At 48.5% G+C, this 137,309-nt stretch overlaps 6 protein-coding genes and 1 non-coding gene across 11 annotated transcripts; 6 read left to right on the top strand and 1 right to left on the bottom strand.

Moving 5' to 3' along the window:
* Positions 1-7,149: 7,149 nt before the first annotated feature.
* Positions 7,150-18,733, top strand: Fus (FUS RNA binding protein). 2 transcript variants are annotated; one of them, XM_042666643.1, is made up of 15 exons: positions 7,150-7,232; positions 9,022-9,046; positions 9,143-9,297; positions 10,571-10,712; positions 10,847-11,034; positions 11,303-11,510; positions 13,151-13,185; positions 14,667-14,699; positions 15,406-15,509; positions 15,971-16,100; positions 16,852-16,953; positions 17,334-17,457; positions 17,921-18,021; positions 18,145-18,292; positions 18,532-18,733. In XM_042666643.1, exons 1-15 carry the CDS (start codon positions 7,220-7,222, stop codon positions 18,569-18,571), a joined length of 1,548 nt encoding a protein of 515 aa, XP_042522577.1. In that variant the 5' UTR covers positions 7,150-7,219; the 3' UTR covers positions 18,572-18,733. The 2 variants fall into 2 exon arrangements, with proteins under 2 accessions (XP_042522577.1, XP_042522576.1); XM_042666642.1 differs by having other exon boundaries at positions 10,568-10,712.
* An 8,679-nt stretch (positions 18,734-27,412) lies between these two features.
* On the bottom strand, positions 27,413-28,614 carry LOC122096240 (apoptosis-associated speck-like protein containing a CARD). Its single transcript, XM_042666712.1, has 3 exons — positions 28,273-28,614; positions 28,049-28,105; positions 27,413-27,781 (listed from the first exon to the last, which is right to left on the bottom strand). The coding sequence occupies exons 1-3, from the start codon at positions 28,541-28,543 to the stop codon at positions 27,513-27,515; spliced, it is 597 nt and encodes a 198-aa protein (XP_042522646.1). The 5' UTR covers positions 28,544-28,614; the 3' UTR covers positions 27,413-27,512.
* Positions 28,615-33,142: 4,528 nt separating this feature from the next.
* Trim72 (tripartite motif containing 72) lies at positions 33,143-40,259 on the top strand. The gene is made up of 6 exons (XM_042666640.1): positions 33,143-33,538; positions 36,199-36,294; positions 36,391-36,621; positions 37,494-37,516; positions 38,393-38,511; positions 39,679-40,259. Exons 1-6 carry the CDS (start codon positions 33,143-33,145, stop codon positions 40,257-40,259), a joined length of 1,446 nt encoding a protein of 481 aa, XP_042522574.1.
* An 876-nt stretch (positions 40,260-41,135) lies between these two features.
* On the top strand, positions 41,136-41,245 carry LOC122096327. The gene has a single exon (XR_006145273.1). It is a non-coding gene; the product is annotated as a U6 spliceosomal RNA (small nuclear RNA).
* Positions 41,246-52,833: 11,588 nt separating this feature from the next.
* LOC122096284 (integrin alpha-M-like) lies at positions 52,834-82,365 on the top strand. Its single transcript, XM_042666801.1, has 31 exons — positions 52,834-52,934; positions 55,202-55,307; positions 57,541-57,644; positions 57,920-57,990; positions 58,258-58,375; positions 59,992-60,122; positions 60,822-60,967; positions 62,265-62,418; positions 63,279-63,429; positions 64,003-64,079; positions 64,791-64,920; positions 65,325-65,467; positions 67,397-67,537; positions 67,622-67,831; positions 70,392-70,522; positions 70,620-70,783; positions 71,490-71,638; positions 71,734-71,865; positions 72,700-72,773; positions 73,825-73,966; positions 74,062-74,178; positions 75,219-75,298; positions 76,804-76,887; positions 77,065-77,140; positions 77,405-77,512; positions 77,688-77,771; positions 77,921-78,034; positions 78,421-78,522; positions 78,738-78,848; positions 80,808-81,793; positions 82,183-82,365. Exons 1-30 carry the CDS (start codon positions 52,907-52,909, stop codon positions 80,877-80,879), a joined length of 3,450 nt encoding a protein of 1,149 aa, XP_042522735.1. The 5' UTR covers positions 52,834-52,906; the 3' UTR covers positions 80,880-81,793; positions 82,183-82,365.
* An 8,091-nt stretch (positions 82,366-90,456) lies between these two features.
* Positions 90,457-109,001, top strand: LOC122096282 (integrin alpha-X-like). 2 transcript variants are annotated; one of them, XM_042666795.1, is made up of 31 exons: positions 90,462-90,803; positions 90,978-91,068; positions 92,177-92,282; positions 93,747-93,850; positions 94,107-94,177; positions 94,294-94,408; positions 95,219-95,349; positions 95,453-95,598; positions 97,150-97,303; positions 97,830-97,980; positions 98,137-98,210; positions 98,357-98,486; positions 98,564-98,706; positions 98,841-98,981; positions 99,066-99,275; positions 101,388-101,518; positions 101,647-101,804; positions 101,959-102,113; positions 102,757-102,888; positions 102,988-103,061; positions 103,197-103,338; positions 103,899-104,015; positions 104,103-104,182; positions 104,300-104,383; positions 105,091-105,169; positions 105,274-105,381; positions 105,504-105,587; positions 105,798-105,911; positions 106,028-106,129; positions 106,399-106,509; positions 107,519-109,001. In XM_042666795.1, the coding sequence occupies exons 1-31, from the start codon at positions 90,768-90,770 to the stop codon at positions 107,663-107,665; spliced, it is 3,621 nt and encodes a 1,206-aa protein (XP_042522729.1). In that variant the 5' UTR covers positions 90,462-90,767; the 3' UTR covers positions 107,666-109,001. The 2 variants fall into 2 exon arrangements, with proteins under 2 accessions (XP_042522730.1, XP_042522729.1); XM_042666796.1 differs by lacking the exons at positions 97,830-97,980; positions 98,841-98,981; positions 99,066-99,275; ... (14 more) ...; positions 106,399-106,509; positions 107,519-109,001 and having other exon boundaries at positions 90,457-90,803; positions 98,564-98,653.
* A 3,159-nt stretch (positions 109,002-112,160) lies between these two features.
* On the top strand, positions 112,161-136,903 carry LOC122096283 (integrin alpha-D-like). Of its 3 annotated transcripts, none has more exons than XM_042666798.1 (30): positions 112,161-112,190; positions 114,435-114,540; positions 115,187-115,290; positions 115,433-115,503; positions 115,613-115,727; positions 118,528-118,658; positions 120,490-120,635; positions 122,145-122,298; positions 122,397-122,547; positions 123,274-123,347; positions 124,871-125,000; positions 125,079-125,221; positions 125,359-125,499; positions 125,584-125,793; positions 126,849-126,979; positions 127,090-127,247; positions 129,181-129,335; positions 129,595-129,723; positions 130,607-130,680; positions 131,165-131,306; positions 132,510-132,623; positions 132,729-132,808; positions 132,903-132,986; positions 134,220-134,298; positions 134,427-134,534; positions 134,698-134,775; positions 135,219-135,332; positions 135,450-135,551; positions 135,813-135,923; positions 136,647-136,903. In XM_042666798.1, the coding sequence occupies exons 1-30, from the start codon at positions 112,175-112,177 to the stop codon at positions 136,761-136,763; spliced, it is 3,468 nt and encodes a 1,155-aa protein (XP_042522732.1). In that variant the 5' UTR covers positions 112,161-112,174; the 3' UTR covers positions 136,764-136,903. The 3 variants fall into 3 exon arrangements, with proteins under 3 accessions (XP_042522732.1, XP_042522731.1, XP_042522734.1); XM_042666797.1 differs by having other exon boundaries at positions 132,507-132,623; XM_042666800.1 differs by lacking the exons at positions 112,161-112,190; positions 114,435-114,540; positions 115,187-115,290; positions 115,433-115,503; positions 115,613-115,727 and adding an exon at positions 113,229-113,251 and having other exon boundaries at positions 132,507-132,623.
* The last annotated feature ends 406 nt before the right edge of the window (positions 136,904-137,309 follow it).

Genomic DNA, 137,309 nt, shown 5'->3' with positions numbered 1-137,309 from the left:
TTGTATGCCTGAGGCCCTGGGTTTGATTCCTCAGCACCACATAAACAAAAAGAAAAAAGCCAGAAGTGGCGCTGTGGCTCAAGTGGTAGAATGCTAGCCTTGAGCTGAAGAGCTGAGGGACAGCGCCCAGGCCCAGAGTTCAGGCCCCATGACAGGGCCCCCCCACCCCCCAAAAAAAAGCCAGAACTGGAGCTATGGATCAAATGGTAGAGTACCACCTGTGAATGGAAAAAGGCCCAAGAGAGCTAAAGGCTCTGAGTTCAAGCCTCAATACTGGTGTACACACACACACACACACACACACACACACACAGAGTAGCTCCTAGGGCTGGGGGTGTTATAATAGCTTAGAGGTACATTGGTACAGTTTGTCAGTACTAGAAACAAAAAAGTGTAACTCTTAGAAAACCCAAAATTTTATAAGTTGATGGCACTACTCAAGGTAGTTGCCTTGAGACAGCCAGTTAAAGAAGAAGAGCCAAGTGCCAGTGGCTCATGCCTGTAACCCTAGCTACTCAGAAAGCTGAAATCTGGTTCAAAGCCAACCCAGGCAAGACAGTCCATGAGACTCTTATCTCCAATTAACTATCAAAAAGCCAGAAATGGAGCCGTGGCTCAAGTAGTAGAGTGTCAGCCTTGAGCAAAAAAGCTAAGAGAAAGAGCCCAGGCCTGAGTTCAAGCCCTAGGACAGGCAAACAAACAAACAAACAATGGTTTGGAGATTAGCTTCTTGGTAGAGTACTTGCCTAAATAGCAAGTGTAACCCTGGGTACAATCTTTAGCCCTGGGAGAAAAGTATCATTTTCATTTTAGTTGCCCTAGAAAGAAAAACAGAACTTTTTTTTTTTGGGTCCGGTCGTGGGGCCTTGAACTTTGGGCCTGGGCGCTGTCCCTCAGCACTTCAGCTCAAGGCTAGCGCTCTACCACTTGAGCCATAGCGCCACTTCTGGCCTTTTCCTTTTTGCTTATGTGGTGCTGAGGAATTGAACCCAGGGCCTCAGGCATGCAAGGCAAGCGTTCTACCACTGAGCCACCTTCCCAGCCCCTAGAACTTTTGTTAGTAGTTTTGTTTTTTCCTTGTAGGGCTTGAACTCTGTGCCTGGGTGCTGTCCCTCAGCTCTTCAGCTCAAGGCTAGTGAGTGCTCTACCACTTGAACCACAGCACCATTTCCATTCTTCTGGTGGCTTATTGGAGATCAGAGTCTCCATGGACTTTCCTGCGTGGGCTGGCTTTGAACTGCGATCCTCAGGTCTCAGCCTCCTGAGTAGCTAGGATTACAGGTGTGAGCCACCAGTGCCTGGCTTGTTAGTAGTCTTATATGCCCTTTCTGGTCAAAACTGCAAGTGAATGTGAGAATAAAATGTGTGTTATACGTTTCTCATGTTAGAGTCAGATCTGCAGTATTAAGCATAAACAAGTTTCTTCACCTCATGCACTGTCGCTTTTCTCTTCCCTTCTCTATTTTCTTTAGAGATAGAGACTCTGGAGCCCTTAAAGAATATGACGGGCTGGGAAGGTGGCTCAGTGGTAGAGTGCTTGCCTTGCAGGCATGAGGCTCTGGGTTCGATTCCTCAGCACCACATAAGCAAAAAGAAAAAAGCCAGAAGTGGCGCTGTGGCTCAAGTGGTAGAGCGCTAGCCTTGAACTGAAGAGCTGAGGGACAGTGCCCAGGCCCAGAGTTCAGGCCCCATGACTGGACCTCCCCCCCCCCAAAAAAAAACCCAACAAAACAAGAATATGACAAAGCTATGGCAGAGGCTCACATAATCCCAGCTACTTAGAAGGAAGAGATTGGGAGGGTCTCCATCCTTGCCAGCCCGGGCAAAAGGTTTAAGACCCTATCTAAAAATAACTAACATTAAAAAAAAAAAAAAAAAAGGATTAAAGCCAGGTGTTGCTGGCTCTGGGCTGTAATTCTAGCTATTCAGGAGGCTGAGATCTGAGAAACCTGGTTTGAAGCCAGCCTGAGCAAGAAAGTCCATGAGACTCTTTTTTTGGTCGGTCGTGGGGCTTGAACTCTGGGCCTGAGCACTGTCCATCAGCTCTTCAGCTCAAGGTGAACGCTCTACCACTTGAGCTACAGCGCCACTTCCGGTTTTCTGAGTGTTTATTGGAGATAAGAGTCTCACAGACTTTCCTGCCAGGACTGGCTTTGAACCATGATCCTCAGATCTCAGCCTCCTGAGTAGCTAGGATTACAGGCATGGGCCAACAGCGCCAGGCATGAGACTCTAATCTCCAATAAACTACTCAGAAAAGGCCAGCAGTGGTGCTGTGGCTCAAGAGCTAGAGCACTACCCTGGAGCACAAAGAGGCTCAGGGACAGTGCCCAGGCCCTGAGTTCAAGCCCAGGACAGGCGGAAAAAAAAAAGAAAAAGAAAAAAAGATTGGGGCTGGACACTGGTAGTTACTCAAAAGGCTGAAATCTGAGAATCATTGTTTGAAAAGCCAGTCCAGAAAAGTCTGTGAGATTCTAATGTCATTAACCACTAAAAAATGCCATAAGTGGGGCTGGGAAGGTGGCTCAGTGGTAGAGCACTTGGCTCAACTGCATGAGGCCCTGGGTTCTATTCCTCAGCACCACATAGGCAGAAAAAGCTGGAAGTGGTGTGTGGCTCCAATGGTAAAGTGCTATCCTTGAGCTGAAGAGCTGAGGGACAGCGCCCATAAGTGGAACTGTGGCTCATGTGCAGAGCATCAGCCTTGAGTGAAAAGAAGCTCAGGTACTGATCCAGGGCTGGCACCAAAAAAAAAAAAAAAGGAAAAAAGAAGATTGAGAAGTGTCTCAAAAAACCATTTGTAATCTGTTAGGAGAGATTACCTGTCATAATGCTGGAACCACTCTCTCACCATGGCTACCAACTCAATGTCCAGTGCTCCTGGCAGCCTTGCAGTCTTTTGGTTCTGTGCCTCCAGTGAGATATGTGTGGTTCTCAGCCAGATGCAGAGATCTGGTTTGGCATTTTCTAGCTGGTTCAAGCAGGCCAGTGATGGGCCTGGTATTTTCTTTCCTAGTGCTGTTTGCCATGGCAACCTTGCAGCAGACACTCAAGACCTGAGAGGGGGCTGGGAATGTGGCTTAATGGTAGAGTGCTTGCCTTGCATGCCTGATGCCCTGGGTTCAATTCCTCAGTACCACACGAACAGAAAAAGCTGGAAGTGACCGCTGTGGCTCAAGTGGTAGAGTGCTAGCCTTGAGCAAAAGCAGCTCAGGGACAGTGCCCAGGCCCTGAGTTCAAGCCCCAGGACTGGCAAAAAACAAAACAAAAACCAAGCAGGCCCCACTTGGCAGCACCTCCTGTCCTGAGCACTGCCCCTAGGAGACGATAAAGCAAGTATTTTTTGCTCACAGCTGTATGTCTTGAAGAGTGAGAGAGCCCCAGATATTTATTTTTGTCTTCTGTGTTTTGGGCCTGGGGGAAGAGAGAGTTATAGATGGAAATTACTATTCCATACTTAACTTCACAGCCAGCTTATGATGATTTCTGTTATAACTCACCAGGAGAAAATCCATCGAGGCACAATTAAAGGCAACAAAGGACTTTTATTAGTCGGTATAGCCCTGGCCTGGGCTACTGCAGAACTAGGAGCAGCTGCAACCTCCAAGGGGAGAGTTGTTTTCTCTCCTTTTTTCCTCCTTCCCCTCCTTCCCACAGGTCTCGCCTCTCTCCCGGCCTGGGTCTCCACTCAGATCGGCCCAGGCTTCCTGGGCCTCTCTTCCGGCCCAGGTCTCTCTGCAGTCCCTGCGAGCAAGCACCAGTCCAAGAATGCATCCTGCTCACTCGGTCGACCTCTCCCTCTCCTGGCCACGCCTCCTCCCGCGCTTTTTCAAGTCTCCTTCACCGGAAATCCCGCCCCTCCACATCCGGTGGCACGCCCACTCCCCATCCCCTTGGACCCCTGGCCCTGCCAGCAGGGTGGAGGGTGGGGGTGAGACGTCCTGGTGAGGTCAGCCTGCCTCACTGGTTCTCCCATTTCTTCAATCCTTCCCCCTCCTCTTATTTGGTGCTAGTACTGGGGCTTGAACTCAGGGCTTGGCTGCTGTTCCTTAGATTTTTCATTTAAGGCCAGTGCTGTACCACTTGAGCCACAGCTCCACTTTTGGCTTTTTGGTAGTTAGTTGGAGATAAGTGTCTTGGATTTGTCTGCCTGGGCAGGCTTTGGATTGTGACCTTCAGATATGAACCTCCTGAATGTAAGGTCCTCTCCTGGATGGTGAGCAGACTCCACCCTCCTCACTGCAAAGTCTCCGCCCAGTACCGGGGTTACCTAGGCAACTGGCACATCTGGAAGAAGTCACATCTGCATCTGCTGAAGTCACATCTGAATTTGATGTGGCCACACCTTTCTCTGCCCATACCCTAGATAAGACCTATCCCAGGCCCAGACACTCTCTTTCCCAGGTCTTTCCCAGACATGTGGAATGCCAGCCGGAAGGATGAATAAACCTATCCCTTACCTGAATACCATTTGTGTGGTGTGGTTCTTATTCGGCAACTTCTTCTTTAAAAAACCTAACACTGGGGCTGGGAAGGTAGCTCAGTGGTAGAGCGCTTGCCTTGCATGCATGAGGCCCTGGGTTCGATTCCTCAGCACCACATAAGCAGAAAAGAAAAGCCGGAAGTGGGGCTGTGGCTCAAGTGGTAGAGCGCTAGCCTTGAGCTGAAGAGCTGAGGGACAGAGCTCAGGCCCAGAGTTCAGGCCCCACGACCAGACCCCAAAAAAAAAAAAAAAAAAAAAAAAAAACGTAACACTGAATAGTATTACAGGTGTGAACTACACTGCTTAGCTACTTTGAGTTTCTTTTTTCTTTTGGTCCGGTCGTGGGGCCTGAACTCTGGGCCTGGGTGCTGTCCCTCAGCTCTTCAGCTCAAGGCTAGCGCTCTACCACTTGAGCCACAGCGCCATTTCCGGCTTTTTTCTTTTTGCTTATGTGGTGCTGAGGAATCGAACCCAGGCCTCAGGCATGCAAGGCAAGCACTCTACCACTGAGCCACCTTCCTAGCCCCTGCTACCTTGAGTTTCAAATTACTTCTCCAGGGAAGGCTGCTAAGTATGCTAATTGCAGGATAATTTGAACTTTTTTTTTTTTTAACTCTGGGCCTGGGCACTGTCCCTCAGCTCTTCAGCTCAAGGCTAGCACTCTACCACTTGAGCCACAGCACCACTTCTGTTTTTTCTGGTGTTAATTGGAGATAAGAGTCTCACAGACTTTCCTGCCTGGGACAGCTTGGAACCATGATCCTCAGATCTCAGCCTCCTGAGTAGCAGGGATGACAGGCGTGAGCCACCAGCACCTGGCTTAACTTGAACTTTTTATCCTTGCTCTACCAAGAGAACAGGCTTTTAAACACTCCAAAGACTTCATATAACAAAAAGATCCAGCGGGGCGCTGGTGGCTTAGGCCTATCAACCTAGCTACTCAGGAGACTGAGATCTGAGGATCATGGTTCAAAGCCAGTCCCATCACGAAAGTCCGTGAGACTCTTATCTCCAATAAACCACTCGAAAACCGGAAGTGGCGCTGTGTCTCAAGCAGTGCTTCTTTTGAGCTCAAGAGCACGGGGACAGCGCCCAAACCTGGAGTCAAGCCCCACAACTGACCAAAAACCCCCCAAACCCCAAAAGGACCTATTTGCAGTCAATCACATACCTGGATTCGAATCACATACATACATCTAACAAAACATAATCTATAACGTGTTATATGTACATATATATCAATACACACACACACACACACATATATATATATATATATATATATACATGATAATCATAGATTCTTGTTCTGTTTCTCTTGGTGAATGCCAGTCTAGAGGCTTGAACTCAGGGCTTTGAGCTGTCTCACTCAACTTTTTATTTTTTTGCCCATCCTGGGGCTTGAACTCAGGGCCTGGGCCCTTTCCCTGAGACTCTTGTGCTCAAGGCTAGATGAGCCACGGGAACACTTCGGGCTTTTTCTAGAGGTAACGGTTTCATGGACTTTCCTGCCCGGACTGGCTTTGAACCATGATGCACAAATCTCAACTACCTTCGTAGATTACAAGAGTGAGCCACAGGTGCCTGGCTCTCAAATTTTTGTTCCTATCTAGGACTCTACCAGTGGAGCACACCTTCAGCTGGTGATTTTAGAGGTGGAAATCTTGTAGATTTTTCTGCCCTGGCTGGCTTCCAAATGCTATCCTCTAGATCTCAACTTTCTGAGTGGCTAGGATTTACAAGCGTGAGACATTGGCGCCAGGATTCACTTTTCTTATAACGTGAAGATATTTTGCTTTCTTCACGGGATTATGATGGGAAAGAAATTGTATTTTGAAACCACTTAAAGCCTTATACAAATGGATTGTTTCTGGTATCTTCATGCTGGTTTCTTGCTAGTCCTTCGAACAGATCAAAAGTAGGTATCCGTGAAAGGCCAGGGGACCGGAAACCTAATTGTCAAGACTCTGATAATCAGGTCGCAGGGACAGTCTTGAGCTTTCAGCACTCTGGCTGGTCAGGGTCAAAGCCAAAGGGTTTAGTTGAGCTCTGTGTCAGACCAGATTGGGGCCCAAGCTATCCTTCCAGCCAAACGTCACAAACTACGGACCGAATGAAAGGAGTCTTGAAACAGTCGGTGTCTTCTGCCAGACGAGGAAAGGTTAGAACCAGAGAGGGAGGCTAGAGGCTGGAGAGACCGTGAGAGAGCCTGATACTCTGGAACATCGCCAGAAGGCGGCAACTCTCCGTCTAGAGTGAAAGGGGCCGGAGAAAGGGGCCAATGTAAAGGACTTCAGTTCCCACAGCCAGATTCCGGGCTTGGGCTGCAGTTCCGCCCGCAAACGCTAGGGGCCCCATCGCCCCGCCCTTAGCGGGAAGCTAGGACGTACCATTGTGTCTTTATAGGGGTAGACTTGGCCCAGGGGGGTCACATAGAGATGAAAAGAGCTATTTACCAGGAAAGTTGGTATCTATTATATACATGATTCAAGTGTTTTCGTTAATTTTTCTTCTTTTCGTCTGCTCGGACCCTGGAGTTCTCCAGAAGCAATGTGGATCTGGGCCTGCTCCTACCCCCGTCATTTCTCATACTTGGTACATCCCGCCGCGGTGCGTAGGCGGGGGAGGCCTACATAAGCCTCGTCGCAGGAGGCGGGGCTGCTCAGTCCTCCAGGCGTCGGCGCTCCTCAGGCTTGGAATCTCGCTGCTCGTCGGCCTGTACGCGCGTGCGCGGACATGGCCTCCAACGGTATGTGAGGGCGCGAGGCGGCCGTGGCGCGCCGATCCAGGGCCTCATTTCCTCCTCGTCAGACTTATAATTTCCAATGGGCCCGGGGTGGTGATCGCTTGTTGGACAGCTTTTCGCCTCGCTGTGGCGGGAAGTTGGGGTGGGTGGAAGTGGGGGGGGGTTGGGGAAGTCTCTGTCGCCATTTTGTTTCGCGCCTCAGGCTCCTCGAGCTGAGCCGGAAGCCTTCTTTCCACAGTCCCATTTACTCGTGGCGACTTTGGGGAGGGACGTTTCTGGCTCGTTGGGAGCGTGAGGGGAGGTGGAAGGCCTCGTCTCTACAGCCATTCCCTTCCCCCTCTTGGGCCCCACGACGGTCTGCTTTGTCGCAGTGCTGCATCCGGGCACTCGGGCGCGCGCACGCGCCTGGCTGGCCCCTCCCCCTCCCCGCGGCGCGGATCCCCCTTCCCCGCCTTGCGTCGGCCCAGCGTTTTGTTGCGAGACCCTCCGCCTACGACTCGGCGGGTGCCGGAGCCGCGGAGGGCCGCGCCCTGGTATCCCTCGGGAGGGGGCGGGGCTGTCCTGTTCCCGCCTCGTCTGCCACGCGGCCGGGGGCGGGGGCAGTATCTAGACCGGCTGCCCGCCTAAAGCGATCGGGGGCGGTTAAGAGGAGTGACCAACGGATGGACTCCGGGGCCGGCCGGGTTCCGAGGGATTCCCGCCTAAGTTTCGATTTTTCTGCAATAGCAACCCAAAGCAATGCTATCCAGGCCACACCTTTGCCCGATCATTTTTTTTTTTTTTTCCGTGGTTTCCTGCACAGAGATGAGCCTATCATCCTGGCTACATTGTTAATACAGCGATTAAAAAAAACCCATCTTCTGGCCTGTGGCTTTAGTGGTAGAGTGCTTGCCTAGCATGCATGAAGCCCTGGGTTCGATTCCTCAGTGCCACCTACACAGAACAAGCCGGAAGTGGCCCTGTGGCTCAAGTGTAGAGTGCTAGCTTTGAGCAAAAGAGCTTCCGGACAGTGCCAAGGTCTTGAGTTGAAGCCTCAAGGCTGGCCAAAAAGAAAAAAATGTCTTCTATGTCTGGTTTGCTGTGTCTCCCAGCATCCCTAAGAGAGGCTGGGTAGAGGAGAATAACCGCCAGCATGGATCTGGGGATGATCTCTGTCCCGGGTGATAATTTGCTTCCTGAGGAACAGCTCTTCTACTATCTTTGTCATTTGTTGTGTTAGTGTCTAGGCTTTGCACTTCGGTCTTCAAGGTTGAGCACAGTGTCTTTTCCCTCCGCTCTTCCCCCTTTTGAGTCTTTTTCCAGGTTCCCCCCCCCCCCCCCTTTAACAGAGACTGCCACATTTTGAACACTGCAGGCTTGATATCAAACCTCTGCCACTTACTTAGTGTCTAGTTGTGGGTGAGTTAGTATTTCTTTACTTTCAGAATTTTCAGAATTTCAACCCCTAGCTGTATGAGACTTCTGTGACAGTCTGGGGAGGCCTAGGCAGGAGGATCCTAATTGTACTGTACACCAAAAATTTATTTCTTTTTTGGTCAGTAAATACTTGGGCAGTTCAGTGGCCTCTTGATTAGCACTGCAAAATAAAACACTCCAAAGATTTGGTCTCCCGGAGCCAGTGCTTTCCCTTTATTAATTGTATGAAAACCCGATTATTTCTAGCTTGCCCTTCTCAATTAGTGTCTTATGGAAGAATTATGAAGTTTTGGGTCCCTTCGTTTAGTGGCCTCAGTGCTTAAGCTGTCCCCAGTGTGACAGCTGGAGATAATGAAGTTGTATTTTTCTTTTGCAGATTATACCCAGCAAGCAACCCAAAGGTAAGTGTTTGCAGAGGGTAAGGTAAATTTAGTGTATGTTTTTTCTTTTTGGTTTGTAAAGTAGTTTTTTGATTGCCCTGTTTTCTTTTTCTCTAGCTATGGGGCATACCCTACTCAGCCTGGGCAGGGCTACTCCCAGCAGAGCAATCAGCCCTACGGACAGCAGAGTTACAGTGGTTATGGCCAGTCAGCAGACACTTCAGGCTATGGTCAGAGCAGCTATGGTTCTTCTTATGGACAGACTCAGAACAGTGAGTTCCTCTTATTGAAGCCACAGTTTATGATTACAATGCATCTTGATGGATGTTATCCCTTTTCTTGATGGATGTTATCCCTTTTCAACAGTTTTACCCATCCCACCCAACCTACCCCTTCTCTTTTCCTAATTTTGAAGATATACATATATATATATATATAATTGACTGCTAACTTACTCTTCGTAGTTGTTTCAGACAATATTTTGGTTTGTAAATTTTATTTTTTACTTTGTTATTCAGGTTGTACCTTTTCCTGTTTCACTTCTTGCCACGAAACAGGGAATGCCTAAAGGGAGAACCAAATTTAGTCTGATTATGGCATAGAAATGTTTTGTTTGAAAGTACTTTAAATCATTTGCTGTATAATCAGTGTGGGCTGTTGCATATATGATGTATCGTCTATCATATGTTCAAATGTAGTTAATAACTATAACTGGGGTTGTGATGAGTGCTCTTAGAGATTGGCTTTGGGAGAACATAAATGAGAGTTAAGTTACAGCACAGTTAGGCATTAACCTGGTTTTGGGAGAGCATGAGAGTGTGAGTGAACTTGGAGCATTAATTGTAGTGTTTAAAAATATGTGTGATTGCCCGGCGCTGGTGGCTCACACCTGTATTCCTAGCTACTCAGGAGGCTGAGATCTGAGGATCAGGGTTCAAAGCCAGCCTGGGCAGGAAAGTCCATGAGACTCTTATCTCCAATAGACCATGAGAAAACCAGAAGTGGTGCTGTGGCTCAAGCAGTAGAGTGCTTGCCTTGAGCTGAAGAGTGCAGGGACAGCGCTCAGGCCCAGAATTCAAGGCCCACGACCCACCAAAAAAAAAAAAAAAAAAAGATGCGTGATTATGAGTTGGAGGATTAGAAGTTTCTTAGCTGATTTTAAATGCATTGGTAAACACTAGAAAGTATATAATTTTCTTTCTTGATTATTTTCTGTTAAGTAGTTGTACAACTAACTGGGCTATAATTCCATGAGTCAGGTGATGAGTACAGTATTTCTTGGACAAGGTTACCTCTTCCGTTTTTTTCCCCTATTCCCTGTGCCCCCTCTCTCCCCCCCCCACTGTCCCTACCTAACCTTAATGTTACATAGTTCATTTTTTACATCACATACATTGAATATAATGATTTCCATTTGCTTACCCTCTCTTTCACTGTTCCTGTGCTACTCCCCCCCTTTTGCTTACAGGAAGTATATAATTCATTGCCTGCTGTTTTTCTTTCCTTGGAACTTTTGTGATTCCCTTTCTGTGTTCTTTGTAGCAGGTTATGGAACTCAGTCAGCTCCCCAGGGGTACGGCTCCACTGGTGGGTATGGCAGTAGCCAGAGTTCCCAGTCGTCTTACGGGCAGCAGTCTTCCTACCCTGGCTATGGCCAGCAGCCAGCTCCCAGCAGCACCTCTGGAAGGTAAGGCTAGAAAGATGAAGTGTGAATTGATAGGTCTCTGTTGGATAGAGAGAATGGGACAGACTAAGTGAGGTGAAAGGGATTTAATTGGTGGTTATGCTAGGTGTATGATTCTCTTTTTGTTTTCTTTTCAGTTATGGTGGCAGTTCCCAGAGCAGCAGCTATGGGCAGCCCCAAAGTGGGGGTTACGGCCAACAGTCTGGCTATGGAGGACAACAACAGAGCTATGGACAGCAGCAAAGCTCTTATAATCCCCCTCAGGGCTATGGACAACAGAACCAGTATAACAGTAGCAGTGGCGGAGGCGGAGGGGGTGGTGGAGGTAAGAGGTTGTTTGCAGCTGTTTATTTTCCTTAGAATTTGTACTTTGGCCCTTAACCTAAGAGTTGCTTTCTTATTTCCTAGCTCTCTTTATTCCTGTTGTCTTTTGTTTTCTGGCACTGTTGACCCTACTACTTAATGATCCCCTACTTTTGGTGGGTGGGGCTCAGGATGAAGCTCAAGATTCTCTGTGCTAATAGTATTAGCACATAGCCTGCTCCTAAGTTATATTCTCAGCCCTTGTTTAAAGTAGCCTTTTTTCCATACAGGCAACTATGGCCAAGATCAGTCCTCCATGAGCGGTGGTGGTGGTGGCTATGGCAATCAGGACCAGAGTGGTGGTGGCGGCGGCTACGGGGGAGGCCAACAAGACCGTGGGGGCCGAGGCAGGGGCGGTGGCGGTGGTTATAACCGCAGCAGTGGTGGCTATGAACCCAGAGGTCGTGGAGGTGGCCGTGGAGGCAGAGGCGGCATGGGGTAGGTGTCTCATGAGCCAGGGAGTATTTGGGGTGAGGCGTGTGGAGGGTTGCATGAATCCCCTGAAGCCAGTCCTTAGTGCATGGTTAGTATCCTTGTTCTCTGGGCATCTATAAAGGCTTTGACTTTGGGTAGTGATTGTTGCTACATCCCCATTACATTTTTATGAGAACTTGAGAGCCTACAATCCCATCTACACCTTGGAGTAGATAACTCGAGTATTGATGCTTTTATTTCCAAAGAAAAAGAACAGATACATAAGCACATGTGAATTGGAGTCATTGATATCCTAGGCAAGCAACATGGGAGTAAAATTTCTTTGTCTGCAAGGGAAACTGATGATTCCACTCCTGGGAACTAGAAGGGGAACTTTGTTCTGTGTACACCCATGTGTCCTCCCAGGGCGGTGGTAATGGTCGATCTCACTTAAGCTTCCAGGAATTGGCTACTTACTCTTCCCATGTTCTGTAGTAACTTGGACCCATGAACTTGATTTCCACTAATTTGACTGACTGGTTTTGTGTGTGGCTTGGTTTATATGGTCATGTGACTGATGTGTGCAGACCTTTGGGGCAAAATAGGCTTGACAGTGGTATTCCACCTATTTGCTCCACTGTCTCTTTTCCCTTGATTAGTTACTAAGCATCAGCCTGTCCAACTGCCTCTTCCCTTCCCATAGAAATTGAAGTAGTAGAACCTTAGATTTGATGTTAAAACGTTTGTCAAATCTGTTGTAAATGATTTGAAGGACCCTCCTCTTGTCTCTCTGAAAAGGGGAGGAATGTTAGTGGTATTCCTTTTTTTTTTTTTCAAAGTAGGTTTTTAAAATAAATTTGTCCATGGTAAGTATTAGTGGTGGGTGGGGGCAGTATCAAAAAAGACATACAAAAGTAAGGAAAAAACTGTTGTGTGCGTGTGTTTAATGCAAAACTTTAAAAAGAAAAGCAACTGTTATGTGACTGTTAACTTGCTCTGCATTTTATGTGCCACAGGTATGAAAGGTGACATTGCAAAATACTCCGCTCTTCTCCCAGTGTAGAAGGGGTGACCCCGGGGATAGGGGATGATCAAAACAGCTCAGTAGTTAGGATAGGGCTTAGCTAAGTTTGTCTTGCTTTAAGGGGAAATTGCCTATGGTTTTGACTTTTTATATGGAATGGGGTTGGGTCTGCTTGCTGCTTTCAAAGCAAAAACCACGAAAATGTGTTCAGGGCTACCCCCAGCCTGGTGTGAAATGTTTTCTGGGTAAATTGGGGGTAGTTTTTAAACCAACTACTGGGTTGTCAACTACTTAACAAGAGGAAAAAACACCTGCTACGCCAGAAGAACAACCAAGGAAAATGGGTCATTTTTTTTCCAGAGGAAATAGATATACATTTCTATTATCTATCAATCTATATACACTATATAAAGAAAAACCTTTTAAAGCAAAATCCTTAACTGTGTCTGAGAAATTGCACACGTGTGTGTGACATGCTCAAAGGTCAGACAAGGGGTGGTCAGGAAGGGATGTATTTTAGTAGCCACTTGTATCTTTTTTCCAAAACACCTACCCATGTATGGGGCATGTTAAAATCAAAAAACACCCGTTTGTAGCCGTTGGAAGCTTCATGTCCTTTCTTCTAACTTGTCTTCTCCAGCGGAAGTGACCGTGGTGGCTTCAATAAATTTGGTGGTAAGTGAACAGAGTTTCCAAAATTCCCAACTCCCAGCAATGCTTTGTCTGATTGTTCATTTGCAGATGTCTTAGTGTGTTAATTTGTCAAAGGTTTTTGAAGTGTCCATAATCACCTCCAGAAGGGGGTGGGGTAGGAATGCCACCTGCTACCAGATGTGTGCTAACTTGGAGGCAGCAGGCAGGGATAAACTTGGCAGTCTGCTACCAAATTGGTTGGACCCAGGTTAATTGAGGTGTCTAATCGGCCTCTGCACAGGGATGTGCCACATCTGGCACTTAGTGGCCACCATCATGAGCAACTGGAGAGTGTGTGCTGGAACACATGATGCCAACTTGGCTTTAGGACCCTTTGATCAGTATATCCAAGGCTGGTGTGTGTGTATGTGAGTGTAACAACTTCCAGGTGTTTATAATTCTTGGGAGAAGGACATGGAATATGCCCTGCCCTGAGGATGGTGAAGCTGGTGTGTATTTTTTTACATTAAGTACTGAGTGGCGTCAATGCAATTCTATCTACATTTGTACTTAACTCAGCTGGGCACATAGGTACTAGCTCTGGGAAGGAAGGTGTGGACTACTTCAATGGTTTGGGAGCATGTGTGGCTCATGGGAAATAACCAGGTCTTACACTGCACAAACTGAATTCATGGAAAAATGTCAAATTTGAGAAGTCTCCCAGTAAGCTGGAACTTTTCTGGTTTGGTTAACTAACAAAAGGTTTCTTGATTTGTTGCAACATTTAAAGCCAAAGGCTTGGGTTCATGACTTAGGTGTCCTTGTGTATTGGTACAATATTTACACATGATATGATGAATTCAGATAAAACATTGGTCTAAGATGGTCTCTGGAAAAAAAATAGAGGCTGCATTATGGAAATAAGATTTCTGGTCTGTTCCCTGGGACATGCTTTAAAAATACAATAGATATTATGTATGAGTTTTTAAATTTTATTTTCATGTGGCTTTGGGGAAACAACATGGTTTTAAGAATGGTTTCTAAAGATGAAATTTAAACATTGTTCTATAAGGGATAAGTAATGTCTTTGGTGTTCCAAGTGGATGGATGTACATCACATTGCTGGTGGTGAGCCCATGTCTCTCTGGGGTGAGAGAACAGGGCCGAGCTCTGAGTTGGTTTGTTAATAACTTAATGGGTCATCCCCTCCCCCTTCTGTGCTGAGGACATTTCCCAGCTGGAGCTGGGGGAGGCTGTATTTTCTGCAGTGTGGACTTAAACCTGTAGGGACTCAAGTTAAAAAGCTCTTGTGGAAAAGGGGACCTGTGTCTCCCCGGGACCTGCCTAGGATTTTCTACTCTGGCAGGCCCAGGACAGGGCTTGGAGTGAGGCTGGGAGCACTTACCTGATATTTTCAAGAGCTAGAATTTGATGTTTTTTCTGTTGTCCTTTCCTGTTGACTAACGGCTCCTTTTCCTTGTTTTTGTTTTTGTTCTTTCCCCCCCCTCCCCATGTTACTTAAGGCCCTCGGGATCAAGGATCTCGACATGATTCTGGTGAGTCTACTGCAATACCTAGACTTTTACCTGTTCTATGAAACTTAAAAAGGAAAGAGAAAAGCAGCAGTAGAGAGGGTAAAGGTGTTCAAGTAGATGCTAGAAATACTGAACAAATACTTGGGATCCTCTCCCAGCAATTTAGTAGGTTCTGAGATCCTAAACTGTAGGTGATGGGGTATCTGGAAGGATGCTTCAGAACTGCCTTTTAGAGTTTTTGAAAAATGCATGTCATGTCCAAATAGGGGAACAAAAGTCAGTGAGTGAAAGAGCTGGTTGCATCACACATGAAGAGCGTTAAACAACTTTTGGCTGTATTCATATTCATTTATGGGTTTTAATGTAAAAAAGGTTTCTTGGGAGGTTTGTAATTGAATGTTGGTAAGCACTGTGTATGTGGTCATATATGATTTTGGGCAGTGAACTGAGCCCTGGATTGTGTACTAGGTTATAACATGTTTGAAGGATAGTTGTAAAGTAAACCTAACGTGGACAATCAAATACTAAAATAGAATGGTGTGTGTTTCTTAAGTTGTCTAACCAGCACTTAAAGTGATACTAGTTGCTTGGCCCTGAAATCCTTTCAAGTATTTCTCAAAAGTTAGAGACAATTGTTTGATTTACCTGGACTTCTCCCTCCCCCCCCTCCCCCCCAAATCTTACTTTGCCTTTTCTAATTCTGTTTCCTCCTATGTCGAACAAGCAGAACAGGATAATTCGGACAACAACACAATCTTTGTGCAGGGCCTGGGTGAGAATGTCACAATCGAGTCTGTGGCCGACTACTTCAAGCAGATTGGTATTATTAAGGTACTTGTGGAACAGGGGGTATGCACTTTACTCATTAATGAAAATAGGAGGCTAGGGTGAAAACAAGTCTTAATAGTTATGGAGCATAAAAGACTAGCCTGTTGCTATTTACTAAAGGAAAGAAAAAGTGTAACAAGGAAATGTCTGAGTTGCAGTACTTACAGATTTAATTTAGATAATCTGTAAGAAGGGGGCCAGGAAGAGTGGGGGCCAAGGTTGGAGAGTGTCAGGAGTGGTACCAAATGGCTCTTTTTATCCACAAATTCTGTGTTGGTAGATTGAGTCAACCTCAGATTAAATACTTGATACAGTGCATCTATACTAAATATCTTGAAACTGCCATTCTGAATAAGGTGGTATACATTGCATTAGATATTAATGAGTAACCTTAACATGTGCCAAGTGCTAAGCCAGCGCCTCTGGGGATCCTCTAAAATTATTCTCTTATTTTATTTCTTCAGACAAATAAGAAAACCGGACAGCCCATGATTAACTTGTACACAGACAGGGAAACAGGCAAGCTGAAGGGAGAGGCAACAGTCTCCTTTGATGACCCACCTTCTGCTAAAGCAGCCATTGACTGGTTTGATGGTATGTATGTGAAAATGGTAGAGTGGGAAAGCAAGGAGCTGAAGAACCTGGCTATGTTTTGAGCCTTTTTTTCTTGTAGTATCTAGGCTTGAGCTCCAGCTTCTTCGCTTGTCTTGCCTCCTAACAGCCACTTTCACACTTGACCCATAATTCTGTTCCCCCCCCCCCCCTTGTTTTTGGTTGGTCTTGGGGCTTGAACTCTGGGCCCCTGGGTGCTGTCTCTTCAGCTCAAGGCTAACGCTCTACCACTTGAGCCACTTCAGTTTTCTGAGTGGTTTATTGGAGATAAAAACATAGTCTCTCTCATGGACTTTGCTGCCTAGGCTGGCTTTGTACTGGGATCCTCAGATCTCAACCTCCTGAGTACCTAGGATTACAGGCTTGGGCCCCCGGTGCCCAGCTTAGTCCTACTTTTTACTCATGATTTTATACTTTGACTTTTCTGTCTGGGCTGGGTTTGAACCATGATCATTTACTTCTCAGCCTCTTGAGTGGGATTTCAGGCATGACCCACTGATGCCTGAAGATTCTTTTGAGTCTTATTTTTATTTGTTATAATTTTAGTTTAGTCTCAGATTATAAAGTTTCTGGAACATGTGCAGTGTCTTTCGGTTTATATACAAGTAAGTCTTGGTGTGTACTTATTTTATAGAGTTAGGGTTAAGATCTAGGCCCCTCATAACCTAACCAGCATTCTTTTATTGAATTATGTCCCCCGCCCCAAAGATTCCTTTTATGTCTATTTCTTTAGGTAAAGAGTTCTCTGGGAATCCTATCAAGGTCTCATTTGCTACTCGCCGAGCAGACTTCAATCGAGGTGGGGGCAATGGTCGTGGAGGCCGAGGGCGAGGAGGTAAGGAGCTGCTTCTTTTTTTTTTTTTTTTTTTTTTTGTCGGTCGTGGGGCTTGAACTCTGGGCCTGGGCGCTGTCCCTCAGCTCTTCAGCTCAAGGTGAGCGCTCTACCACTTGAGCTACAGCGCCACTTCCGGTTTTCTGGTGGTTTATTGGAGATAGGAGTCTCACGGTCTCTCCTGCCCGGGCTGGCTTTGAACCGCGATTCTCAGATCTCAGCCTCCTGAGTAGCTAGGATTACAGGCGTGAGCCACCAGCGCCCGGCTAGGAGCTGCTTCTTTTAATATCTAATTAATTATCTGTGGTATGAAGAGATGATATGGAAAAGACACATTAGCCAAAATTAGAAGGTGCCATACTCCTTAATTGTGTTCGTACTAGGACCCATGGGCCGTGGGGGCTATGGAGGCGGAGGCAGTGGTGGCGGTGGCCGGGGAGGATTCCCCAGTGGAGGTGGTGGTGGTGGAGGACAGCAACGAGCTGGAGACTGGAAGTGTCCTAATCCGTGAGTGAACTTCAAGTTGGTACGGTGGCGGGTTATTCCAATGAAAGAATGTGAAGGGTGCTTAAGTGTGGAGTAGTTCCCCCACTTCTGTGAGACGTGCTGTTTCTAAGATCTCCACTGGGTGCATGCAACCTGGGATAATAGACAGCCTGGAAAGTACTTGAGCCCAGTACTGTGGTACTGAGCCAGTGGGTCTAATGAGCAACTTCACTGGGAAGGGCAGTGTATACTGCTTTGACAGATGGACATATTTCCATCATTACTCAGAAATTACCTGTAGTTTAAATCTTGTAAATTATTTCTGGGGTTTCTGTTCTTAAACTGATGGGGTTATAGGGCACTGAAATGGTGAGTAAGGGGAGACTAATGTGAGGAATAGTAGTAAAGTAGCTTTAGTTTCTGTTTTTGCTCTTCTTGAGAAGCATGTTTTGTGAATTCTGTACCTTGTCTTCTGTTTTCTTAGTACATGTGAAAACATGAACTTCTCCTGGAGAAACGAATGCAACCAGTGTAAGGCCCCTAAACCAGATGGCCCAGGAGGGGGTCCAGGGGGCTCTCATATGGGTAAGAAAGTGACAGAGCTGACCTTAAATTTTGTTCTATTTTTTGTTTTTAATACCAAAAACCTGTGCAGGAAGGGTAAGTGGAAGGTTGGAGAATGAAGGTAATGTTTCTTTTTCTTCCTAGGGGGTAACTATGGAGATGATCGCCGTGGCGGCCGAGGAGGCTATGATCGGGGTGGCTACCGAGGCCGAGGCGGAGACCGAGGGGGCTTCCGAGGGGGCCGGGGTGGTGGGGACAGAGGCGGCTTTGGCCCTGGCAAGATGGACTCTAGGTGAGTAAGGCTCTAAAGCAACATAAAAGCAATTGAGGTCAGGAGCTTGCAGGGGTTGTTGGAGAGAGTAGTTTCTTTGGGAAGAATTGACGCTAACCTTATTGGGAGAGAGAATCAGTCTTCAAATTGATCGCCAATGCAGAGATGAGAGATTTGTTTGGGTAGGGAGGGACTACGTAGGGTGTTTTGGGTGGAGAGGTGGACTTGTAACTGGAGCCTGACATGTTCTCTCTTTGCAGGGGAGAGCACAGACAGGATCGCAGGGATAGGCCGTATTAGCCTGGCTCCTGAAGTTCTGGAACAGCTTTTCTTCCTGTACCCAGTGTTACCTTCGTTCTTTTGTAACCTTCCAACTCGTCAGCACCCTTGGATTTTTTTGTGTCGGACTGTAATTGTAACCATACCTCTGGTTCCCATTAAAAACTATGGTTTTAGTTAAAATTTCTTCCCTCCCCACCCTCACCCCTCACCCCACTTGCCTGGAAGATTGATGTCCAGGAAAGGAATGGTGAGGAGTTGTCTTCTGAGATACCTGATCCGTGGAACAGAAATGAGTGTCAAATGATCTTGCTCCAGGGAAGAAAAGTACAAATGATCCTTGAGCAAGTGATGGGAAAAGGAGAGTGGAGTAGTTCCTGTATTTATAAAGAAGGTGGCTTTCTGCACCTAGTGTACTAGGGTTTAGCGCTTGCATAGACAACCTATTGTCTACAACTGGATCATTTTTCCCATTGTGCCTGATAACATTCTTATTTGGGGACTTTAGGCTCTAGTCTTAATGATGAAGGGATGAGAAGGCCTCCTTTTAAGATTAGCGTGAAATGTTTGAATAGTCTCCCCCAACCTTAGCCTTTGCTGATCTCCAAAGGCCAACTCTTTCTTAACCTGAGTCTGCAGTTTAGGGAACTCAAATCTGCTAACTACTGGATAAACATGAATTTAAATAGATAAAATTAAAAAGCTGGGAGTGGCATACGGTGCACCCCTATAGTCTCAGCACTTGGGAGGCTGAGGCAGGAGTATCTAGTGTTACAAGCAGGAGCATGACTCAAAAGACTTGAGAGAACTCATGCCTGTAATGGTTCACAGCCAGCCCAGGCAGGAAAGGCCGTGAAACTCTACCTCCAGTAAACCACCAGAAAATCAGAAGCACTGTGGCTCAAGTGGTAGAGCACTAGCCTTGATCTGAAGAGCTGAGGGACAGTGCCAAGGCCCAGAGTTTAAACCCTACGGCCAACCAAAAAATAGAGAGCTGGGAAGGTGCTCAGTGGTAGAGTGCTTGCCTAGCATGCATTAGGCCCTGGGTTCAATTCCTCAGCACCACATAAGCAGAAAAAGCTGGAAGTGGCGCTGTGGCTCAAGGGGTAAGAGTGTTAACCTTGAGCTAAAGGACAGAGCCCAGCTCTAGAGTTCAGGCCCCATGACCAACCTGAGATGATTTTGGAACAAGAGTTTTTTTTTTGTTTTTTTTTTTTGGGTCCGGTCGTGGGGCCTGAACTCAGCTTGGGCACTATCCTTCAGCTTTTCAGCTCAAGGCTAGCGCTCTGCCACTTGAGCCACAGCACCACTTCCGGCTTTCTTTTTTTGCTTATGTGGTGTTGAGGAATCGAACCCAGGGCCTCTGGCATTCAAGGCAAGCACTCTACCACGGAGCCACCTTCCCAGCCCCTACAAAAGGTTTTCTATTGTGGTTTCACCTTGCATGCTAGACAAGTGGGTATAACTGACAATTCTAGTTCCCTACCCAGCCCCATGTTTTTTGGGGGGGGAGGTGGGGGGGGGTGGAAACAAGTCTAGCAGTGTAATCTAGCAGCCCTGCTTTAGCCTCCCAAGAGCTGAGGTTATAGGTATGTGCCACCATATGTGACAGGTTGTTGTACTTAAAACATCGAAAGTATGGCTTGTACATGCCTGAGACTTGTGAAGTTCTTCAGTGCTAGGGGTAGGAATCTTAACAGACTCCTAGCCAGACTGACTTCATGATCCTCAAGAACTCAGTCTCTTTAGGATTGCAAAGCCACTGGTATCTGGCTTAATGCACTTTTTTTTTTTTTTTTTGGGTCCGGTCGTGGGGCCTGAACTCTGGGCCTGGGCGCTGTCCCTCAGCTCTTCAGCTCAAGGCTAGCGCTCTACCACTTGAGCCACAGCACCACTTCCGGCTTTTTCCTTTTTGTTTATGTGGTGCTGAGGAATCGAACCCAGGGCCTCATGCATGCAAGGCAAGTGCTCTACCACTGAGCTACCTTCCCAGCCCCAGGCTTAATGCACTTTAACAATGGCTTTGTTGGAAGTTACTGGCACTTTGTCCCTGTAGGAGTGTGAGTGTGACAATGAAAGTTCTCCCTGGGTGGTGGTGTGCTGGGCTGGTCACACCTAGTACACATGGGAAACCATGGGCAGTAGAGTAGTACATTGTAAGTAGTACATTATAAGTCCTTGTACTCAAGGACTTGTTTGACAAAATGTCAAGGTGAAATTTCTACCTGTTAAACAGTTGAGTTGATGTAAGAAGTGTCAGTTCCAGTTAGTAATTGTGCTCAGATCTGGGAGAATGAAGTCTCAAGTTGAGTAAGGTGAAAGTGGGCTGGGAATATGGCTTAGTGGTAGAGTGCTTGCCTCGCATACATGAAGCCCTGGGTTTGATTCCTCAGTACCACATATACAGAAAAGGCCAAAGTGGCGAAGTGGCTCAAGTGGTAGAGTGCTAGCCATGAGCAAATGAAGCTTAGGGATGGTGCCCAAGCCCTGAGTTGAAGCGCCAGGACTGGGCAAAAGGAAAAGCCACCTTTTGGCTTGTTTCTTTGATACATACAGTTCTGATAACTGTAAGGGTTTGGTTGTGGTTCCCTGATTTGTACTGCTAGAAGTGAAAGATTGGAAATTGGCTTAGCCTGAAGCATTTTCTTTTGTGATAGCAATTGAGCTTGAACTCAACCTCCAACTCTTGCTTAGCTCTTTTTACTCAAGCCACACATCTACTTCTAGCTTTTGTTAATTTGAGATAAGATTTTCTTCAAGCCTCCGTCCTTAGATCTAGCATCCTAGGTGTAGCTAGGATTCTTGACTCACCTCAGTGCTCTGCTTTTAGTGCAAAGTTCTTTAAAGGGCTTTAGTGATTGCTTGCCTTTAAAAGGGAAGTAGAATTGCAGGTAGGTAACTGATGTTAGTCATTGGTCAGTGATAGTGAGAACCCTATGCTTCTGGACATCATAAAAACATTTACACTCACTTGCATTTGCTACCCAGGCTGGTTGACCAAGTAGGCTTAAGCAGCTGCCTCACTTCTGAGTTGCTGGGACCATAAGCACATGGTATTGTGCCCAACAACTATTTGAGCTTGAGGTGCTGTGCTTGTTAGGTGCTCTACCATATAAAAATGTCCGTAATTGCTGAATTTTTTATTTTTCATTTTTGTCAATCATGGACTTGAACTTTGCTTGGGCGCTGTCCCTGAGCTCAAGATTAGCTCTACCACTTGGACCACAGTACCACTTCCAGTTTTCTGGTGGTTAATTGGAGATTAGTAATGGACTTTCCTGCTGGGCTGGCTTTGAATAGCAATCTTCAGATCTCAGCCTCCTGAGTAGTATTACAGGCATGAGTCTGGCACCCAGCTGCTTTATTGTTTGGTCTGGGGCTTTAACTCAGGGTCTGGGGGCTGTCACTGTTCCTGAGCTCTTTTGCTCAAGGCTATGCTTTATCACTGAGCCACAGCTCTACTTGTGTTTTTGTTTTTTTAATGGCTAATTGGAGATGAGTCTCATTGGGGCTTACCTGGCTGTGAACCAGCTGTGAACTGTGATGCTCAAATCTCCATTCCTGAGTATGTGTGATGGGCCTGGTGCTTGAGCTGGGAGCTGTGGTGTGTGTGTGTGATGGGCCTGGTGCTTGAGCTGGGAACTGTCCCTGAGCTTTTTTATTTTTGTTGGTCATGGGGCTTGAACTCATGACCTGGGCACTGTCCCTGAGCTTTTCTGCTGTATCCTAGTGCTTTACCATTTTGAGCCATAGCTCTACTTCTGATTTTCTGGTGATTAATTGGAGGTAAGTCTCACAGACTTTCTTGCTCTGGCTAGCTATGAACTTTGATCCTCAGATCAGCCTGAGTTAGCTAGGCTTACAGGTGAGAGGTGAGCCACTAGTGCCTACTTCCCTGAGCTTTGCTTTTTTTTTTTGGCCAGTCCTTGGGCTGGACCTCAGAGTCTGGGCACTGTCCCTGAGCTTTTGCCCAAAGCTAGCACTCTACCACATGAGCCACAGCAACACTTCCAGCCTTTTCTGTTTGTGTGGTACTGAGGAACGGAACCCGTCAGTTCGTCTTGGGGCCTGAGCACTGTTCTGAGCTCTTGTGCTCAAGGCTAGTGCTGGATGATTTTGAACCACAGATCCACTTTTGGTTTTTGAGTGGTTAATTGGAGGTGAGAATCTTACAGGGACCTTTCTACCTGAGCTGGTTTTGAACTGCCATTTCTCAGATCTCAGCTCCTAAGTAGCTAGGTTTGCAGGTGTGAGCCACCAGCACCCAACTCCCTGGGCTTTTTAAAACTCAAGGCTAGCATCGTACCACTTAAGCCACAGCTCCACTTCTGGCCTTTTGGTGGTTAATTGGGGGTAAAAATTCTGATGAGCTTTCCTGCCAAGGATGTTTTCAAACAGTGGTCCTCAGGTTTCTGAGTAGCCTAAGGTTATAGGCATGGGCTACTGGTGCCCAGCTTTTTCTCCCTTGGGCAGGCTACACTATGGTCCTATATTCCTCCAGCATAGCTCTTCTCTCTTTCCCTCTCCATCCCCTCCCTCCCCTCCTGCCAGTCCTAGGGCTTGAACTCGGCTTGGGCACTGCCCCTGAGATTTTGCTTAATGATAGCATTCTACCACTTGAGCCATAGCACCACTTCTGGCTTTTTCTGTTTATGTGGTACTGAGAGATTGAACCTAGGGCTTCATGTATGCTAGACAAGCACTCTATCACTAGCCATATTCCTAGCCCAAGCTTTTCTCTTGTTGAGATGAGTCTTGGCACATTCATTCTCAATCTCTGCCTCCTGAGTAGCTGGAGTGACAGGACTATAGGTATGACTAATAGTTTGCACTGTTGACACCATAGTTGTCCTGCTTTTGGTCATTAAGATTATAGTAAATGGGAGAATGGATTGTGGGTGGGGACAGATGCTGCAAGTCTTCGCATCCTCTTAATGTTTTGGTAAGCTCCCACGGGCCTCTCCCTCCCCCAGTCTGTATGCAAGGTCTGTCCTGGATTGCAGTAACATGTACGGGCAGGGTTCACTTTGAAGGTTGTGTATAGCATAGCATTTAATATCTGAGCCCCTGACACTGTAGACCTGATTGTTCACAATGCCATCGCATTGTTTTTTTGGTTTTTTGGTTTTTTTGGGGGGCCGGTCGTGGGGCCTGAACTCTGGGCCTGGGCGCTGTCCCTCAGCTCTTCAGCTCAAGGCTAGCGCTCTACCACTTGAGCCATAACACCACTTCTGGCTTTTTTCTTTTTGCTTATGTGGTGCTGAGGAATCGAACCCAGGGCCTCATGCATGCAAGGCAAGCACTCTGCTACTGAGCCACCTTCCCAGCCCCCATCTCATTGTTTTTAACGTTTCAGAATGCTTGCTTGCTTAGTATGTGTGATGCCTTGGATTTGATCCCAGTACTTCCAAGATTTTTTTTTAAATTGATAGTTACATTTTTGTAACATTCAATATGAATGTTTACTGAGGCCTGAATTTAAGTAGTAGAGGAATTACCTGGCAAGTATGAGGCTCTAAGTTCAGTCCCCAGTACTACAGGGCAAAAAAAAAGCTACTTTTAGCAATCATGGGATATCTGTTATTTTTTCTTCTGTAGGGCTTGAGTCCAGGATCTCAGGTATGGGGTCCAGCACTGAGTCTACTCCAGCCTTACAATCCATTAACTATAGTTAGACTCTGGTACACCAGCAGCATTTGTGCCTCAAACTTGGACTAGGAAATGTCCATTTTTCCTGCTCTCCAGCCTCTTGTACCCCACTCTACTTGAGTTCTACGACCTTTTTAGACTGTTCATGTGAGAGTGCATGATTGGTATTTGTGTCTGCTTTATCATCATTTGATGTCTTCTAGACATCAAGTTCTAAGTGATGATTGCCCTGGCCAAGGCACATGGATGCACATAACAATTCAATGGGCACTGTACTTGCTGTATTTCAGCTATTTTAATGGGCACTGTAGTTGCCATATTTTTCAGCAATTACAGAGTGGCAAAGAACATGGAGCTGTAGATCCTCCTTTTGACATTCTGATTTCAATCCCTGAGGATGTGTTCCCAAAAGTGTTATCGCCGGCTTCTGTGGCACCTCCAAGCTTTAGGTTTTTGAGGAACTTAAGTACTGTTCCATAATGACTATTTCTGCTGTACTAGGATTCCCTTTTTGTATTTTGGTGTATGACTGAGGTGATTTGGTGCCATTCCTGGTTTGGGCACTGTTCCTGAGCTTTTTTGTGCAAAATTATTCTATCACTTGAGCCACAGCTGCACTGCTGGCTGTGTGTGTGTGTGTGTGTGTGTGTGTGTGTGTGTGTGTGTGAGAGAGAGAGAGAGAGAGAGAGTTAAGGTCTGGTGCTGTCTGAGCTTTCTCCCACAAGGCTAGTGCTCTACCACTTTGAGCCATAGCACCATTTCTGGTTGTCTGGTAGCTGGAGATAAGAGTCTCACAGACTTCCCCACTCAGGCTGTCTTTGAACTGTGATCCTCGGATCTCAGCCTCCTGAGTAGCTAGGATTACAGCCCTGAACCACCGGCACCTGGATTAAAGCCTCTTTAATCTTTGTAAAACTCTTGATTTTAGACTGAAGAATTTTCACAATTTGCATGGTTTTACCTCCCTCTGCATGTAGTCCAGGGGCTCACATAGAAACAGTATAGCCTAATGCTTCTTGCTAGCAGATTTAACCATGGGATGGTTGTAGGGTGGAGGAGGGCAGCTTAGCACTTGGGGCTTTTGGAGACAGTTGAATTAAAAATTTCCAGTATTAGGAACTGAGCGGTCAGTTGTGAACAGGAGTTTGCACGTAGAGATGGTGCCCCCTGCTGGTGGGTAGGATTGTGGTGTTAGCTCTCTGTGCTGGGGAGAAGGGTGCTGTTAAATGGGAAACATTTGAGGACCCCCAGGTTGGAGGGAGCTCTGGCTATTGGACGAAAGATTTGGATGTGCAGTGCCAACCTGCTTGTGCCATGGTGGGGGGCAAAGCTTTAAAGCAGGGTACAAGGGTTGTGGTGGAGGGCATGAGAGCCAACTTTGAAGGAAACAGTCTTCCAGGTGGCATCCTGTGTTACATGCCTCACCGAGGGGTGGCAGTGTTGCACACTTGGAGGTGGTACAGCTGTCTAGAACTAAGGGACCAGCATATGTGCTGGGAATGAGGACTGGGTAAGTAATAGCATTGCTGGGAGAGATGTCTGAGGAGTTTCAGTTTCTAATTCTCAGGCTGTTGGAGGTGGACTAGAATACAGGGAAGGCCAAGGAGGCCTTTACAGGCTAGATCAAGGTCTGGAGAGAGCAGAGGTGTTAGAAGATGATTGTGGGCTCCAGGCCCCAGGATCCTTTAGGCTGCTAGGCCTCCTTGGTACCTGCTGGTTGATTAATCTCCCTTCCCTACTCAGGTCTGCAAGAGTTAGGTACAAAGTGTATTTAGAAGATAGCCTCAGGGACAGGCACTGGTGGCTCACGCCTGTCATCCTAGCTACTCAGGAGGCTTAGATCTGAGGATCATGGTTCAAAGCAGCCCTGGTAGGAAAGTCTGTGAGACTCTTATCACCAATTAACTACCAGAAAATGAAGTGGCAAAGCCAGGCAGCGGAGGTTCATGCCTGTAATCCTAGCTATTCAGGAGGCTGAGATCTGATGATAACAGTTCAAAGCCAACCGGGGCAGGAAAGTCTGTGAGACTCTTATCTGCAATAAACCACTAGAAAGCCAGAAGTGGCACTGTGACTCAAGCGGTAGAACTCTCACCTTGAGCTGAAGAGCTCAAGGACAGTGTCCAGGCCCAGAGTTCCAAGTCCCTCCACTGACAAAAAAAAAAAAAAAGCTTCAGGGTCATGAGTCTCTTAAACAGCCTCTGGTGAGGCTTCTTCATAGTTACCCAGAAAACTACTTATACTTTTTTTTTTGTCTCGTCTTTCCTGTCTGCACTGGCTTTGAACAGTGATCCCCAGATATCAGTTTCCTGAGTAGCTAGGATTACAGGCATGAGCCACAGTGCCCAGCTCATACTTTCTTTTGTAGACAGTAACTCAGAGAAATTGGAGTTGTGTGTGGCTTAAGTGGGAGAGTACTTGTAAGAACCAGTCTGAGTTCAAGCTCCAGTTCTGCAATAGGAAACAAACATACACAGCGAAAAATGGCATAATAAGATAAACAGGTACCAAAAGTTTTGGGTAGCATATTCTATGGACAAAATGTAACCTATAGAAAACTATTCTTCCAGAGATGAGATGGGCCAGAGAAAGGAACATCGCAGACTTAAGAGTGCCAGTCCTAAAAGGAACCTCTGAATTATACTTGGTGGATTATGCTCATGTCCTGAGCTCAGAGGGTGCTGTCATGTCTCTTTCCTGGAAAAATGGCTGTCATTTAGGGATTTTTTTCGCTATGGAGAAATGAGAGGATTAGAAGAGCTATGTAGATGAGTACAAATCTAAATCAAAATACTAGATCTTGATTCCGTAAAGTTTTAGACATAGGCTTATTTAAAGTAGTAGAACAAGTTGATACATTCAGCATATTGCTGTTACAAGTGCAGTTACATACTGCTTTCACGTGGCCACTGTTTTAGCTACCGGGGCCAGAGGGCTGTTTTGTATAATCTCAAGAAGGGTAAGCCCATTGGGAAGAGCTGCTAAATGGTGGTCCTCAAACCATTTGGGGAGCCTGATGCCCTAGGAACTAGAACCCCTCCAACCCCTGTGTGTACCTCTGTTTTTATGTTGGGGATGGAACCCTGGACTTTGGGCCTGCCAAGTGTGTGCTTTACCTTTGAGCCACACTCCAGCCTACTGCTGCATCTGCCAATATAGCTTCTAACGCATCCGTGGACAGGCAAGAGGGTAGGAAACACACACAAATACATGTCATTTTTTTTCTCATATATTATGTATCAAAGTCAAGAGCTGGGATGTTCTGTGTAGCTGCCAGTAGTTGAATGTGGCCTGATGCTGGAGAGAGGAGGCCTCAGTGTTTCTCCAGATCGTCCACCAGGTAGGGCTGGATGTCCCTCAAGGCCTGGAGGAACAGCTCCTTGCACTTGAGATCCCAGGCTGGCGTGAAGCTGTAGAGTTTCCTCATCTTGGTGGGGTTGGTGGTCTCTGCCCGCACCGCCTGGTACTGCTCCTCCGTCAACACCTTGTCATCAAACAGGGCATCCAGCAGCCCGTCCACATCTGTCACGCGGGAGATGAGCGCCCTGCGGTGCTGATCCACGAAGTGGAGCCTTGAGGGTTCTGGGGTGGGGTGGGAGGGAAAGGGGTGAGGCCTGGTCTTGCCGTGTACTGCTTCAGCAAGTGCAGCTATAAGGCTGGGGGGGCTCAGGGCAGAGGCGTCCTCCCTCCTCCCCCTTCCCCCCAGGCGTCCAGGGAGTGATGATGAAGGGTGAAAGGGGGGAGGGAGGAGGGGGCGAGGTGTGTGTGTGTGGGGGGGGGGAACAGGCCATGCAGGGGTGAGGTGGGAGGGGGGGACCCCTGTGGGTGAGATTGGGCATGGAACCTCACCAGGCGTGGCTGCCATCTGAAGAGAGGCCTTGATTGCAGCTGGCTGTGCACTGGGTGCTGTGAAGAGAAATGGGGTGGGTGGCCCTGTTTTACTGCCTGCCCCCCCCCGACCCCCGCCCCTCGCTGAGGGTGGATCGCAAGGCGTCCTCCCCCCCCAGCTCGGATGGGAAGGAGGCCGGGCCCGGGACGGGGTGGGGTGGGGGTGCGCGGGGCGCGCGGCTCACCCCGGAGCCGGTCCCCCAGCTGCTCCGCCAGCGCCTGCATGCCCATCTCCCGGAGCACCGTGGCCGTGAGCTCGGAGCCGTAGGAGTCCAGGTAGGAGCTGACGATCTTGTCGGTGAGGTCTATGGCGTCCATGGCCTGCAGCGGCCCGCGCGGGATGCGCCCGAAGCCGGGGCGCAGCGGCACCGACAGCAGCTTCAGCTTGAATCTCTTCAGCTCCTCGGCCGTCAGGTTCTCCAGGGCGTCCAGGATGGCGTCGCGCGCCGACCCCATGGCTCACCCCGGCTGCCGCTGCCTTCCGCCCCGGCCGCCCCACCAGGAAGTCTGGCCCGTCTCCTCGTGCAAGGGCGGACCTGGGGCTCCCCTCCCTTCCGCACCCCCATCCCTGTCTCCGCCCTCCCCTGAGCCTGAGCCGCACGGGGTGTGGGGAGGGTTTTGTTTTTTTTTCCCCTGCAGGGCTGGGAGTTGGGGCTCCTGGGTGGCACCTGTGGCTCTGGGCGGACACGAGTGGGAGCCTGCTGGAATCCTGGAGTTCTAGATCCTCCCATCCCCGGGGCCCTCGGGTCCTCTGACAGGGCCTATGGGATCTTTTAGCAGCTGGAATCAAATTGCACACGCTGGTGAGAAATAAAGTGTAATAAAAAAGTGGGTAGAGCCTCGTGGTTCAAAGCCATCCTGGGCAGGAAAGTGGGTGAGACTCTTATCTCCAATGAAACACCAGAAAACAGGAAGTGGTGCTGTGGCTCAAGTGGTAGAACACTGGCCTTGAGCTAAAGAACTGAGGGACAGTGCCCAGGCCCAGAGTTCAAGCACACACACACACACACACACACACACACACAAACTAGAAAGATGAGCCATCCATACAAACTCTTAAGAGAGCTTCAGCTGGGTACCCCTGGCATGCCTGTAATGCTCACTACTCAGAGGACTGAGATTTGAGGATCACAGTGCAAAACCAGCCAGAGCAGAAAAGTCCATGAAACTCAGTTCCAATTAACCATCAAAAAGCCAGAAGTGGAGCTGTGATTCAAGTGATACAGTGCTATCCTTGAGCAAAAGAGCTCAGGGACAGCACCCAGGCCTGGAGTCCAAGCTTGAGCTCTGGCACAGAAGAAGAAATGGAACAACTAGGAAAAGGAAAAAAGGGAGTTGGAGAAGGACCAATACATTCAGATTTGACCCACAGGCCTTAGGTGGTTTCTCTTTTGAGTCCCTTCTTTCTGGATAAGGTGCTCAGAGCTCTAAGCACTTTTGACTTGTAACAGAAAAAAAACTTCCAGATCTGAGCCCAGACTCACCCTTGCCCCCTGGATGAAAGCCAGCTAGCAGGTGCAGTTAAGGTGAGGCCTCCTGGGTTTGGAGGCCCCCCCTCCCGCACCAGCCCCCCTCCCCAGCCACTCAGGCAAAGTAACTGTGATTGCTGGAGCAAGATTGCTATTTTTGAGTCCAGAAGACCCACAAATTACAGGACATAGGGCAAGTTAGTTAGCCTTTCTGTGCTTCAGGGTGTCTCTTTAAGATAAGAGAAGTGACAAGATGGATATGAAGCTTCAATAAGTTACAAATTGCAGGGCTGGGAATGTGGCTCAGTGGTTGAGTGCTTGCCCAGCATGCATGAAGCCCTAGGTTCCATTCCTCAATACCATGTAAACAGACAAAAGCCAGAAATGGCACTGTGGCTCAAGTGGTAGAGTGCTAGCCTTGAGCAAAAGAAGCTCAGACCTGGAGCTCAAGCCCCAGGATTGGCAAAAATAAACAAATAAATAAATAAAAATTGCAAAGTGCTTGGAACAGGCCTGGTACATAAGTCTCCAAACCTCAGTTTTCCAATCTGTGAAGTAGGTGTGTTTGTTATTGACCTTGTGTGGTTGTAGGGAGAATTCATGGGCACAATTAAAAATACGAATTCTACGATATCAATACATAACAGGTATTGAAAAATTTTTGTATGGCTGGCACTGTTCTAAAAACTTGTAGGGGCATATACCTGTAATGCCAGCACTGGTGAGGCTGAGGTAGGAGGATTGAGAGAGTGAGAATCAGTGAGATATTATCTCAAACAAACAACAAAAACAGCATCATCCTGTGGAATCTTCATCCTCACCCAACTGTCTTGGTAATCCTAACACAAGTCCCATGATTAAGTTAATGAGAAAATCAGGGTAAGTGACTTGCCCCAGTGTACAGAACAAGGAAATGGCAGAGTCAGGATTTGAAAAGTCCTTGGTTGTCAGGACATTGATTATTTTTATCTTTGGATTGTAACTGCAGATGAAAAGTTCAACTTTCTCAGGGGATTTAGCTTGAGCTTGAGACCTTGGCATTGGACAGGACCTGATTCCCACACAGCTCTGCCTGGGGTGGGGGTGGGGGTGGGGGTGGGGGTGGGGTGTTCTGGCCTCTCTAAGGGAGTACTCTCTCTCTCGCTCCTCTCTTTCTCTCCCTCCCTCCCTGCCTCCCTCCCTCCTTCTCTCCCTCCCTTCTTCCCTTCCTTCCTTCCTTCCTCCCTCCCTCCCTCCCTCCCTTCTTTTTCTTTCTTTCTGCTAGTACTGGGGCTTGAATTCAGGGCCTGGGTACTGCCCCTTAGCTTTTTCACTCAAGTGGCACTCTACCACTTGAACCACACCTCCCTTGTTAGCTTTACACTAGCTTCTGAAATAGCCTGGATTACAAGTGTGAGCCACTTGGCTGTGTTTTTATCTGTAATAAATTACCTATTAAAAGATTAATTGGGAAGTGGTGCTACGGCTCAAAGTGATAGAGTGATAGCCTTGAGCAAAAAGAATTCAGGGACAGTGCCCAGGCTGTGAATTCAAGCCCCATGATGAGCTGTAGCTAGGTGTGGTGGCGTACACCTGTAACCACAGAACTTGCAAGGTGGAATCAGGAGCATCATGAGCCCAGCCTGAGCTACAGAGTGAGACTCTCAAAAACAAAACAAAATGCAAAGAATTGCAAAAACAAACAAAATCAATTGCGAGTGCTTTTGATTTTTTTTTTTTTTTGGTTAGTCATGGGGCTTGAACTCTGGGCCTGGGCACTATCCCTCGGTTCTTCAGCTCAAGGCAAGTGCTCTACCACTTGAGCCACAGCACCACTTCCGGTTTTCTGGTGGTTTATTGGAGATAATTGTCTCACAGGCTTTCCTGTCCAGGCTGGCTTAGAATAGCAATCCTCAGATCTCAGCCTCCTGGGTAGCTAGGATGACAAGTGTGAGCCACCGGCGCCTGGTGCTTTTGATTTTTAGAACTGAAAGAAAATGGTCTTCTATCTTGCTCTTCCATTAAGACTCTGAACTCAAAGAAATGGAGTTTGGAAAAGCCACACTGAAAAAATGACTTAAGCAGCATGCTGGTGACTCATGCCTGTAATCCTAGCCACTCAGGAGGTTGAGAACTGAGGATTGTGGTTCAAAGCCAGCTTGAGCAGGAAAGTCCATGAGACTACCAAAAAGCTAGAAATGGTGCTGTGGCTTAAAGTGCTGGAGTGCAGGCCCTGAGCTTCAGTCCCTCAATTCAAGCCCCAGGATGGGCACAAAAAAAGAGAAAAGAACTTGGGTTTGAATCAGAGGGATAGGGGGGAGAGCCAGGCACTTTCTGGGGTTGAAAGAACATTTCAGAAGGGATGGCAAGTGCAAAGTCCCCGGGGAACAAGGAACAAGAGGAGGAACACATGATACCAACCAACAGGTCCAGACTGGGTAGAGTTTTGTAGGCCTCAAGCAGGACTCTGTGTGTGTGTGTGTGTGTGTGTGTGTGTGTGTGTGTGTGTGTGTGTGTGTGCCTTTCATTCAGCCTTTTCTGCTCAAGGCAGATACTCTACATTTGAGCCACAGCAGCTCAAATTAGACCTTTTTGGGGGATGAACTGGACAGTCTCTTGGATTTCTCTTCCCAGGCTGGCTTTGAACCACAATCCTCAGATCTTAGCCTTCTGAGTAGCTGGAATTACAGGCCTGAGCGAGCCACTAGTATTCTGCTGTCAGTGGAATGTAATGAGATATAAGCTTGAGAAACAGCTGGTGACAAGTTGAGCAGAGCCTTCAAGGGAGGAAGAAGGAAGGAAGCCTGAGTGTGGATGGAGATGGGCAGTAGGGAAGGAAGAAAAGACCTGGCTTCATGTTTCTGTGTCTTGTGTGTGTGTCTTTTCCTGGCTTTTCGCTCTGGCTCCAGCTGGCCCGCAGGAGGGATCAGTAGTAGATAGACCAGAGCAGGTGGCCCTGATGTGAGATGCCTATGGGCTGACTGTCCAGCCTTTACTTTTAGAACAGTTTCCAGAAGTGATGGGAGGGGATGGGCCAGAGACTAAATATAGTCCTGGAGCCACACGCAGTCTGGGAGGGTCTGTCACTGCCCTGTCCACTCCCAGCTCCCCTGGAGGCCCTGTCCTTGCTCTGAGCCTGCTATTTGCCCCTCACTTGTCTTTGACAAACCTCTGAACCCCCTATTTAGGCCTGGTTTGGTTCTCTGGTCCAGTTTTGCCTTATTATTATTATTATTATTTTTTGATTTTTGGAAGGTATTCTTGGCCAATCATCTCTACCCAGACCGGTGAGTCCTGTGGGCCTGAAAGGGTGGGGGAGAAGGAACAAAGAAAGCAGGTAAAGGAAGGTTCTGGAGGGCGAGGGTTGAGACCAAAGCCTGGGTCAGGAGGCTGCAGCTTGGATAGAGGGCAGGAATAGAACTCAGGCTTATATTTAGGGTTGAAGAGGACATGGACTTGGGGTGTCTGTGGCCCAAGCTAGAATCCATTTCAGCCTTCTAGGCCCCGCTCCTCCCCGCTGGGCCTCTGGTCCAGCCTGGGGGATGTCTGCCCCTTGGCCTCCCTGACCCCGATTCCTCCTCTCCCCCTTCTCTGCCCCAGGTTCGCCATGTTGGCTGCGGCTGCCCCGGGCCTCCTGCGCCAGGAGCTGTCCTGCCCGCTGTGCCTGCAGCTGTTTGAGGCGCCGGTGACGGCCGAGTGCGGCCACAGCTTCTGCCGCGCCTGCCTGGGCCGCGCGGGAGGGGAGCCCGCGGCCGACGGCTCGGTGCCCTGCCCCAGCTGCCAGGCGCCCACGCGGCCGCAGGCGCTGAGCACCAACCAGCAGCTGGCGCGCCTGGTGGAGGGGCTGGCGCAGGTGCCGCAGGGCCTCTGCGAGGAGCACCGGGACCCGCTGAGCATCTACTGCGAGCAGGACCGCGCGCTGGTGTGCGGCGTCTGCGCCTCGCTCGGGGCGCACCGCGGCCACCGCCTGCTGCCGGCCGCCGAGGCCCACACGCGCCTCAAGGTGCGGGGAGGGGCGGGGCGGGGGTGGGTGGAGGTGGGACGACTCTGCTGGGTGGATGGAGAGGTCCCGACCTTGCTTTGGATTCTTTTTTCTTTTTTGTGCGGGTCCTGAGGCTGGAACAGCGCCTGGACTCAGTCCCGGAGCTTTTAGGTTTAGAGCTCTACCACTTGAGCCACAGCGCCACTTCCGGCCTTTTTGCTGATTACCTGGAGATCAGTCTCTCATGGACTTTCCTGCCCGGGCTGGCTTCGAACCACGATCCTAGATCTCAGCTTCTTGAGTAGTTGGGATTTACGGGCGTGAGCCACCCGCGCCGCCCCGGCTTCTGCTTTGGATTCTGAGCTGCGGAGGGCGGAGCCTGACGTTACTATGGAGAAGTGGGCGGAGCCGGTGGAGGAGGCGGGACACGCGGTTGCTATGGAGAAGTGGGAGGGACAGGGCGCGAGGGGCGGAGCATGCGGTTGCTATGGAGGTGTGGGCGGGGCCTGCATCAGGGGTGGAGGCTGAGTAGGGCAAGGCGGGGCCGGGCAGGAAAGTGAGCCAAGGCAGGAAAAACCCCGCCTAGGCTGCGGCTAGAATTCTGCAAAGCGCCGTTTCCGCGACGGTCCCTCCAGCTTGCCTAGAGAGATTGGGGCGCAGTCTGATGAAAGTCGGGCTGATCCCAGCCGAGCTGGCTGAGCCACCGCCTGCAGTGCGATTGGGTAATCTGGGTGGTCCTGCCAGGCTGGCACGTCTGCATGGCATGAGGAAGCCGGGAACCCGGTCGTACTGCTGTGCCAGGCCAATTCACATGCACCAGTAAAGTTGCCAAGCTTGCATGAGCTTGACACCTGCGAATGGGTGTAACCCGAGGAGGGAAGGCAAGGCAAAAAGCATGCCTGGGCCTGATGTCACCGAGATCCAGTCAGGGCTGTATTCCTGGGCACCTCAATAGCCCAGGTTTGTGATCCTCAAGGGTACCCAAGAAAAAGCACCGAGGCATGGGCAAGTGGAGACACAGGCATACGTTAGCCTGCAAGTCACACCCATGTGGGTATGGGCAGATATGCCTACTACTAGCCCAAGAAAGTCTGGACATTTATTGGGCTGTAGAAGATTAAGCGACAGATGCAGAGACAGGTGGAGGCAGGATCTGGAGGCATGGAGTGCTCCTGGGTCCTCCCGGCCTTTCACCATCGTGGTGTGTACAGATGGAATTTTGTTGGCATTGTGTGTTCTAGCGGAGCTGGATCACTGGATCACTGTCCAGCTCAGTCCTGGATGGTGGTCAGTCTCCTAGCAAAGGGTGGCGGAGCCTCCAGGAAGCCCCAAGGATTGCCACCCCTTGTCCATCTTTAGCTGAGAGAGCAGAACTCATGAAATGGAACAGAATGTCAGCTACCCCAATCCTCAAAACAGCTGGAAGTGGAGCTGTGGCTCAAGTGGTAGACCGCTAGCCTTGAGCACAAAAGCTCAGGGACAACACACAGGGGCTGAATTCAAGCCTTAGGACTGGCACAAAAGAGAAAGAAAGTAGCCAGGTGCTGGTGGCTCAGACCTATCATCCTAGCTACCCAGGAGGCTGAGATCTGAGGATCATGGGTCAAAGCCAGCTTGGGCAGTGAAGTCCAAGAAGCTCTTATCTCCAGTTAACCCCCAGTAAACCAGAAGTGGCACTCTGGCTCAAAGTGGTAGAACAGTAGCCTTGAGCAATAAAAGCTCAGGGACGGAGCCCAGGCCCAAGCTTCATGACTGACAGAAAGAAAGAAAGAGAGAGAGAGAGAAAAGGAAGGAAGGAAGGCAATGTAATAAGCCTGTTCATAAGGCCCATGGTGTCTAGGGACTCAAGCTCTCCACCCCCCAGGGATGTGTTGGAAGCCCCCAGCTGCAGGTTGAATTTCTTTTCTTTTCTTTTTTCTTTTTGGTTGTGGGGCTTGAACTCAGGGCCTGAGCACTGTCTCTGAGCTTTTGCAGTCAAGGTTAATGCTCTACCACATTGAACCATACACTTCCATTTTTCTGGTGATTAATTGGAGATGATAGTCTTATAGAGTTTCCTGTCCTGGATGGCTTCAAAACCATGATCCTTAGATCTCAGCCTCCTGAGTAGCTAGGATTGCAGATGTTAATCATTATGGTGGTGTTCATCATTATATGTATATTTAATATAAAATATGTAGTATATATTATGTTATTTGTACTTATGATATCTAAGGTTTTGTTTACATTTTATTTATAGTTTGTAAAATTTTGTTTTAGTGTATATATACAATATATACTATAGATAAACTATACATGCATATGTGTGTGTGTGTGTGTGTATATATATATACATATAAAATTTGGTCCCCCTTTTTTCCCCCTGCCAGTCCTGGGGCTTGAACTCAGGGCCTGGGCACTGTCCCTGAACTTCTTTTGCTCCAGGCTAGCACTCTACCACTTGACCCACAGCACCACTTCCAGCTTTTTCAGTGTATGTGGTACTGAGGGATTGAACCCAAGGCTTCATGCATGCTAGGCAAGCACTCTACCACTAAGCCACCTTCCCAGCCCTTGGCCCCTTATATAATAACTACTGACGATTGAACATTTCCTTACTGGTGTATATTAACTATAGAAGGGGGATTTCACAAAGTCCCCTAATTATCCCTGTTACCTTTGCTCTGTCCCTCTCCCTGCAGAGTCAGCTCCCTCAGCAGAAGCTGCAGCTGCAGGAGGCATGCATGCTCAAGGAGAAGAATGTGTCCGTGATGGAGCACCAGCTGGCAGAGGTGGAGGTGAGGACCAGCGTGGCTGAGCCTGGGAACTGGGGTCTGGGGGGAGGAGCCCTAGAGGTAAGTACTTTTCCCGTCGCTTGTCCCATTGCCTTTCAGGAGACAGTGCGTCAGTTCCGGAAGTCTGTTGGGGAACAGCTGGGCAAGATGCGGGTGTTTCTGGCAGCCCTGGAGGATTCTTTGAACCATGAGGCAGAACAAGTTCGGGGAGATGCTGTTGTGGCCTTGAAGAGGGAGCTGTCTGCCTTGAAGTCTTACCTGGAGCAGCTGCGGCAGATGGAGAAGGTGCTGGAGGAGGTGGCTGACAAGCCACAGACAGAATTCCTCATGGTAAGGACTCCATGTCCTCCTGCTGCTACCCCTTGGCCATGGTTCAGACTCTAGAGGCCTTGTCCCTGAGGCCTGCAGAGGGCTAGGGAGGAGCCAGGGTCTCATATCTAAGAGGTGGGCCTTGGGCTGTTATTTAGGTTGGACATTGCTTAAGAATATGAAAGCTTGCTGGGTGCTGGTGGTTCAGGCCTGTAATCCTAGTTACTCAGGAGGCTGAGATCTGAGGATAGCAGTTTGAAGCTAGCCAGGGAAGGAAAGTCCTGAAGACTCTTATCTCCAATTAACCGCCAGAAAACTGGAAGTGGTACTGAGGTTCAGCGTGGTAGAGCGCTAGCCTTGGGAAAAAGAAGCTCAGGGACAGCACCCAGGTCCTGAGTTCAAGCTCCATGATGGGGTAGGGGTGGGGGGTGGAGAGAAAGCTATTACTATTATAGGCTTATTTATTTATTTGTCAGTTTTGGGGCTGGAACTCAGGGCCTAGGCCCTCCTGTCCCTGAGCTATTTTTTTTTTTTTTTGCTCAAGGCTAGCATTCTAACACTTTCAGCTCCACTTCCAGCTTTTTTGTGGTTTGTTAGAGATAAGAGTCTCACAGACTTCCCTGCCCTGGCTAGCTTTGAATTGGGATCCTCAGCTCTCAGCCTCCTGAGATGACAGGCTGGGATTACAGGCATGAGCCACAGTGCTCTGTGGGAACCCTTTTCCTAATTCACATAATGGTAAAGGACTAGAGAGGCCTTCATTCCTGGGTTTCTTTCTTTCTTTTTTTCCTGGTTTGTTCTGCCCCTACCTTCGGCACTGTCATTCCTAGAAGTTCCTGGAGTCCTGCTTTATCTGCTTGCTTTATCTCTATTCTGTTTCTGTCTCTCTCCAGACTTACTGTTTGGTGACCAGCAGGTGAGATCATCTTGGCTCCTTTGCCCAACTTGCTCCAGTCTTCTAAGGACAAGGCCAGGATCTCCCTCCTCCTGCAGCAAGCCTTTGTACCCAAATGGGTTCGGCTTTGCTGCCATTGAAACTGAGCTGGTCTTTAGACCCTGGGACTAAGGTGGTCAGACAGACATGGTGGATCAGGAGGGTCAAGGGTCAAGGCTCTGTGCTCAGTGCTACTGGAGAGGGAAGGGAAGAGGTGGCTAAGAAAGCTTCCCAGAGGAGGGGCTCTTGTCACTGGATTCTGGAGAAATGGATGGGGATTAGCTGGGAGAGCTGGGGCATGGGACAAAATGGCAGACTGAGGGTGCAGCAGTGCAGTGTGTGTGTGTGTGTGTGTGTGTGTGTGTTGGTACTAGGGTTTGAATTCAGGGCCTGGGTGCTGTTCCTTAGCTTTTTCACGGAAGGCTGGTGCTCCACCATTTAAACCACATGCCCATTTTTTCCCCCTGACTGGCTTCCAGCTACAGTCCTCAGATCTCAGCCTTCTGAGTAGCTAGGATAACAAGCACGAGCCACTTGTGCCTAGCTTGTATTTTGTTTTTTGAGATGAAGTCTCTTTAACTTTGTGTTGCCCTCAACCTCTCAATTCTCTTGCCTCTGTATCTGGAGTAACCCAGATTACAGGCATGCACGACCACTCTAGGCATTTAAACATGTACACTATCTGTTCACTTACAGCAAATACAGCATCTCCATCCATCTCCAGAGTCCCCCCCCCCCCCCAATATTCCCAAAGTAAAATCTAATGGAAAAGTTTTAAGCAAGAGTATGATTTAGGGGAGATCCTGGAGTCTCCCCTCCCCCTCTTCAGATACCTCCTCTTCCCTTTTCCATCTCTAGGCTGCAGAAGATTCTGTCAGAGTCACCTCCGCCTGCCCGTCTGGATATCCAGTTGCCTATTATCTCAGATGACTTCAAATTCCAGGTGTGGAAGAAGATGTTCCGGGCTCTGATGCCAGGTATGGGAGGGGCTGGCTCTGTGTGAGGGGCACAGGGGGCGGCCTCCCATCCCACTACAGAGGGCCATTGAAGGAGGTGCTCTTAGCCCTTGGCCTCCCTCTGGGTCCCCATTGCAGCCCTCGAAGTTGGCCCTTGGAGGACAATCTTCACCAACAGATGGGGACCTGGGGGGCAGTGAGTGATGAGATGGGGTGCTATGGGCCTCAAGGGAAGATTAAACCCTGATTGACTCATTGACTCCTTGTGTGACCCTCTCAGGAGAGGAGACAGACACAAGTCCTGTTTACTGGAGCAGGCCAGGCTGGGGGGTGGGGGAGGGAGAGGGCAGAGCCCCTGCCACAGCTGGAAAACATCCTGCACAGCTGGGCAACACAGGTGGGTAGTTTTCACTCTTCCCTCCTTCTTTCCTTCCTTCTTTGGTCGTGGGGCCTGAACTGTGGGCCTGGCCACTGTCCCTCAGCTCTTCAGCTCAAGGCGGGCGCTCTACCACTTGAGCCACAGCGCCACTTCCTGGTGTTTTGTGCTTAGGAATGGAACCCAGGGCCTCATGCATGCAAGGCAATCATTCTACCACAGAGCCACCTTCCCAGCCCCTTGTTCATTCTTTGTCCCTCCATTTTTGTATCTCCCCCCCCCCCCCCTCTTAAAAACACATAAAGGAACACACAGGACAAAAAGAAAAGAAAACAAAAATAGCAAAAAGAAAACAACCACCACCACCTTCCGTTTCCGTTTCCTGGAGTTCATCTCCATGAATACTGCTTTGTAGGGCGGCAGGCACCGAGGCCTTGCGCCTTGGCGCTCCTCTCCTCCTTCGGTCTCACTGAGTGTGAGGAGCCTCGAATCCCGCCCAGGTCGTAGATCACGTCCCGGTGTATTTTAGGCACAGATGGTCAGCCCCCTGGCCTCCGATCTCCTCTGTCCAGCCCGTCTCTGGGAGGGACCTTCATTCCCAAGTGACCCAGCTGAAGCTTAGACAGGTGTGGCCTCGGGTGGGCCCAAGCCAGAAAGCCTGGGGGGGTGGGGTGGAGGGGCGATGTCCCTGGACCCAGAGGTGTTTGGCCAGGGAGGCGCCTCATGGATGGACAGGGCAAGGCGGAGGAGCGATCGGGGGTGCCCAGCGGGCTCCCTCTCTCTCTCTCTCCCTCCCCGTCCCCCCCCTGCAGCCCTGGAGGAGCTGACTCTGGACCCCAGCTCTGCGCACCCCAGCCTGGTGGTGTCCCCGTCGGGCCGGCGCGTGCAGTGCGCGGAGCAGAAGGGAGCGGCGGCGGCGGCGGCGGGCGAGGACGAGCGGCGCTTCGACAAGGCGGTGGCGGTGGTGGCGCAGCAGCGGCTGGCGGAGGGCGAGCATTACTGGGAGGTGGAGGTGGGCGACAAGCCGCGCTGGGCCCTGGGCGCGATGGCGGCCGACGCCCCGCGGCGGGGCCGGCTGCACGCGCTGCCGTCGCGGGGGCTGTGGCTGCTGGGGCTGCGCGACGGGAAGGTGCTGGAGGCGCACGTGGAGGCCAAGGAGCCGCGCGCGCTGCGCACCGAGGCGCGGCCGGCGCGCGTGGGGCTCTACCTCAGTTTCCCCGACGGCGTCCTCGCCTTCTACGACGCCAGCGACGCCGACGATCTCCAGCCGCTCTTCGCCTTCCGGGAGCGCCTGCCCGGCCCCGTCTACCCCTTCTTCGACGTGTGCTGGCACGACAAAGGGAAAAATGCCCAGCCATTGCTGCTGGTGGGGCCCGAGGGCCAGGAGGCATGACCTGGGGGTGGGGAGGGAGGAAGGGAGGAGGGAGGGCCAGGGAGGGGGGCATGGCCAGGGGTGAAGGTGGTCACGGAGGTCTCCATCCTGGGGTGGGTCCTGGGTGACCCTGAGGATCCAATCCAATCCGAAGGGATGGCAAAAATAAAGTGAGGGCTGGGAAGGTGGCTCAGTGGTAGAGCGCTTGCCTCGCATGCATGAGGCCCTGGGTTCGATTCCTCAGCACCACATAAGCAGAAAAAGCTGGAAGTGGTGCATGGCTCAAGTGGTAGAGCGCCAGCCTTGAGCTGAAGAGCTGAGGGACAGCGCCCAGGCCCAGAGTTCAGGCCCCACGACCGACAAAAACAAATAAAAAGTGAGTCTGAGCATCGGAGGCGGGAGGATTGCAGGAGGAAGCAGAGGATGATGGAGGTTGGGAAGAGGGTCAGGGGTGGCAGGAGAAGGGAGGTACACAGGTCTGTAAAATCGGAAGCCCTTTGCTTACTCCTTTAAAGTCTAGGGCAGGGTCTACTGAAGGTGATCACTTCAGTGATCTCGCAGCAAACTGCCTTTTTGTTTTTGGTTGTCAGTCCTGAGGCTTGAACTCAGGGCCTGTGCCCTGTCCCTGAGCTCTTTTTTTAGCTCAAGGCTAGCACTCTACCACTTTGAGCCACAGCTCCACGTCTGGTTATGTGGTGCTGAATTGAACCTAAGAGTCTCATGGACTTTTTTGCCTGGGTTTGCTTTGAACTTCCATCCTCAGAGCTCAGCCTCCTGAATAGATAGGATTATAAGCATGAGCCACTAGTGACTGGCTTCTGTTACTCACAGGCTAGTGATTTACCATTTGAGCCACAGCTTCACTTCTGACTTTTTATTGGAGATAAGAGTCTCGGGATGCTCCCTTTGGCAGCACATATACTAAAAAACTGGAACAATACAGAGAAGATTAGCATGAGCCCTGTACAATTCATGTAGTGTTCCATTTAAAAAAAAAAAAAAAAAAGAGTCTCATGGACTTTCCTGCTTCTGGCTGGCTTTGAACCTCAATCCTCAGATCTCAACCTCCTGAATAGCTAGGGTTACAGGTGTAAGACACCAGTGCCAGGTTGCCCTTTTATTAAAAGTTTTTTTTGGGGGGGTACAGGGATTTGAGGTGAGTGCTTTGCCCTTGCTAGGCTGGCACTCTATCACTTGAGCCACACCTCCCACCCAACTTCCCTGATTGTTATTTTGGAGATGGAGAACAATGAACTTTTCTACTGGGCTGAGCCTCCAACCAAGATCCTCCAGACCTCAGCCTCCTGAGTAGGTAGAATTATAACCATGAATCACCAGTGTGGATTTAAAAGACTTCTAGGCATTCTCAATCCTCTGGAGCTTTCAAGATTTGGACAGGTGGAGCTGCTTTCTACCTTAATTGGAAGGAATGCCTACCCTTCACTCTCACAGCCTGGCCTGGAGACCCCTAGCAACTGGTCCTTGGTGGGGGGGCTGATGATGAGCCTGAGCAAATCAGGTGACAGGAAGGTCATGGGTGGAGTAAACAAGGCTTAAAGATCTGGCCAGTGAGAGGTGATCTCCTTGAATGTGTCTTTCTGTTGGGCTTCCACAGATAAAAGAGAAGATTCATTTCAGAAGTTCTTTCACATTAGCAAATAAAGCAATAAAGAAAAAGGCCTTTTTGGTTGTAAAATCTAGCACCACTAATAAAATACTGTTCTAGTCTTGACTCTTTGTGCCTTAAACTAGTTAATAGCCTCTTTTTGACCCTAATGACTCAACCTTTGGTTTTGATTCATCTAATCTTTCTTTCCTTTTCCTTTCTTGCTTTTTCTGCTCAAGGTTGCTGATGCTTACCACGTTAGCAACACCTCCACTTCTGGCTTTTTGTTGTTGTTGTTGATTAATTGGAGATAAGAGTCACTAAGCTCCTTCCTCAGCTCTTAGCTTCCTGAGTACTTGGGATTGTAAGCATTCGCCACTAGCATCCTAGTTTTCTTAAGAACACGTGTTTAGTTTTCAGTGTGTGGTATACTCTGTGTGTGTGTGTGTGTGTGTGTGTGTGTGTGTGTGTGTGTGTGTAACTAGCCATTCAGTGACTCAAAACACTTATCCTGTAAGGTAAAGCCCAGAGTCTTTGGAACTTCATTTGAGCTGGCCACTACCTTGTGTGTTTCTGAAGTTTGGCCCTTCTGAACTCCTGGGGTCCCCTCACTCCCTACATCATGCAGCTGTCTTCTAAGAACCCCTTTTGTTGGGTGCCAGTGGCTAATGCCTGTAATCCTAGGTATTCAGGAGGCTGAGATCTGAGGATTGCAGTTCGAAGCCAGCCCAGGTAGGAACGTCCATGAGACTCTTATCACCAGTTAACCACCAGAAAACAGAAAGTGGCGCTGTGGCTCAAAGTGGCCTTGAGCAGAAAAACTCAGGGATGACACCCAGGCCCTGAGTTCAAGCCCCATTTCCCCCTGCCCCCAAAAAACAAACAAAAAAAACCCTCTTGTCCCTCCTGCTCATCCATCTCTACTGGTCCTTGAAACACCACCATCTCTTCTACTTGGCCTTTTACGCCTGGGAGAGAGTCTATTACCACTCTCCACTTTGGACCAGCCAGCCCCTGTATAATGCACCACCATGGCATCTGGGTCCTGTCTGGGGAGGGGAAGGGAAGGGTGTACCAGAGCCAGCCCCTCTCCCTTAGGAAACAGGTCCTCTGAGAAGCAGATGCAAGGGGAGCTTGAATGTGGGGACAGATGCCCATGTGGAAGGAAGGGGGAAGGGCTATGGGGCTGTGATGAAGTCTGACCCAGAGGGAGTGAGAGAAGGAGGAAACAAAGGGCTTGAAGCAGCCAGGACTGCTGTGGGTGACGGCAGCAGCCAAAGCAGCCTATCCTAGGCATGTCTCCTGGGATAAGCCCTCCTTCTCCCTGCTGCTGAGCCAATGGCTGAGCTCAGCCTTCCCTGTAGCGGGTGGCAGGTGCTCTCTTCTAGCAGAAAGCTTTCTTTTTCATTATTTATTTTTAATTTTTAAAAGTGTTATCACAAAGGTGATGTATAGAGGGGTTACAGTTACCTAAGTCAGGCAAGAAATGCATTTCTTTTTTATTTATTTATTTTTTATTGTGAAAGTACCGTACAGAGGGGTTACAATTACATGAGCCAGGAAATGAGTACATTTCTTATCAAGCATTGCTGCCTCCTCCTTTGTTTCCCCTCCCCATCCCTTCCCATCTCCTCCTCCCTCCCCCCTGCACCCACCCCAGAAATACATTTCTTTTTGGACCATGTCACCCCTTCCCTCACCCTCTCCCAGTTTTTTTCCCCTTCTGTCTCCATTTCTTTTCATTTGAATTATGTGATGATGGGATTTATTGTGGCATTTCCATGTTACATATACATTTATATATATATAATATATTTTGGTAATATTTATACACTCCTCCCTTTTTCTTTTTTTCTTTTTGGGTCTGGTCTTGTGACCTGAACTCTGGGCCTGGGCGCTGTCCCTCAACTCATCAGCTCAAGGCTAGCATTCTACCACTTGAGCCACAGCGCCACTTCCGGCTTTTTTTCTTTTTGCTTATGTGGTGCTGAGGAATCGAACCCAGGGCCTCATGCATGCAAGGCAAACGTTCTACCACTGAGCCACCTTCCCAGTCCCTTTCCTCCCCCTTTCTTTTAACAATTTCTAATATGTGCTGCTCTTGAATTTTTTTTTTTTTGTGCCAGCCCTTGGGCTTGAACTCAAGACTGGGGTGCTGTCCCTGGGTTGCTTTTTATTTATGTATTAATTGATTAATTTATTATTTATTTGTTTATATTTATTTTATTAATTTTTTGTTCTTGCTCCAGACTAGCACTCTACCACTTGAGAGTTACAGATCCACTTCTGGCTTTTTGGTGTTAATTGGGAAATAACAATCTCATGGATTCCTGGTTAGGCTGGCTTTGAACCTTAATCATCAGATCTACACCTCTAAGCATCTAGGATTATAGGTGTGAGCTACCAGTGCCTTGCTTTTGCTTATCAATTTTTATACATGTATATGATGTATTTTGGTCATATTATTCCCCCTGACACTTCTAAAACTACGAGATTGAAGACATAGCCTATAGAATAGGTGAAATCTTTGCCAGCCATTCATCTGATAATACTCTATAAAGAAAGAGTTCAAAAAATTAAATGTGGGCTGGAAAGGTGGCTCAGTGGTAGAGTGCTTGCATGAGGCCCTGGGTTTGATTCCTCAGCATCACATAAGCAGAAAAAGTTGGAAGTGGCACTGTGGCTCAAGTGGTAGAGCGCTAGCCTTGAGCTGAAGAGCTGAGGGACAGCGCCCAGGCCCAGAGTCCAGGCCCCACAACCGACCAAAAAAAAAAAAAAAATTAAATGCACAGAAACCAAGTAATCCAATTACTAAATGGGGCAGTTTTCAAAAGAAAAAGTACAAATGACCAATAAATACATGAAGAAATGTTTAATGTCCTCAACTATAAATGAAGCCTGACGCTTGAACTCAGACTTGCTTGGCTTTACCGAGTTTACTTGAGGCCAGACCTGGCCTCAAGTCTGGCACTTTTCTGGTTAATTGGAGATGGAGTCTTGAGGACTTTTCTGCTGGGCTGGCTTCAAACACTTGCTCCTGTAGGTCTCAGCCTCCTGAGTAGCTAGGATTACAGGCAAGAGGCACTGGTGCTGGGCTCATACTAATCTTGATGTCCATCAGCTAGAAAGCAAATAGCAGCACATTCTGGTGAAGATTCAGGGGAAAAGGAATCCTCATACTCAATTAGTGGGAATATAAAGAGTCAAAGAGTGAGCCACCTAAAATTAAGATTTGGTAGAAAAGCCAGTGGTTCAAAGTCTCAGTGTACTGTCCTTCATCTCTATCCCTAGATGAGCCTTTTCCTCCTCCTCCTCCCCCCTCCCTCCTCCTCTTCCTCCTCCTCCTCCTCCTCCTTCTCCTCCTCCTCCTCCTCCTTCTCCTCCTCCTTTTGCCAGTCCTGGGGCTAGAACTGTGAGCTTGGGCACTGTATCTGATCTCTTTGTGCTCAAGGCTAGCATTCTACCACTTGAGCCACAGTTCCACTTCTGGCTTTTTTGGTTACTAACTGCAGATAAGTGTCTCATGGACTTTTCTACCTGGGCTGGTTTTGAACTGCAATCCTTGATTTTTTTTTTGGTTGCTTAGTAACAGTTATCACTGCCATCATTTACTGTCTAAATCTCTCCGCCACGGGTCTGAACCTGCCTTCAATGTGCCCATCAGGCGTTCTACCCATTCCCATCTCCTGTGTTTCTGTGGACGCTGCCCCAGGGCCATTCCCTCTCTCTGCTTACTCTTTAAACCACAGCATGGTCTCCACCTGCCAGTTTCAAGTTCTTTTCTGTGTCACCACACACTGGGAACATGTCTCTGTTCTCATCTTAATGTCTAGCTGCCTTTAACCTGGCTGACCTCTGACTTCCTGCTCATTTCCAGAAGCAGATCCTGAAACAGGATGCAAGTACAAAGCAGTTTATTTATTTTGGAGGTTCAGGAGTTTAGCAACCATGGTGGAGAAGGGCACTAGAAAGCAGTCAATAAAGCTGGGTGTTGGTGATTCATGCCTATAATCCTAGCAACTCAAGAGGCTGAGATCTGAGGATTGTGGTTCAAAGCCAGCCTGGGCAGAAAATGTTGTGAGACTCTTATCTCCAATTAACTAGCAAAAAGCTACAAATGGAGGTGTGGCTCAAGTGGTAGAGCACCAACCCTGAGTTGAAAAGCTAAGGGACAGTGCCCAGGCCTTGAGTTCAAGCCCCAGTACCAGTGTGTGTGTGGGGGGGGGAGGGGAAGCAGCAAGTAAACATGGTCAATGGGGGGCACAATACATACCCCAGCGAAGATATGTGAGAACATTATTATTATTATTTCTGGTGGTGGAATTTGAAGTCAAGGCTTTAAGTTTGCTTAGGTGGCTGGTGCTCTACCACATGAGCCAAGCTTCCAGTCTTATTCACCAGTAGAAGGTAGAGCTTGAGAGCTGCTTTCATGGTGGAATGGGGAGGGCATTAATTCTTAGGTATGGTTGATTTGATTGGGTACTGCAGCTGTCTAGAAGTTGACTGACAGGGTCTGAGGGGTGGGACCTGAGGCATAGAGGACAGGGTGCTGTTTATGGCATTCCCAGAGAGAAGATGAAGCTCATGAGGGCTTTGTCTCCTACTAGATCCTCAGTGTCTGGCACCTAGTAGTTGCTTCATGTACAAGGTTTAGGACTTTGGCTTAAATAGTAGAACACCTTTTGAGTGAGCCTGAGGCCTTGGGTTTAAACCACAGTATTTTTCCCCGCATATCATTTTGGTGAATAAATGACTGAGTAAAGAATTCATTAAGTGATTTATAAAGATCCTAAATGAACCGTGGTAGATTCTGGGAATCTATCTGTTGGGTAAATGAACTTCATTTCCATGTAGAAAAAGGGAAGTGTGAAGAAACTTGGCCATTCTCTTTGTGACATTTAAGTGACCTGAGTAAATTCTTTTTTTTTTTGCTAGTACTAGGCCTTGAACTCAGGGCTTGGGTGCTATCTCAAGGCTGGCACTCTACCACTTGAATCACAGCTCCATTTCTGGCTTTTTGGTGATTAATAGGAGATATAAGTCTTAATGGCCTTTCCTTCTTTAGCTGGCTTTGAACCGAGATCCTCAGATCTCAGCCTCCTGAGTAGTGAGGATTGCAGGTGTGAGCCATTGGCGCCTGGCTCTTTGAGTGTTCAGTAAGATAAGATCGTTGAGCTTCTGAATTATCTAGTTTTTGAGTCTCATTCTAGTCTTGTTTACCAGACTACCATGTAATTGTAACCCCTCTGTACGGTATTTTCACAATAAAAAATATACATAGTCTTTCTGGGGGTGGGCATGAACCACTGGCACCTGGTACTTTTTTTCTGAGAGAGAAGATTAGTGATCTTCCTACCTCTACCTCCTGATTGCTGAGGTTACAGGTGTGCCCCACCACACTGGGCTAACGCTACTTATTAGTCATGTTGTTCAGAATAACCAGTTAATTTCTGCATCTATCAATGAATCAGAATTTGTCCACTCTTTTGAAATGTTTCTAAAAACTCTGCGGCTCCCTCTTATTTTCCTCACTGGACGTCATTCTAACCCTCTTCTCAAACTCCATTTTGGTTTTAGACTCACTTTGAGACCTTCCTTTTCTCCACTCCCAAATAATTTCTATTATTCAGATTCTGGAACAAGATCCCCAACCACGACTCTCCCCGCCCCGCTGTGGGCTCCTCTTAGGCCACACTTCCTCTGGCTCCGGGTGAGCCGGATGTGAGTGAAACCAGACCTTCTTCTTTTTAGATGCTGTCAAGATCCAGTTTCTCCTCCTCCCCTGCTGCGCTCAGCTTCAGGCCATATTACTCTGCTTTCAACTGTACTTTTATTTTTCTGTGGTACTGTGGTTGGAATAACTGAGGGACAAGCACTCACCTAACAAGCACTCTACCACTCGAGCCATGCCTCCATTCTTTTTTGCTTTAGCATTTGTGTTTTGACAGTGTCTTGTGTTTTGTGCCCAGGCTGGGCTGGATTGTGATCCTCCTATTTATACCTCTCTCATAGCTGGGATTCCAAATGTGACCTGTCATGCCCATCTTATTGGTAGAGATGGGGGGGTGTTACTTTTTGCCCATCTGGCCTCAAACTTCCATCCTCCTGATCAGCCACCTCCTGAGTCACTGGGGATTATAGGCATGAGCCACCATGCTTCACACACACACACACATACACACACACACACACACACACACACACACACACGTATTTTGGTCATAGGGATTGAACTAAGGGCCTGGATGTTGTCCCTGATCTCTTTTGCTAAAGGCTAGCGCTCTACTACTTTGAGCCACAGTGCCACTTCCAGTTTTCTGGTGATAAGAGTCTCATGGCCTTTCCTGCTTGGGCTGGCTTCTAATTGCAATCCTCAGATTCTAACCTTCTGAGTAGCTAGGATTATAGGTGTACCTGGTGTTCTCTCTCTCTCTTTCTCCATATATATATATATATATATATATATATATATATATATATATATATATATATATATATATATCCTGCCTCTGCCTCCTCAATGCTGGGATTAAGAGGTGTAATATTGGCTTGTCTCTTCCTTTCTCTTCCCTTCCCTTCCCTTCTCTTCTCTTCCATTCTTTTCCCTTCCCTTCTCTTATTTTCCTTTCCCTTCTTTTTTCTTCTCTTTTCACTTTCTCTTTGCCTCCCATTTGCACATCAGACAGTCTTGCCCAGAGCTGAAGTTTCACTTATGTATTTATTCAACCCACATTAGCTGAACTTTTTTTTTTTTTTACAGTCCTGGAATTTGAACTCAGGACCTTATGCTTACTAGACTGTACTATAGCACTTGAGCTACACCTAAAAACAAACGAACAGGTAAAGCACTACAATTTCTTAATAGAATGTGTTATACCCATTAAAGTGGAATTCTGGCTGTAGTAGAGCTAATGAGGCATACTTATGCTAAATGCTATATAGCAAAACTATGATGTACAATTAAAGCTATCCCAACTTGGCAAGTCCGTAAACCACATCTGTACAGGAATGAAGCCTGGGGTTGGTGCCAGGAGGTGGTCTATTGTGGTGGTGATGCTGTGTGTATTGTTTCCACTTTCCATAATATTATCATAGCCAAGACAACTGGAAAAAGAATAGAAGTATAGTGATTTCTTAGGCCTGGCTCAACCTATCTTAGGGGCTCTGTCTGCAGGAACAACTTGTCATGGTCTGGGGAAACACTGTTGCTTGTGTGTGTGTGTGTGTGTATGTGTGCGCGTGCACACTCGTGCGTGCATGTGCACGCATGCACCCATGCATGCCAATATTCAAGCTTGAACTCAAGGCCTTGTGATCTTGGTTGGCTTTTTTTTTTTTTTTTTCTCAAGGCTAATGCTCTATCACTTGAGTCACACTTGAGTCCACTTCTGGCTTCTTGTTGGTTAATTCAAGATAAGAATCTTCTGGATTTGTCTGCTGAAGCTGGCTTTGAACCACAATCCTCAGATCCTAGCCTCCTGAGAATCTAGGATTATAGTTCTGAGCCATTGTTGCCTGGATGAATCTTTTGCTCTCAACATTGTGTCCATGTTGAGAAAAAATACACACAAACGTTTGTGATTCTTTTTTTTTTTTTTTTTGTCGGTCGTGGGGCTTGAACTCTGGGCCTGGGCGCTGTCCCTCAGCTCTTCAGCTCAAGGCGAGCGCTCTACCACTTGAGCTACAGCACCACTTCCGGTTTTCTGGTGGTTTATTGGAGATAGGAGTCTCACGGTCTTTCCTGCCCGGGCTGGCTTTGAACTGCGATCCTCAGATCTCAGCCTCCTGAGTAGCTAGGATTACAGGCGTGAGCCACCAGCGCCCGGCTGGGTTTGTGATTCTTATTCTCCACCCAGGTCATTTTCTCCTGTCGAAAGGAATTGTCCCCCCTTCCTCAAATTGTCCTCCCGCCCCAAAACCCTGCAACCTCTGTTCAGGTCAGGCCCAAAGCTACTTCTGCCTTTTTTTCCCCCTGTCCCAGGGCATGTCTATAATTTTTTTTTTCTCAAGGCTAGCTCTCTTTCCCTTGAGCCACAGCTATACTTCTGTCTTTTGTGTGAGTGCGTGAGGGAGGGAGGGATTAACTAGAGATAAGAGTCTCCTGGATGTTCCTGCCTGGGCTGGATTTGAACCTTGATTCTTAGATCTCAGCTTCCTGAGTGACTAAGATTACAGGCATGAGCTACCAGTGCTTGGTCCCAGTATGAGCTCTGACAAGACAGTGGCCCTTCCCAAACAAGGTATGCAGAGCAAACACAGCCTGGTCCCAGCCACTCTTGTAGAATGCTTCTTTCTCAGCATCATGGCTTACAGGACAGGAGCAAGAACAAAGGAGAAGATGGGGGTGGTTCTTCCCTAAGTAGCCTTCGTGTCTGCTACCCCATTTTCTGGGACAACCTGTCTGTTTTCTTCCTCTATCATGCTCTTATACTGACCTTGGAAGAATCCTCTATGGAGAAGAAAATCAGAAGTTCCAGAAACCAGGTGCTAGTGGCTCCTAGCCACATAGGAGGCTGAGATCTAAGGATCTGGGTTTGAAGTCAGCCCGGGCAGACAAATCTGAGAGACTCCTATCTCCAACTACCTAGCAAAAAGCTGAAAGTGGAAGTATGGTTCAAGTGGTAGAGTGCTAGGCTTGAGTGAAAAAGCTAATGAAGGTGTGGAGACCTGAGTTCAAGTCCCAGGATTGACGTACACACAAGAAAAACAAAGCCAACAGGGGCTGATCGGGTTAGAAGATAGAGAGCAACACTCATCCTTCTTATTGCTTCACTTTCTAGAAACCTCTCCTGCCTTTTTCCTTCCCGCATCATGCATCATGGTCGGATATCTTTCTGCAAGCTGTGGCTGAGGTCTGCGATGACTCATTTGTATCCTGCAGCTTCCAGTCTCTGGAGCCCCCTCGCTTGGCCAGCCTGCTTGTCTCTTTGCAGGGCCGCCACTCTTGTTTTGGCTCATGCAGCTGATGCTATCATTCACCAGTTCTTCTGGCTTCTCTTTCACAAGCAGCTGCAGGAACAGGCAGGCTTTGCTTCTGCAAAGATGGTGGGGGGGGGGGTGGGGGGGAGGAGGATGGTGCAGGCAGAGGAAGATCAACCTCAGGAGGAGGTCAGGCTTTAGATCCACTGACCTCTGTCATCACAGCTATAAGCCTCTCCCAAGAATCCTTACCTCGGCAGCATCAAGACCCTACTGAAGGTCTTCAGGGTGTGTTCCCCTCCCCGTCCCCCCTCCCTGTTTCTCTGTCACTCACCATCCTGAAAGCACAGACTCTGTCATAGATGCTGCTGCTTCCTTCCTTCCTTCCTTCCTTCCTTCCTGCCTTCCTTCCTTCCTTCCTTCCTTCCTTCCTTCCTTCCTTCCATCCTTCCTTCCTCCATTCCACCCTTTCTCCCTTTCTCCTTCTTTCTTCTTATTGTTGGTCATGGGGTTTTGAACTTACGGCCTGGGCTCTGCCCCTGAGCTTTTCTTTTCCTTCAAGACTAGCACTTAACCACTTGGAGCCACAGCTCCACTACCTGCTCAGGTTGGCTTTGAACCTTGATCTTCAGATCTCAGCCTCCTGAGTAGCTAGGATTACAGGTGTGAGCCACTGATGTCAGGCTACATTATCATCATTTCTGAGTCAAACATCATCTTCTTATCTGTTTCATTAGCTCACCAGTTTGGTGAGCTGTACTTCCTCCACCAAGTGCCTCCATCCTCAGCTAGAGTGACTGTCTAGTAAGTCTTCTTCATCTTCAGTTTTTGCTAAGGCTGGCTTCGAACTTCATTCCTCAGATCTCAGATTTCTGAGTAGCTAGGGTTCTAGACATGGGCCACTGGCATCGGGCTCACAAAATTGTCTTTATATGTGTTCAAAAATATGAAATAGGGGCTGGGAAGGTGGCTCAGTGTAGAGCGCTTGCCTTGCATGCATGAAACCCTGGGTTTGATTCCTCAGCCCCACATAAACAGAAAAAGCCAGAAGTGGCGCTGTGGCTCAAGTGGTAGAGCGTTAGCCTTGAGCTGAAGAGCTGAGGGACAGCTCCCAGACTCAGAGTTCAGGCCCCCCACGACTGGAAAAAAATATATTTATGATAAAAATATTTGTTTTTTAAATCATGTTTATAGAAAACATTTTATATACCATGTTAACAACACTAGCTTTTATAATTGCATATTTATTTACCTTTATTGAGATTTTTTTTTCATATGACTCTGTTACTGTCTAATACCTTTGCATTTCTGTCTGCAGGAGTCTCTGTAGCTTTGTGTTTGGTACTGTCCCTTAGTCCCTTGGCTTTCTCTCTGTAGTATTTCTTGAAGGAGAGGTTTAGTGGAGATGAATTCCCTTGGCTTTTGTTTATCCAAGATTGCATGACTTTTTTTTTTCTTTTTCTTTTGTTTTGGCTAGCAATTGGCCTTGAACTCAGGGCCTCATGCTTGCTAGACAAATATTTTACTACTTAAGCTATTTTCCAGTGCATTTTTAGTTTACTTATTTGGATTTATTTAGTTAGTTTTCTTGTAGGGTCTCATGCTTTTGCCCAGAGTAGGTCTTAGACCATAATTCTCCTACCTCCACCTCTGAGTAGATGTCCAGCTCTTGAGACCTTACTTATTTTATTTTATTATTTTTTTTTAAAGCAAAACACTTAGAAAGCACCAGAACTCTTTGCATAGGAGCTGCCCAGAACAGCTCTGACTGGAGGATATTCCTGGGTCTGTAAGTGGAGTTGGAGAAATGTTGCAAAGTCTTTTTGAGAAGACCCAGAGTCCTAAGGGCATTTCGCTGGCTTTTCTTAATACTTTGGCCAACCCTAGGAACAAGTGAGTCACAAATGATAGAGTGCATGATCTTTCAGATGGTGAGTGACCTTGGTGGTGTTTGAGCCGGAGAGCACTGAGTGCAGTCCCCAGAGAAGGGCTGAGTCAAGTGCTCAATGGGCCTCCGCCCTCCCCCTCTTCCTTGAACTACTTCTCGTTTTCTGCCCTTCCAGACTTGAATGGCTTCTATGAAGGGGTTCAGTGGTGCCTGCCACCCAAGTTCTTTTCTCTCAGGTTCTTGCTGCTTTTAGCCATGACTTGGAGAGTCCTCTTGTTGACAGGTACCTAGGGAATTGGGGGACCTCAGTGTGTGTGTGTGTGTGTGTGTGTAAATTTTGGGGTCTGTGAATGGAGGAAAAATAGAAGCAGATGATACAGGAGTTGGATGGGGAGAGAGCAAAAGGGATGGGGGAGGATGGATTCAAGAAGAAGGAGAAAGTCGAGGCTGATGAAGATGGGATACACTGGGAAGCTTGGATGAATGACTTTATTCACAAACTCTGCAAGGCTGTTTGGTACCCTTTGCTTCATAGATCAGAAAACAGAGTCTCAGAGAGATGAAAGGACATGCCCAGGAGTGTACAGCAAATTTATACTCTCAAGATTCCTCAGGGATCCTACCTTACTACTTTGTTTTTGTGCCAGTGAGGCTTGAAATCAGGGCCTGGGGGCAATCCCTGAGCTTTTGTGCTCAAGGCTAGTGCTCTATCACTTTGAACCACAGTGCCATTTCTGCCTTGTTGGTGGTTAATTGGAGAGAAGAGTCTCATGGACTTTCCTGCTTGGGGCTGGCTTTGAACTGTGATCCTCAGATCTCAGCCTCCTGAGCAGATACCATTACAGGCATGAACCATCAATGCCTGGCATTTATTTATTACCAGTCATGGGCTGGAACTCTGGGCTTGGGCACTGTCCCTGAGCTTTTTTGCTGATGGCTAGCACTCTACCACTTGAGCCACGGCATCACTTCTGAATTTTTTTTTTTTTTGTGATTAGTTGGAGATAAGGGTCTTAGAGACTTTCTTGCCCAGGTTGGCTTTGAACCATAATCCTCAGATCTCAGCCTCCTGAGTAGCTAGGTTTACTGGCATGAGACACTAGAATCTGGATTTTTTTTTTTTCAGTCTTGGGGCTTGAACTCTGGGCCTGGGCACTGTCCCTGAGCTCTTCAGCTCAAGGTTAGTGCTCTACCACTTGAGCCACAGCACTACTTCTGGTTTTCTAATGGTTAATTGGAGATAAGAGTCTCACAGACTTTCCTGCCCAGGCTGGCTTTGAACCATGATCCTCAGATCTCAGCCTCCTGAGTAGGTAGGATTACAGGCGTGAGCCACCAGCACCTGACTGCCTGTTTAAAATTTAATTTTACTTTATTAGCTTCTGAGTAGCTAGGATGACAGGTGTGAGCCATTGGTGCCTGATGGTTTGGTTTTCTTTTATGCTTAAGTTGTGTGGAAACCAAGTCAAGAAGGGAAGGAAATGCTTGAGAATTGGGCAGGAAAGAAATGATCTGAGTCTACAGGAACTTGACTGTTGAGCAAATTGGTGATAGTGATGGTGGGGAAAGAGGCCATTTGTGGGCTCAGTGGGCAGAGTGGAGTTCAGAGGGGGCCTTACTACATCCCATGATGTAGCTCTGGGCTGGTGAGTCAGTTGGTTACAACCTACAAGCCATAGGCTGTAGTTGGACATTTATAAGCAGTCTGATCATAGTGAACACCATTTTGGTACTAGTACTGGGGTTTGAATTCAGGGCCCTCACATTATCCCTTCACTTTTTTATTCAAGGTTGGTGTTCTACCACTTGAACCATACCTCCTCTTCCAGTTTTTTTTTTTTGCTGGATAATTGGAGATAAGAGTCTCACGGACTTCTCTGCCTGGACTGGCTTTGAACTTTGATCCGTAGATCTCAGTTTCCTGAGTAGCTAGGATTACAGGTGTGAGCCAGTAGCATCCAGCCTGTGAACACTAATGTTGAATCCCAGGATAAGTGAGGATTCCACTGTATCATTAGTAAATCTGTATTATCAAAATGTTTTCCTTGCTGGATGCCATTGGCTTACACCTGTAATCCTCCTAGATGCTTAAGAGGCTGAGATCTGAGAATCAGAGTTCAAAGTCAGCCAGGGCAGGCAAGTCTATGATACTCTTACCTCCCATCAACTACCAAAGAGCTCAAGTGGAGTTATGGCTCAAGTGGTTGAGTGCCAGCCTTGAGTGGGAAAAAGCACAATGGTCAGTCCCTGAGTTCAAGTCCCAGTACCATCAAGTTCCTTGATGATCAGTTTATGGACTTGTATTTTATCTTGTTATATAAATACCTATGTAACATAATCTGTTCGTCTCTTGGCTTGAAAAGCTTGAAGTATATCCTTTCTGGCTCTCTATAGAAAAAGCGTGAAATCCCCGAGCTGGCCATCAGAGCTGGGCCTGGAGGCAGACACCCTGGATGCCGAGTTTGGGCGAATTGGGGCAGAGGAGGGCTTACTGCCTTCTCGTCTATCCTGCTTCCCTGCTTGGCCCTTACCCACTTCTCCTTCTTCTAGCCGTGGCCTTATGTCGTGGGTTCAACCTGGATGTTGAAAAGCCGATGACTTTTCAAGAGAACGCAAAGGGCTTCGGGCAGACTGTGGTCCAGTTTGAGGGGTCCCGGTAAGAGCTTCTGGAAGAGTCTTGTTTTTCATGTGTTCCTAAATGTATATAAAAAGACAAATTAGCTTTTTAATTGCTTTTCCTGGATATATAGTAATGAGACAGTGTTTAAAATTAAAAAGATGCTGAAGAGTGTATAAAACTAAAAAAAAAAAAAATCCCAGTCATTCTTATCCTAGAGATGACTTTGTTTCAATCCACTGGGAGTGTATTCCTTTCTTTTTCTTTTTCTTTCTCCTTCTCCTTCTTCTTCTTCTGCTAGTTCTGGGGTTTGAACTCAGGGCCTGGGCACGTCCCTGAGCTTCTTTTGCTCAAAGCTAGCACTCTACCACTTGAACCACAGTGCCACTTCCAGCTTTTTCTGTGTAAGTGGTACTAAGGAAAAATCTATCACTCCTTTCCTCCACTTCTTTTCCAAGGAGAGACTCTAGCAAATGGTTTCATGTGGTTTGTTTTGTTTTGTTTTTTTTTGGGTCCGGTGGTGAGGCCTGAGCTCTGGGCCTGGGCGCTGTCCCTCAGCTCTTCAGCTCAAGGCTAGCGCTCTACCACTTGAGCCACAGCGCCACTTCCAGTTTTTTTCTTTTTGCTTATGTGGTGCTGAGGAATCGAACCCAGGGCCTCATGCATGCAAGGCAAGTGCTCTACCACTGAGCCACCTTCCCAGCCCCTCATGTGGTTTGTTCTAGAGAGATTTTTGTTTATAACTATATTAAAGTCTCTAATTATGGCCTGCTTGAGAGCTGCTACTTGTAATTGTAAATAAATTTTATTTAGCACAACCTTACCTACTTGTCCCTTATAGTTTGTGGCTGACCTTTTTCTTTCTTTTTTTTTGGGGGGGGGCTGGTTATGGGGCTTGAACTTAGGGCCTGGATACAGTCCCTGAGCTCTTTTGCTCAGGGCTATGTTCTACCACTTGAGCCACAGCTCCATTTCCAGTTTTTGAATGTTTAATTAGAGATAAGAGTTTCACGGAGACTTTTCTGCCCAGGCTGGCTTTGAACCGAGATCCTCAGATCTCAGCCTCCTGAGTAGCTAGGATTACAAGCATGAGCCACTGGTGCTGGCTTTGTGGCTTTTACTCTTCCTTATTCCTCTCCCTCCATACCCCCTTCTTCCCTCTCTTTTTCTCTGTCCCTCCCTTCCACCTCCTCCTCTTTCTCTTTTTGATTCACTGCAAGGGCTTACCTCAAATAGCCCAAGCTAGCCTTGAATTTGATATATCATGCCTCAGCTTCCCCAGTGCTGGCATTACAGGTGTGTACCACCCTATCTGGCTTATGGCTGCCTCTGAGCTACAATGGCTGGATAGAGTAGTTGTGACAGAGACTGTATGAGTTGCAAAGTGCAAAATGTCTACCTTTACAGAAGTGTTTACAGAAATGGTATTCCCCCTCCTTTTCTTTTGTAGTTTAAAAAAGTTTTTATTTATTTGTATTTTTTTTTTGTCAGTCATGGGGCTTGAACTCTGGGCCTGGGCGCTGTCCTTACACTCTTCAGCTCAAGGCCAGCGCTCTACTGCTTGAGCCACAGCACCACTTCCGGTTTCCTAGTGGTTTACTGGAGATAAGAGTATCATGGTCTTTCCTGCCCAGCCTGGCTTTGAACCATGATCCTCAGGTCTCAGCCACCTGAGTAGCTAGGATTACAAGTATGAGCCACCAGTGCCCGGCTAAGAAGTTTTTATTTGTTTTGATCAGACAAAAAGGACAATCTTAATGCCAACTTGTCACCTACTCATAGATTTGAACTTACAAGATTCACAACTCTGCACCTACTAACACAACTTGAAATGGATCTCCCTTCTATACTCTAAGGTTCCATGTTGAAATAAACAATTCCTTACAATAGTGGACATTGTTACTTGGTCATAACAAAACAAGGCCAAAGAAATTTCAACTTAGTAGCCTAGCTAGTACATATATCATTGGAACAAAGTTGCAGGGATTAAAATAAAGAGGCAGGGATCAGCATAAACAACTTCTAGCTGTGTGCTCTAAGATCAACTTTTGTGTATGTAAACACAAATGTCAAATGTCAAATGGGGCCGGTGAGAGGAAAGGTCAATGAAGGCCATGGACAGGTACTCATGGCTCACTCCTGTAATTCTAGCTACTTATTTCCTTTGCTCATCCTAGCTCCATTTCATGGTGATTCCTCCCAGTTTTTCCACTTCTGTCATGGCTACTTTTTCCACACCTACAGATTTCTCTATTCCCATGTCTCCTTGTAGGGTGGTGGTTGGAGCTCCCCAGGAGATAAGGTCTACCAACCAAACAGGTGGGCTCTACCAGTGTGATGTCAGCACGGGCAGGTGTCAGCCCATCCACCTGCAGGGTGAGCTCCTGCCCCTGCCTGGGTCCCTTCCCATCTTGGGGAAGACCTGCATTGGAGGGAGGGGACTGTGGTGGGGGAGGAGGGGGGGGTGCTGGCTCCCCAGCCTCTGCTCTGCATGCAGGTCCCGCTCCCGCAGCCCTCAGGTAGACTTGTCTCCTGATCTGGATGCTCCCTTCCCCTGCCAGGCTCCCTGTCTCCAGGTCCAGGTGACCCCACCCAGATCTTGCAGCTTCTTCTGTCTCTGAGGGTAATCTTGTGCCTCTCTATCTCCTCAGTGCCTCCAGAGGCTGTGAACATGTCCCTGGGCCTGTCCTTGGCAGCTGCCACCAACCCCGCCCAGCTCCTGGTGAGTTGCCCTGAGTCACATGAGGGTCCTGCGGGGAGGAGAGGGGATCTGGGCTACTGGAAATAGAGGAGCACCGAGGTGCTGGTAAGAAAAGGACAGGAAGTAAGGCAGCCCCTCACTGGCCATGTCCCTCACTGGCCCCACCCCCACCACTGTCCCTGTCCCTCATTGGCCTCTCCCCTCACCAGCCCCGCCTCTCCATGGTCTCACCCCCATCACCGTCCATGGCCTTCATTGACCTTTCCTCTCACCGCCCCCATCCCTCAGGCCTGTGGTCCCACTGTGCATCAGACCTGCAAGGAGAACACATATGTGAATGGCTTCTGCTTCCTGTTTGGACCCAACTTGCTACAGCAGCCTGAGCGGTTCCCAGAGACCCTTAGAGGTGGGTCTCTTCTGGCAGAGACCAGAGGATGGGGGTCAGGACCATGCTACGACTCCTCATGGTCTAGGCTCAGAGGGAGGAGAGACTTGGGAGGTGCACTTTAAGAGGAGTTCCAGCCAGATGCAGCGACGCACATACCTGCAATCTTAGTTATTCTGGAGGCTGAGATGGGGGAGGATCAGGGTTTGAGGTGGGCCTGAGTAAAAAAATTCACAAGATCCCTTGTCAACAGAAAAGGCTGGGTATGGTGGCAGGTACCTGTCATCCTAGCTACACCAGAAAGTGTAAATAGGAGGAGTGGGGTCCAGACGAGCTTGAGGAAAAAGGAGACCCTAGTTAAAACACACAAACAAACAAACATACAGAATAAGGGGCTGGAGGCATGTCTCAAGTGGTAGAGTGCCTGCATAGCAAATATTAGGATGTGAGTCCAACCCATAGTATCATGTCCCCAGCTAAGAGAGAAAGAAGGGGGGGGGGGTGGGCACACCACTCACCTCTGTAAGGCAAGAGAAGACCTGGTTACCTGACTGCCGACTATTATTGTCTTTATGACAAATGCCACCATGGTGTTCTAGATAGCTCAGCCTTTGCAGACCTCTCCAGCTTCCTCTCATTCCTTCTACTTCAGTTTCCACTTTGCACCAGCCCCTCTAGCTGCCTCCGGGAATCTCACCAAGTTGTCCTGGCCTTAGGATCTTTGTATTGACGATTACTGATTGCTTTTCCTCATATCTCATCTAATAGCACATTCTAATCTTCTCCCTCGGATATCACCTCTCCAAGAACGCTTTCCGGTGTGGTGCTTCTAATCATCCCACCATCTATTTCGCTACCACATATCCTTCCTTTGTTATCTCCTATCTGTGGGCACATAGTTTCCTTCTTTCTTTTTTTTTTTTTTTTCTTTTTGGTTGGTTGTAGGGCTTCAACCCTGGGCCTGGGCACTGTCCCTCAGCTCTTCAGCTAAAGGCTAGCGCTCTACCACTTGAGCCACAGCGCCACTTCCAGTTTTTGGTTGGTTTAATTGGAGATAAGAGTCTCACAGACTTTCCTCCCCAGGCTGGCTTTGCACCATGATCTTCATATCTCAGCCTCCTGAGTAGCTAGGATTACAGGTGTGAGCCACTGGCGCCTGACTTCATAGTTTGTTTCTTATCTGTTCTTTGTACATCGCTATATGTCCTTGTGTCTTTGGCCCCTCAACACATTTCCTTAACAGCTTAAACAACAAGCAGTAGATCAAAAATTCAAAGTCAGGAACCTGCTTGTGGCTTTGTCTCTACCTTGGGATTCTCTCAAAAGATCAAAGCCAAGTCTGGTGCCAGTGGCTCATGCCTGAAATTCTAGCTATTCAGGAGGCTGAGATCTGAGGATTGTGGTTTGAAGCCAGCTTGGGGCAGGAAAGTCCATAAGCCTCTTATCTCTAATAAACAACTAATCTGAAGTGGAGCTGTGGCTCAAGGGGTAGTGTGCTAGCCTTGAGTGGAGAAAGCTAAGAGACAGCACCCAGGCTCTGAGTTCAAGCTCCAGTATGGAATCACAAGGAAAAACCAAGCACAAAAATGAGCACAAGCCTCCTGTTCATTACTCACACTTCTTGTTCTCTTCTCCAGGATGTCCTCAGCAGGAGAGTGACATTGTCTTCTTGATCGATGGTTCAGGCAGCATCCGGACACATGAGTTTCAGGAGATGAAGGAGTTTGTATCAACTGTGATGAACCAATTCACAGAGTCCAAAACCTTGGTGAGGGCCAAGGGTAGGTCTGGGAATTGTCCACAGGAAGCTGGCAAATGCTTGACAACCAGACAACATTCCCTAGCATAGCCTGATAGAGAATTTTTATTTATTTTGTGTCAGTCCTGGTGCTTGAGCACTGTCCTTTAGCTTTTTTTTCTCAAGGCTGTCTCTCTACTACTTGAACCACAGCTCCTCTTCCAGCTTTTTGGTAATTCATTGGAAATAAGAGTCTCACAAGCTGGACACTGATGGCTCACCCCAGTCATCCTAGCTACTCAGGAGGCTGAGATCTGAGGATTGTGATTCAAAGCCAGCCTGGGTAGGAAAGTCCATGAGACTCTTATCTCCACCAGAAAACTGGAAGTAGAGCTGTGGCTCAAAGTGGTAGAGGACTAGCCTTGAGCAAAAGAGCTCAGGGACAGTGTCCAGTCCCTGAGTTCAAGCACCATGACCAAAAAAAAAGTCTCCTAGACTTTCCTGCTCAGTCTGGCTTTGAACCATGATCCTCAGATCCTCCTGAGTAGCTGATGATAGGTGTGAGCCACTGGTGTATTGTGTTCTTTCAGCTTAGCTGACAGAGGTCTGGAGTTGAAGTCCACATTGAAGTCAAGGTGCTGTGGAGAAGGATTTTGGAAAGACTCATATATAACATGCTGGGGAGGAGGAGTGGTTTCTCCTGTGTAATGCCAGGTGTTCTGTTCCCAGTTCTCCTTAATGCAGTACTCTGAAGAGTTCTGGACTCATTTCACCTTCAGCGAATTCAAGAGAAACCCGAACCCGAGGTCTCTGATAAACCCAATCAAACAGCTGAGTGGTAGGACGCACACCGCCACAGCAATCCGCAAAGTAGTGTGAGTAAGGAGATGTGGATAGCTGGGTTGTAAGCAGTGAGGGTCCGTGAGGATCTTTGCTTTTTGAAGAGGCTAGGGGAAAGACTGTTTCTACTGGCTTTGAAGAGGGACTGAGGAGAGCATGCGCATAAAGAAGCAGGTTGATTGTAAAGGGAGGCACTGGGGGGAGGCTGCAAAGATGGGTTGAGTTTGGGCTGGGAGTGCAAGGCCCTGGGTATCAAGCAGGTATCAAGCACGGGTTAGGAACAGCAATGCAAGAAACACACACACACACACACACACACACACACACACACACTCACACACACACACACACACAGAGCAAAAGTGAGTTGGCAGACCAGACTGAGGAAAAGCAAAAATCCACATGTTCTTTCTCATGTATGGACTGTAGATGTAAAGAGAATGAATGATAGGCCAGGTGCTCAAGGCTCCCACTGTAATCCTAGCTACTCAAGAGGCTGAGATCTGAGGATCAAAGTGTAAAGCCAGCTCGAGCAGGAAAGGCTGCGAGACTCTTATCTCCAGTTCACCACGAAAAGCTAGAAGTAGAACTATGGCTCAAGTGGTAGAGCACCAGCGTTAGCAAAAAAAAAAAAGGAAGGAAGAAAGAAAGAAAGAAAGAAAAGGGGGGGGGGGGAGAGAAAAGCTCAGGGATAGCGACCAGTGTCCAGGCCCTGAGTTCAAGCCCCAGGGCCAGCACATGCGCACGTGCATGTGCGTGCGCACGCACACACACGCACACACGCACGCGCGCGCGCGCACACACACACACACACACACACTAAAAGAATGACAGGAAGCTGTTTAGATGAGGAACCAGTAGAATAGGAGATGGTAAGATGTGGTAAATATGATCAAAACAAAATAAAAGTTTTGAAACCTGTTATTATTGTTTGAACGGGGGAAGAGATAGCCAGGTGCTGGTGGCTCCTGCTTATCATCTTAGCCTCTCAGGAGGCTGAGATCTGAGGATTACAGTTTGAAGCCAGCCCAGGCAGGAAAGTCTGTGAGACTCTTATCTCCAGGGAGCCAGCAAAAAGCTGGAAGTGGAGGCATGGTTCAAGAGGTCAAGTGGCAGTCATGAACAAACAAAGCTGATTGAAATATCCTGAGTTCAAGTCCTGGTACTGGCACAAATAAACAGGGAGGTTGAAGTCTTGTAAGCAAGAGGGACCCTTCTTTTGCACAGAGCCTTGCGTATGTTCTTGGCTCTGCTGACATTCTCTAAGACCGGCAGCACTAGCTGCCTGGCTCTAACCTTGCACTTGACCTTGTCTTCCTCTTTCCCACACAGAACAGAACTCTTCCAGAGCTCCAATGGGGCCCGAGAGAATGCCGTGAAGATCCTAGTTGTTATCACAGATGGAGAAAAGTTTGGTGACCCCTTGGGCTATGAGCAAGTCATCCCTCAAGCTGACAGAGCGGGGATCATTCGCTATGTCATTGGGGTAGGAAATGCTGTTCTTGCCCCAGATTCTTCTAGATGCATTTTCTACCTGCAGGTAGCACAATTTAACATGTTGTAAAAGGAATGTGAAACCACGCCCCTGCTAGCTACCTCATACACACTTGTAATCATGGATCTGTCATTGCAAAAATCATGTGGCTGAAGATGGGTAATTCTAGCCAGGTACAGTGGCTCACACCTGTAATACAGGCTACTCAGGAGACTGAGATCTGAGCCTCAGGGTTAGAAACCAGCCTGAGCTGACAAATCTGAGAGACTCTTATCACCTGTTAACCAGCAAAAAAGTCAAAAGTGGGGGTGTGGCTCAAGTGGTAGAGCACCAGTTGTGAGCCAATTAAAAAGAAAAGCTGAGCAAGAGGCTCAGGGTTCAAGCCTCAGTATGGGCACAAGAACTCACAGAAACACACACACACAGACACACAGACACACAGACACACTAAAGAGTAGCAGGGTACAGCAAAGTTTTGGGGAAAGGGTTTGGATACAGGAAGAGCTAAAAGGTTAAGATCAGTTCTGAAAAAGATATCAGCACAGGTACATAGCTTGGCCTGCAAGCAACACCTTCATATACAGACTCCTTCCTCTCCCTCTGGAAGGGGGTCAACCCACTTCCAGAAAGCTCCGCAAGTGGATCCAAAGCTGTGCTTTAGCCCCTGGTCTCTCCTTGTGCAGTGCACACCCTGTCCAACTGGAGTTGGCAGGAGCGTCCTGGGGGTCTCCCATTGCATTCTTTCATTTAGCAAATCATACTTCAGATTCTTTTTCCTTAGAGTTTGCTTTGCTAGTGGCTACTGCTTTCTCCACCAAGTGTCTGCTTTGCCTTTTGTTCCTTGGTACCAGGTCGGGGATGCCTTCCGCAGTGTGCGGAACAGAGAAGAACTTAACACCATTGCGTCCAAGCCTTCTCAGGATCATGTATTCCGGGTGAATAACTTTCAAGCTCTGAAGACCATTCAGAACCAACTGCAGGAAAAGATCTTTGCCATCGAAGGTGAGCCAGGCATCCATCCTTGTTCCCAGAATAACCAGGAAGACAAATCCTTCTGCTCCTCCCCGCCCCGCAACCACCCGGGTTTCCCTGGTTCTCCTTTGCAAATCTGGATGTTGTTACTCAATGCTTATGTGTGGGCGCTAGGATGATAAATAGCAGGTCCCATCTCAGCCTCCTTCTCTTGTCTGGCTAGCATTTAAGCATGCAGCCCCTGTGCCCATCGCTTTGTGTTTAATTGAATGCAGAAAGCATTTCTCAGGCTGGGAAGGTGGCTTAGTGGTAGAGTGCTTGCCTAGCATGTGTGAAACCCTGGATTCGATGCCTCAGTACCACATACACAGAAAAAGCTGGAAGTGGTGCTGTGGCTCAAGTGGTAGAGTGCTAACCTTGAGCAAGAGAAGCTCAGGGACAGTGCCCAGGCCCTGAGTTCAAGGCCCAGGATTGGCAAAGAAAAAGAAAAAGAAAGAGAGGGGGGGGGGAGGGAGGAAAGGAAGAAAGAAAGAAAGGAAGGAAGAAGGAAAGAAAGAAAGAGAGGAAAGAAAGAAAGAAAGAAAAGCATATTTTTCCTCACAGGTACTCAGACAGGAAGCGCCAGCAGCTCCTTCGAGCACGAGATGTCCCAGGAAGGGTTTAGCGCTGCTGTCACCTCTGTAAGTGGCCTGTCATGTAATTGGGGAGGCTGTTCACAATGAAGAGAGAAGAGATGCAAAGGTTCGGGGCTCTCATTGTGGTGTGTGTGTGTGTGTGTGTGTGTGTGTGTGTGTGTGTGTGTGTGTGTGTGTGTGTGTGTGTATGTGTGTGTGTGTACTGGTACAGAGCTTGAACTCAGGATGTGAGCACTGTCCCTGAGCTTTTTCACTCAAGGCTGGCACTCTACCACTGGAGCCACACAGCTCCACTTCTGACTGTTTGGTATTTCAGTGGAGAGAAGAGTCTCATGGACTTTCCTGCCTGGGCTGGCTTTGAACTGGGATCCTTGGGTCTCAGCCTCTTGAGTAGCTAGGATTACAGGTGTGAGCCACCAGTGCCTGACTTCTGTGATTTTTTTTTTTGGTCAGTCGTGGGGCTTGGACTCTAGGCTTGGGTGCTGTCCCTGTGCTCTTCAGCTCAAGGCGAGTGTTCTACCGCTTGAGCCACAGCACCACTTCTGGTTTTCTATTGGTTTATTGGAGATGAGTCTCACGGACTTTCCTGCTCAGGCTGACGTTGAATGGTGATCCTCAGATCTCAGCCTCCTGAGTAGCTAGGATTACAGCATGAGCCACCTGCACCCAGCTAATTTTTTTTTTTTGGGGGGGGGGGAGGGAGATACACATTCCTGTGTCTTCTTTTCTATCCCTCCTTTTCTTCTCTTTTCCCAGGATGGTCCCTTGCTGGGTTCTGTGGGGAGCTTTGACTGGTCAGGTGGGGCTTTTCTCCACACATCCAAGGATCAAACCACCTTCATGAATGTAACCAGAGTGAATTCAGACATGAATGATGCGTACCTGGGTAAGTGGGAAGAGCAGGGTGCTCTCAGAGTTCAGAGGCATGTAACTACTCAATGAGTGTAGGTACTCTGAATCTTCCACAGGACTTTACACAGCAGTAAAGACAGAAATCCAAATATATCTATATCTATATTTATATATTTGCTCAAGGCTGGCATTCTACCAGTTGAGCCACACCTCTATTCTGGCTTTTCTGGCAGTTAATTAGAGCTAAGAGCCTCCCCTAGACTTTTCTGCTCAGGCTTGATTTCATTTCTGCTCACAAAGAGGAATACAGTTCAGGGCTCAGTGACCCCAAGCTACAGGGGCATGGAGGGGCCTCCAGGGTCTTTACATGAGCATGGGCTGGTGGGAGAGGGAAGGGTCTGTGATGGGAAACTCTGCTTCTTTGGGCTCTGTTTCTAGGTTATGCTTCTGCGGTCACCTCAAGGAATAAGGTGCAAAGCATAGTCCTGGGGGCGCCCCGGTACCAGCACATTGGCCTGGTGGTGTTGTTCAAGAAGGATTTTAGGGTCTGGGAGCCCGGCATGTCCATCAAGGGCAGCCAGGTAAGTGCAGCGTGCGCAGCTCAGAGATCCTGGATGGATGATGTCAGTCATCTTCTGTGATACAATCTTGTTTATTTATTCATTATTGCCAGTCCTGGGGCTTGAACTCAAGGCCTGGGCACTGTCCCCGAGCTTCTTTTGCTCAAGGCTAGCGCTCTACCACTTGAGCCACAGCACCACTTCCAACTTTTTCTGTGTATGTGGTACTGAGGAATCAAACCCTGGGCTTCATGCATGCTAGGCAAGCACTCTACCACTAAGCCACATTCCCAGCCCTCTGTGTATCTATGTATTTATGTATCTATCTATCAATTTATTTTATTTTTGTGTGTTGGTCCTGAGGCTTGAACTCACATTCTGGATACTGTCCTTTAGCTTTTCATGTTCAAGGCTGGTGCTCTACTACTTGAACCACACTTCCACTTCTGGCTTTTCGGTGTTTCATTGGAGATTAAAGTCTCACAATTTTTTTTTTTTTCCTGCCTGGACTGCTTTCAAAGCAGGCATATGCGAGGCTCTGGGTTCCATCCTCAGTAAAAACACACAGACACAGACACAGACACAATCGCTCATCAAGAATCATATAGAAGGGGCTGGGAAGATGGCTCAGTGGTAGAGTGCTTGCCTTGCATACATGAGGCCCTGGGTTCGATTCCTCAGCACCACATAAGCAGAAAAAGCTGGAAGTGGCGCTGTGGCTCAAGTGGTAGAGCACTAGCCTTGAGTTGAAGAGCTAAGGGACAGCGCCCAGGCCCAGAGTTCAGGCACCATGACTGGCAAAAAAAAAAAAATAAAATAAATAAAAAGAATCATATAGAAGCCGAGCACCGGTGGCTCACACCTGTAATCCCAGCTACTCAGGAGGCTGAGATCGGAGGATCACAGCTCAAAGCCAGCCCAGGCAGAAAAGTCCGTGAGACTCTTAGCTCCAGTTATTCACTAGAAAAAGGGAAGTGTTGCTGTGGCTCAAGCAGTAGAGCGCTTGCCTTGAGCTGAAGAGTGTAGGGACAGAGCCCAAGCCCAGAGTTCAAACCTCACTACTGACAAAAAAAAAAAAAATCATATAGGAAATCATATTGTCTCCAAAAGATTTCCTCCAGTAGACATGGCTTTCCCTTCCTTCCTTCCTTCCTTTCTTTCTTTCTTTCTTTCTTTCTTTCTTTTTTCTTTTTTTTTTGGGTCCGGTCGTGGGGCCTGAACTGTGGGCCTGGGCGCTGTTCCTCAGCTCTTCAGCTCAAGGCTAGCGCTCTACCACTTGAGCCACAGTGCAACTTCCGGCTTTTTTTTTCCTGCTTATGTGGTGCTGAGGAATCGAACCCAGGGCCTCATGCATGCAAGGCAAGCACTCTACCACTGAGTCACCTTCCCAGCCCTTCCATATTTTATATATTTATTTATTTTTTGGGTCCGGTCATGAGGCCTGAACTCTGGGTCTGGGCGCTGTCTCTCAGCTCTTCAGCTCAAGGCTGGCACTCTACCACTTGAGCTACAGCGCCACTTCGGGCTTTTTTCTTTTTGCTTATGTGGTGCTGAGGAATTGAACCCAGGGCCTCATGCATGCAAGGCAAGCGCTCTACCACTGAGCCACCTTCCCAGCTCCTTTTTTTCTTTTTCTTTTTTGGTTAGGCTTGCACTTGGGTTCTGGGTGCTGTTCCTGGTACTTTACCACTTTGAGCGACAGCACCATTTCCAGTTTTATGCTTGTTCACTGGAAATTCACTCACAGTCTCACGGACTTTGCTGCCTGGGCTGGCTTTGAACTGCAACCCTCAGATCTTAGCTTCCTGAGTAGCTAGGATTACAGGTGTGAGCCACTGGTACCTGGCTAGGCATGTTTTCTTTCTTTCTTTCTTTTTTTTTTTCCAGAGAGAGAGATCCCCGAGCTCTGATGGAGGTGGGGTTCTATCTTCTTGTCTCTGTCTCTTTCAGATTGGCTCCTACTTTGGGGCCTCCCTGTGCTCCTTGGACGTCAGCAGAGATGGCAACACCGACCTGATCCTCATTGGGGCCCCGCATTACTATGAGCAGACGCGAGGGGGCCAGGTGTCCGTGTGCCCCATGCCCAGGGGGGTGAGTGGCACATGGGGCCCGGGCAGGGTGGGGGCTGGAGGGGGGGAGGGCCTGGGTTGTGCTGACACTGGTTTCATTGTGCAGAGGGCTCGGTGGCGGTGTGGGTCTGTTCTCCATGGGGAGCAGGGCCATCCCTGGGGCCGCTTTGGGGCGGCCCTGACAGTGCTGGGGGACGTGAACGGGGACAAGCTGACAGACGTGGCTATTGGAGCTCCAGGAGAGCAGGAGAACCGAGGTGCGGTCTACATATTTCATGGATCACCAGAGTTGAGCATCAAACTTACCTACAGCCAGGTAAGGCCTGGTCACTATGTTGACCACAGTATTCATGGCTTTGCTGACCTGTCCCCCGGAAGTTATCAATCCCACGGCTTTCCTATTAGTTGTTCCAGTATTCTTTGAACCTTCAAGAGAACAACTCACAGCGGGGAGCTGGTGGCTCACGCCTGTCATCCTAGCTACGCAGAAGGCTGAGATCTGAGGATCGCAGTTCAAAGCCGACCAGGCAGGAAAGTCTGTGAGACTCTTATCTCTAATAAGCCACCAGAAAATGGAAGTGGAGCTGTGGCTTAAAATGGTAGAGCACTAGTCTTGAGCAAAAGAGCTCAGGGATAATGCCCAGACCCTGAGTTCAAGACCTATGACCACCACCAACAAAAAGAACAACTTACCCTTCACAGGTACTACAATAACTATCCATGACATCAACCTTTTCTTTCTTTCTTTCCTTCTTTCTTCCCTTCTTTCTTTCCTTCTTTCTTTCCTTCTTTCTTTCTTTCTTTCTTTCTTTCTTTCTTTCTTTCTTTCTTTCTTTCTTTCTTTCTTTCTTTCTTTCTTTCTTTCTTTCTTTCTTTCTTTCTTTCTTTCTTATCGTGGGGCCTGAACTCTGGGCCTGGGCACTGTCCCTGTGCTCTTCAGCTGAAGGCTAGCACTCTACCACTTGAGCATCAGCCCCACATTTGGCTTTTCCTGCTTATGTGGTGCTGAGGAATCGAACCCAGGGCCTCATATATGCAAGGCAAGCACTCTACCACTGAGCCACCTTCCCAACCCTCTTTCTCTCTCTTTTCTTCCTTCCTTCCTTCCTTCCTTCCTTCCTTCCTTCCTTCCTTCCTTCCTTCCTTCCTTCCTTCCTTCTTCCTTTCTCTTTTTTTTTTTTTGTGTCAGTTGTAGTAGGGCTTGAATTCTGGATTTGAACTTGAGGTCTGTCCCTTAGCTCTTAAGCTCAAGGCTAACACTCTACCACTTGAGCCACAGTGTCACTTCCAGCTTTTTCTGTTTATTTAGTGCTGAGGAATCGAACCCAGGGCCTCATGCATGCAAGGCAAGCACTCTACCACTGAGCCACCTTCCCAGCCCAACATCAAGCTTTTCTGTAATGTGCTCGGGAGCCGTTGATGCTTGGACTTTGTAGACATTGGGAAAGGGAATATGCCATGACTAGGCCAGTGATAATGTGGAGAAATTCCTACTGTAGGTGGGAATGTCAGCTTAGGGTGTATCCTCAAAAAGTTAAACCCACATATTCCAGTACTCTCACTACTGTGTATATATCTAAGGAAATGAAATCATCTCATGAAGAAGATCCCTTGGGGCTGGGAATGTAGCTCAGTGGTAGAGTGCTTGCCTAGCCTGCATGAAGTCCTGGGTTTGATTCCTCAGTACCACATGCACAGAAAAGGCTGGAAGTGGTGCTGTGGCTGAGGTGGTAGAGTGCTAGCCTTGAGCCAAAAAAAAGAAATCCAGGGACATTGTCCAGGCCTTGAGTTCAAGCCCCAGGACTGGCCAAAAAAAAAAAAAAATCACACAAACACATAAGAAGATACTGCCACAGTCCCACTTCTAAGTTAATGGACATAGCCGAGGTATGGAGTTATTCATAGATGGAAAGATGCAGGAAATTTTGTTTCCTCCTTGCTTCTTGTTTTATGCTAGTCCTGGGGCTTGAACTCAGGGCCTGAGCACTGTCCCTGATCTTTTACACTCAAAGCTGTCATTCTACTACTTGATCAACAAACAACTACTCTTCTGGCTTTTTTTTTTTTTTTTTTTTTTTGATGGTTAGTTGGAATAAGACTCTTACAGATTTTTTTCCCTGCCCTATCTGGCTTCAAACTGGAATCCTTAGATCTCAGCCTCCTGAGTAGCTAGGACTATAGGAGTGACCCACTGACACCTAGCTACCTCTTACAAAATTCTCTTTGCCAGTCCTGGGGCTTGAATTCAGGGCCTGGGCACTGTCCCTGAACTTCTTTTGTTCAAGGTTAGCATTCTACCACTTGAGCCACAGAACCACTTCTGGGTTTTCTGTTTATGTGGTACTGAGGAATCGAACCCACATTCCCAGCCTTTGAGATTTGTTTTAAGATTGACTTGCCCATCATCCAAAGTGAAGTTTGTGCTCGGTCTCTGTCTTTCTCTCCCCCTTATCACATGCTAAAACTCACTCCTCATATTTAAATGATAATTTTGGTTAGACCAATCTTGCATATTTGCAACATTTTGGCTCTATAAGTGAGATTTGGTTCAGACAGTATATTTTTGATTTCTTTCATATGAAAGTTTTTTCTTTCTTTCTTTAGAACATCAAGGTAAGTTCAAATATCACCTTGAGGTTGTTGTTCTAAGGTGAATAATTCATTCCTAAGTTGCTCTACTTTCTGAGAGAATTGAGGGATATGAGACTAAGTGGGTCCTAGAGAACTTGAACTTGGGTCATCCTGGATGACCGAGTCACACATTTTCCTATTGTCCTCTCCTCCTCTTCCCTCTCCTCTTCCTCCTCCTCCTCCTCCTCCTCTTCCTCTTCTTCCTCTTCTTCCTCCTCCTCTTCCTCCTCCTTTTCTGCCCTTAGAGGATCACAGGCTCCCAGCTCTCCCCTAAGCTCCAGTATTTTGGTCAGGCACTGAGTGGGGGCCAGGATCTCACAATGGATGGCTTGATGGATTTGGCTGTAGGAGCCGAGGGGTACCTGCTGCTGCTCAGGTAAGAGTTCCTTTGGGAGCATGGTAGGGATTTTCCCTTGAAGGAGATTCTTCTCTGTGGTCTGACATTTTCTGATGGCCCTATGGTGTCCCCACAGAGCTCAGCCAGTATTAAGGGTCGAGGTGTCCATGGAGTTCAATCCCAGGGAAGTGGCAAGGGATGTATTTGAGTGTGGCAAAGAGGAGACCGGAAGCAAGGCTGCTGGAAAGGTCACAGTCTGTCTCCGAGTCCGCAAGAACACAAGGGATCGGCTCAGAGAAGGTGAGGCATGATGGGTAAGTCTCTAGATGAAATGACTGCTCATTTATGGCAGTTGAAGGGAAAGTTCTCTTCTCTTCACTCCTGCTGGGTAGGGAACACAGGGGCCCCATGTTGGTGCATAAACTAGATTCCTCCTCCACTTCCTCCTTCTTCTTCCTCTTCCTCCTTCTTCTTCCTCCTCCTCCTTGAATTGAAAAATCAAGAGAAACAACAGACAGTAGAAATAGGCCTATGGATGATTCAGAAATGAGAGAGGAAAATAGCAGCCAACTGAAATTCTAGCACAGAAAAGTGCATTGACTGAAATTAAGATTTCAGTAGAGTTATACTGGATGATGATGACCTACAGCTGTCATTTTAGCTACTCAGGAGGCTAAAGTTTGGAGGGTTAAGGCTTGAAGCCAACCTAGGCCAAACAAGTCCACAAGATTCCATCTCTAAAATAACCAGTAAAATAAATCACAGAGAAATGGCTCAAGTGGTAGAACACCAGATAAACAAGCACATTGACAGAGTCCCAATTCTGGTGAAAAAAAAAAACAACCAACCAAACACAAAAAAGAACTGAGATGCAGAAAGTTCAGGTAATACCCCCTTCCCCCTCTCCCCCAAATCATATAGTTGGAGCTCAGAAGCCTGGGCATCAAAATCCTATCTGTCAGACTTGGAAGGTAGCTCCTCACTAGTAGCTCCTGTGTCTCTCCAGGGGATATCAAAAGCATCATCACGTACGACCTCATCCTGGATTCTACCCGTCTACGTGCCGTCTTCACGGATACAAACAACCATACACGCAGACACATACAAACCTTGGGACTGGCACCAAAATGTGATACCTTAAATCTACAGTTACCGGTGAGCAGGCCCCAGGCCAGGTCTCTGGGCCACGAATGGGTGGGTGGGCCTAGGAAGTGAAGGAGGACAGATAATCAGCCCTTCTTATCTTCTAGACCTGTGTTGCAGATCCTGTGATCCCCATCAGCCTGCGCCTCAACTATAGTCTGGAGGGGGTCCCCTTGGTCTATTCTGGGGGCCTCCGGCCGGTTCTGGCTGAAGATGCTCAGACAATCTTCACTGCCTCAGTGAGTCTTGAGTTGGGGTCTTACAACGGTAAGGAGAAGAGGCTAAGATAGGTAAAGCTTTTCTTTTTTGGTTGGTCATGGGGCTTGAACCCAGGGCCTAGGCTCTGTCCCTGAGCTTTTTCATTCAACACCAGTGCTCTACCGCTTTGAGCCACAGCTCCATGTCCAATGTTCTGGTGGTTGGGCTGGGAAGGTGGCTCAGTGGTAGAGTGCTTGCCTTGCATGCATGAGGCCCTGGGTTCGACTCCTCAGCACCACATAAGCAAAAAGAAAAAAGCCGGAAGTGGCGCTGTGGCTCAAGTGGTAGAGTGCTAGCCTTGAGCTGAAGAGCTGAGGGACAGCGCCCAGGCCCAGAGTTCAGGCCTCACGACTGGACTCAAAAAAAAAAAAAAAACAATGTTCTGGTGGTTAATTGGAACTAAGAGTCTCATGGATTTCCCTGCCTGGGCTGGCTTTGAACTGTGATCCTCAGATCTCAGCCTCCTAAGTTGCTAGGATTACAGGTGTGAGCCACTGGCACCTGGCTATTTGTGTGTGCTAGGGCTTGAACTCAGGGCCTGGTGCTGTCCCAGACTTTTTTTTTTTTCGTTAAGGCTAGTGCTCTACCACTTGAGCCGTAGCTCCACTTCTGACTTTCTGATGGTTAATTGGAGATAAGAGTCTCATGGACTTTCCTGCTGGATTGGCTTTGAACTGTGGTCCTCAGATCTCAGCCTCCCGAGGAGCTAGGGTGACAGGCGTGAAACACTGGTGCCTGGTGTTAAAATTTATTTTATTCCACCCAATTTCATTCCAACTGGATTGTTTCGTGACTTCATATTCTGGCCTTTACAGTTTCCCTTTGAGAAGAATTGTGGCAATGACAATGTTTGCCAGGATGACCTCAGTATCTCCTTCAGTTTTCTGGGGTAAGTTTCTTCTCCTGGTTGCTACTCTGTTCTTTTCCTGATCCCCAAGAGAGCTTCTTGGAGTCCATTAAAAAATACAGTGTTATTTTATGTTTTGTTTTGTTGGTCACGGGGCCTGAACTCGGAGCTGTCCCTCAGCTCTTCAACTCAAGGCTAGCGTTCTATCATTTGAGCCACAGTGCCACTTCCAGCTTTTTGTGCTTATGTGGGTGCTGAGGAATCAAACCAGGGCCTCATGCATGCAAGGCAAGCGCTCTACCACTGAGCCACCTTCCCAGCCCCACATTGTTAGACACAAAGAGGTTAAGGTTACATAAGTCAGGTAAAGAGTACATTTCTTTTTGGATAATGTCACCCCTTCCTTTGCTCTCTCCCAGTTTTCCCCTCTCATCCTCACCCACAAAGTTTCATAGTTCACTTTCAACATAGTGTCCAGTGGTCTTCACCCTTGGTCCCTTCATTTCTGCGTTCCCCCTTACCCTCCCAAGGACACATATATGAACAAACAGAACCAAGAGGAAAGAAAATAAAAACAGCAATTCCCCCGCCCCCAACTCTTGTGTTCATTTCCTGGAGTTTATTTCAGTGTATTTTATATGATCAGAGGCACACAGCCATTATGCCTTTCTGTTCCTCTCTTAAGAGTATCCTCCTTTGGTCTCCCTGTGCGTGAATGCCCAGAGTCCTGTATAATCGATCATGTCCCGGTGTATTTTAGATCTAGCTTCCAAATATGACTGACAGCATGCACCATTGTCTCTCCGAGCTTGGTGTATCTCCCTTAACATGCTTTGTTCTAGGGCCATCCATTTCCCTGCAAATGACATCATAGTATTCTTTCTAATGGCAGAGTAAGATCCCACTGTGTATAGATACCACATTTTTTGGGTCCGCTCATGTATTATAGGGTATCTGGGCTGTTTGACTCCCTTCTTGGGGAGGTCACGAGGTCCCTGTGGAAGCTCCATGTTTCTCCAGGTGCCTGCGTCCATTTCCACCCAAACACACTTGTCACAGGACAGCCGTCTCTCTGGTCTTGTTGCTCCTACAGCCTGGACTCCTTGGTAGTAGGTGACCCCCGAGCCTTCAATGTGACGGTGACTGTGGGCAACGACGGTGAGGACTCGTACGCCACGCAGGTGACCTTCTACTACCCATCTGTCTTGTCCTTCCAGAATGCATTTGAAACCCAGGTAGGGAAACTCTTCTCTCCCGCCATGTGACCTGCGCCTTCCCCTATGCCACGGCTGATGGGCCAGGAGCCACAGCTGCTGACTTTGCCTTCCAGAATCAGCGCATTCTGAAATCCATGGATTGTAATCCTGAGGTCTCCATCCAAGGGCTTGGGGCCTTGAAGAGCACTACCTGTAGAGTCAAGAACCCCATCTTCCCCGGCAACTCACAGGTCAGAGCCCTCCGGCCTCCGCTTTTCTTCCCAGTGCTTTTCCTCCTCAAGTATCTCTTCCTCTTCCTCCTGTACCTTCTCTACCTTCATCTCATCTTTCCTCCCTCCCTCCCTCCCTCCCTCCCTCCCTCCCTCCCTCCCTCCCTCCCTCCCTCCCTTCCTTCCTTCCTCCCTCCCTTCCTTCCTTCCTTCCTTCCTCCCTTCCTTCCTTCCTTTCTTCCTTCCTTCTTTCCCCCTTCCCTTCTCCTTTCCATTCCCTTTCTTTTTCCTCCTCTTCTTCCTCTTCCTCTCCTCCTCCTCCTTCTCTTTCTCTCCTCCTCTTCTTCCTCCTCCTACTCTTTCTCTCCTCCTTCTCCTCTTCTTCTTGTTCTTCCTCCTCCTCCTCTTCTTTCTTTCCTCCTCTTCTTGTTTTTCCTCTTCTTTCTCCTCTTCTTCCTCTTCCTCCTTCAAATTAGAGGTTCCCTCTTTGTAAGAAGAAAGGTGTTTTGTAAACACCTTTATTGAGATACAATTTACATCCCTTCATGCATCCATTTACAGTGATGTACAGAGGGGTTCTAGCTACGTAAGTTAGATAAAGAGTACAGTTTCTTTCTGGACAATGTCACCCCTTCCCTCACTCTCTCCCAGTTTTTCCCTCCTACTCCCACCCACACGTTGTATAGTTCATTTTCAACACAGTGTCTAGTGAGTACCACTGCTGTCTTTGTTCACCTTTTGTCCAGTGGCTTTTCATATAGTCACAGCTGTGCATCCGTCATTCTGACGAATGCCCTTAGTCCCCACTCTCCCAGGTCCTGGCAACCACCAATCAGCTTTGTCTTCATAGACTTGTCTATCCTGGTTTCCTCCTATAAATGCAAACATACAGTGCATGGCCCTTTCTGAGTGGCTTCTTCCAGTTAGCATGTTTTCAAGGATCATTCTTTTTTATTGCTGAGTCGTATTCTGTTGGCTGGCTGGGTCATGCTTTATTCGGCCATTGCTTGGTGGGCATTAGTGTTTCTTCTTCTCACTCTCTCTGCTTTCTCCACCTCCAGGCCACCTTTAACGTCTCATTTTATGTGGACCCTGATGCTTTCCTTGGAAACAAACTACTCTTCAAGGCCAACGTGACCAGGTGCTCTGCTCCTGACCTTCCATATGCACCCTCCCCTTTCAGGCCTTCGACCTTTGTCCAAGGTGGACCCTTTCCCCCTCCACAATGGTGCTCAGATCAGATCATTCATTCATTCCCTCATTCATTCCCTCATTCAACAACACCAAGTAAGTACCTACCCATTTGCCAGACCTTGTGCCAAGTGCTGGTGGAATGAGAGCGCCGTGGTTCTTGGAGTTTTGGAGGTTATAATTTAGTGGCATGGATAAACAAGGAAACTGGCTAGCAGATGATAGCCACTGCTCTTGGAACTTGGTGACCAGAGAAGATTCCTGAAGGAAACGTGTTTAGGCTGTAAGTCTTCCAAGAAAAGGCCTCCACAGAAGTGGGCATGAAGCCAGGAAGAAGAAAGCAGGAACAAGGCCAAGCCTAGAGCCTGGCAAGATCAGCATGTGTTTAAGGCATTGCTGCCTGTAATCCAGATACTTGGGAGGTGGAGGTTGAAGACTGGCCAGTTTGGAAGGCAACATGGGCCAAGTTAGTGAGATTATCCCCAAAGTAAAAGCTGGGCACCTGTGGCTCATGCCTGTCATTCTAGCTACTCAGAAGGCTGAAGTCTGAGCATTGAGATTTGAAGCCAGCCTAGGCAGGAAAGTCTGTGAGACTAATTAATTACCAAAAAAAAAAAAAAAAGCCAGAAGTGAAGCTGTGACTCAAGTGGTAGGGTACCAGCTTTGAGCAGAGACAATGCCCAGGCCCTGAGTTCAAGCTCCAGACCCTGAGTTCAAGCCACACACACACATACAGACAGAGACACATTCATACACATATAGACACACAAATAGGCCAAGCTCCCATGGCAGGATGTAAGGAGATGATGGCTAGAGAGGAGTCATACCATAAAACGACTGATGGGTGAGTGGTGTTAGAGAATTTGCGATTATGAGTGGTGTTAGGGAAATTGCGATTTAATCTATAAGTGTGACAAAATTATATTGTAAGACGGGGGGGGGGGCTGAGGGGGCAGTTCTGAATTCAGAGGAGCAGCAAGCGGCTGCTGTAGCCATGGGAGTTAGCTATGTGGGACTGAGCTATGTCTTGGGGGACGGGTAGAGAAGAGGAGATTTAGGATACAGAGATAACAGAACTTGGTGACTGAAAGAGGGAGAGAAGGATAGGCTGATTTCTTTCTTTCGTTTTTCCTTTTTGTTTTTCTTTCTTTTCTTTGTCAGTTGTGGAGCTTGAACTCAGGGCCTGGGTGCTATCTCTGAGCTTTTCTGCTCAAGGCTAGTGCTCTACCACTTGAGCCACAGCTCTACTTCTGGTTTTCTGGTGGTTCATTGGTGATAAGAGTCTCATGGACTTTCCTGCCCAGGCTGGCTTGGAACTGTGACCTTAGATCTCAGCCTCCTGAGGAGCTAGGATGACAGGCGAGAGCCACCAGTGTCCAGGGAAAGGCTGATTTCTTAGATCTCAAGAGCTGGCTAAGTTCTTTCTCTCTCTCTCTCTTTTCTCTCTCTCTCTAGTGACAACAACATGCCTAAGACCAGCAAATCTGAATTCCAACTGGAGTTGCCTGTGAAATATGCCGTGTTCATGGTGGTCACCAGGTGCTAGGGTCTGGGCTATGACTGAGCTGTCTGCATTGGGCTGGACACAGCTGGTTGAGTGTATGAGTCTGCGTGTGTACGCACTTGGCTCCTATGTGCCAGCTCCGCGTCCTTATACCCTCCTACAACCCCCCTCCTGTTTTCTGTTATCTTCCATCTCCCTCTTTTCTTCTTTAGTGGTGAAAGTTCTACGAAGTATTTCAACTTCACGGCCACAGAGAAGACCAGTCAGATGATAAAGCATCAATATCAGGTAGGGAGGAGAGGATGCTGGGGAGGAAAAAAACAAAATCAGTCCAGGGAAGCAGAAACAATCAGGAGAGCAAGATGCACACCCAGGGGGCACGCATGCGCACACACAGTGTGCATCCTTATATGCATAATGAGCTCTTTGCACACATAATGAACTCCTTTCACTTCCAGAAGGGACTCGGTGGGGAGTACAGAGGCTGATTCTAGGTGTTAGTGGAGGCTGAAGGCCGGAGGGTCCTGACACCGTTACTTTTTCTTGGTGTAGTTCAAAAATCTGGGCCACAGGAGCCTCCCCATCAGCGTGGTTTTCTGGGCTCCTGTTCAGCTGAATGAGGTGGCTGTATGGGACCACCCCCAAGTCATCTTTGCTCAGGTGAGTCCAGTTGTGCCTCAGAAGTGGGTTCAAATCTCCCCTTGAACTCTCCTTCCTGAGATCCGTCTGTCTCCTAACGTGGATCCCTGACGCCACTTGGGTCCAGGCTGTCTCACTTTGAGGACAGATCCAGCGGCCTCATTTCTTCCCTTCCCCATGGTATTTCTTTCCTCAGAATCTCTCAAGCACCTGCCGTACTGAAGAGAGGCGTCCCACTCAATCCGACTTCCAGGCACAGCTTACGAAGACCCCCGTGGTGGTGAGAAGATGCCTGCTTGCCTCCAGCCTGCAATCCACACGTGGATCCAGTCTGCTCACTGGAGCCCCATGGGTTCTCTTCACCAAGAGTTGCTGAGCACACGTGCCACCATTTTTAGTCAACTGCCTCTCCTTTCCTTCCGTCTCCAGAACTGTTCCATTGCTGTCTGCCAGAGAATCCAGTGTGACATCCCGACCTTCAACATGGAGGAAGAATTTGAGGTGGACCTCATAGGCAATCTCTCTTTTGATTGGTATATCAAGGTACGTGACACGGCCTTCCGGCCTGGCTGGGAACAGATAGGATCCTCTGGGCTCCCAGACTTGGCCATTTGCTTTTTTCTTTTTTTCTTTTGCTGCTCCTGGGGCTTGAACTCAGGGCCTAGGTTCTGTCCCTGAGCCTCTCTGTGCTCAAGGCTAACACTCTACCACTTGAGCCACAGCGCCACTTCCAGCTTGCTTCTTCTTCTTCTTCTTCCTCTTCTTCCTCTTCTTCTTCTTCCTCTTCTTCCTCCTCTTCCTCTTCCTCTTCTTCTTCTTCTTCTTCTGTGTATGTGGTATACTGAGGAATCGAACCTGGGCTTCATGCATGCTAGGCAAGCACTCTACCACTAAGCCACATTCCCAGCCCTCTGTGTTGGTTTCTACAGAAGTCTCATGGCCACCTTCTGCTGGTGAGCACAGCGGAGGTTTTGTTCAATGATTCCGAGTTTGCCCTGCTTCCAGGACAGGACATATTTGTTAAATCCCAGGTATGGTCTCAGGCATGGAGGGGGACTCCTAGGTTTGGTGGGGGGGGGGGAAACTGGGTTGGGGAAACTATCTGAGGGTGGAGGGAGGAGCAGGTGTGAGTGTGTGTGTGTGTGTGTGTGTGTGTGTGTGTGGAAAGAGTGAGGGCACACTGGGAGGTACTAATTATGGAGTTGGGTGTGATTGGAAAAACATCCAGAAATCTTTTGTCCTCCAGACTGAGACTAAAGTGGAGCTGTATGAACTTCACAATCCTCTGCCGCTCATTGTGGGCAGCTCCATCGGGGGGCTGGTGCTCCTGGCCCTTATCACTGCAGGGCTCTACAAGGTACCCACGAGTCTTCTCCCTGCCCCTCTCATCCTCAGTGGTGACAGCAGTTGGTTCAATTCCTAGGCCTGGTAGCTAGTACGAGAGCAAGTCAGAGTCTCTTTGCGCCTCAGTTCCTTCAGCTGTAAAAGGATCATATTCAATTTTTTTTTTTTTCGTCGGTCATGGGACTTGAACTCAGGGCCTGGGCTCTGTCCCCGAGTTTCTTTTGCTGCAGGCTAGCGATCTACCACTTGAGCCTCGGCAACACTTCTGGCTTTTCCTGAGTGGTTTTTTTGGAGATAATAATCTCATGGACTTTCTTGCCCAGGCTGGCTTCAAACAGCGATCCTCAGATCTCAGCCTCCCGAGTTATAATCCTAAGATTATAAGCGTGAGCCACCAGCGCCTAGCTAAAAGGATAATAAAGGATAAATATATAGAAGGATAATAAACCCACTTTGTGAAGGAAATTGGATTAGTGGTGTAACTAGAATGGACCTTGGAATACAATGATTATTAGAAGAGTGATATATACATATATATAAAACCTATATATCAATATATTTACGTATCTATAACATTTATATATAATTCCTATTATTTATTAGCTATATACAAATAAATGAGCCAGGTGCTGGTGGCACCTGCCAGTAATCCTAGCTACTCAGGAGGCTGAGATCTAAGGATCAAAGTTCAAAGCCAGCCCAGACAAGAAAGTTCATGAGACTTTTTTTTTGCCTGTCGTGGGGCCTGAACTCTGGGCCTGGGCCCTGTCCCTCAGCTCTTCAGCTCAAGGATAGTGCTCTACCACTTGAGCCACAGCGCCGCTTCCAGCTTTTTCTGCTTATGTGGTGCTGAGGAATCGAACCCAGAGATAATAAAATATACTATTAAGAGCTGGGAAGGTGGCCCTGGGTTCGATTCCTCAGCACCACATAAGCAAAAAGAAAAAAGCTGGAAGTGGTGCTGTGGCTCAAGTGGTAGAGCACTAGCCTTGAGCTGAAGAGCTGAGGGACAGTGCCCAGGCCCAGAGTTCAGGCCCCACAACTGGACCCAAAAAATAAAATAAAATAAAATGTTAAGTATTAATACAATGAAAATAAATAATAAATAGACAGTCCTGCCAGTCCTGGGGTTTGAACACAAGGTATCATGCTTGCTAGGCAGATACAACTTGGCTCCTCATTCCTGTCTTTGATGCTTTGGTCAGTCTTGAGATAGGGTCTTGCATTTTAGCCTGAGTCAGCCTGGACTGCAATCCCCTTATTTGTGCAGCCTGTGTGGCTGAGATGATACACATGAGCCACTTGCCCTCAGCTTTATTTTTATTGTTGAGATGGGGTCTGTCTTACTTGTTACCTCAAGATGGCCTTCCATATCTCTGAGTCTGTGATTCAGTTGGTTTTCCATGTTGCTGCCTTCCAACTAGTTGGGATTACAGGAGTGAGCCACCATACCTGGTTCTTGTTATATCTTATATTTCCTAGCCCCAACACAACAGTGATGCTATTTTTCTCACAGCCTTGCTTTCTACAGGACTTTCCTGCACTCTGCACCATTTCTTTTTCTTTTTGTCAGTTGTGGGGCTTGAACGCTGGGCCTGGGCACTGTCACTGAGCTCTTTAGCTCAAGACTAGTACTCTACCACTTTGAGCCACTTTGAGTCACTTAGAGCCACTTTTGGTTTTCTGATGGTTCATTGGAAACAAGAATCTCACAGACTTTCCTGCCCAGGCTGGCTTTGAACTGTGATCCTCAGATCTCAGTCTCCTGCACAGCTAGGATGACAAATGTGAGCCACTGGTGCCTGGCTTCTGCGCTATTTCTTTTTGCCCCTTCTTGGCCCTTTTGACTTTCCTTTTGGTTTGTCTGACTTTTACATGTGATTAGCCCCCCCCTACCCCCCCCCCCCCCCCGCCGCTCCCTTCCTCCCCTGCTTCTTCAGCCCGACTCTCTCTCTTTTCTCTGTTCTGACAGCTCGGCTTCTTCAAGCGGCAGTACAAGGACATGATGGGTGAAGCTGCTCCCCAAGAGACACCGCCCCAGTAACAAGCCTTCCATGAAGTAGCCTTTCCAGCAGCAAACTGGACTATCATGCCAGTCCCCCAGGCTGCTAGACAGACATGTCCTAGAGGAGACTGGGTGTTGAGATGGAACCATCTCTAGCTTTCTATCCTAGAGTCTGTATGTCTGCATGTCTCTGTGTGTGTGTGTGTGTGTGTGTGTGTGTGTGTGTGTGTGTGATCTGTGATTCAAGTGTCTTTTGCCTGTGGGTGTCCAGCACAGTGTGTTCTCTTGGGCAGAAGGAACTTGCTCAGCTTCCTTGTGAGTGGGTGAAGATGCTGGTGGACCTTTGTTTGAGGGCGGATGTAGAGGGAAGTGAGCCTGTGCTCTCTTTGTGGAAGGAAGTGGGGCCAGTGTGTGGGCAAGCCTGCAGACAGGAGGGGCCTGTGGAGCCAGCCCTGAGTGGACCCAAGGGGTAGAACCAAGAACCCAGGAGCTGATGAGCCTCTCTGACTCAAATCAGAGTCCTGGGTCCCAGTAAAGAGATCCAGTGAAGAATGAGACATCTCCCTTCTACCTAAGCATTCGTCACACTGATGATACCTTTAGCCTTTCCAAATCTTCCCATTGTACCAGAAATCAAAAGACACACTCAGGCATCTATGGAAAACAGTCTCCTTTCCTAGCTAGTGAACTCTTCTTCTCAGGGACAGTGAGGGCTGCGTTAGATTTGATTCTCCTTCAGCAAAATTCAAGGTCATGTACAAATAGTCACGCAGGTGCACACATACCCACAAGCTGTTTTACACACATGCTAGCAACTTTACCCTGTACTGTAGCTTGCATTGTTTCGGTCATTAATATGGCTCAGATCATTTCACATCAAGTCAGACTTTCTCATTCCTGTGTACGACTGCATAGTATTGCATTGTGTGTATATATGATGCTACAAATAATCAGTCTCGTGGGGGGGGCATGTAGTTGAGGAGGTGGGAGGTACGGGATGGTAGGGGAAAAACAAAGGAGGAGGCAACAATGCTGGATAAGAAATGTACTCATTACCTTGCTCATGTAACTGTAACCCCTCTGTACAGTACTTTCACAATAAAAAACTTACTTAAAAAAATGGGCTGGGAAGGTGGCTCAGTGGTAGAGCGCTTGCCTTGCATGCCTGAGGCCCTGGGTTCGATTCCTCAGCACCACATAAGCAAAAAAGAAAAAAAACTGGAAGTGGCGCTGTGGCTCAAGTGGTAGAGCGCTAGCCTTAAGCTGAAGAGCTGAGGGACAGCGCCCAGGCCCAGAGTTCAGGCCCCACGACTGGACCCCCCCAAAAAAAGAAAATAATCAGTCTCCTTTGGTTATATACCTTCCAGCCTCTCACTGTGACTAAATAATACTGAATAAATAAAGTGGATAAATGTCATTTTTTTTTTATAGAGGTATAAAGATAACTTACAGTATAGGTTTCTAGAAGTTCGGGTTCTCTCTGAAGCAAATCTAAGACAAAAAACTAGAATGCGAGAGCTGGGCCCAGCCAGTGACTCATGCCTGTAATCCTACCTATTTAAGGAGTTGGGACCTTCGGATCAAGATTCAAAGCCAGTACAAGGAAGAAAGTCCGTGAGACTCTTATCTCTAATTAACCTCCACCACAAAAAAAGGCCAGAAGTGGAGCTGTGGTTCAAGTGGTAGAGCACCAGTCTTGAGTGTAAAAGCTTAGGGACAGTGCCCAGGTCCCAAGTTCAAGCCCCAGTACCTCTTGCACACGCACAAAAATAGTTAAATACAGTAATTTGTGACAATATGGGTAGAAATGGAAATCAGAAAGTATATACATTGGGTGTATGTACATTGAAACATCATACAAAACACCTGTAAATAAGCTTTTGTATCAATTCAATTTTAATTTTTTTGTGCCAGTACTGAGGCTTGAATCCAGGGCCTGGGTGTTATCCCTGAGCCTCTTTGTGCTCCAGGCTAGCACTCTACCACGAGTCACACCTCCACTTCTGGCTTTTTGGTGGTGAATGGGAGATAAGAATGTCTCAATTTTCCTATGCAGGCTGGCTTTGAACCTTGATCCTTAGATCTCAGCCTCCTGAGTAGCTAGGATCACAGGCATGAGCCATGGATATCTTGGCTGTCTAATTACATTTTTAAAAAAAATATTAAAAGCTGGGTGCTGGTGGCTCACACCTGTAATCCTAGTTACTCAGGAGGCTGAGATCTGCAGATCGTGGTTCAAAGCCAGCCTGGGCAGGAAAGTCCATGAGACTCTTATCTCCAATTAAACCAACCAAAAACTGGAAGTGGCACTGTGGCTCAAGTGGTAGAACGCTAGCCTTGAGCTGAAAAGCTGAGGGATAACATTCAGGCCCAGAGTTCAAGCCCCATGACCACCACCACCAACAACAAAAGATATTAAAAACTTAAAAGCAGAAGGGCTGATAGTTAAAGTCTTCCCCTTGCCCTTGGCTTCTACTCACTTTCATGACAAACAGTGGTCAGTACATTTTCTTTTCTTTTTTTTTTGTTGGTCGTGGGGCTTGAACTCTGGGCTTGGGCGCTGTCCCTCAGCTCTTCAGCTCAAGGTGGGCGCTCTACCACTTGAGCCACAGTGCCACTTCTGGTTTTCTGGTGGTTTATTGGAGATAGGAGTCTCACGATCTCTCCTGCCTGGGCTAGCTTTGAACCGCGATCCTCAGATCTCAGCCTCCTGAGTAGCTAGGATTACAGGCGTGAGCCACCAGCGCCCGGCGGTCAGTACATTTTCTTAGGTGCTGAATGGCAGTGGAGAATGAGACAGAGTGACTCAGTGCTCTGCAGAAGTTCACGTGCCTGGGTAGCATGCTGTCATTCACCAGTCATTCATTCTGTGCCTCTTAGTGCTGAGTCTGGGGCCATTTAGAGTTGAGGTCACAGTCTCTATGTCTAAAGAAACCTGTGGTCCCCACCCCTCACACACACTTGCTAGATTCAAGTAAGTATTCCATTATTGTTCCTTCCTCCTCCCCCCTGCACACCTCTGCCTGTGACTCACCAAAGCAGATGTCACCACTTCCTTCCTAGGGCCACTCTGCTGTCTAGGAAAACTTCTGGGGTGTGATCACCTTTGAGAGTGTGCTTTCCCTGACAGCTGTGACCTTTTCCTGTTTATTTCCCAGAGTGGCTAATCCAGAGCCTGGATCATGTGACACGCACATCTCATGTGTGTGTGTGTGTGTGTGTGTGTGTGTGTGTATGTGCAGACGTGGGATGGATGAGTGACTCATTGTTATACAGGCAGTCAATGAGAAAGAGCAAAAAAGAGAGAAAGGAAATCGTTGGCAGTGTCTTACAATGGCTGTACCTTGAACTCCTCCCCAGCCTAGTCAGATGAGTGGAGTGCTCTGGGCTTCACTTCTGCATTTGTCACACGAAGGATGATAGAAATCCCCTTTGACCAACCCTGCAGAGCTGTTGCAAGGATTCAATGAATTAAGGCAATAAACAACCAGACATTGGTGGCTCACACTCTCTAAACCTAGTTTCTCAGGAGGCTGAGATCAGAGGATCACAGTTCAAAGCCAGTCCTGGGCAGGAAAGTCTGTGAGACTTATCTCCAATGAACCCCCAGAAAATTGGAAGTGAGCAGTGGCTCAGAGTGGTAGAGTGCTAGCCTTCCGCAATAAAAGCTTGGGGACCCTGAGTTCAAGGCCCACAAGCCACTGGGGAAAAACACTTCTGAAAGCGAGGAGACATTGCACATTGGCAGTTGTAGCTGTGGGGCTGAGCAGGGCTGAGAGATCCAAGCTTAGGGTTTTTACCCATGGGTTTTCTGTTCCCTTTCCCCCACAGAAAGCAAACAGCGAGGAGACAGCCTCAAAACCATCCAGTACTATTTAGCTAAGGCAAATTAGACCTGAATTCAAGATTCAAGTGCCCACTTCTTTCTTTTTCTTTTTCTTTTTTGCTGGCCCTAGGCTAGAACTCAGGGCCTGGGCACTATCCCTGAGTTTCTTTTGCTCAAGGTTCACATTCTACTACTTTTAGCCACAGCTCCACTTCTGATTTTCTGGTGGTTCATTGGAGATAAGCACCTCAGAGACTTTCCTTCTCCAGCCTGGCTTTGAATCTCAATCCTCAGATCTCAGCCTCCTGATTAGCTACAGGCATGTGCCCAGCTTTCAAGTACCGGCTTCTGATCTTGTTTCTTTACCCTCACTCCATCCCTACAGGTGCCAGATCAGACTTGTCCCTCCTGCCCACCAGCTAGGAGCTTCTTCTCCAGCACCTCTGAGCTCAGGCGCAGAGTGGAAGGTTACTGGGCCAGGACAGCTGTCTTCCCTGCCCTTGGTGTCTTGCCATAAAACGCCAGCTGGTCTATACTTTTCTCATCTCATATAGTCCTTGGGGGAAAACTAGCTGTCTTTTTCTTTTCTTTTTTTGTCAGTTGTGGGGCTTGAACTCTGAGCCTGGGCACTGTCCTTGAGCTCTTCAGCTCAAAGCTAGCACTCTACCACTTGAGCCACAGCAGCACTTCTGGTTTTCTAGTAGTTTATTGGAGATAAGAGTCTCACAGACTTTCCTGCCCGGGTTGGCTTTGAACCATGATCCTCAGATCTCAGCCTCCTGAGTAGCTAGGATTACAGGCATGGGCCACTGGCTCCTGGCTAAAATGAGCTGTCTTATTTTGCCTTTACTCTAATTAGAAGTCACCTGGAGGGGTGACTTGGGCAGTAGAGTACCAGCCAGTGAATGAAAGCATCAGATCCTGAGTCTGAGTGCCACTTTTATATAAAAACAACAACAATAAAGTCACCTGGACTGGACCTGAAGTTTCATGCATGGCAATGTAATGGGATTTTCTTTTCTTTTTTTTTTTTGGGGTCCGGTCGTGGGGCCTGAACTCTGGGCCTGGGCGCTGTCCCTCAGCTCTTCAGCTCAAGGCTAGCGCTCTACCACTTGAGCCACAGCGTCACTTCCGACTTTTTTCTTTTTGCTTATGTGGTGCTGAGGAATCGAACCCAGGGCCTCAGGCATGCAAGGCAAGCGCTCTACCACTGAGCCACCTTCCCAGCCCCTGCAATGGGATTTTCTTCCAGAGTCTTTGCCTTCTCCCACTGGACCCAACCCTGAGGAAATGGAATAAGGAAGAGGCTAGGAGGTGGGGCGTCTTAGAAGGGTGACGTCTCTCTGGCATCTCTCCATCTGTCAGAACTGCGGCATCTCCCAGTTCTCTGGGGAGAAGAATCTGGACCATTTTTCCTTTCTCTTTGGAGAGACTTTTTGGTATAATTTCCTCCTTGGAGTTCAATCTTCCCTTCCTCTTTCTGTCTGGGTCTCTCCCTCTCCCTTTCTTTATGTCTCTGTTTGCTGCTGGTATCTCTCTCTCTGTCTCTTTTTTAAAAAAAATAAGTTTTTTTTATTGTGAAAATACCATACAGAGGGGTTACAATTACATGAGCAAGGTATTGAGTACATTTCTTTTTTTCTTTTTCTTTCTTTCTTTTTTTTTTTTTTTGATCTGGTTGTGGGGCCTGAACTCTGGGCCTGGGCGCTGTCCCTCAGCTCTTCAGCTCAAGGCTAGCGCTCTACCACTTGAGCCACAGCACCACTTCCAGCTTTTTTCTTTTTGCTTATGTGGTGCTGAGGAATCGAACCCAGGGCCTCATGCATGCAAGGCAAGCACTCTACCACTGAGCCACCTTCCCAGCCCCAATGAATACATTTCTTATCAAGCATTGTTGCCTCCTCCTTTGCTTTTCCCTTACCCCTCCTGCCCTCCCATCTCCACAACTACCCGCCCCCCCCAACCAAAGTTGTAAAGTTCGTTTTTCGACATAGCATCTTGTACATACATCTCAATGGGTCCACCTGTATCCCTATTTAAACAATTTGTTTTTTCCTTTCCCCTCCCCAAATTATAGCCACATCAAATACAGTGAAAATTGGTTATACTGTGGGAGGGACATACAAAGCAACAAAAAAAACCTTATAAATATGTTAGAAACAATAGCAAGCAAGAAAAACCACTTGAGTCCTTATCTTGCGGTTCGTTCATTTTGCCTAACATCATCTTATCTTACTTTCTCTGCTTGTCTGACAGACTGATCTGTCTCTCTTTCTCTCTCTCTCCCTACCTCCACCCCCTCCCCATTCTAGTTTTTTTTTTTTTTTGCCAGTTTTGGGGCTTGAACTCAGGGCCTGGACACTCTCCCTGAGCTTCTTTTGTTCAAGGCTAGTGATCTACAGTCACAGCTCTATTTCTGACTTTTTGGTAATTTACTGAAGATAAGAGTCTCACAGACTTTCCTGCCCAGGCTGGCTTTGATGTGTGATCCTCACATCTCAGCCTTCTGAGTAGTTAGGATTACAGGCTTGAATCACCAGCACCAGACCTACCCTTCACTTTTTCAATCAAGGTTGCCATTCTACTGCTTGAACCACACTCGCATTTCCATTATTTTTCTCGTTAGTTGGAGAACAGACTCTCACAGACTTTCCTGCCTATGATGGCTTCAAACTGTGATCCTCAGTTCTCAGCCTCCTAAGTAGAATTATAGGAAGGAGCCACCAGTGCCTGGCCTTTAGCTCTAAATATTCCTCCACCTTTATGCAGCCCATATTACATTTGAGCCCTCTTCAGAGCTGCTCACCTCCAGGAGATTGTGTGCACGTTCCTTACCCTCTCGCTGTCACCGACACCTTCTGTTGCCTGAGCCAGGCTCTCCCTCATTCTTTCCTCACTTGATGGAATTCTGTGACAGAGCTAGGTCTTCTCCAGCTGCCAGGACTTCTTTCCCCAGTACATCTTTCCCCTCACATTGAGGCCTCTTCTTCCCTTGTCCTGATCTGCTGCTGTGTGGCCAGCACGAATGCTTCCCCTGGACCCACCCACCCACCCAAGGCCCATCCTTCTCCTCCCTCTTCATGCTCTTACACTGGGTACAGAACACATCTCTATCCTAGACTCTTTTTCTGAAGTCTGCTGGCAGGCCTGGCAGGTAGGCCCTGCCCACCTGTCATCCATCCGTCATGGCATAATAACACCTAAGAAGAAAACCACACATTCTTCTAAGCACTTTGCTTTTACTTTAACTTTCCACCCTCAGTAGGAGGTGTTGACTTTAAAAATATCACATCCCTTCTGCAGAAAAGGGAACTGAAAACTTAAAATAAACCAAGCGAGCCAAATGAGAAACCAAGTAAAGCATTCCATTCTGGTTTTTCTCATGGCTTAACTGGCCACCCACAGCCCCCTGAGACCCCCTTCTGAATGTCCTGACTTTCAGTTAGTTCACTTTTGACTTTCAATTAAAAAAATCTTCTTATCATTTAAAAAACAAAGATATCTCCAAGTGCTAGTGGCTCACACCTGTAATCCTAGCTACTCAGGAGGCCGAAGTCTGAGGATCACAGTTCAAAGTCAGCCCAAGCAAGAAAGTCCATGAGACTCTTATCTCCAATAAACCACCAGAAAACTGGAAGTGGAAGTGGAATTATGGCTCAAAGTAGTAGAGTACTAGCCTTGAGCAAAAGAGCTCATGGATAGCTCCCAGGCCCTGAGTTCAAGCCTCATGACCTACAAAAAAAAAACTAAAAAAAAAAAAGAGAGAGAAAGAAAAGTAAAGGAATATTAATTGAGTTTCCAAAGCAGTGGCCCAACAGGCTGGGGACATGGCTCAAGTGGTAAAACACCTGCTTAGCAAGTGTGAGGCCCTGAGTTCAAACCCCAGTATCATCAAAGCAGTGCCCAACACATCAGGAGATCTGGAAGATCAGTTCATAGCGGAAGCTGAGCATGTAATCCCAAGTTCTGGGCTTTATGTAGTCAATTAAAAAATAAGAGAAATACTTCCTGGCTGAGAATGTGGCTTAGTGGTAGAGTGCTTGCCTAGCATGCATGAAGCCCTGGGTTTGACTCCTCAGTACCTCATACACAGAAAAAACCTGGAAGTGATGCCATGGCTCAAGTGGTAGAGTGCTAGCCTTGAGCAAAAGAAGCTCAGGGACAGAGCCCAGGCCCTGAGTTCAAGCCCCAGGACTGGCAAAAAACAAATAAATAGATAAAAGAAAAGAAAAAAGAAATACTTCCTAAAAACAACAACCAACACTAAAATCCTCAAAAGTAATAAAGTCTCACGATGACATTTCCATACACATAAATGCATACACATGTCCTTTGATCCTATTCTCCTCCTTTATTACCATTTCTTTTTGCCCAAAGATGTCTTTATTGAGTTTAAGTAACTACAATATATTTCACAATACAACGGTGTAGTTATACTTAGCTAAACTCACCAACACATTTTAACCTTCACGATGATAATCATCATCATTCTAATCTACAAAGTTTATGAACTCTACAAACATGAACAATAACCTAGATTGGGTGATATGCACATTTCTTTCTTTTTGCTTAACATCGGCCGTTCCCTCTTCCTCTCTCATTCCCTTTCTCCCATCACAGGCCTTGAGTTGCTTAGTTCACTTTCAGCAGTGTCCAGTGCAGCTGATAGGCCCCTCTCTGTCATGTTTTACCTGCTTTCCACGGATTCTGTGTCCTCCTGCCAGCTTCCCTCCGATGCGCATGTGTATATACCGTATATGATATTCCCCTTCTTCTCTCCTACTTTCCACTTCCCTGTCCCTAATTGCTCCAGCCCTTTACTTCAGTGCCTTTTTCTCTACATCCTCAATTCCACATGTGAGGGAAAGCATGTGCCACACTTGACTTTCTGAGTCTGGCTTATTTCACAGAACATTATGATCTCCAGTTCCCTTGGTTTTCCTGTAAGCAACATAACTTCTTTTTTTTTTTTTTTTGACTGAATAAAACTTCCTTGTATATAAATACATCACATTTTCTTTATCCAGTCATCTCTGTGTGTGTGTGTGTGTGTGTGTGTGTGTGTGTGTGTGTGTGTGTGTGTGTTGCCAGTGCTGGGACTGGAACGCTGGGTCTTTTGCTCTCACTTGGCTTTTTCTGCTTGGAGGCTGGCACTCTACCACTTGAGCCACATTTCCACTTATGGCATTTTGCTCATTAATTGGAGATATGAGTCTTTTGGATTTGTGTGCCTGAATGGGCTTCAAATTGTGATCCTCAGATCTCAGCCTCCTGAGTATCTAGGACTTCAGGAATGATTAGTGCTTAGCCTAATCATTGGCTGTTGACTGGCTTGTAGGCTGTGTCTGGAACCTGGCTATTGGTTGAGAGTCACTTTCTAGCCTTCTAAAAGAGGAGTCTGAAGGTCTCCATCTTTGCGAATTCCCTTTAAAGCTCCCACCTGGTCCTCAGGACAAAACCAAGATGTTGTAAGAGGACTTCCAGGACTCAAGATCTGCTTCCTCCTCTTGCGCCACCCCCCACCCACCCCCATCCAAGGCGACCTCATCTCCTACCACATGTCACCTCCCACTGTCATGGTTGACCACACTGACTGCACACACAGCTGTCCTGCTTCATGCCTAACCCACATCTGGTGGCCCCTTCTGAAACACCCTTCCCTGTGGTTTCTGGACATCATTTTCCTTTACAACAGCTGCCTCCTCTGGGGAACCTTCCTGGAAGCCCCCGAGTTTGATCTTTGCAGCAGAAGTGACAGAACACATCTGCTCTGTAACAGCTCTTCTGGCTTTTAACCCATTAGCCTTCTGCACTGACCTCAGGGCCAGGGTTGTGTAATGAAGTGTGTTCTCACCTAGCAAGGGCTCAGACCACCAGGCCTTGAATTTGGCTTGTTGAATAAACAGTCATTGCACGAGAGAGGGAGTGGATGAATGAATGCCCGGTCTGTGCTCACCTTTTGGCCTAGAGACTTCCAGGCTAGGTGTGGAGGGTTTCCCTCAAGGCCCTGAACGGCTGGCATCAGCCCCCTCTACTCCCTGGGCCGACTGACATTTCAAGGGAAGGGAAGCCTGCTGCCAGTATGAGAGGGTAAAGGCAAGATGAGGAGTGGCGTCCATCTCAGCCCAACCATGGAGGTAAGTCATCTCTGATGAGGGAATCTCTGGGCTGAGTGTGTGGGCTGTCTTAGTCTCTTCTTTATCCATTTTAGTTCTGCCTGGAAGGCAGGACTCTGGTCTCTGACTCAAGCTGACCACTTCCCTCCTGGCTCCAGCCTCCGTACCACCTCTCTGCTCTCATTTCTTCCTCAGTCCTTTGCAGTCCAGATGCTCAGAGCACCCACCTCTGAGCTTGACCTTCCAGCCATGAACGGGCCCTGCATAGCTCTCCTCCTGACCATGGGTGAGTCTGGGTTCTCAAAAAGGGGGACTTGGGATCTTAGCCCTACACAGCCAAGGCTGAGAGCAGGGTCAGGGTAGGGAGAGAAATTTAACATTGGAGTGCAGAGTTTGGGACCTAGTATTCATAGAGGGAGTGGATGGTAAAGAAGCCATTCGGGGAGAGGTCTTGAGACGCTTGCTGGATGAGAGGTCAGCTGACTTGATAGTCTAGAAGTTCTTTTCCTTTCCTTTCTTTTCTTTTCCTTTCCTTCCCTTTCCTTTCTTTCCCTCCCTCCATCCTTCCCCTCCCTCCCTCCCTTCCTTTGTTTCTCCCTTCCTCCCTTCCTTCCTTTGTTTCTACCTTCCTTCCTTCCTTCTTTCCTCCCTTCCTCCCTCCCTCTCTTTCTTTCTTTTCTTCCTTCCTTCCTTTCTTCCCTCCCACCCTCCCTTCCTCCCTCCCTCCCTCCCTCCCTCCCTCTCTCTCTCTCTCTCTCTCTCTCTCTTTCTTTCTTTCTTTCTTTCTTTCTTCCTTTCTTTCTTTCTTTCTTTCTGTGGGCCTTGAACTCAGGCCTGGGCACTGTTCCTGAGTCTTTGTGCTCAAGGCTATCATTCTACCACTTGAGCCTCAGTGCCACTTCCATTTTTGTTTTTGAGTGGTTAATTGGATAAATACTTTCACGAGGACTTTTCTGTCTCAGTAGGATTTGAACTGCGATCCTCAGCTCTCCTTCCTGAGTAGCTAGGATTATAGGCGTGAGCCATTGGCACCTGGCTCCATAGGTTTCTAAAGCAGGCAGAAGAAATGGATTGGTTCTGTGCCCACTCAGAGTGTCCCTGTGTTTTCCTAACCCCTTTCTCAAGAAGCCCCAGAGGAAGAGGTGGGGAGGACTGTCTTCACAGCCTGAGTGTTGGTCTGTAGAAAAGAATGGAAAGTTGACTATAGGTGATGAGGGTGGTGAGCATTTGTGACTCATGGGAAGTAGAGAAGGAAGCCCAGAAAAGCCAGCGGACTGTGCCTAGAAGAGCATGGGGAAGTGGAGGCCTGGGAGATGGAGCTCAGTGTGGAGGGAGGGGGAGTGGTCAGGCAACAGATGATCCTTTTCCAAAGCTCTCTTCTTGCTCCTCCCCAGGTTTGGCAGCTTGTCTGGGTTTCAACCTGGAGACAGAAAACCCAATGAGCTTTCATATGAGAAGTGCTGGGTTTGGATACAGTGTGGTGCAATATGACAGTTCCTGGTAAGAACTAGGTGGTGAACGAGCTCCCTGTACAGAGTCCTGTGCCTCCCTAGTTCTGCAACAATAGGTTGGTGCTCTACCACTTGAGCCATGCCTCCAGCCCAGCTTTTTGCTGGGTTAATGAGAGATAAGAGTGTCCAGGACTTTATCTGCCCAGGCTGGCTTGCTGTTGAATAAATCACAGCTAACATTTATTGAGTGACTACTGAGTGCCAGCCCTTGTGACCTGAATGTTATAGGTGGACACGGAGAATGTCCTCATAGCAGTCTTAGAAGGAGCTAGCCACTCGATAAACGTTTATTGAATGGCTACTATATTCATTAGGTGTCTACTAGAGACAGAAAGCGAAAACAATTCCACCTATGCAGACTTCAAATGGTAGCTAATCTCCATTTGAGGCTCAGGAGTTCTACTGTCTTCCCCAGCCCACTTTTTTTTTTCTCTCAGGAGTGGGACTTGAACTCAGGACCTTGTGCTCTCATCTGACTTTTTATTTTGCTCAAGGCTGGGATGTTATCACTTGAGCCATTCCTTTGCTTTCTGCTTTTTGCTCGTAAAGAGTGTTATGGACTTTTCTGTCTGGGTTGGCTTTGAACTTTTATCCTTAGACTCCTGAGTACCTAGAATTATAGATATGAGCCACCAATGCCTGGTTTGTCTCTCTCTCTCTGTATATGTGTGTGTGTGTGGAGAGAGAGAGAGAGAGAGAGAGAGAGAGAGAGAGAGGAGGGGGTAAATAGAGTCCTGGGGCTTTGAACTCAGGGTCTGGGCACTGACTCTAACATCATCATCATCATCATCATCATCATCATCATTATTATTATTATTTGCTGAGACTGTACTCAGTGATTGAACAATAGCTCCACTTTTTCTTTTGGTTGTTGTGGGGCTTGAAATCAGGGCCTGGGTGCTGTCCCTGAGCTTTTTTTTTTGGGGGGGGGTCCAGTCGTGGGCCTGAACTCTGGGCCTGGGCGCTGTCCCTCAGCTCTTCAGCTCAAGGCTAGCGCTCTACCACTTGAGCCACAGCGCCACTTCTGGCTTTTTTCTTTTTTTGCTTATGTGGTGCTGAGGAATCGAACCCAGGGCCTCAGGCATGCAAGGCAAGCACTCTACCACTGAGCCACCTTCCCAGCCCTCCCTGAGCTTTTTTGCTCAAGCCTAGCTCCCTAGCTATTTAAGCTACAGCTCCACTTCTGGTTTTCATTGGAGATAAGAGTCTCATGGGCTTTCTTAACCAGGTTGGCTTTGAACTGTGACCCTCAGATCTCAGTCTTCTCAGTAGCTAGGATTACAAGTGTGAGCTATTAGCACCTGGTTAAGAGTCTTATGTTCTTTTCTGTCTGGGCTGGCTTTGAGCTTCAGATCCTCAGATCTCACCCTCCTGAGTAGCTAGGATTACAGGTGTGAGTCACAATGCCTGGTTCTCTCTGCCCTTTAACAACAGTGTTCTGTCTCCCTTGTAGGGTGGTGGTTGGAGCCCCCCGGGAGATAAAAGCCACCAACCAAACAGGCGGCCTCTACCAGTGTGACTATACCACAGGCCAGTGCAAGTCCCTCCAGCTGCAGGGTGAGCCACAGCCCCTGGCTGGGTCCTGGCTCCCAGGCCCTGGGGTCAAGACTCCTGCTTGCCAGCTTCTGCTCTGTGCTGTCTGCAGACCCCTGAAGGCCGCTCACCATTACAGCCCTGCACTTCCTCAGCTCCATTAGGACTTGGAGGTCCTCTTGGCCTGCCAGGCTCTGAGTGTCTTGATTGTAACCCTCCCCGCATCTCTTACACAATCTCCTCTGTCTTGGTGGTAACATGTGCTTATCTATCTCCCCAGTGCCCCCAGAGGCTGTGAACATGTCCTTAGGTCTGTCCTTGGCAGCTGGCACCAACCCATCCCAGCTCCTGGTGAGTTGCCCTGCATCATGGGAGGGTCCTAAGAGTGTGTGTGTTGTGGAGGGTGGAGTTTCTGGGATAGGAGTTCCGCAGAGGCAGCTCCTGCTAGCAGCCCCCTTTGTTGCTAGGCCTGTGGCCCCACCGTGCAGAAGGCATGCAGAGAGAACCTCCACTTGACCGGGTTCTGCTTCCTGCTGACCTCATCTTTCCTGCAGAAACAAAGGCTCCCAGCTGCCCTGCAGGGTGAGTGTTCTGGACCACCAGCTCTTCTGGGGACCTCACACCACACGTGCAATTGGGGGTGCAGTGGGGTCAGAGGTACTTTTGCAGAGTGGATAAGAGAAGGAAGGAAGCTTGTCTGGCTGTGGTGGCTCCTGACTGTCATCCTTGATACTCAGGAGGCTGAGATCAGAGGAGTGACGTTGAAAGCCAGCCCAGGCAGGAGAGTGAATGAGACTCTTATCTCCAACGATCCAGCAAAAAGCCAAAAGTGGAGCTGTGGTTCAAGTTGTAAACTTGAGTAAAACAGCTAAATGACAATACCCAGGTCCTGAGTTCACGCCCCAGTAATGATGTTCATGTGCGCGCGCGCGCACACACACACACACACACACACACACACACACACACCAATCAGCACTGACTGACCGGTATGTAACTGATGAGCAGAGCTGGTACACGGTTTTCCTGGCTGGACACCGAGGGTGTGTAGAAGAGGTGGGATCAGATTTCAGGAAAGGGGCACAATGGCTGGGGTGGAAGGAGGTGGCTTTGAGTCTCACCCCCAGATGAGAGGAGCTGTCAGTGGCTATGCAGGGTGAAGGACTTGAGTCAATTGTGGCCTCTTGTTGAGACTTGAAGAGACTGCCCTGTGTCTCAGTCAGGGGACTGGAAGCCCTGCCCCTGACGAGGAGAGGACCCAGCTGAGTTGCCTGGCTTAGGTCACCAGATGGGGGCTGGAGAAGGCTGTTAGGAAGAATGAATGAGTTTTCCTGGCTAGGATGTCAAGGTCCCAGGCTTTGGGGCCTGATCTTTGGAGGATTTCTTTTCCAGAGTGCCCCAAGCAGGAACAGGACATTGTGTTCCTCATCGATGGCTCAGGAAGCATCTCCCGTAAGGACTTCAACAAAATGCTCTACTTCGTGAAGGCTGTGATGAGCCAGTTTCAGGGATCCAGTGCCCAGGTGTGGCTTGGTGGGAGGGGAGACCGTGCTGCAGGGCGTGGCTGGGTGGTGCTGGGGTGCTAAGGAAAGAGTCTCAGTCTTGAGCATTCTTTGGGTCTGTCAGTTCTCCTTGGTGCAGTTCTCCAGCAGTGTCAAGATACACTTCACCTTCCGTGACTTCGCCCGTAATTCCAACCCCGAGAGCTTGATGAAGTCTATATACCAGCTAAAGCAGTACACCCACACGGCCACAGCCATTGATACAGTCAGGTGAGTCCAGATCTCTCCCACAATCCTTCTCAAGGCACCCAGGTCTTCCACTGGGCCTCATTTGCTTCCCCTCCCCCCAGTTGAATATCCAGAGATGGAAGCTCTATGACCAGTTTACCAACTTGGCGGGATACTGAATAGGGACTGAAGTCTCTCAGGGGAAGGGATGTGGCCACCTTCTCCAAAAGGAGAATTCCATCTCTAGACCCTCTTAAAAAATATCTTCCCTGGGGCTGGGAAGGTGGCTCAGTGGTAGAGCGCTTGCCTTGCATGCATGAGGCCCTGGGTTTGATTCCTCAGCACCACATAAGCAGGGGGGAAAAGCTGGAAGTGGCGCTGTGGCTCAAGTGGTAGAGCGCTAGCCTTGAGCGGAAGAGCTGAAGGACAGCGCCCAGGTCCAGAGTTCAGGTCCATGACCGGACCCAAAAAAAAAAAAATATCTATATCTATATCTATATCTATATCTATATCTATCTTCCTTTTCTTCTTCTTCCCCATCCTCCTCCTCCTCCTTCTGTCAGTAGTAGGGTTAAAGTCAGGGCCTGGGCGCTATCCCTGAGCTCTGTGTGTGTGTGTGTGTGTGTGTGTGTGTGTGTGTGAGTGTGTGTAAGATGGGGCTTGAACTCTAGGCCTGGGCACTGTCCCTGAGCTCTTCAGCTCAAGGTTAGTGCTCTACAACTTAAGGCACAGTGCCACTTCAGGCTTTTTCTGTTTATGTGGTACTGAGGAATTGAACCCAGGGTCTCATGCGTGGGAGGCAAGCACTCTACTGCAGAGCCACCTTCCCAGTCTTCCCTGAGCTCTTTTGCTCAAGGCTAATGTTCTAGTACTTTGAGCCACAGTGCCACTTCTGGTTTTATGGTGCTTCATTGGAGATAAGTCTTACAAGTCCTGGGCACCCATGGCTCATGGCTTTAATCCTAGCTAATCAGGAAGCTGAGATCTGAGGATTACTGTTCCCATCCAGACTAGGTAAGAAAGTCCGTGAGATTTTTATCTCCAATAAAGTAGTTAGAAAAGACCAGAGGTGGCACTATGGCTCAAGTGGTAGAGCACTCACTAACCTTGAGCACAAAGAGGCTCAGGGACAGCACCCAGGTCCTGAGTTCAAGCCCCAGGGCTAGCATTAAAAGCAAAAAACTGTTTCACAGGACGTTTTTTGTCCAGGCTGTCTTTGAACTATGATCTTTAGCTCTCTGCCTCCTAAGTAGCTAGGATTATAGGTGTGAGCCACCAGTGCCTAGCTTTAATTTTTTTTCTGGGAGTCCTAGGGCTTGAATTCAAGGCCTGGGTGCTATCCTTGAGCTTTTTCATTCAATATCAGTGCTTTCCTACTTGAGCCACAGTTCCACTTCCAGCTGGTTTATTCTTGGTTTTTTGTTTTGTTTTTGTTTTTTGATTAAGTGGAGGTAAGAGGCTTGCTGACTTTCCTGCCTGAGCTGGCTTTGAATAGGGATCCTGACATCTCAGCTTCCTGAGTAGCTAGGATTATAGGTGTGAGCTACTGATGGCTGACCAGGACCCCTCCCCACCTTTTAAATTTCCTGACAGAAAGAATGTGTTCACTGCTGCAAATGGAGCCCGCAAAGATGCCACCAAGATCCTCATCGTTATCACTGATGGGTGGAAAGACGGGGACAAAATGGAATATAAGGACGTGATACCCAAGGCCGAGGAAGCAGGCATCTTCCGCTATGCCATCGGGGTAGGTCCTGGCTGCTCTCCACCTCCCCCCTGGCCTTCTTTTGCAGGCAACTTCCCTCCAGCTCTCTCATCTCCTGTAAAGCAAGAAGACAATTGTTCTCATCTAGAGACCCATTGTCTTTTTCTTCACCTCCTTGATAATCTCCAAGACTTCCCCCCCCCCCCCACCATTTGTCTTGCAGGATGGACCCTGTAGGGGTCTTGGAAAACAGTATCACCCACATGCATAGTTCTTTTTTTTTTTTCTTTATGGGTCCTAGGTCTTCAACTTAGGTCCTGGGTGCTGTCCGTGAGGTTTTGTGCTCCAGGCTAGTGCTCTACCACTTTGAGCCACATCTCCATTTCTGGCTTTTGGTGATTCATTGGAGATAAGAGTCTCACAGACTTTCCTGCCCAAGTTGGCTTTGAATTACGATCCTCACATCTTAGCTTCCTGAAGAGCTAGGATGTGAGCCACTGGTGCCTGGCTACAGGTCAGCTTTTTCCATGAATGATTTTCATGGTGAATTGGTCTCTTTTGGGAACAGGTTGGAAAGGCTTTTGAAAATGCACATTCTCAGGCAGAATTAAAAACCATTGCCTCGAGTCCTCCCCAGGAACACGTATTTCATGTGGAGAACTTCGATGCGCTGAAGATGATTCAAAATAAGCTGAAAGAGAAGATCTTTGCCATTGAGGGTATGTCAGACAGGGAGCTACTGGCTTTAAATGTCCTCAGTCATCATGCTGGTCTTGGGCACTCATGCTGTAGTAAGATGCAGATTCTAAGTGTCCTCCTTGGATTTGGAAAAGCCCATCTTTCTCCCTGAAGCCTCTGTCATGGTGTCTTTCCAGGTACAGAGATGGGAAGTAGCAGTTCTTTCGAATTGGAGATGGCTCAGGAAGGCTTCAGTGCGGCCTTCACACCTGTGAGTAGTGCCTTTGAGGCTGAGGATGGAGGATGAGGGAGAGGAAGGAGGAGGGGCTTGGTGGTGTGAAGGGAGAGGCAGGCTCTGTTCAGACTAGGTTGTCTTCTTACTCCAGCCTGCTCAGTTCTGGAATCCTTTCCTCCCAGGATGGACCGGTTCTGGGAGCTGTGGGGAGCTTTGGCTGGTCTGGGGGCGCCTTCCTGTACCCCCCTAGTGGGGCCCCCACCTTCATCAATGAGTCTCAGAAGAGTGTGGACATGAGAGACTCCTACCTAGGTGAGGAAGGCCCGGGGGGAGGGGGGGCTGCTGGGAAGTGGGGGAAACGCCTTGGAGCTGAGGCCCGGTCCCCTCAGGTTACTCCATGGAGCTGGCCCTGTGGAAGGGGACACGGAGTCTGGTCATGGGGGCCCCTCGGCACCAGCACACGGGGAAGGTTGTCATGTTCACCCAGGAAGTGGGGCAATGGAAGCCAAATGCTGAGGTCCCCGGGACCCAGGTGGGTGTGGGTGAGATGGGGGGGTGGACCTCAAGGGGGCGATGTGGCTGGGTAGAGAAGGGGATGGGGTTTGGGGCTCATGAGGGAGAGGCTGGGGGGTGGTCACGCAGGTGAGCTCAGGCTCTGCCCTCCAGATTGGCTCCTACTTTGGGGCCTCCCTGTGCTCCTTGGACGTCAGCAGAGATGGCAACACCGACCTGATCCTCATTGGGGCCCCGCATTACTATGAGCAGACGCGAGGGGGCCAGGTGTCCGTGTGCCCCATGCCCAGGGGGGTGAGTGGCACATGGGGCCCGGGCAGGGTGGGGGCTGGAGGGGGGGAGGGCCTGGGTTGTGCTGACACTGGTTTCATTGTGCAGAGGGCTCGGTGGCGGTGTGGGTCTGTTCTCCATGGGGAGCAGGGCCATCCCTGGGGCCGCTTTGGGGCGGCCCTGACAGTGCTGGGGGACGTGAACGGGGACAAGCTGACAGACGTGGCCATTGGAGCTCCAGGAGAGCAGGAGAACCGAGGTGCGGTCTACATATTCCATGGGACCTCCGGCCTGGACTTGGGCCCTGTACACAGCCAGGTAAGGCCCTGTGGGTGTGTTTCATGACTGCTGGCTTGTGTTTTCTCTCTTCTTTTTCTCGCACTCACTAGGAAAGTGAGCCTCTTTTCCCCAACACTGGTCCCTTTTGTAGCATCTTAATCCTGTGGCATTAAGAAATGCCAACTTGCCGGGTGTGAGTGGCTCACACCTATAATCCCAGTTACTCAGGAGGCTGAGATTTGAGGATTGCGGTTCAAAGCCAGCCTGGGCATGAAAGTCTGTGAGACTCTTATCTCCAATAAACCACTAGAAAACCAGAAGTGGGGCTGTGGCTCAAGTGGTGGAGCTGAAGATCTGAGGGACAGCGTCTAGGCCCAGAGTTCAAGCCCCATGACCGACAAAAGAAAAGAAAAGAAATGGCAATTTGATTGATAGATGTACTGCTTTGTAGCACAATTCTATGATTCAGGAGTTTCCCATCCAGGCTTTTTAATCGCCCAGCGATGTACAAGCTATACAGGCCACACTTCAGCAAACCTGTTACATCTTTAAGAGAGAGAGAGAGAGAGAGAGAGAGAGAGAGAGTGTGTAGGTATTAGAGCTTGAACTCAGGGCCTCATACTCTCAAATTAGCTTTTTTTTTTCTCTCTCTCTCAAGGCTGGTACTCTACCACTTGAGCCACAGCTTTACTTCCATAGCAAATCTATTTTCCAGATGCAATTTGACCAGTCCAGGATTAGGGATGGCCACTTCTGACTCCTAACCCAGTGCTCAGTCTCTCAGTGGTTTCCTGTTGCTCATAAGTTTAGGTCTCACGGAGTCTGTCCTCTTATCCCTGGATATTGCATGATTTTTATCACATTCTTGAAATCTGTGAACTATACATCTAGGAGGCTGGTAGTTCATGTCTGTAATCCTAGCTACTCAGAAGGTTGAGATCTGAGGATTGAGGTTTGAAGCCAGCTGGGGCAGGAAAGTATGCAATTAATTACCAAAAAAAAAAAGCAGGAAGTAGAGCTGTGACTCAAATGGTAGAGTGCTAGCCTTGAGCAAAACAGTTAAGTGAGAGTATAAGACTCAGAGTTCAAGCCCCAGCACTTTCTCTCTCTCTTTCTCTCTCTCTGGCTCTCTCTCTCTCTCTCACACACACACACACACACACAAACATGCACACACATATGCACGCACAATACACTCATGTAAGTGCACATACATACAAATATCTAAATAGATTATTTTCCAAATTAACAAGAGCCAAAGAATATATATATATATTTTACTGTAATGGTGATGTATGAAGGGGTTACAGTTACATGAGTCAGGTATTGAGTACATTTCTTTTTGAACAGTGTTACTGCTTCCCTCATTTTCTCCCAGCTTTTTCCCTCCTGGCCTTCCTCTCCTCCTCCCGTTTCCTTCCTTATTTTTCTTTCTTTTCTTTCTCTTTCTTCCTGTGTTTCATTTCTCCCTTCCCTTTCTCCCTCCCTCCTTTTTCTCTCCTCTCTTTCTTTCTCTCTTCTTTCTTTCTTTCTCTGCTTTCTTTCTTTCTTTCCTTCTTTCTTTCCTTCTTTCTCTCTTTCCTTCTTCTTTTTTGCTGGTCCTGGGGCTTGAAGTCAGAGTCTGAGCACTGTCCCTGAGCCTTTTTGTGTTCAAGGCTAGTGCTCTACTACTTGTAGAGCACCACCTCTGGAGCTACAGCACCACCTCTGGCTTTTTGAGTAGTGTATTGGAGGTAAGAGTCTCACTGGGACTTTACTGCCCAGGCTAGTTTGAACCGAGATCCTCAGGTCTCAGCTTCCTGAGTAGCTAGGATTACAGGCGTGAGCCACTGATACCTGACATATAATTCATTTTTAGCACAGTGTCTAGTGGATATCACTGCTGAATGACATCTATATTCACAAATACACACACACACACATGTCTGAGCTGGACATCAACTGCTCATGCCTATGCCTATAATCCTAACTACTCAGGAGGCCGAGACCTGAGAATCATGGTTCAAAACCAGACAAAGCTGGAAGACTCTTATTTCTAGTTAACCAGCAAAAAGCTGGAAGTGGCTTGTGTGGTTCAGTTGGTAGAGCACCAGTCTTAAGACTCTCACCAGTGTCTTCTCCTCATCCCCGCTCACCCTTTCTCCTGGTCAGAGGATCCCAGCCTCCCAGCTCTCCTCCAGTCTCCAATATTTTGGGCAGTCACTAAGTGGGGGTCAGGACCTCACCCGGGATGGATTGGTGGACCTGGCCGTGGGGTCCCAGGGCCAAGTGCTACTGCTCAGGTGAGAACCTTTCTCAGCTCCTCCTCCTTGGTCCTGGGTCTGGATGAGGGCCCCGGGCCTCCCCACGTACAGGCTAATGCTCCCAGGGAGTAGCCAGCACATTCTCTCAGCCCAGTGTCTGCCCACAGGAGCAGACCTGTCCTCCACGTGGCGGCAGACATCCGATTCTCATCTGCAGAGATCGCCAGGACTGTGTTTGAGTGTCAGGAGAAGGCGGCTTCTGTCCAGGCACTGGGCCATGCCAATGTCTGCCTTCATATTTCTAAAAATTCTAAGCACCAACTAGGTGAGTGACCCAGGACCTTTCCCCCTCCCCTGCATCTGGAACCTTCTAGCCCAGGACTTCCTGTTAGCTTACCTGTCCCCCCCCCTCCCCCCACCCACTCCCCTGCCCCCGGCATTCCCAGTGCTTCTCATATTCTGCTTTCCCTTCCTTACAGGCAACCTTCTAAGCTCTGTGACCTTTGACCTGGCCCTGGATCCTGGCCGGCCAATTCCCCGGGCCATCTTCAAGGACTCAAACACCCGGCTTCTGAGGTGGACTCAAGTCCTTGGCTTGAACCAGCATTGTAAACAAGTGCAATTACTCCTTCCGGTAAGAGGGCCTCCTATGGACACAGATAGGGGTGTGGGTGGGCATCATTAGTTAGGGGTTGGGGTGAGGGGGTAGGCAGCAGTCTGGCCAGAGAAAAGAACAGGGTGTGTTCTGTTCCCTGGAGCTGTCCCAGCACGGGGCCTAGCATGCAGGTGGTGCTGGACATGTGTTAAGTGACATGGATGAGTGAATGAATGAAGGAGTCTGGTTACAAGGGCCAGAGGTGACACAGCTGGGTTTTGGGGAAGAGAATAGGGCTGTTTGAGAGAGCGCTGTGGCTCTAAGCTGATCCAGGCTTTATAGAGCATGTACTTGTGTCTCTGCTCTCTGGAGACAGGCCCTATCCTAGAAGCCGGAGACAAAGAAGGAATAACACAAAACCACCCATCCCTCCCAATAAGTTTGGAGGTAACAGATGTTAGGTGGCAGTAAAGGCTCAGAGGAAAGAGCAGGCCAGGGCTGGCGGGCGTCTGGGTACAGTGTGAGGTAGTGTTTGGGCAAAGTGAGGGGTCTGCGGGGGAAGTGGGCAGGTTCTGTGGGGCAGGCTGAAAAATGCTCCTTGATACCAGAGTTGTCATCACCCCCCTTACAGATGGGTAGACTGGACACAGATTTCCTTAACACTTCCATGTCTACCCTCTAGGACTGTGTGGAAGACGCCATAACCCCCATCACCTTGCGCCTCAACTTCTCCCTAGTGGGCCTGCCCATCAGTTCCTTCAGAGACCTCAGTCCTGTGCTGGATAAGGAGGCCCAGACCTACTTCACGGCCTATGTGAGTTGGGCCTCTGTAGTGTTGGGGCCTCTGTGGTGGTGGGGGGATGGGGGAGCCCTCCCAAGATCTCCAGAAAACCCTTCCCTGCCTTTCTCTCAGCTCCCCTTTGAGAAGAACTGTGGAGCTGACCACATCTGCCAGGATGACCTTGATGTCACCTTCAACTTCTCAGGGTGAACTTGGAAGCCCTAATGCCTCCTTCCCTGTCTATCTAATACCCCTTACCCCCACATACCCCATGGGACACCCCTAAACCATGTATGCCCTCAGTCACAGAATCATCTGGTCTTCCCACTCCCAACATGCAGCCTGGAGACCCTGGTGGTGGGGAACAACCTGGACCTGAATGTCGAGGTGACAGTGTCCAACGATGGCGAGGATTCCTATGGGACCACGGTCACCTTTGTCTACCCAGCAGGGCTTTCCTATCGGCGAGTGACTGGCAGCCAGGTGCTTCTCCCTGGGAAAGGGTGAAGCCAGTGGGCTGGATGGTAGCACAGACCTGCATGAGGCCCACCGCTCAGGCTGGGATGCCATGGCTCATCAGCCTCTAAGAGGCCACCAGGGCTGGGCTGGGCTGAGCTGTCTGGGAGGGCTGGTGTTGGCTCATGCACTTCACTTTGGGCATTTAAAGACATGCCTATCAGCAATGAGTTCCTAGCTGGGTGCCAGTGGTTCATGCCTGTCATCCTAGCTACTCAGGAGGCTGAGATTTGAGGATTGTGATTGAAAGCCAGCCTGGGTAGAAACAAAAAGTGTGAGATTCTTGCTGCCCCATTAACCAGCAAAAAGCTGGGAGTGGAGGTTTGGCTTATGTGGTAGAGTTGCTAGCCCAAATAGGGATTTGGGGGGAAGAGAAAGCTGAGGGACAGTGGCCAGGCCCTGAGTTTGAGCCCTAGACAAAGAAGGATCATCTTCAGGTGGGTTCCAGGACAGTATTTTGTGCTGCTGAGGCCCTCTGCATCCTCAATAACTAGTCATCAGTGCTGTTCCGCTTGCCTTTGCTCAAGACCTCACTGCAGCAGCGTTCTCTCACCCTGACCTGTGACAGCGTCCAGACCAAGGACCAGCACCTGAGGAGCACCAGCTGCCGCCTCAGCCATGTGATCTTCCACGGGGGCACAAAGGTCAGCCCGGCACAAAGGTCTACCCCTCCTGCCTGGCCCTTCCTGCCTGGCCCCTTCCTGATCTCCTCCTTTCTCCCTGTTACTCAGATTTCCTTCTTGGCTACTTTTGATGTCTCCCCTAAAGCTGTGTTGGGCGACAGAGTACTTTTGACAGCCAATGTGAGCAGGTGAGCCTGGCAAAGATCCAGGGGGTGCCCCCTTCTTCCTGTGTCCCCCTGCCAGGGTGTCACAGTCCACCGTGGCCTTCTGGGGCCCTGGTGCACGTGGCTTTCCTCTTTTTCCAGTGACAACAACTCACCTGGGGCTAACAGGTCCTCCTTCCAGCGGGAGCTCCCTGTGAAGTATGCCGTCTACACTGTGCTCAGCAGGTATCTCCTGGTGCCTTGGGGCACCAACCAGGGCAGATATTTTAGGTGTGTGTGTGTGTGTGTGTGTGTGTGTGTGTGTGTGTTTGTGTGCCAGTACTGGGGTTGAACTTGAGATTTGTGCTCTTACTTAGCTTCCCCCCACTTTTTGTTGTTGTTTTGTTCAAGGCTGGTGCTCTGCCACTTGAGTCATACTTCTACATCCTGTAGAACCATCTTTTTTTTTGTTGGTCATGGAGCTTGAACTCAGGGCCTGGGTGATATCCCTGAGCTCAAGGTCAGCACAATGCCAGCCCAGGCTGGCTTTGAACTGCAATCCTCAGATCTCAGACTCCTGAGTAGCTAGGATTATAGCCATGAGCTACCAGGACCTAGTGTGTGTGTATAAATATATACATATATATTATATAAATAGATAGATATGTATAGATATAGACATAGAGATAAAGATACCTATATCTATCTATATACATATATGTAGGTATACACACCTATATAGTCTTTTTGGTAATGGGGATCAAACCCAGGACATTGCCACTGAGCTACACCCAAGCCTTCTAGAGTCTTTATCGGGCCAGCTCAGCCACAGACCTCAGTTCCCATCACTCAAAGGCCCCACTGACTCCTTCTGTCCCATGGTGTCAGGGCCAGACTCTGCTCAAGACACCTCCCCATGACTTCAAATCCACTCTCACCTCTTTTCTTTCCAGCCAGGAAGAGTCCACCAAATACCTCAACTTCTCAGCCTCAGAGCAGGCGCACAGCAGCATGGTGCAGCATGGATACCAGGCAGGTGGTGGCATCTCACAGCTCAGGCTGAGCGGGGACCAAGACACTGGACAACAGGCTGGGTTGGGAGCCTGACAGAGGGCTCTGTCCTGCCTTCCTTGCAGGTGCATAACCTGGGACAGAGGGATCTGCCCGTGAGGATCGACTTCTGGGTGCCTGTGGAAGTGGGCGGAGCAGCTGTGTGGACACAAGTGGAGCTCTTACACCCCCAGGTACTCAAGACTGCGTGTGGCCCTGACTGGGCATCTTTTTATCCTAGGTTCCCTGCCCCATATCCATCATGGATTCCTGAGATCCCAACGGAGACATTATTCTCTCCATTTCTTTTTTCTAGAACCCATCCATCCAGTGCTCTTCAGAGAGACTAGTTCCCGTGCAGTCTAACTTCCTGACTCGCATGCAGGAAGATCCTGTGCTGGTGAGGGGGGCTCTGGGCTGTTCCCCACCTCGGGTCACACGTTGAGTGCTTTCATTCAGGAAAGGCATGACAGCAGGTGGACACTCATGGAAGAGCTGCCTTCTATTCACCCGTGGCTGCTGCTTCCTGTCAATCTCACTGTTTCATGCTGTTTCCTACCTTCACACTCACCTTCCTCTAGTTGGTCCCCCATGGCTTCTCTGTCTCCAGGACTGCTCCATTGCGGAGTGTCTGAGGTTCCACTGTGACATCCCCTCCTTCGGCATCCAGGAGGAGCTGGACTTTGTCCTGCAGGGCAACCTCAGCTTTGGCTGGGTCAGCCAGGTGTGTACACCTCCTCCCTGATCCACGTGGGGCCATCCTCAAGCCAGGATGGTACTGGAGCTCCTTGCTTGGTCTCCCAGATCCTGTTCCCCAGCTCCCCTCTCCCCCCTTGGCAGACATTGCAGAAGAAGGTGTTGGTCATGACGGTGGCTGAGATCACGTTTGACACGTCTGTGTATTCCCAACTCCCAGGACAGGAGGCGTTTTTGAAGGCCCAGGTAGTTAGTGCCTGTGTGGTGGGCAATGCCCAGGCTGGAGAGGGGCTCCTGCTGTGTGGTGCTGATTGGGGGATTCTCAGACCCAGAGGTAGGAGGTGGGAGGTGGGCACCTGGCAGGACAGTTGTCCCTATATGGATGAATGCTTTTGCATCTCAGCCCTGGAGCAGGGCCTGGGAGGAGAGGAAGGGAGGGGCCTAAAGGCTGGGCACCTGGGGAAGGTGAGCTGTCAAAAGGCCGGACCCTCCCTGATGGTTTCACCTCCCATCAGATGAAGACAGTGCTGGAGAAATACGAAGTGCCCAACCCTATTCCCTTTATTGTGGGCAGTTCTGTGGGTGGCCTGCTGCTACTGGCTCTCATCACAGCCATCCTGTACAAGGTGAGAGTTTAGCCCGCTTCAAACCCCAGGCTCAGATCCTACTCTTTCTACTGGAAACAAAGAGGTGATTTGGGCGTTTAATATACATCCTGGGCCACTTCCTGTGGAAAAATCCCTCCCCCTTCCAAGGTCACTTCCTGTGAGGATGTTCTTTCTCCTTGCAAAGTCATTTCTTGTGAGAAAATTGGTCCCCCTTCCAAAATCCTTTTCCGTGAGAGTTTCCTTCCTCCTTCCAAGGTCACTTCCTGGGAGGATCTTTGTTCTACTTACAAAGTCACTGCCTGTGAGAAACACCCTATTCCTTCGAAGGTCCCCAGTCTCCAGTTACATGTCTCTTTCCCTCCAGTCCCATCTCTGCTCTGTGTGTGTGTGTGTGTGTGTGTGTGTGTGTGTGTGTGTGTGTGTGTGTGTGTGTGTGTGTTTATCCTAACCTGGATCTCAGACTTCCTTTCACCTCTCCCCCTTTTCCACCAACTTCTCCCTTTGTGTGGTCATGTTCCTCCTACAGCAGACACAATAGAATACAGTCCCAGAATTCAATATAGAGCCACATCAAGTTGATGCTTTCTTTGTATCTTTCTGTGATGACTCACTTGCTGGCCATGGAATCTGAGAGTATGTATAGGCTCCTAGTGCTGGGAACATAGCCAAGGTTCTAGAAATGGTGATAGCTCCTTTTCCCTATGTAACCTCTTTTCTCTTGTATTGGACCTTCTGATTTTCTTTTGTTCTTTTGAAATACATTTATTTCTGGTGCCATTACTGGAGCTTGGATTCAGGGCCTGGCATCCTCCCTTAACTGATTCCATTCAGGGCTGGCACTCTGCCACTTGAACCATGCTCCCATTTCTGGCTTTATTTAATTTTTTTCTGGTAGTTAATTGTAGATAAAAGTCTCTTAGATTTTCTTGCCCAGGCTGGCTTCCAACTCAGCCTCCTGAGTAACTAAGAGTGAGTCTTGGGTGCCTGGAGTCTGGTCTTCCCTTGATTTTCTTCTTCCTCTCCACAGGTGGGCTTCTTCAAACGTCAATACAAGGCCTTGATGGAGGAAGCAAATGGACAGCAAAAGGTTGCCTCAGAAAATGGGGTAGCAGAGGCTGCCTCAGAAAATGGGGTAGCAGAGGCTATCCCAGAAAATGGGGTAGCAGACACGTAGTCTTCTCAGGGAGAAGCCACCTTCTTCTCCTTTGTACCTTCTCCCCTGAGAGCTTTTCTGGTCCTCTTCCTGTCACCTAAATCAGGGAAGGAGCACTCCACCAGAGGAGCTGGGATTAGGCTGTGTCTGCTCTTTGGGAAGATCCATTGTCTTGTCAAAGGTGCAACTAGAGGCTTGGGACAGGACCCAGCCACGGCCTGGAGAACTTACTTTGGAATTTCTACCTGGAAAACTTTAGACCTGAGGCTCCCTTCCTCCCGTAGGCTGTGATTTTCCAGATAGAGACCTGAGGAAGCCGCTGGTCCCAACATACTTTCAATGGCTTCTTCATCCTCTCATGTGGGATGTCTATAGCTTGAAGTTTGGTCTCTAGAAGATGGGCTTCAAGGCACATTGTGTAAGCAGCTTGGTACTTTCTTAGCCTCCTCATGTCTAGAAAAATCTGGTCAGCATCAGCTCCTCACTGCTTTTGGGAGTCATGGTTCAGATTTCTCGAACTGGAATGAATTGCCAGCACACTGGAGTTTGTGAAGCAGGATCCAGCACAGAACAGCATTGGACAGGCAGTCTCTTTCCTCTACAAGGTATTGGCCCTAGAATTCTGCAGCTCATCCAGCTTCAGGTCAAAAAAGGCCCTGATGCCTCTGATTTTTGAGACTTCAAAGGTAGTAAATAAAGACATGCCAGAAGATGTGAAAAAACCTGTGTATTTGAACTGTTTGCCTTAATAAATTTAAAACATGCACAGAAAGACGTTTGTGCCTTCACTGGGAAATAAGTCAAAGATCTGAAACTAGCTGGGTGCTGGTGTCTCAGGAGTAATCTTATCTGCTCAGGAGGCTAAGATCTGAGGATCATGGTTTGAAGCTGCCTGAGCAAGAAGGTCCATGAGATTCTTATCTTCAATAAACTAGTAACAAAACCAAACAGCAAAAAGCAAACTAGAGTGAAGCCAGAAGTGGTACAGCATTAGCCTTGAGTAAAAAGAAGCTCAGGGAGAACACTCAGGCTCAGAGTGCAAGCACACAAAAAAAGCAAAAAGAAAAATCTGTTCTGGTCACACATGACAGGCCGCTGGAGGACAGAGGAGCTGAGAAAAGTACTTCCTTATACCTCACCTGTCCCAATTATACATCACCTGTCCCAATCAACCTGTCCTTCGGGGGCACTAGCCCGGAACTGTTTGAACTCGCAAAACAAGTTACGTGCTAAAACTTCCTGCTGACCCTGGCTATATAAACTCTGCTACAACCAGACTCTATGCAACTTCTCTGATCCTGACCAGGAAGTTTACCCGGGAGCGAACCCCAATAAACTTTCCTTTCTTCACCTTTTCCTCCTCCTGTGTGTTCTTGCCTCGCCTAAAGCCTTATAACACACAGACAAAAAAGTTATCCATAGTAAGAGAAAGAAGCCAAGTTCTGTAAGACAAATATTTGTTAGAAATAGCTCGGGACGTTGGGGTGTCATTTAGGAATAAGGACACCAATTTCAAAGGAACTCGGCAAGGCAAAATTTACTTCTGCAGAAGGGTGTGACTTCAGCCAAACTTCTGGTAAACAAGCACCCAGAGCAGGCAGGCTGCTCCCTTTTTAATCTCTAACCCAGCAGGCCCCACCCCTCTGCTCCCATTGGCTGATCTCAGGTTCACCATCTGCCAAAGGATGTGCCTTAACAATGCAACTAAATGTCAAGGAGTTTCTAACAGGATATCTTAATTAAGGTGATCAGGAAATTTACATGTGTGGGGGCTGGGAAGGTGGCTCCATGGTAGAGTGCTTGCCTTGCATGCATGAGGCCCTGGGTTCGATTCCTCAGCACCACATAGGCAGAAAAAGCCAGATGTGGTGCTTGTGGGTGGTAGAGTGCTAGCTTTGAGCTGAAGAACTGAGGGATAGTGCCCAGGCCCAGAGTTCAGGCCAACGACCAACAAAAAACTAAAAAATAAAAAAATTTACGTGTGTGTGTGTGTGTGTGTGTGTGTGTGTGTGTGTGTGTGTGTGTGTGTGTCCTGGGGTTTCAACTCAGGGCCTGAGTGCTGTTCCTGAGCTTTTGCTTTTTTTTTTTTTGTCAGTCCTGGGACTTGAACTCAAGGCCTGGGCACTGTCTCTGAGCTCTTTTGCTCAAGGCTAGCACTCTACCACTTTTGAGCTACAGCACCACTTCCAGTTTTCTGGTGGTCAGTTGGAGATAAGAGTCTCACAGACTTTACTGAACTATGATCCTCAGATCTCATACCTCCTGAGTAGCTAGCTAGGATTACAGATGTGAGCCATCAGTGCTTGGCTTTCTTGAACTTTTTTGCTCAAGGCTACTTCTTTACCACGAGAGCCTTAGCTCCATTTTTGACATTTTTGGTTGTTCACTGGAGATAATTTTCCTGTCTGGGTTGGCTTCAAACCCTAATCCTCAGATAACAGCCTGTGGAATTGCTAGGATTAAAGGTGTGAACCACACATACCTGGCTTAAAATTTACAGGATCATGATGATGATTCACTTAGTATAAATTTATATTGCAATAAAAACAGCTCCTGGATTTATTGACTTCCTAGTCCCACCTGTTGGGTTGGCAGGATCAGAGCAAATGTAGCCTAGGCTGGCCTTGAAAGTTGTGATCCTTTTGCCTCCACCCCCATTCCCTCCTCCCCCGCCCCCCCCCTCCTGTCCTTCCTTCCCCCCCCCCCCCCCCGCCCCCCACGTGCTGGGATTATAGGCATACTCCACATTGCCTGCTATAGTTGATGGCTCTCATCAGGTACTGAGTCTGATGGGGCCTACTGAGGATACCCAGTTTGAGGAACATCAGGGACAGTGAATCTTAATCCCTTTCACCCTTATTTCTTTCTGAAACGGAGTGGGAAAACACTTGCTGAGTCAAGTGACAATACAACTGAGACAAAGTTGGAAATTTTCAGTTTTGGTGGAATCAGCAAAATGTTGGCCTCAAGTACTACTCATCGAAGGAAGTCCAAAATAAAAGATAACGTATGAAATGCGATATCATGGAAGACTGTGTCTAAAAGTCAAGAAATGATGAATATGGAAGGTATATATATATATATATATATACACATACACACACACACACATACACACACACACACACACACACACATGTGCACTGAAGAGAATTTTTTTTTTTTGGGTCCAGTCGTGGGGCCTGAACTCTGGGCCTGGGCGCTGTCCCTCAGCTCTTCAGCTCAAGGCTAGCGCTCTACCACTTGAGCCACAGCGCCACTTCCGGCTTTTTTCTTTTTGCTTATGTGGTGCTGAGGAATCGAACCCAGGGCCTCAGGCGTGCAAGGCAAGCGCTCTACCACTGAGCCACTCTCCCAGCCCTGAAGAGAATTTTTTAAATTACCTTGTTGCTGAATGCTGGTGGCTCACGCCTGTAATCCTAGTTACTCAGGAAGCTGAGATCTGAGAATCATGGTTTGAAGTTAGCCTGGGCAAGAAAGATCTTACGACTTTTATCTCTAATTAAGCACACACACACACACACACACACACACACACACACACACACAGAGCCAGAGTGGAATGCTAACCTTAAACAAAAAAAGCTCAGGGTCAGCACCCAAGAACTGCATTCAATCCTCAGGCCCGGCATTAAAAAAAATAAAGACTTTGTGGTTCCAAACCCAGAGAGAAGTTCACAGAGGCACAGAATGGTTGGCCACATGCCTCCTGTACAGAGAATGAAGGTTGCTGCTCATTTGCCTACATGAAGCCTCTAAGAGGAGCCTCAAATTCTACCCTGGGCTGAATTCCCTTCAAGAGCATCATTGGTTTATCCAAATTAATTTTTGTAATCCATTAAATTTTAACACTGTTCGGAAAACTTTTTTTTTTGGCGGTCATGCGGCTTGAACTCTGGGCCTGAGCACTATCCCTCAGCTCTTCAGCTCAAGGTGAGCACTCTACCACTTGAGCTACAGCGCCACTTCTGGTTTTCTGGTGGTTTATTGGAGAAAAGAGTTTCACGGACTTTCCTGCCTGGGCTGGCTTTGAACTGCAATCTTCAGATCTCAGCCTCCTGACTAGCTAGGATACAGGTGTGAATCACGAGCACCCCACTAGGAAAACTTTTTTTTTTTTTTTTTTTTGCTGGTCCTGGGGCTTGAACTCAGGGCGTGGGTGCTGTCCATTAGTTGTTGTTGTTGTTGTTTTCCTGCTCAAGGCTGCTGTTCTACCACTTGAAGCACACCTCCACTTCCAGGCTTTCCTGGTTAATTGAAGATAAGAGTCTCATGGATTTTCCTGCCAGGACTGGCTTTGAACCTTGATCCTCAAATTTCAGCCTCCTGAGTAGCTAGGATCATAGGCATGAACTACTGGTGCCCAACCTCCAGCGTGTTCTGATTTACCCAAGCCTTCTTCCTCACTGAGCCCCGCCTCCTGCCTGGTGAGTCATTATTTTACCCTCCTACCCCCAGCCCCGGGGAGCCTAAGCACCCCTCCACTTCCCTCCAATGTGCTACTCCATGATGGCCTTACCCTTGGGAGTTATGGTCCTCCTGGGCGGTGAGTGGAATTCCAGGGCTGGGAAGAAGCTGGGGGGAATGTGTGTGTGGAGGGGGGAGGGGGCTCTGTCTGATGGGTTAGCTGTTGGGAGTCTCAGGAGCAGCTGAAGGCAGAGTCTGGCTTGAGATGAAGAATGGCTTGGAAATTTGGGGTGCTGTGACCCAAACACAGGTGAGGGGAGATGGGCTCTGTGGGGATGAACTGTTTCTCCAAATGCCAGGGTTTTCCAGGGCTTCTCTCCCTCTTTTCACAGAGGCCCTGGTGTGGGTGCTGTGTGTGTGAGAAATGGGCTCAGGCAACTCCCTAGGAGGGAAAGACTATACATTCCAACCAAGGAGGGAGAAAAGTTAGATACCCCTTTCTGGGCTGTGATTTATCCCCGCTAGGTAAAGCACCCCCATTGTGATCCAGAGAATAGTCCAGAATCTGAAAATTCTGTCAAGACCATATTCATGTATCACTTAAGAATCAGATTGTGCTGGGTGCTGGTGGCTCATACCTGTCATCCCTAGATACTCAGGAGGCTGAGATCTGAGGATTGTAGTTCAAAGCCAACCTGGGCAGGAAAGTCTGTGAAACTCTTATCTCCAATTAACCATCAAAAAGCCAGAAATGGAGCTCAAGTGGTAGCGTGCTAGTCTTGAGTGAAAAAGCTCAAGGACAGTGCCCAGCCCCTGATTTCAAGCTCTAGGACTGGCATAAAGAAAAAAAAGAGGAAATGAGGACATCCATAATTGAAAACAGTTAATTGCAGATTCTCCGCCATTGTCCTCTTTGTTTGAGGATTCCTTCCCCATATTCTCACCAGCATTTGTATTTCTTTTTCTTTTTCTTTCTGCCAGTCCTGGGCTTGAAATCAGGGTCTGAGCGCTGTACCTGAGCCTCTTTGTGTTCATGGCTAGCACTCTACCAGTTCAGTCAGAACACCACTTCTGGCTTTTTTTTTTTTTTTTTTTTTTCTGAGTATTTATTGGAGATGAGAGTTTCACGGACTTTCCTGTCCAGGCTGACTTCAAACCATGATCCTTAGATCTCAGCCTCCTGAGCAGCTAGGATTACAGGTGTGAGCCACTGCACCTTGCTTATTATTTGTTTTCTTGATGATGGCCATTCTGACTTGGATTAGATAAAATCTCAGTGTAGTTTTGATTTGAATTCTCTCTCTTTTTTTGTCAGTCATGGGGCTTGAACTCAGGGTGTGGGTGCTGTCCCTGAGCTCCTTTGCTCTAGGCTAACACACTACCACATTGAGCCACAGCTCTAGTTTTGGTTTTCTGGTGGTTAATTGGAAAAAAAAATCTCATGGATTTTTTCTGCCTGGGCTGGCTTTGAACTCCAATCCTCAGATCTCAGCTTCCTGAGTAGCTAGGATTACAGACAAGAGCTACTTTTGCTTGGTGTGTCTATTGTGTTTATTTTTCTTGCCTTAGTGCTTTAGCTAGGAATTCTAGCACTTTTGAATAAGAGTGGAGAGAGCAGATGCCCTTGTCTTTATTCACTGGAGAAAAGTCCGTGAGACTCTTCTCTCCAATAAACTCTGGGCCTGGGTGATGTCCCTCAGCTCTTCAGCTCAAGGCTAGTGCTCTCCCACTTGAGCCACAGTGCCATTTCCAGTTTTGTGAGTGGTTTATTGGAGAGAAGAGTCTCACGGATTTTTCTGTCCAGGCTAGCTTTGAACCTCAATCCTCAGCTCTCAGCCTCCTGAGTAGCTAGAATTACAGGCGTGAGCCACAAGTGCTTGGCTATGTGTTACATTTATTGACTTTTGTATGTTGAACTATCCTTGCATTCCTGGAAGGAAGCTCATCAGAGTGTAAGATATTGTTAATATATTACTGAATCTATTGTCCAAGTATTGGGAGAAAATTATTGGGAGTTCCTCCCCCCATGCTTTTTTTTCTTCATTTTTTGTTGTTGTTGTTATGTGCTTACCTGGTTTTGATATTATGATAATACTGGCTACACAGAATGAGTTTGGTAGTTTTCTTTCCTTTTGTGTTTTATGGAATAGTTTGAAGATCATTGGTGTTAGTTTCTTTCTGAAGGTAAGATGGAATTCAGTAGTGAGGTGTCTGATTGTTTTGGGGGGAAGAAGATGGATGGGAACATCATTAAGTACAGTGGCAGGAGAGGGCTTGGCTGTCCCAGGCAGATGAGAACCCAAGCTAGAGGACCAAAAAGCCAGGGACCAGAAAGGATGGAGTTTCTCAAATCACCTCCAACTCTCATTTCTTTATTTTGCAGCCCTGGCTTCTTGTCATGGATTTAACCTGGATGTGAAGGAACCCATAGTGTTCAGAGATGATGAAGCCAGCTTTGGGCAGACCGTGGTGCAGTTTGGTGGATCTCGGTAGGCCCATGCTTGTTCCTTCACTTACCCCTGTAGGGTCTGTGGCGAGGGAGCTACTGGTGGTACCCCAAGAGGTGTCCTGGGGGAAAGATAGCCAGGCTGAGAAGTCTTTCCCTGTCTCTTTTGAGGTCCCTGACATTACCACATATCATTAAAGATCCCAGGAAGGACCACAAAACCATAGGGAAGACCCAGCCTTGAAAGGGAGGTCTTGTCCCTGCCCTTCAGAAGGGGTGGCATCTTGGCAGGTAACCTGAGGAGTTGCACAGCTGCAGGAAATAGTTCCGTTTAACTTCAGGTGAATGTTTCCTGGTGGTTCAGAATGACAGCATCTCAGAAACACCACATGCATACCCATGAATAGGCAGTGTCAATTATGGTTTCAAATATACCTATTTGGAGAGTAAAGATTTTTTTCAAAAGACCAGAAGTTTGATAAACCCTAACATATACATTTATGTACCTATGCTGGAAATCAAAGCCCAGTATGGTCCTTGGCACATGCGGGTGAAATTCTAGCCTTGAACAGGAAGGCCAGCACTTCCTTTGTCTTGCTTCCTTATTGCAAGATGAGAAAAAAACCTTAGCCCCAAAGCAGCCATATTCCCAGCCCCCCTTCATCTGTGTGTCACAATTGTTTCTCCAGATTGGTGGTGGGAGCTCCCTTGCAGGTGATGGCGGTCAACCAAACGGGACAGTTGTACGACTGTGTGCCAGCCACTGGCACGTGCCAACCCATCTTGCTGCAGAGTGAGTAATGTGGTCTAGGTCTTGGGTTCCTTTGCTGTCCCAGATTCCCCCCCCCCCCACAGCTACCAGCAAGACTCTCCCCCGCTGCCCTGCAAGGTGGTTGTGCCATTGAGTGCAAGCGTGTGTATCTACCCTCTCTCAGTACCCCCAGGGTTCGTGAACATGTCCTTGGGTTTTTCCTTGGCCACTTCCATTGACCAATCCCAGGTGCTGGTGAGTTGCCTGGGTTACACGAGGGATATTTAGGGCACAGCAGGGGCTGGAATAGGCCTGGGGGAGGAGGAGGAGATGCACTGCCCCTCCTCCCTTGCTCTGTTCCCAGGCCTGTGGCCCAACGGTGCATAGAACTTGTGAGGAGAACACATATGCAAAAGGCTCTTGTCTCCTGCTGAACTCCCGCTTGCAGATCACCAGGACATTTCCAGATGCGCTCCCAGGTAGGTCCCTGGGAGACAGAGACTCTCTAGGGAACGCACACTAGCCTTCTTTTCATCACTTTGGTTCTTGTTCCCTTCCTGGAGTACTGGTTGTGGTTATGCAGCTTCAGCCAGACCTCAGGCCCTGCATGGTCTGGCCTGGTGAGGAGGCCAGAGCTCTCTGCTAGCTGAAGGATGAATGTCTTGTTGGGCAGAGAAGAGCCTGGGTAATAGTTTAGGGGAGAGAGGGGCATGAGGGTCTCACAGTTGCCAACACTCATAAGGATACTTCATGAGCTTTTGAGGAAATTCAGCCTTCGATGGCGTGGACCTGGAGAAAGAAGGCTGAATGGACAAGGAGACCATTCCCAACAGCTCAACAGCCAAGCTCTGGGCTAACTCTCTCACCTTTCATGGAGTGGCAAATTGTGATGCCCAGTTACCTCAGTGTTGATGCCTTCCATTGAAAATTTGGCCTGGGGTCGCTGCAGTGGCATCACTCAGAGGCACTCTGCATAATGGGGGTGCTCAAGTTCAAGTGCTCCTTGTCCATGGGCAATGGTTTTTTCATTAGTAAAATGGGGATTCATAATTGTAATGGTCAAAGAGATGAAAGGATGGAATGTATATAAAGTGCTTAGAGCCTTGCCTGTCAAGTGACACGGGCTGGTTCTTATGACTGAACTTCCAGCTGAGGGGTGTGAATTTGGACAGAGAAGCTGCAGACAAACTGCTCGTGTGCTGGCTGTAAGGGGATCCCATGTACTAGGTGTGAGGGGTCATAAAAAGAGACGCTGGCAGGCTGCAACATCCTGGGTTCAATCCCCAGTACCACAAAAAGAAAAGATAAACAAAAATACAGTTAAAAGAAAAGGACATGCTAGGGACTCCACAGGATGCTGACCAAGAACAATGCCTTAGACCAGAGAGACTATGAAACCAGGCAGAAAGGGCTCTTAGTCAAAGTGGGAGTAGCAGAAGAAATATCCCCAGACTTTATCATGACTGCAGAGTGTCTACAGCAAATAGAGAGAATAGAGGAGGAGAAAGCAGGAAGGCCCAGGGTTCTTGGGAGAATCAATGTCCAGTGTGAGGTATCTGTCTTGACAAGGCAGGTGATATGACATTCAGACATGAGCTAGTAAACGTCTTCTCTGCAACTGACAATGTGAAGTGAACCTAGGAGTGTGAATCAGGTGAATCAGGTGATGCAGGTATGGGGACAGGTTGGAAAAATTGGGTGCTCTGAACATAAGCTAAGCACCGGGAACTGCTAGGTGCCTGGTGGCCTTCACCTCATTGCAGCCTCCTGGTGTTGCTGTGGGGTGGGAAGGATGATTCCATCCATCAGATGAGGAAACTGAAGCTCAGAGAGACCAGGGCCCATTGATAGACACAGCATCCGGAGCTTGAGCCAACCTTGCCTACTTGTCTTAGTCCTTTTAAAAAAATACTCAGCTCCATGCTGTTGGAAGCCCACTGGATGTAACAAAAAGAACAGGGAATGAGAATAGACGTTGTGAGAGGACTTGCCACACACGTGGGCTGATGGAGGAGGGTGGTGATTTCATGATACAGCAGGAAAAGTGTTCACTAAGGGATGCAGGTGCCAGTGGCTCATGCCTATAATTCTAGCTACTCAGGAGGCTCGGACCTAGGACTGACTGTGGTTCAGGGCCCAGTCCAGGCAGGAAAATCCTCAAGACTTGGTCTCCAAAATAACCAATAAAAAGTCATGTTGGGAAATGAACTCCAGGAAATGGAAACAAGAGCTTTGTTTTTGCTTTTGTTTGTTTTCCTTTCTTTGTGTCATTTTTGTTCATTCATCTGTCTTTGGGAGGGGAAGGGGAAGGGCACAGAAATGGAGGGACAAAGGGTGAACAAATGCAGCAGTGTTACTCACTGGACATTATATTGAAAATGAACTGTACAACTTGTGGGTGGGAAGAACTGGGCGAGATTGAGGGAAGGGGTGACATTATCCAGAAAGAAATATACTCATTACCTGACCTATGTAACTGTACCCCTTCTGTATATCACCTTTATCACAAAAGAAAAGTTGTGCTGGAGGTGTGGTTCACATGGTAGAGCACCAGCCAAGCAAGCAGGCAAGCTGAGCAGGTATTAGGCCTGAGTTTACACCCAGTACCAAAAGGGGATTTATGTAGGTTTGATTTAGGCCATGGTTTTTGCTATTCCTGTTGCTGCTGTGGTTGGTGGTGGTCATGGGGCTTGAACTCAGGCCTAGGTGCTGTTCCTAAGCTTTTTTTTGCTCAAGGCTATTGCTTTCTCCCACTTAAGTCAACGCTCCAATTTCACCTTTTCGCTGTTGAGCTGAAGATCAGAGTCTCATAGACTTTCCTGTACAAACTGACTTAGAACTTGGATCCTCAGATCTCAACCTCCTGAGTAGTTAGGATTACAGGCCTGAGTTACCAGGGCCTGGTTTACACATTACTAGTTTGATCCTTGCAACAATCCAATGCAGTAGGCCCTACTGCCTTCATTTTACACAAGGGAAACCTGAAGCCTGGAGAAATTAAATCTCTTGCCCAAATTCACCAACCAGTGAGTGGCAGAACTGTTCTAAGTCAAGCACTTTGTTAAACTGTCTCCTGTGAGCTCTCTGAACCCTGTAACAGTTAGTTTCTTAAGTATTCGTTGACAGAATGAGCTGGGAGCCCATTTGGCCTCGTCCTCTACTTCCTCCTTTCTTGTTCCGGGACATGGGGGAGAGTGGGAGTTCCTCAGAGCACTGGAGGCGAATGACACCTCCAGGCTGCCATCCATGCGTCCCCATCGCCTTCACCCTCCACTGCAGACTGTCCACACAACGAGATGGACATTGTCTTCCTGATCGATGGCTCTGGCAGCATAGAGCCCAGTGACTTTAGCCAGATGAAAGACTTTGTCAGAGCTGTGATGGACCAGTTCCAGGGTACCAGCACCATGGTGAGTGCCAGGCTCAAGGCTTGGGAGTGGGGCAGACGTGGGAGGGGCTTGGCCCATGATAGGCTGGAGCTCAAAGTTGAGAGCTCAGGGCGGGGCGCAGGGTGGGGCCAGTCTGACCCCTGACCTAGGAGCTTCTCACAAGGCATTTCTTGTGTCTCCATATGTCACCTGCTGTTTGAAAACATTGAAAGGATTTTAAATTAATTTTGCTATGAAGTCTCAGAGTAACTCAGTCAAGTGAATGATTTCTTTCTTTTTGTTGTGTGGGTGGCAAGTCCAGGATTTGAACTCAGGGCTTCACTCTTGCTAGGCAACTACTCTGCCAGATGAGGCATATTATGTTTCTTCATATTTTCTATATAATAGGGACTTTAAAAAAAAACTGGGGGTTGGGAAGGTGGCTCAGTGGTAGAGTGCTCGCCTTGCATGCATGAGGCCATGGGTTTGATTCCTCAGCACCACATAAGCAGAAAAAGCCGGAAGTGGTGCTGTGGCTCAAGTGGTAGAGCACTAGCCTTGAGCTGAAGAGCTGAAAGACAGTGCCCAGGCCCAGAGTTCAGGCCCCATGACTAATAAACAACAACAACAACAATAACAAACAAAACTGTTGCTGGGAGTTGAGGCTCACATCTATAGTCCTAGCCACTTAGGAGGCTGCAATCTGAGGATTGAGGGTTGAAACCAGCACAGGAGGTTGGAGGCATGGTTCAGGTGGTAAAGCACTCACAAATGAGTGAAAAGTGTCAGGTACTGAGTTTGAGTCCCAGTCTTGGACAGCAAAACAAAACAAAAAACCTAAAGAAAAAAATTGGCCCAAGCAGGAACATCTGTGAGACTCGTCTCTAGTTAATCAGGAAAAGAGCTGGAAGTGGAGCTGTGGCTCAAGTGATAGAGCACCAGCCTTGAGCAGAAAAAAAGATGCATTTTTATTACTGTGTATCAATTTTACAAAGTAACTTATTACGATCAAACCCATGTCACTCATGTATACACATAACATGATTATATTCACCCCCTTTATTGCCTTTATTATTTCTTCACCCCTTTTGCTCCTTCACATGTTTATTGTCCTCCCTTTTACTTTTGCAAATTCAGGACATTTACCTTATTATTTTCCAGCAACTAACGCATATGCGTATGCAAATTCTTGGGAAGTAAGGAAGTGACACAACTTGATTTCATGTTGCACAGACCCTTGGTTTGTTCCCTAGTCCTGAATAATAGTAGCAATAATAATAATAATTATAATTATAATTATAATAATAAGGGGCTGAGAAGGTGGCTCAGTGGTAGAGTGCTTGCCTTGCATGCATGAGGTCATGGGCTCAATTCCTCAGCACCACATAAGCAGAAAAAAAAAAGCCGGAAGTGCGCGCTGTGGCTCAAGTGGTAGAGCGCTAGCGTTGAGCTGAAGAGCTGAGGGACAGCGCCCAGGCCCAGAGTTCAGGCCCCATGACCGGACCAAAAAAAATAATAAAAGTTGTAGTAGTAGTACACTTTCAAAAGCTAGACAGGATGGTTCCTGCCTGTAATCCTAGTTCACTAGGAGGGTGAGATTAGGAGGATCCAAGTTCAATGCCAGTCTGGACAAAAACAGTTTCAAAGATGCTTGTTTCTCCCAATCAAAAGTTAGGCCTGATGGCATGTACCTGTCATCCCAGCTAAGTGGGAAAACAGAAATAGGATTGCAGTCTGGGCTAGCCCAGGCAAAAAAAGTGAGATCTTGTGTGAAAAATAATGAAAGCAAAAAGGACTGGCACTTGCTCAGCAGCTTGCAAAAACAAACACAAAACCCTGTCGAGTGCCAGGCCCTCCCTCTTGGCCCTTCCAGTTCTCTCTGATGCAGTACTCCAACATCCTGAAGACCCACTTCACCTTCACGAAATTCCGCACCAGCTTGAGCCCTCAGAGCCTGGTGGACCCCATTGCACAGTTGAGTGGCCTGACGTTCACAGCCACGGGCATCCTCAAAGTGGTGTAAGTTCTCCTCCTCTCATACCACTGCTCCACCTTCTTCTTCCCCCACCCCCTTCTCAGGGAGGCAGGAGAATGCTTAAAGGGGCTGAGTGTGGTATAGCATGCCTGGAATCCCAGCTACATGGATCTAGACATGGGAGGGCTATGGTCTGATGCTGACCTCCCCCTTTTTGCCTGAGACCTTATCTGAAAAACAAAACAAAACAAAAAAAGGGGGAAGGGGCTGAAAGTGTGGCTCAAGTGGTGAAGCAGTTGCCCAGCAAGCACATGACTCTGAGTTCAAATCACAATACCATCAAAAAAAAAAAAAAGGGAAATAAAAGATGAGGGCTAAGGAGGAGGGTGGGGAAGGTCTTTCATATTGGGCAGTTAGAAAGCTTCCAGTATTATATTTGTACTCGGTGTTGGTAGCTTATACCTGTAATCCTAGCTACTTGGGAGGCTGAGATCTGAGGATCATGGTTCAAAACCAGCCTGGGAAGGAAGGTCTGTGAGACTCTGATCTCCAGTTGACCACCAAAAAGCTGGAAGTGGAGCTATGGCTCAAGTAGTAGAGGGCTAGCCTTGCACACACACATTAGTGTTGTATTTATTATGTTGTTAGTATGTGTGTTGGAGTTTATAGGGCTAGATGAACATACTGATACGTTGTAGCCCATTGTTACAGCTATCATTTAATTAATGCTCTCCTGGAAGCCTGCCACAGACACATAGTGTCTAATCTTCCAAATAACTGGATACCATTTGGTTCAATTATCTCCTGTTGCTTAACACTCCCTTGCCAAATTTAGTAGTTTAAACAACTGTTGTCATTTTTGCATAGTCCCAGGGTGGGACTGGTGAGCCCTGCTGTTCTTACACAAGACACTGGGTCTCCAGGGCAGGACACTGAGTCCTTGATCCATCTGTCTGGAATCTGTGAAGAGCTGGCTAGCAGGGCTCAGCGGGGATGGCTGGGCCTGTGTCTCAGTAACTGAAGATGGTGGAACCATTTTCTTTTCATCCTCCTCCTCCTCTTCCTCCTATTGCTCCTCCTCCTCCTCCTCCTTCTCCTCCTCCTCTTCCTTCTTCTCCCCTTCCCCCTCCCACCTTCCCCCTCCTTTTTTTCCTTCCTTCTCTTCCTCTTCCTTCTCTTCCCTCCCCCTCTCCCCCTTACCCTCCTTTTTCTTCCTCCTCCTCCTCTTTCTTCCTCTCCCCTTCCCCCTCCTTTTTCTTCCTTCCTTCTCTTCCTCTTCCTTCTCCTCTTCCCTCCCCTTCTCCCCTCCTTTTTCTTCCTCCTTCTGTTTTTAAAACTCAAGATCTTATGCTTGCCAGGCAGGTATTCCACCCCTGAGCCCCCCCCCCCCCCAGCTCTCAGACTCAATCATTTTCTTTATGGGGCTGATAGAGTCTGGCCCATCCTGGTAGCAGAACGTCCTGACTTCTCAGGGGAGTTCCCAGCGATGGCAACGAAGGCCTTGCAGAGTGCATTGTATCTGAGTGGCATCCTTTCCCTTTCTCCCCTGGCAGGAAGGAGTTATTTCACAGCAAGAATGGGGCTCGTGAAAGTGCCAAGAAGATCCTCATTGTCATCACAGATGGACAGAAGTACAGAGACCCTCTGGACTACCATGATGTCATTCCCCAGGCAGAGGAAGCGGGCATTACCCGCTACGCCATCGGGGTATGGGCCTCTTCCTCATGGCTCTTCCTGACTTGGCTCACACCTAGGCCGGTGAGGGACTGGGCCATCTTTCTCCCTCGGCCATCTTTCTACTGCAGGTGGGGGACGCCTTCCAGGATCCCAGTGCCCGGCAGGAGCTGGACACCATCAGCTCAGCACCCCCTCAGGACCATGTGATCAAAGTGGGCAACTTCTCGGCACTCAGAAGCATCCAGAAGCAGCTACAGGAGAAGATCTTTGCAGTAGAGGGTAAATGGGAAGGATTACCTTTTTTTTTTTGTAGGTCCTGCGGCTTGAACTCTGGGCCTGGGCTCTGTCTCTGCGCTCTTCAGCTCAAGGCGAGCGCTCTACTGCTTGAGCCACAGAGCCACTTCTGGTTTTCTGGTGGTTTATTGGAAATAAGAGTCTGATAGACCTTCCTGCCCAGGCTGGCTTTGAACCACAATCCTCAGATCTCAGACTCCTGAGTAGCTAGCATTAGAGGCGTGAGCCACCAACGCCCAGCAGGATTACCTTTTAAAGGATCTCTATCCAATTGTCCCCTGGAGCTCTGACAGTCCATTCTTTTTCTTTGCTTTGCTTTATTTTCACTTATTTTATTTTATTTTGAGGTAGGTGGTCCTGGGGCTTGAACTCAGGGCCTAGACATTGTCAGTTACCTTTTTCTACTTGTGGCTAGCATCCTACCACTTGAGCCACATCTCCACTTCCAGCTTTTTGGTGGTTCCTTGGGAAATAAGAGTCTCACACCGACTTTCTGCCCTGGCTGGTTTCAAACCACCATCTTTAGATCTCAGCCTCCTGAGGTGTTAAGATCACAGGCATGAGCCACCAGTGTCCAGCTTAGTCCATCTTTTTCAAAAGTCACCCAAACATCATTCCTCAGAACCTGCCCTGTCCCCTGTGTTTTCTCTCTACTCTGTGCCTTCAGGGTCTCCTGGCGCTGGAGAGCCTAACTGATCAGTTTCCTCACAGGAACCAGGTCGAGAAGGAGCAGCAACTTTCACCACGAGATGTCTCAAGAAGGCTTCAGCTCAGTATTCACAGCGGTGAGTGCATGACCACCAGGCCAGGAGATGGAGTTGGGTCCCCCTTCCTTGTCTGATTAGGGAGACGTACCAGGTGGGATTTTAGGTGCTGGGGTGGGGGGTAGAATAGAGAAGACTCGGGCTCCTCTCTCATGGAATATGTGTTCTAGTGGATGGAGGCCATAAACAGTAGAAATTCAGAGTGTATTGAGTGTTGGAATATATATGGCTAGATGATGAGAAGGAGCCAGGAAAAGGGGGAAGGGGAATCTAAGGAAAGATTTGCTCTAAATAGAGGAGAAAGCAAATGCAAAGATCCTGAGGCAGAAATAAGGTTACTATGCTAAAGATAAAGAAGGGCTGGCATGGTGGGATCAGAGGAAGGAGAGGGCTGGGCAGTGGAAGGGTCTGGGTCACACCGTTTAGACAGATGACAAGGCTGGGCTTAAAGCAGATGGAGGCTCAAGATATCCAGAGTGATTTGCTTCAAAATAACTGAAGAATCGGAAGGAGTGAGGCACGCTAGACATGAATTGATCACTGAAGTTAGATCATGGACCCTTGGCTATTTACCAGAGATTTCCTTCCTTCCTTTCCCTCCCTCCCTCCCTCCCTCCCCCCCTCCCTCCCTCTCTCCCTCCCTCCCTTCCTTCCTTCCTTCCTTCCTTCCTTCCTTCCTTCCTTCCTTTCTTCCTTCCTTCCTTCCTTCCTTCCTTCCTTCCTTCCTTCCTTCCTTCCTTCCTTCCTTCCTTCCTTCCTTCCTTCCTTCCTTCCTTCCATCCTTCCTGTCTCTGTCTGAATCTCCCTCTCTTTCTCTGTCTTGGTCACTCTCTCTTTCCTTTGCTTATTTCTAAGTTCTATGCAATCAAATAGAGCAACAAACAAAGCGTGCATAGGAGAAAATAAATAAGTATGCCTCTCTGAGGATGGTGGGGAGTCGCCTCACAGAGGGGTGACTTTGAAGTTGACCCTTCCTTCCAGAGCGGCACCAAGTGCAGAAGGGGGCAATGGGAGGTTGGGCTGAAGTCTAGATGTCATGGTAGGAACTGAGCCATGTTCTTCCATCATTGCTGCCCTTTCTTGTGGGTTTGAGGAAGCCCATAGTTTCCAGGAAGGAAAAGGCAGAAGAGATGCCAGCAGGACAGGCAGGGTGCAGAGGAGAGGGGGAGAGAGGATGGACCCAGGATGCACCCAGGGATGCTAAGAGTCAAGGTTTGGAGGAAGAATGAAGCCTAGAGAAAAGAAAAGTCAACATGATGAGAGGTGCTGGGTGCTGGTGACTCACACCTGTAATCCCAGCTACTTGGGAGGCTGAGCTCTGAGGCTCGAGGTTCAAAGCCAGCCAAAGCAGGAAAGCCCATGAGACTCACAGCTCCAATTAACCAGCAAAAGCCACAAGTGGGCCTGTGGCTCAAATGGTAGAACATCTCCTTGAATGAAAACACACAACACACACAATCACACAATCATGAGAGATGCTGGAGACCTGGCCTGTTGGGGACAGGCTTGGGTTTGGGCTCAGTTCTAGAATCCTTTCCTCCCAGGATGGACCGGTTCTGGGAGCTGTGGGGAGCTTTGGCTGGTCTGGGGGCGCCTTCCTGTACCCCCCTAGTGGGGCCCCCACCTTCATCAGCAAGTCTCAGAAGAGTGTGGACATGAGAGACTCCTACCTAGGTGAGGAAGGCCCCGGGGGGAGGGGGGGCTGCTGGGAAGTGGGGGAGACGCCTTGGAGCTGAGGCCCGGTCCCCTCAGGTTACTCCATGGAGCTGGCCCTGTGGAAGGGGACACGGAGTCTGGTCATGGGGGCCCCTCGGCACCAGCACACGGGGAAGGTTGTCATGTTCACCCAGGAAGTGGGGCAATGGCGGCCAAATGCTGAGGTCCCCGGGACCCAGGTGGGTGTGGGTGAGATGGGGGGGTGGACCTCAAGGGGGGGATGTGGCTGGGTAGAGAAGGGGATGGGGTTTGGGGCTCATGAGGGAGAGGCTGGGGGGGGGTGGTCACGCAGGTGAGCTCAGGCTCTGCCCTCCAGATTGGCTCCTACTTTGGGGCCTCCCTGTGCTCCTTGGACGTCAGCAGAGATGGCAACACCGACCTGATCCTCATTGGGGCCCCGCATTACTATGAGCAGACGCGAGGGGGCCAGGTGTCCGTGTGCCCCATGCCCAGGGGGGTGAGTGGCACATGGGGCCCGGGCAGGGTGGGGGCTGGAGGGGGGGAGGGCCTGGGTTGTGCTGACACTGGTTTCATTGTGCAGAGGGCTCGGTGGCGGTGTGGGTCTGTTCTCCATGGGGAGCAGGGCCATCCCTGGGGCCGCTTTGGGGCGGCCCTGACAGTGCTGGGGGACGTGAACGGGGACAAGCTGACAGACGTGGCCATTGGAGCTCCAGGAGAGCAGGAGAACCGGGGTGCCGTCTACATATTTCACGGGACCTCCGGCCTGGACTTGGGCCCTGTACACAGCCAGGTAAGGCCCTATCTGCAGCTCTTACCCTGTCACTGAACGCAGCCTCCTGTACTTTATTTCCGGAAATTTCCCCAGACTCGGATAGGCACAAAGCTTCTGCTTTCTCCTTTGGTTCCAAAGGTCCTTGAATGTTTTGTGCACATTAAAGAAGTGGGTAAAGAGTTGATGTAGAGAGGTCAGACCCCACATTTCATCCCTGGCTGTGGCAGCCATGATTAGACATGTGCCAGAGACTGACTTTGCCTCGTTCAGCTCATTCCTTATTATGAGACATAGAACTGATCAAACTGGATGCATAGGCTGTGTGTGAAAACCACCATAGCAAGTGCTCTGATCCTAAAATACTTATGAGCAAGCAAGCCCAGCAAATGAACAAGTGACTCTATTATATTCCTATCATTGTTCCTTCCCTCCCTTCCTCCCCCCTCCCTCCCTCCCTTCCTCCCTCCCTCCCTTCCTTCCTCCCTCCCTCCCTCCCTCCCTCCCTCCCTCCCTCCCTCCCTTCCTTCCTTCCTTCCTTCCTTCCTTCCTTCCTTCCTTCCTTCCTTCCTTCCTTCCTTCCTCCCTTCCTTCTTGCCTTCCTTCCTTCCTTCCTTCCTTCCTGCTTTCCTCCCTTCTGATGGCAATGGGTCTTGAATCAGGACTTCCTGCTCTCACTTGGCTTTTTTGTTCAAGGCTCTACCATATGAGACACAGTTCCACTTCCAATTCTTTGCTGGATGATTGAAGATAAGAGTCCTTCTGACTTTTCTATTCAGCTGTCTTTGAGCTGAGATCCTCAGATCTCAACCTCCTGAGTAGCTAGGATTGCTGAATGAACCACTAGTACCTGGCTTTTCTTTCTTTATTAATCTACTGTGTCATGGGGAGTGGGACCATGAGGTGGATGGGAGGGTCCCCCCGAAGTTCCCCTGCTGTTTCTCTGACTTTCTTGTACCCCATGGCTCTTTCCCAATGTCTCTATCCATACCTGCATTCCCTGCAACCTCTTTTCAAACCTTTCTTCTCAATGCATTATGGTCCTGACTTCCACATTTCTTACCCTCTCTGGCCAGAGGATCCCTGGCTCCCAGTTCTCCTCCAAGCTCCAGTATTTTGGGCAGTCACTAAGTGGAGGTCAGGACCTCAACCAAGATGGACTGGTGGACCTGGCCGTTGGGGCCCAAGGACACGCCGTGCTGCTCAGGTGACATTTCCCCACACTCCACCCTTGCCGGCCTCCTGTCTGCCTCACCAGCGCTCTGCCCACCCTTGTACTCCCAGTGGCCTTCCACAGCCTCTGTCTATATCCTTCAGGAGTCTACCCGTGCTGAAAGTCGGGGTATCCATGCAGTTTGCCCCTGTGGAGGTGGCGAAGGCTGTGTATCAGTGCTGGGAAGAGATGTTCCCCTCTCTGGAAGCTGGGGAGGTTACGATTTGTCTCACTATCCACAAGGGCTCATTTGACCACTTAGGTGAGTTCCCTCCCTGAGGCTGGACCTCACCTCTTGAGAGGACCCCTCCAAGTCCATCCTCAAGAAAGAGTGGACCCCACTTCTCCTGCCCCAGCCACAGTCTTCCTCCAACACAGCACCTGCCCTCCAACCTCCACCAAAGAAAAGGGATTCAGCCCGGCCCTAGTGGCTCCTGCCTGTCATCCTAGCTACTCAGGAGGCTGTGATCTGACTATCTCCCTTCAAAGCTAGCCTGGGCAGGAAAGTCCATGAGAGTCTTACCTCTAATTAACCAGCAAAAATGACAGAAGTGGAGCTATAAAAGTGGCAAAGTGCCAGCCTTGAGCAGAAAAATGTAGGGACAGTGCCCAGGCCCCGAGTTCAAGCAAAAGAGGTTGGGGGAGAAAGAAAGTAGAAAGAGAGAGACACAGAGAGAGAGAGAGAGGAGATGCTGAGTGGTTCTCCTCTCCTTTTTTTTTTTTTTTTTTTGGTGGGCTGTGGGACTTGAACTCTGGGCCTGGGTGCTGTCCCTCATCTCTTCAGCTCAAAGCTAGTACTCTATCCTTGAGCCACAGCCCCACTTCTGGTTTTCTGAGTGGTTTATTGGAGATAAGAGTCTCAGAATTTCCTGCCCGGGCTGGCTTTGAGCCTCGATCCTCAGATTTCAGCCTAGGATTACAGGCATGAGCCACTGGTGCCCGGCTCCTCTGTCTCTTCTTATACCTCCCACTCTGTGTCCACAGGGGAACTGTGGCTCTACAATGCAAATCTAGACTCCTTGCCTGCTCCTTTACTAAATGGCTCCCCTTACATTTGGAACGACCCAAACCCTTTCCCACAGTGCATCTGCACTTTGACCTCTGGATATCTTCTTTCTCCCTCCCTTGATATATTTCTGCATGTATGCTAGTCTCCCTGTTCTTGATCTCTCCAGTCTGAAATGTTCTCCTCTTCCTATTCTTCCTCCTCATCCTAGTTGGCCAAGACTGCATTAGCATTCCTAGAAGACCCTACCCTGTAACTGGGGCTTGAACTAAGGGCCTAAGTGCTTTCCCTGGACTGTTTTGTTCAAGGCTAATGCTCTACCACTTGAGTCACTGTTTCACTTCCAGATTTCTTGACATTTAATTGGAGGTAAGGCTTTCCTGCCCAGACTGCTTTGAACCTCAATCCTCAGATCTCAGCCTCTTGAGTAGCTAGGATTACAAGGGTGAGCCATTGACACCTGCTTACCCTGCAAGTTCCTGAGGGCAGGGAACAAGGGACACATTTTTCTATCTTCTCCACGTGTATTCCCAACAGTGTAGATCCTAGCTCTTTGGATGTGCATAGCAAATCTTTATTGCATGATCAAGTGAGACTTAACAACTTTTGTTTGTCATGAGGTTTGAACTCAGGACCTGGGCACTGTCCTTGAGCTATTTTGCTCAAGGCTAGTGCACTACCATTTTGAGCCACAGCTCTACTTCCTGTTTTTCTGGTGGTTAATTGGAGAGAAGGGTCTTACAGAGCTGTGTGCTGGTGGCTCATGCCTGAAATCCTAGATACTCAGGAGGTTGAGATCTGAGGATCCCGGTTCAAAGCCAGCCCAGGCAGGAAAGTCCATGAGACTCGTATCTCCAATTAACCACCAGAAAACTGGAAGTAGCTCTCTGGCTCAAGTGGTAGAGTGCTTGCGTTGAGCTGAAGAGCTGAGTGACAGTGCCCTGGCCCAGAATTCAAGCCCCATGACTGACCAAAAGAGAGAGAGAGAGAGAGAGAGAGAGAGAGAGAGAGAGAGAGAGAGAGAGAGAGAGAGAGAATTTCCTGTTCAGACTTTGAGATCCTCATATCTCAGCCTTCTGAGTAGATGAGATTACAGGTGTGAGCCATCAGCTTTATATGATCAAATTAAAGCAAACAGCATTCTAGATTCACTCTACCTTCCTACTTTGCATTCCTCCTTCTACCATAGATGCTATCCAGAGCTCTATCAGATATGATCTGGCATTGGATCCAGGCCGTCTGATTCCTCGTGCCATTTTTCATGAGACCAAGAACTGGACTTTGAGTCGGAGGAAGATCCTGGGGCTTGGGAATCACTGTGAAAGTGTGAAGCTGCTTCTGCTAGTGAGGACTTTGGGTTTTGGGAAAGGGGAGAGAGTGGAGGAAACGGAGGCTAGCTTGTAGAATCCCTGCTCCCTGTTCTCTGCCAGGTGAAGTGGGCAGAGTGAAAATCCGGGGGCTGGAGAGAGGAAAGCTGGGGGGGGATGAGGTGGGGGCAGAAAGGAGAAAACCCTGGCCACATAGTTTGGGTGTGTGGTAGAGGAGATGGTCTGGAAATGGAGAATAAGGTTAATGTGTTCAGGGAAACCTATTGTCCCCCCAGGACTGTGTGGAGGATGCAGGGAGCCCCATCATCTTGCACCTTAACTTCTCCCTGTTGGAAGAACCTAGCTCATTCTGGAATCTTCGCCCTGTGCTGGCTATGGACTCACAAGACCTCTTCACTGCTTCTGTAAGTCTTTCAATGATGTCCCACAGATGTGAACCCTTCTATTGGGTCCCCAGGGGCTTAAGAGCCCATCATCAATCCCGGTTGCCTGGCAACCAAGACCCAGCCTAGCTTGGAACCTTGCCCACCTCCATCTCTGCTCACTTTCCCCAACATAAAGCCTCTACCTCACGTTCTAGATCCTTCCATACTTTCCTCAGGCCTACCTCTGAGCTTCTACAGGAAGGGGGTATCTTGGCTTGTCTTCATCTATATTTGTGGTACAACAGTCACATCTAATTCACCTGTAGTGGTCATGTTTCTCCAAATTGCCACTCAGGCCAAAGCTCTGTCCAATCCTGGAGTTTCATTGCATCTGCTACCTATTGTTCCGCTAGGAACTAGATTTGGCATGACTCAACTTTATTCTATTTGAAGCTAAGGATCTTACCTACTGGAGTGAGAATTCAGAGCCTCATCCTTGCTAGCCAAATGCTCTATCCACTTGAGCCACACCACCAGGCCTTTTTGCTTCATTGTTCCAATAGAGTTTTGCTTTTGCCCCACATCCAGTCTCAGGCTGTTTCTTACCTATATCTCCCCACCCCTGGAGCTGAGATGATAGGTAACCACCACCACATCTGGCTGGCTTGCTTGTTGAGAAGGGAGTCTCACTAACGTTTTTGCTTGGGCTAGCCTTGAACTTCCATCCTTCCAGTCGCTGCCTCCGGTGTCTTATCTATCTTTTCTCTTCCAACCTGCAACTCTCACCTCATGCATGGCCAGTTTCTAGCTGAGTGCTGGGTGCAGAGTCTCGGGGATCAGCCATGGGGATACATGCTCTTAAGGAGGGGAGGGGAGAAAGATGGAGAGCTGGGATGAGAAGATCGCATCTGTTTTGCTGCAGCTACCTTTTGAGAAGACCTGTGGCCAAGACCACCTCTGTGAAGGCGACCTGAGGGTCAACTTCAGCTTCTCAGGGTAATAACTCTCTCTTCTTTCATATCCAGATGTGGGGTCCCTCATTCACAAAGGATGAGACTGTGTGTGACTCTCCTTGGCCTTCTAGCATGATTGTGTGTGTATGTGTGCACGTGTGTGCTGGCTTGGACTCAGGGCCTGGGCACTGTCTCTGAGCTTCTTTTCTGCTCAAGGCTAGTGCTCTACCACTTGAGCCGGAGCTCTACATCAGCTTTTTTTTTGGTGAGTCTCACAGCTGGGGGGGGGGGGGGGGGGAGAGGGGGGATGCTTCCTTTCCAAGCTGACTTCAAACTGTGATCCTCAGATCTCAGCCTCCTGAGTAGCTAGGATTACAGGCGTGAGCCAGCTGGCTCAATGGTTTTGACCATTGTCAAATGTCAGCACAGGGTTCAGAGCTCCTGTCATCCTGCTCTTGATCCAGAGGCAGCATGACGTCACTCAGTGTCCAGTGACATCATACTGCCTGTCCTGTGCTTCCCCTCAGCCTGCAGACTCTGATAGTGGGGAGCTTCCCCGAGCTCAGCCTCACGGTGACTGTGTGGAATGAAGGAGAGGATTCTTATGAAACAGTGATCACTTTCTACTACCCAGCAGGGCTGGCCTATCGGCGGGCATCAGGAATACAGGTAAACAAACACTTTGGGCTTTAATTGGCTCCAGGCCTTGTATTGGTGCATTTACTGTTACCAGAATACCACTGACTGAGAGAGTTAGGAAGAAAGAAGGTTTACTTTGGCTCACTATTTTGGAGGTACAAGGTCAAGGGTCTGCATCTGGTCCTCACCTTCTTGCTGGCAGAGTCTCAAAGCTGACCAGAGACAAAAAAGTACACATGTGGGGCTGGGAAGGTGGCTTAGTGGTAGAGCACTTGCTTTGCATGCTTGAGGCCCTGGGTTCGATTCCTCAGCACCACATAAGAAAAAAGCCAGAAGTGGCGCTGTGGCTCAAGTGGTAGAGCGCTAGCCTTGAGCTGAAGAGCTGAGGGACAGCGCCCAGGCCCAGAGTTCAGGCCCCACGACCGGAACTCCCCCCCAAAAAAGAAAAGTACACATGTTAATTTGGTCTCTCTTCTTCCTATAAATCCACCAGGCAATACTTCATACTGTACAGAGTGAGGTAGGGATCCAATCTCTTTCTCTCTCTTTTTTCTTGTTCTCTTTTTTCTTTGTGATATAGTTCAGTTTTCCCAGAACCATTTAATGAAAATCTTCCTCTCTCCTACTGCTCTGCTTTCAACTCTTATTTTTATTTTATTCATTTCTATTTTATTATTTTTAAAAATGGAGGGTGGGGTCAGTTGTGGGTCTTGAACTCAGGGCCTGTGTGCTGTCCCTGAGCTTTTTCGTTCTACCACTTTGAGACACAGTGCTGCTTCCAGTTTTCTGGTGGTTAATTTGAGATAAGAAGCTCGTGGACTTTCCTGTCTTGGCTGGTGAACTGTGATCCTCAGATTTCAGCCTCCTGAATAGCTAGGATTACAGGCATGAGCTATGAGCTACCTACCAGTGCCCAGCTTTTGAGTCATGGTGGTGGTGGTGGTGGTGGTGGTGGTGGTGTGTGTGTGTGTGTGTGTGTGTGAATACTGGGGCTTGAATTCAGGGCCTGGGGCTCCCCTTGGCTTTTTTACTCATGGCTGGATCTCCACCACTGGAACCACGCTTCTAGTTCTGGCTTTTTGGCTGGTTAAGAGTCTTGCAGATGTATCTACCTGGACTGGTTTTGAACCTTGATCCTCAGATCTCAGCCTCCTGATCAGCTTCAATTATAGGCTTGCCACAGCTCTTAGATAAACATGCAGATAACCTTTTTATAACCTCCTTTATCAGAAGGAACCTCATCATCGCCCATTGCGCCTGGCATGTGAGGAAAAGCCCACCCAGAATGAGAGCCTGAGGAGCAGCAGCTGTAACATCAACCACCCCATCTTTCGAGAAGGTGCTAAGGTCAGTGCTGCCCAAGTCCTCACTCTTCTCCCTTGTCCCAACCCATCCCTTCTCTCACTCCTTTAAGACCTTCCCTATCCCCACTCTTTCTCTTTCTTCTCTCAGGGCACCTTTAAAATCACATTTGACGTCTCTTATGAGGCCACTCTGGGAGACAGATTGCTTGTGAGGGCCAATGCAAGCAGGTGAGCATGGGCCAGCTGTGATGTGTTGCTCACTCTCCCATCTAATGCCTGCAGCATGGGTCTCCTGAACATTCCCTCTTCTCTTCTTTTCCAGCAAGAACAATAAGCCTGCAACCAATAATACCTCCTTCCAGCTGGAGCTCCCTGTGAAATACACGGTGTACACAGTGATCAGCAGGTGCTTCATCCTGGCCCACCCCTTGGGGTCTCTGATCTTCCTCCAGGCCCACCTTGCTCTTCTGATGCTAGACAGTGAACTCAAGTTTGTTTTACTGTAATGAAGGACCTGAGGCAGGAAGCTTATGAAGAAAAGAGGCTCATGTAGTTCATGGTTTTGGAGACAGGAGTCATAGTGCAGAATCTTTCCAGAGCCCCCCTTGGTGACATTATCTTATGATAGAGGACAACATAGTGGTGGGAATAAGTGCCATCAGAGAGTGAGATCACACAGGGAGACAGGAAGCTGGAGGAGCAAGGGGCGGGGCTGGCCTTGCAGTTTCTCACTAGGCTCCACCTTTTAAAGGTCCCACCACCTCCCAACATCACCACACCAAACAGCCAAGCTCCCATCACACCACTCCTTGGAGAACAAACTCAAACCATGTCCAAACTATAATAGTATCAAAACCGTCCCTGTTTCCTCCCATGGGATTGCTTACAGGCACAACTAGCTAGATATTTTACACCATGCTCTGATGGAACTATATAATTATTGCTGCTTCTCTGGTCTGCTGGTGGGACACACACACACACACACACACACACACACACACATGTGCACACATGCACGCATGTGTGCATGCATGTGCGCATGCGCACACATGCCTGTCACAGTATACATGTCCTTCCTCCCCTTCCTTAAAACTTTAGGCTTCTTTTAACATGTGTCCAACCTTTTCCCCTGGGCTCAGCAGGAATATATGAATGCAAAGCTACTAGATTGAGATGGAGGCTCTTCTCTGCACTCAGAACTGTGGATCTTGTGCCTGACAGGCTATTATGGTCTGTTATGGAACAGAGGGGGAGGAAAGCATGGAGGAAGGAAGAAGTGTGAGAAACTGCTGCGGAAGGTTCCTAAGAGCCCCGGGCCAAGGCAGGCGACTGGAGAGACAGGCCCTATAGGAAAATATCTAAACACGATTAGAAATAAGGTTTAAGCTGGGCCTTTGAGTGAAAATTCCTAGAAGTGGAGTAGGGACAGTTCAGGCAGACAAAAGAGATCAAGCAAAGACCCAGGGGTAGAGAAGAGGGAGGAGTAGGTATGTCTTGAAGAGCTGATCGTTCCACTAGGGGTGGGAGGGGGGAAGGTGCTAAAGTATTGGGGGACCACTGCTATTTCCTTGGGACATAGGTGAAGCCCTCACTGGAGATGGTCTCAGGATTATTTTTTACCAACTCGCCTTCTCTCTAGGCAGGAAGACTCCACTAAGTATTTCAATTTTTCATCTCTGGATAAGAAGAGCAGGAAAGAGGCCAAACATGGATATCGTGTAAGAGGCTAGGGATTATTCATGTCTGCCTCAAGTCAAGCTGGAGACAGAGGCCCGTGGGTAGGAAAGAAGAGAGGCTTGGGATTGGGCTGGGGATGGCAGTCATGGTTGGTCTTGATGGTCTGCAGGTGACTAACTTGAGCCAGCGAGATCTGGCCATCAGCGTCACCTTCCGGGTTCCCGTCCTGCTGAACAGTGTGGCTGTCTGGGAAGTGGCTGTGAAGGCCCCTGCACAGGTGTCTGCTCCTTCCCCCGATCCAGCATCTCATCCTGTGGTGCTGCCCTGACTCCTGTCAGGGGCTTGGGTATTCTTGTGTAGTTAAGAATTGTTCTCTGCTTGTCTATCTCTCCCCCCCCACCCTCAATCTATCTCTCTCCCCGCTCCCTCTCTCTCCCCAGAGTCTCCCCTGTGTGTCAGAGAGGCAACTTCCTCAACATCCTGACTTCTTGACTCAGATTGCAACAAATTCTGTACTCGTAAGAATGACCCCAAGGACCCAGGCCACATTAGGACATTCGGAGGGGTGGGGATGTGGGGCAGGGGAGGCCAGGCACTGGTGGCTCATGCTTGTAATCCTAGCTACTCAGGAGGTTGAGATCTAAGGATCATGGTTGGAAGCCAGCTTGGACAGGAAAGCCTGTGAGACTCTTAATCTCCAATGAACCACCAGAAAACTGCAAGTGGCACTGTAGCTCAAAGTGGTAGAGTGCTAGCTTTGAGTGAAAAAGCTTCAGAGACAGCATCCAGGCCCTGGGTTCAAGCCTCACAACCGACAAAACAAAACAAAAAAAACCTTCTGGATTTTCAGCATTACGCAATCATCTTGTGATTGTTCACCAGTTTCCCTACTGGAATCGGCAGCCTTTATTGTTCTGTGCCAGATCCTCCCTCTGGTCCACCATGGCTTCTCTGTCTCCAGGACTGCTCCATTGCGGAGTGTGTGACGTTCCGTTGTGACATCCCTTCCTTCGGCATCCAGGAGGAGCTGGACTTTGTCCTGCAGGGCAACCTCAGCTTTGACTGGGTCAGCCAGGTGTGTACACCTCGGCCCTGATCCATGCAGGACCATCCTCAAGTCAGGACGGTCCTGGAGCTCCCTGCTTGGTCCCCCAACATCCAGTTCCCCAGCTCCCCTCTCCCCCCTTGGCAGACATTGCAGAAGAAGGTGTTGGTCATGTCGGTGGCTGAGATCACGTTTGACACGTCTGTGTATTCCCAGCTCCCAGGACAGGAGGCGTTTTTGAAGGCCCAGGTAGTTAGTGCCTCTGTGGTGGGCAATGCCCAGGCTGGAGAGGGGCTCCTGCTGTGTGGTGCTGATTGGGGGATTCTCAGACCCAGAGGTAGGAGGTGGGAGGCGGGCACCTGGCAGGACAGTTGTCCCTATATGGATGAATGCTTTTGCATCTCAGCCCTGGAGCAGGCCCTGGAAGGAGAGGAAGGGAGGGGCCTAAAGGCTGGGCACTTGGGGAAGCTGAGCTGTCAAGAGGTCTGATGTTTTTGGCTTTCAACTCAGATGGAGACAGTGCTAGAAGAAGTTAAGGTCTACCATCCCATGTTCCTCATGGTGGGCAGCTCCGTGGGTGGGCTGCTGCTACTGGCCCTCATCACAGCTGCCCTGTACAAGGTGAGTGTTTTAGCCCACTCCCAACCCCAGCCCTGCCACAAGCAGGAGAGGAGAGGCGGAGGACACCATCTATGATGTCAGGCAGGCTGAAGTACCCCCAGTTTTCATTTTCTGCCAGTGCTGGCACTTAAACTCAGAGCCTGGATACTTCCACTTGAGCCATTTCCGGCTTTGTGGTGGCTCACTGGAGATAAGAGTCTCACAGACTTTTCTGCCCACATTGGCTTCACACCCTGATCCTTAGTCCTCAGCTTCCTAAGTAGCTAAGATTATAGGCGTGAGCCACTGAAGCTGGCTAAAGCATGTATTTGCCTCTTTTACTTCCAACTTAATGCTCAGCAAGTTACTTGATTTCTCTCTGAATCGATTTCTCTTTTTTGAAGGGGCAAATAAGAATTACTGTGTTGAGGATTTAGCTAAGTGGAAGAGCAGTTGCCTGGCAAATGCAAGGCCTTGAGTTTGGTCCTCAGCTGTGGCAAAACAAACTTCAAAGATGGGCTGAAACGTGACAGCAACTCAGTCAAGGAAACCTGCCTGTCTATGGAAGTTCTGCTTTTCTCTTTTTAGGGATTGAGGGTATAACTATTGTACCATGCATGACACACAGTAGGTCTCAGTGAACATTCTGATGACACACTAAGCTAGTGCAGTTCCCTCCCCTTCCTCTCCTTTAGCATCTTCCTGCTCTCTTACCCTACATTTCTCCTTGACTTCCTTTCATAGTTTGGTTTCTTCAGACGTCATTACAAAGAAATGCTGGATGTCAAGACAGAAGACTCAGCCTCATGCACTGGAGAGGATGTTAGTTGTGAGGAGGCCCCAAATCTGCCTTCTTCCTGATGGTCTATTTTCCTGTTTATCTCTACCTCTGGGGCTGGTCTTTTTCTCTCCCTTTGAATCTACTTCTATTGAGAACAACTTTTTCATAGATCTGGACTGGTGTGAACAATCTCTCAGGGGCTAGGCCCCATGCTCAAGGAGTTAAACGATTGCTGTGTTTGTGTCTGTGAGTCAGACTTCCTCAGTGACGAGACGTGTATGTCAGTATAGGTGTTCATATGTGATAGAACTGTCACACAACGCTTTACAACACATTTTCCTTGTCTGGAACAGCTTGAACACAGGGATCCGAGCACTGCTCTAGGAAAGAGTTGGAGGAATCTACTTATGGGTTGGAAGAAAGTAAGAAAAGTCCTCTCACTTTCTCATACTTGGGGCTAAAGCACATCTTTTCTTGCTGATGCAGTAAGTGGGGGGGGGGGAGAGATCAAAGAAGTGTATGTGTGTGTAGGGGGTGAATGTGAATGATGTAGCACACCAGTCCTAGGATGTGAACAGAATACCCAGAGCTCATTTGAACTAGTGCCCTCCCCCGACCCCTCATCT

The sequence above is a fragment of the Dipodomys spectabilis genome, unplaced genomic scaffold (genome assembly GCF_019054845.1).
Source record: "Dipodomys spectabilis isolate Male_0828 unplaced genomic scaffold, ASM1905484v1 ptg000366l, whole genome shotgun sequence".
Classification (NCBI taxonomy): Eukaryota; Metazoa; Chordata; class Mammalia; order Rodentia; family Heteromyidae; genus Dipodomys; species Dipodomys spectabilis.
The sequence above is the reverse complement of the archived record's forward strand: the minus strand, read 5'-3'. Positions and strand labels throughout refer to the sequence as shown.

Coding starts and splice junctions, on each gene's coding strand:
- Trim72 (XM_042666640.1), top strand. CDS start 33,143: ATGTTGGCTGCGGCTGCCCCGGGCCTCCTGCGCCAGGAGCTGTCCTGC. Junction 36,295..36,390: donor ACCAGCTGGCAGAGGTGGAG/GTGAGGACCAGC, acceptor ATTGCCTTTCAG/GAGACAGTGCGTCAGTTCCG. Junction 38,512..39,678: donor GTTCCGGGCTCTGATGCCAG/GTATGGGAGGGG, acceptor CCCCCCCTGCAG/CCCTGGAGGAGCTGACTCTG.
- LOC122096284 (XM_042666801.1), top strand. CDS start 52,907: ATGACTTGGAGAGTCCTCTTGTTGACAG. Junction 63,430..64,002: donor AAAGATCTTTGCCATCGAAG/GTGAGCCAGGCA, acceptor TTTTCCTCACAG/GTACTCAGACAGGAAGCGCC. Junction 65,468..67,396: donor TGTCCATCAAGGGCAGCCAG/GTAAGTGCAGCG, acceptor TGTCTCTTTCAG/ATTGGCTCCTACTTTGGGGC.
- Fus (XM_042666642.1), top strand. Junction 9,298..10,567: donor TTATGGACAGACTCAGAACA/GTGAGTTCCTCT, acceptor TGTTCTTTGTAG/CAGGTTATGGAACTCAGTCA. Junction 17,458..17,920: donor GACTGGAAGTGTCCTAATCC/GTGAGTGAACTT, acceptor CTGTTTTCTTAG/TACATGTGAAAACATGAACT.
- LOC122096282 (XM_042666795.1), top strand. CDS start 90,768: ATGAGGAGTGGCGTCCATCTCAGCCCAACCATGGAG. Junction 102,114..102,756: donor AAGTGCAATTACTCCTTCCG/GTAAGAGGGCCT, acceptor TCTACCCTCTAG/GACTGTGTGGAAGACGCCAT. Junction 103,339..103,898: donor GGCGAGTGACTGGCAGCCAG/GTGCTTCTCCCT, acceptor CCTTTGCTCAAG/ACCTCACTGCAGCAGCGTTC.
- LOC122096240 (XM_042666712.1), bottom strand. CDS start 28,543: ATGGGGTCGGCGCGCGACGCCATCCTGGACGCCCTGGAGAACCTGACG. Junction 28,106..28,272: donor GCTGGGGGACCGGCTCCGGG/GTGAGCCGCGCG, acceptor TTCTCTTCACAG/CACCCAGTGCACAGCCAGCT. Junction 27,782..28,048: donor TCAGATGGCAGCCACGCCTG/GTGAGGTTCCAT, acceptor ACCCCACCCCAG/AACCCTCAAGGCTCCACTTC.
- LOC122096283 (XM_042666797.1), top strand. Junction 115,504..115,612: donor TTGACCAATCCCAGGTGCTG/GTGAGTTGCCTG, acceptor CTCTGTTCCCAG/GCCTGTGGCCCAACGGTGCA. Junction 132,987..134,219: donor GTGTACACAGTGATCAGCAG/GTGCTTCATCCT, acceptor CCTTCTCTCTAG/GCAGGAAGACTCCACTAAGT.